The sequence below is a fragment of the Sorex fumeus genome, unplaced genomic scaffold (assembly GCF_029834395.1).
Source record: "Sorex fumeus unplaced genomic scaffold, SorFum_2.1 ptg000126l, whole genome shotgun sequence".
Classification (NCBI taxonomy): Eukaryota; Metazoa; Chordata; class Mammalia; order Eulipotyphla; family Soricidae; genus Sorex; species Sorex fumeus.
Genome location: NW_026606183.1, coordinates 1,245,283 through 1,389,461, shown reverse-complemented (window position 1 = coordinate 1,389,461; position 144,179 = coordinate 1,245,283). Strand labels below are relative to the sequence as shown.

The 144,179-nt window shown below is 41.1% G+C and overlaps 1 pseudogene; it reads right to left on the bottom strand.

Annotated features, from left to right (window-relative positions):
* Positions 1–38,254: 38,254 nt before the first annotated feature.
* On the bottom strand, positions 38,255–99,812 carry LOC130044987 (ubiquitin-associated protein 2-like; annotated as a pseudogene).
* Positions 99,813–144,179: the final 44,367 nt, after the last annotated feature.

Here is a 144,179-nt window from a genome sequence, read left to right as displayed (position 1 = left end):
CTTTGAGTCCTCCAGGCTGGGTCAAATGCGCAGTTTCATAGAAGAGTTCTGGAGCCATTATCTGACCTCAAGGTTATTGCCAGTGTATCTGATCTTGTTGTGTCTCTTGGGGAACACCCGGGGCTACCATCCACTCTGGTCCTCTCTAGGAATCCCACCCAGGCATTTCAGGCTTAGTCACACTGGGCTTGAATGTCTTGGATCATCAAATTTGGTACCATATAGAATTCACCTCGGGCCATTTTAAAAAATAGCTATTTTTAATGGTTTACTTGGGGAGAGGGGGAAAGCAGAGAAGAATCTTGAAGCAGGAGACAAAGAACTTGCACATAAATCTTCCTAAGCAAACCCACATAAAGTACGGATGCACTTTATAAGCTGTAAACTAGGCTTTTATTAGCCATTTATGAGCCATTTTTTATGATGCAAGTTTAATATTAAACTATAAAGTTCACAATGCACTTATAAAGACAGATAGACTCATTCACTTTATAATTCCTGACTCGGATGCCTGGACCAAAAAAAAAAAAAGACCCAAATCACCATATTATGTCATTTCAGCAAACTGGCCCAATTGGGACTTGGGAAACTGGAGTAGGATTAGATCTGGGAATTGCCAGGCTCCTGGGTGTGTTGTCGACACGAGTGGGAGTCACAATCAGCCTCAGCCATAAAAATAAATGCACAAGCTGGGAGGTAATTTTTCTTTTGACTTTTCTGGAGCGTGGGACCTTTATGGCCATTTAGGAAGGGAGTATTCTCCGGAGTAGCAATTCTTTTTTAGAGCCACAGCAATATATTGCCATTTGATTTTGTGCAACCTACCTGCCTCTTCATCGATCAGCATTGCTGGCATATTTATTTTTATTCAATGTGATGAAAATTAAGTTTGTTTTGAGAGTTCAATGCCATGTAACTAAAATAATAGGCAATAACCTTACCAGTTTAGGCTTGCAAATTTTATTTTCCCTGGGAAAGAAATAGTGGCATATGGAAAGTGGATGGCCCTTCGTGGATCTTATACTGAATATGTGAATGATCAATGAAAGATGATTCTAATCATGAACCAGACATGGTATTGAATCTTGAGTTTCTTTGACTTTTTCTTGTTTTGATTATATTTTTGTGTGCTTATTTTGACCAATATTGGCTTTGCTCAGTATTTACTCCTGGCTCTGCACTCAGGGATGACTCCTGGTGGTGCTCAGGAGATCATATGGAGTGCTAGGGAGTGAACTCAGGTCTGTCATACTTCTGTCCTATCTCTCTGTCCAAATGTTTTACCTGCTGTCTTATCCCTCCAGCCCCAAGTTATCTTCTTTGAATTACACAACTGAATACTGAAAGGTGGGTGGTATGGTGATGTTGGTGGACATTACTTCTACACCAAACGAATAACTGCCATTATACTTTCAGAATGTGACAGACCCACACCCAGCCTGGATATTTGACCCATAATACAGAGTGGCCTTTCTGTTCTGGGTGGCTGAGACAGGAATTTATCCTTCCAGGCTCTCTTGAAGCAATGTTTTAAAGTGTCATGAATTCTTTTTCACCCATTGATTTGCTTTTTAAAGTTTGTTTGTTTGGGGGCCACACCAGGGGTGCTCAGAGCTTACTCATGGATCTACACTCAGGAATCACTCCTGGCAGACTCAGGGGACCACAAGAGGTGCTGGGGATCAAACCCAGGTTGACCATATACAAGACATACCCCCAATCTGCAATATTATTATTATTATTATTCATTATTTTCAATTGAATCATTGTGAAATACAGTTACAAAACTTTCGTGACTGAGTTTCAGTTATACAATGATCAAACATGCTTGATCCACCAGGATAGCTTTCCCACCACCAATGTCCCCAGTATTCCTCCTGCCACCCCCACTCCACCCCACTCCCGCCTCTCTGGCAGGCAGTTTCCTTCTTACTCTCTCTCTACTTTGGGGCATTATGGTTTACAATACAGATATGGAGAGGTCATCATGTTTTGTCCTTTTTCTATTTTCAGCATATATCTCTCATCCTGGGCTGGAGCAATAGTATAGCGGATAGGGTGTTTGCCTTGTGCGCAGCTGGCCTGGCCGAGCCAGGTTTGATTCCTCCACCCCTCTCGGAGAGCCTGGCAAGCAACTGAAGTATCTCTCCTGCATGACAAAGCCTGGCAAGCTACCTGTGACGTATTCAATATGCCAAACACAGTAACAACAAGTCTCACGATGGAGATGTCACTGGGCCCGCTCAAGCAAATCTATGAACAATCTCTCATCCTGAGTGATCCCTCCAACTATCATTGATTTAGTGATCCCTTTTTTTAAATCTCAACTGCCTTCTCCCCGAGAATTGAGGCAGGCTTCCAACAATGGACGAATCCTCTTGTCCCTTGTCTGTACTGTCCTTTGGTGTTAGTCTCATATTATGTTATTTTATATTCCACAAATGAGTGCAGTCATTCTATGTCTGTCCCTCTCTTTCTGACTCATTTCACTTAGCATGATACTCTCCATGTCCATTCACTTATAAGCAAATTTCATGACTATATTTTTTTTCTAACAGCTGCATAGTATTCCACTGTGTAGATGTACAGTAGTTTCTTTAACCTGTCATCTGTTTTCAGGCACTCAGGTTGTTTCCAGTTTCTGGCCATTGTGAACAGTGCTGCAATGAACTTACAAGAGCAGATGTCATTTCTACTCTATTTCTTTGCACCCCTGGGATATTTTTCCAAAAATGGTATTGCTGGGACATATGGAAGCTCAATTCCTAGTTTTTTGAGGAATGCCTATATTTTTTTCCAAAAAAGCTGGACCTGTCGGCATTCCCACCAATAATGAATGAGAGTCCCTTTCTCCCTGCATCCATGACAGCACTGGTTGTTCTTGTTCTTTTTGATATGTGGTGTAAGGTGATATCTTATTGTTGTTTTGATTTACATCTCTCTGAGGATTAGTAATGTGGAATATTTTTTCATGTGCCTTTTGGTCATTTTTATTGCTTTATTGTAGAAGTTTCAGTTCATTTCTTCTTCCCATTTCTTTTAAATGAAGTTGAAGGTTTTTATCTTATAAAGTTCTATCAATGTCTTAAATTCTTATTTGATGAGTACTAGGTAAATAATTTTCCTTGTTTTGTGGACTGTCTATGAATTTTGGTCACTGTTTCTTTTGAGGTGAAGAAGCTTCTTGGTTTAACGTAGTCCCATAGGTTTGTCTTTGTTTTCAGTTGATTGGTCAGTGGTGTTTTATCCTTAAAGATGCCTTTAGCTTCAATGTCATGGAGGGTTCTGACTACATTTTCCTGCATGTACCTTATGGATTCAGGTCTGATATTGAGATCTTTAATTCATTTTTATCTGACTTTTGTGCCTGGCATTAGACAGAGGTCTGAATTCATTATTTTGCATTATTCATTAGTTGTAACGTTTTCCCAGCACCACTTGATGAAGAGGCTTTCTGTGCTCCACTTCACATTTCTAGCTCCTTTATCAAAGATTAAGTGATCATATATTTGAGGGTCTGTCTCAGGATATTGTACTCTATTCCATTGGTCTTCAAGTTTGTTTCTGTTCCAATACCATACTGTTTTAATTACTACTGTTCTATAGTGCAGTTTGAAGTTGGGGAGGGTGATGCCACACACCTTATTTTTCCCACGGATTGCTTTAGCTATTTGTGGGGGGGTTATTCATGTTACATATGAATTTCTGGAGGTTTTTTTTGTCTATTTGTCTATTGAAAAAAGTTTCTTGGGTATCCTTACAGGTGCAGAGTCTCCTGCCTCTGTGCCTGGCTTACCTCACAGGGGGCCCTTGGAGGAGGGTGGGTTGAGTTTCCCTCCCCACCCTGAACAGAGCCTCAGCAGCTAAAGCCTCTGGTTTCAGCTACAGCCATGCTTAAGACCACTCTCCACACATTTGGATGAGCCTCATGCATGAAGGAACGAGCCAAGGAACTCAGGTGTGTGGGACCCGGGGCATAGATCTCCAAGCCTGCTCGGATTGGGACTGGGGCCTCCTCCACCTAGATCCCCCATCTTTCAGTATGTAGGCATTACACCCACCAACTGTGTAATCCCATCAACGGCCAAGACTCAGAGACTGTAAAACCCTGCTCCCGGAAGTGCGCAGCTGCATTTGCAGCCGCGCAACATCTTACTCTGGAGAACCTGGCAGGCAACCAAAAGTATCCTGCCCACACAGCAGAGTCTGGCAAACTCTCTGTGTCGTATTTAATATGCCAAAAAAACAGTAACAATTACAGGTCTCATTCTCCTGACCCTGAAAGAGCCTCGAATGTGGCACTTTTTAAAATCCCAGGGCTAGGACGAAGGAGACGTTACTGGGGCCTGCTCGAGGCAATTGATGAACAACAGGAAGACAGTGAAACAGTGATCCTTCTAGGTACCGCGTTGGATCTATATAATGCTCTGGGGAATATAATCTACAGTATTATTGCTCAAGTCCCTTGCCTTGGTCTTTCAGAAGCTCTGTAAGCACATTCTTCCTCATGTACACCTTCTAGCCTTCCTGTGGACCCCAGAAATTCAAGCTTTCCAGACAACCTCTTGGTTCTTGCTTCTGTATTGCTTGGTATACTTCACCATTCCACCTGCTTTCCCATGCCTCTAAGTTTTTCTAACATGTTCTCTGGAACCCATATTAACACAGCATTTGTTTTTCATCTTTCAAACCCTGAGGCAACCATTTTCCCCAGGTACCCTGGGGAAGTTCAGTAAGATAAACATACAGGGGAGAAGAGACACAGGAGAAATAGCTATGGGAGGTGGAGATTGCTCCTTCACATGGAGAAAAGTATGAGAAAAACCGCCAGCAGGCAAAGGAGCCCAATGGCTCTCAGAGCGCAAAGCCCAGGATGGCACAGGAACAGCTGTTACTCCAGGGAAATGTCTCTGGCATAACTAATGATGAGGCTTCCAAACACAGTCTCAATTCTGGCTTGAGAGCCAGCCACCCTTCCAGGGGCAGTGTCAGCCCAATAAACTTGGCTGCTGTGTCAATGACCCTAGAAAATGGTGTTGGTTTGGAAGTTGAGGCTCAGAAGAAGTGAGGTCAGGGTCCGCAGGGCTGCCAAGCTGCAGTGGCTCTCATTTGTTAGAGACTCTGGTCATTTCAGCAGTAGAGCGAACAGTAATCTGCTCAGCAGTTGGGAGGTACTCCTGACCAAGGAGGTGGGGGGAGGGTGGGGCTTCAGTAGTGACCCCTGGTACTTGGGGAACCATATGTAGTACTGAGGACTGAAATGGGTCTGTAGGATGCAAAGTCAGTCCTTGACCACTGTACCCTCTCCAGCCCTTCCGCTATCATTTTGAATTGTGTTTATTTCTTTTTTTAATGTAGGAGTACCGCTGTTTATTCAGCCATTGATTAAGCTGACTGAATTGGGCACGAATTCCATATTACATTTTTTTATTCAAAATGTTATCTGTCACTGTCACTGTCCTCCCATTGTTCATCGATTTTCTCGAGCGGGCCCAGTAACGTCTCCGTTGTGAGACTTTGTTGTTACTGTTACTGTTACATATCAAATACCTCACGGGTAGCTTGACAGGCTTTGCCTTGCGGGCGAGATACTCTCAGTAGCTTCCCGGGCTCTCCGAGAGGAGCAGAGGAATCGAACTCAGGTCGGCCAAGATGGCTGCATGCAAGATGGCTGTTGTGCATCACTTCAGAATGTTAATTTTATTTTATTAATATTTTTATCATTAGCACAGCGGTAGGGCGTTTGCCTTGCACGCAGCCAACATGGCTGACCCGAGTTCTATTCCTCCACCCCTCTCGGAGAGCCCGGCAAGCTACTGAGAATATCTCGCCCGAGCGGCAGGGCCTGGCAAGCTCCCCATGACGTATTCGATATGCCAGACACAGTAACAAAAAAGTCTCCAATGGAGATGTTACTGGGAGTGCTAGAGCAAATCCACGATCAATGGGAGGGCCTTTATACAAAACACAGTAACAAGTCTCACCATGTTACTAGGCCCGCTTGAATAAATCCATGAACAATGGGAGAACAGTGACAGTGATAGTGATCATTATTACTTTTAATCACTGTGAGATACAGTTACAAAGCTTTCCTGTTTGAGTTTCAAACAGGAAATGAAACAATCATGAAATGATTGTTTGAAACAAATGAAACAAATCATACAATGATCCATCACCAAACCCTCCACCAATGCACATCTTCCACCACCAAGGTCTCCAGTATCCCCCCTCCCCCCGCATCCCACCCCTGGGATGTTTCTATGGTAGACAGTATCCCCCATACTCTCTTTTCTACTGCTTGTTATGAATAGCATAAGATGTCATGTGGCTGCAAGAGTGGCCATGTGCTCCTGGAATCCTAAAATTTTAGATAATTAGGGTCTGGAGAAATCTCTGCAGTGAGCTGCTCGGTTCAGAGATTCTTTTGTGTGTCTCTGGATCATGGACATTAAGGAGCTTAAGCAGCAGCCAGAGGCAGTTTGTGGGTGTGTTCTCCAGGCTCCCATAGGGATGGTGTTGGTGGGGGGGAGTGAGAGAGACCAGCCCAATCCCTATCCCTTGAGGCCTGGAGTTTGCTGACATTGAACCTGAGTGGCTGCATTTCTCATTGAGTTCTGGAAGTTGACTGACACTGAGTTTTTAGGGGGCAGGTGGAGGGATGACGTCTGCTCCCTTCTGAGGCACCCGAGCAAAGTTGGCCCGGCTTAAAGTCTGGAGGCATCTCTGTAGCGAGCTGCTCGGTTTGAAGATTCTTTTGTGTGTTTCTGGGTCATGGCCCTTGTTTCCATCTTTTCCAGAGAAATAAACTATTTTCATATGCCCTAACTGAGGCTTTTGATCTCTTTCAAGATTTGTGAGTCTCTGAAATAAGGCCAACAAATGAGCTTGTATAGCTGAGTTGGAGGTTGTTTGTGGGTTTAGCTCCCACATACCTAACTTTTGGCTGTTTAATTTCTTGGTAAACTTAGTCCCAAATTGCCCCGTAGTGATGAGACTTCTTAGAAACCTTTGGTACTGTGACACTTCCATTTTTCTTAACAGCTTCTTCTTTTGACTTCTTTAATTCTTCAAGTTTTCTTTTACTTTGGTCTTTACGCCTACTTTCCTAAATGTGAAATCATGCAAATCTTGGTCTGGACAGAGACTCACTAAACTTATATTTATTTATTTTTCTCCTCTCCTCAAATTCCATGGTTAGAAACATTATCTGTAGCATGTGACCAAATTCCAAGTTAATTTGTCCACTCTGCATTAAACCTTAGTCTTGAACAGTCATGTGATTGCCTCATCCAATCTGTAACCACATTTTCAAGTGTCTCTGCTTCAGTCTTCCTTAGTTCATGAAATAGTATTATTAGTTGCTCAACTAAGAGCAAAAATAAAAACAAGACAAATAAAACCTCACACACCATCATTCAACACTGTTGCCCTTTCTTCAAAGCAGATTCTAAATCTAAATCTTCATAGGACTCAGGCGTGGTTTCTCCAATCACCTTATCCATCTTTTCTAAAATTTTTATTACTTCAGAAATATTATATGAATTGAATAATAATAATCCTTTACAAATGGTATTTTCCACTTTGTAATTCCCTTTATATTCATTCAAGTTGATACATGTGTCAATAGTCTGTTCAGTTTTGTTGTTGATTAGCATTCCACAATTTACTCATAAACAGTGGAATTGTCTTCACTATTTGGATATTTCAAATACTTATGAAATTTTGTATACATGTATTATTTGAATTTATTTCTGACTCCTCTGAAATACTCAGAGGGAAATGAATGACTGTAATTCTATTATTATGTTAATGACAATTATGTGCTAACTTTTATGAGACTGCCATGCTAGCCTATTCTCCAGAGGATTCTATTATTTTTTATTTCCACAAACAAACAATGCATGCATGTCTGGTTTCTCTGTGTTTTCACCAGCATTTGATGTGGTTACTATTTTTTTTAATTTACTTCAGTTATTCTGATATATGTATGTTGCTCACATTTTGTGTGTGTGTGGGGGGGGGGGGGTGGCAGGTCAGGGGTGGGGGAGCATGCCCAGTGGTTTTCAAGGCTTACTTTTGGCTAAGCTCCCAGGGATCATTCCTGATTGTGTGATCACTCCCTCATGGGACTATATATAGTGCCAGAGACTGAACCTGGTTAGGACAAATCAAGTGCCTTCCCTGCTATATTATTACTCTTGCCCAACTTGCCTTTTCTAATGGCTAATGATGTTGGATACATTTCAGTTTGTTTGATTGCCATCTTTGGTGAATGGTCTATTTCTGATTACATTGTCTGTTTATTTTTCCAGTGCTAAATCTTGAAACTTTTTTTATTCTAGTCTTTTGTCAGATAGGTGGCTTAAAATTTCCTCCCTCATTCTTTTCATTCTCTCAACAATTTCTCTTAAAGCCTAAAAGAAGATTCTAATATTATGTAGTTCAATTTACCACTGAATTCCTCTCTTAAGGCTTGTGCTTTGATGTTGCAAATCAGAGAATGCTTCCTAATCTTAGATTCCAAATTTTGTCCCTTGCCATTTATATACAAAGTATTACAGGTTGTTTTACACTTAAGTCCATGTACCATTTGAGTTCATATTATATCATGTATTGTTTTAAGTAATATTTGTTGAATAAATAATTAAATTAAAATGATCATTTCACACTAGATATCATTATGTAACTAAACCAAATCTAGCAAGTTACACTTGAACAGTCATGTCTTAATTTTTACAATAATTTCAATCTTGAGTAGAACAGCATAACTCAACCTTGATTTTTACTTTAGACTTGGAGTAATAACTCTTCTTATATCAACTATAGATATTGAGATTTGTGCACTCATTTCAGATAAGTCTTATATAGGTGTTCTCTCTGCCAGGAAACTCTCAGTAAGCAAATAGTTTTTGTTTCTACATTTATTCATCGATAGCCTGGGTAGCTGAAATCATAAAATATTTCTCAAAGTCAAAGTAGAATTACAGGAAAATTTCTCATAGGCCAAAAATCTGGGGCTCATGAGGCGTTTCCAAGAATCCTACATTTTCAAAGTGAAAATACCATAGATGGTGATACATAATCAAAAATCAGTTTTATCTTAGAGTTGTTCTTTTTTGTGTGCAGTGGACATAAGTAGTTATCACCCAAGGAGTTACTCTAAAATGTGAGGCCAGTTCTCCTGATTATAATGATCAGAATGACACAGCCTATGTAAAAAAGCTTACAAAACACAGGAAATTGAGGGTGTATCATTTAATTCTATAAATTTTGTCAAATTTCCAAAAAATTCCCATTCATATTCCTCTTGATTTTTAGACACAGCTTTATTAGAATAAAACCCATGTAATTGTTTACAGTTAATGATTTTCAAGTGTACAATTCAAGGGTGTTTATTATACCCCAAGAACTAGGTGACTAGCACCAGAACTTTTTAAAAAATTATTTTATTTTATTATTTCTTTTAGAGTTACAAGCTTTCATGTTTGAGTTACAATCACACAATGATCAAACACCCATCCCTCCACCAGTGCACATTCCTCACCACCAATATCCCCAGTATACCCCACCTTTCCCACCCTCTCACTGCCTCCATGACAGACTATATTCCCCATACTCTCTCTCTACTTTGGGGCATTATGGTTTGTAATGCAGACACTGAGAGTTTATCATGTTTGGTCCTTTATCCACTTTCTGCACACATCTCCCATCCCAACCAATTTCTCCAACCATCATTTTCTTAGTGATCCCTTCTCTATTCCAGCTGTCCTCTCCCTGCCCACTCATGAGGCAGGTTTCCAACTATGGAACAATCTTCCTGACCTTAATACCTACTGTCCTTGGATGTCGGTCTTGTGTTATATTATTTTATACTCCACAAATGAGTGTAGTCCTTCTATATCTGTCCCCTTCTTTCTGACTCATTTCACATACATGATACTCTCCATGTCTATCCACTTATAAGCAAGTTTCATGACTTCATCTCTCCTAACAGCTGCATAGTATTCCATTGTGTAGATATACCAAAGTTTCTTTAACCAGTCATCTGTTCTAGGGCACTTGGGTTGTTTCCAGATTTTGACTATTGTGAACAGTGCTGTGATGAACATTTCTACTGTGCTTTTTTTCACCCTCAGGATATATTGCCAGAAGTGGTATTGCGGAGTCATATGGAAGCTCAATTTCTAGTTTTTGAAGGACTGTCCATATTGTTTTCCAGGAAGGCTGAACCAGTTGGCATTCCGACCAACAGTGAAAGATCATTCCTTTTCCCCCCACATTCACGCCAGCGCCGGTTGCTTCTGTTCTTTTGAACGTGTGCCAGTCTTTGTAAAAGAATCTCCACCTCCTAAACCTATTCACAGTCACTCCTATCTTTACCCTCTTACCTCAGAAAGCCATCTATATGTTTTCTACCTCTATTTTTTGCCCACTCCAAACACTTCATCTGAATAGACACAATCAATGTGTGATCTTTTGAAATTGGCTTCTTTCACATAGCACAGTGTACTCAAGGTTCATTATCAATGTACTGTGCATCTGTGCTTCATTCCTTGTTATTGCCAATAATATACTAGTGCATAGATATATGTCTGTTGGGTTGTTTCAATTTTTTTAAATATTGTGAGTAATGTCAGTATGATCATTCATGCACCCATTTTTATATGTACTTGCATCTTGTTTCTTTTGCATATACATCTAGTGGAATTATTGGGTAATATACTAAACCATTTGAGAAAAGGCAAGTTTATAAAGCAAGTTTCATGACATTATCTTCCAAAGAGGCTGCATCATTTAGATTGTCACCTGCATTGTCTGATGAATTCATTTTTACTATGTCTTCACTAACATTTGTTGCTTTTTGTCTTTTTAAAATGATAATTATGTTTATGGGTATTAATTGGTAGCTTATTGTGCTTTTGATTTGCCTTTTTTATACTTACCTTGTCATGAGCTTATTGACTATTGCATATATTTTTTGACAAATGCCTGTTCAAGTTTTGATTATTTATGCTTTGGATTATTTGTTTTATTGTTGAGTTGTAGGAGTTCTTTAGAAATGCAAGTTAATTATCAGACATATGATTTATAGGCAAGCCTTCTATTTATTCATCACCACTTAAATTTCTTTATAATATGATTTACAACATGTGTATTTAAATTCTATTATAAATATATAATTTATTCATATATCATTTTACTATAATACATCATATGTTTATTTATATTATATATTTATGCTATTTTACTATTAATTTTTATATATTTTTATAAATTTATATTATAAGCCACTGGTATGTTAATTATTTTGTATGTTACTAAATTCAATTTGTGATGCTTTATTATTAATTTTTACAGCTAAGTTCATGGGAAATATCATAAAAAAGCAAATCAAATGAAATATTGGTAGGGCGTTCGCCTTACAAGCGGCCAACATGGCCGGACCCGAGTTCGATTCCTCCGCCCCTCTCGGAGAGCCCGGCAAGCTACCGAGAGTATTCGATATGCCAGACACAGTAACAACAAAGTCTCCAATGGAGACGTTACTGGGCCCGCTCGAGCAAATCGATGATCAACGGGAAGGCCCTTTATCTTTATTTTTTATGGACTGTGCCTTGCCTGTTATACTATTTCTCTAGCCCCTCTGGTGAGCTGAATACCTACAGTATCTCCTAATTATAATTGGTTCACAGTGTTATTTAAATCTTTCTTTGTCCTTGTTGAATTTGGTCTAGTTGTTCCAGCCAGTAATGAAAGTGAAAATATTTATGTCTCCAACTTTTATTGCAGTGTTGTCTGACTCTCCATTCAATTCTACTTTGGCTATTTGGAGAGCTTTGTGGAGTGATACTTATTATATATTATTATATTATTCAGATGGATTGACTTTCATATGATATTAGAATAGCTATTTCAACGAGGTCAATGTTTGTTGCTTGAACGATCTCTCTTCTTCCTCCATCCTTCATCCTTTTACTTTCAATCATTGTATATCTTTGAATTTAGAGCATGTCACCTAGAGGCAACATATAGATGGATCTTTGTTAGTCTGGCAGTCTCTGCCTCTACGTGGAATTATTTAATCCAGTCATGGTGTGTGTGTGTGTGTGTGTGTGTGTGTGTGTGTGTGTGTGTGTGTGTCAGTGTAGGGGTGGTTTCCCAAGTGGTAGTATCAGCTGGTACTGAGGGAGTACCAGCGGTTCTTCACCAACCAGACTGGCAGTTTAAAGTGAGAGCCAAAGGACAGAGTATTATTTGGACCCTGCAGTGCTACGGAGTACCCAGGGCAACATGACAGTGCTCAAGGTTCTTTAGGGTCATACCTGGGAGTGCTCTGGGAATCATGTATTTCTAGAAATCAAACCATGATGGGTTCTTGCAAAACATGTATTTTAATCTCTATACTATCTCCCTGGCCCCTAAACAAAGTTATGTTTAATTTTGTTTCATTGCTATGATTTCACCTGTGTCTATCATTATAGCTCATGTCTCTTCATTTTGTCCCTTTTATTACTTTCGTTTCTATTTTAATACATATATTTCTAGTGTGATATTTTAATCCCTTCAATAATATATGAACAGAATTTTTAATGGTTGCTTTAGTAGGGCATATATTTAACTCAGCAGAATTTTCTTTAATTTATACTACAATTCTAGTGTTATATAGGATTATTATTCCTTCATGACTCTATTGCATTTTCTTTTATACATTTTATACATTATACAGGCTTATCTATATATGTTACAAGTTCAAAAGTAAGTACATTGTTGTAATAATTAAGAGTTTATGTAATTTTACATTTTTAAACATGTGAGAAAAGAAAACACACATATATTTATATAGATTATAATAAAGTAAAGTAAAGGCCCTCCCGTTGATCATCGATTTGCTCGAGCGGGCCCAGTAACGTCTCCATTGGAGACTTTGTTGTTACTGTGTTTGGCATATCGAATACTCTCAGTAGCTTGCCGGGCTCTCCGATTATAATATTAATAATAATTATTTCGGTTATTTCATATGATCCCCTGGATTAACTAACTATATAGGAATTATATATAGTTATTTTTATGTTCCAAATAGCCTTATTCCCATTTACCATATTTGTATTTTTATTAGAAGTTATATTTCCTTATATGTCAAACAATATAATTACATGTATTTTTATGCATTTTTTTTAGAGTCAAGAGAATAAAAGAGAAAAAGATGCACATTTAAAAGTTATTACCTACACAATTATCTTTACCAGTGCTCTTAGGTAGGATGTGTGTGTGTGTGTGTGTGTGTGTGTGTGTGTGTGTGTGTGATTACTTAATTCCTGCCTGTGGTCATTTGCTTTCAATCTGAAAAGCTTCATTTAATGTGCCAACAGATGTGTCAGCAAGAAATGATGGGTCTTTTTTGTTCATCTGGTAATGTCTCTTTGAAAGATTCTTGCTTGAAAGGTATTCTCTCTGTTTTTAAAATGTGTCATCTAATTCTTTCTGTCTTTCATTGTTTCCATTGAGAAGTTAGCTGTTAGTCTCTGGAGTTTCTTTACATGCATGAATCATTTTTTCTCGTTGCTCTCACTAACTTTTTAGGAAGGACTCTTTCTGAGCATTCCTCCTTTGAACCAATATCCATTCTGGGCTCTATTTACAAGCACACTGTGCAAGTAACAAATATCAACTCCAATCAGTCCTGTTCATTTGCCACTCACTGGTGCCATTGGTGAGTGTTGGTGCAGTCGTATTATGCACTGAGAATCCAATGACAAGAAAATATCTATCCAGAAGGTTTTGCTTCCATCTCCATTTTCAATCCATGTTAATCCTTCCCCAAATGAATCCATAGTCCAAACAAGTCATTTGTTCAGATAGGAGAGTTCTGTTTAGATGAAATTTACCTTTTATATGGTGTCTTGAATGAAAGGAAGCAGAATGGGGAAAAACACAGGTTTTCAAATTTACCGAAGGAAACAAAACCCTAAATGCCCCCAGTTTATGGTGTCAAATCTTGCCCCAACTGCACAATCTCTTAACTCCACTCCATTCTCAGCTGAATGGGCACTTTCTTTTTAATAGACTGGTGGAGGGTTTAAATGCAGAAGTATTCCTCTTCATCCTGGAACACAGGATGTGCTCGCAGAGCTTTCATCTCGTGAGTGTTTACCAGGCTCATTCCTCTTTCTAGGTTCCTGAAGTATTTTGGTAAGAACTTTTTAGTAAATATCTGTTCTGAAGGATGAGTTGAATTAGGATTTTATTCTCTGGATCTTATCATTAGAATGTCAAGAATCACTCATTGAACCTAGGTTAGGAGAGCCCAGACTATGGCAACCTGTAACAGAAGTGAAAAATGTTTCTAGATAGGAAAGCAAGAGTGCTCTGGGAGGTGGACTCCCAGAGGATCCCTTGACCATGGTCAATGACATGGACCTATTGGGAACTTGTTTTATTTTCTTGGCTTTTTATGTCATACTCAGTGAGATCAAGGGTTACTCCACACTCTGAACTCAGAAATTATTCCTGGTGATGCTCAGGGTACCATGTGGAATTCTGGAGATTGAATCTGGTTGGATGCATACAAGACAACCACCTATCTACTGTATTATCTCTCTGGCCCCATATTGGGCACTTGGAAATAAGTTAGAGATGAGCAAGAAGAATGAAACTCACATGGAGCAAGACGAAACCACAGGAAAATGCTCTGAACAATTGAGTGTTCTGCTGGATAGCTCAGTATTAAGAGTGATCCCAAAGATTTTCACTGAGAGTCCCCATGTTCTATGCTACTGAGAATAGTTGGGTTCTGCTGAGGAAATCAAGTCTTGACAATTCTTATCTACTAAGTGTGGTGCCTTTAAGCAGTTTATTAAATCATTTAAGTTCTCAATTTTATTCATCTAAGATATACCCATCTGCCAAAAAGTATTTCTCGTCTTTATGAGATAAAACAAAAAACAAAGGACCAAATAACTTCTTATAAAGGCTCCCTTCTCCTTCCCTGCAGTGCTGGCTTATTTTTGAATGTGCCTCCTTTTAAGTGGTCCCCAACCCTCACTCTATTTACAAGCATGCTCTGCAAGTGACAGTCTTAAAATTCTGTTCTGCTTTGCTTGTCTGTCGATGATGAATGCATGTATCCATTAGTCAAAGTGCAGTCTATCTGCTGGCTACCACATCCAGAAGGCATGTGTTGTGCCCACTGATTGGGGCCAGCTCACTACCACCTTCTCAGTGAAGGTCTACAGGCATTCAATAGTTATTGATGCTGTCATAAAAATGGCAATGTGATGTGGAGGAAAAAATAGAGGATGTGAGTTTGGAGAGCATACTGTCTTCTTTTACATATGTAGTTACACTGGGAGACTTCTCTTTAGTCAACAGAAGCAGTAAGTAAATCTGTAGTTCATTAAATAAAGCTGAGCAAAATGATGGTGGCGCCTTTTGGGTGAAAAATGAGGCCTAGGTGGCTTGTTTCTCTTATATAATGTGTTCCCACTCAAAAAAGGAAAAAGAATGATTATCAGAACCACCCTTGGTGGGTGTGGCTTTCCCTGGCTCCTATTAAGCAGAGTCAAAAATTTACAGGAGTCCTCGACTCTATCTCATCTCTGAGTTGTGTTCAGGATGTAAAAAATACTAAGTGGTAAGATCAGGGATGAAGATGCTCCCGACATGGGTTCTAGCCTCTAAGTATCTGCCTATTTCATGCCCTTGTCAACCTCTGTGGCATTCTCTTAAATCAAAGTAATAACAGTGTTTCAAACCTAACTCACTGGCCATCAGGGCCTTCCATGGGAACTTTCATGGGAACCAAGGTCTGCCTGATTCAGAGACCCATGATACTGCCAGTTCTACTTTATATCACTTACCCTGTAGCTGTGACATATTCAATATGCTAAACACAGTAACAACAAGTCTCACAACAGAGACGTTACTGGGCCCACTCCAGCAAAGCGATGAACAATGGGGGGACAGTGCTACAGTGCTACACTGTACTCTATTCTGACTCAGTTCCTCTGTCATTACTGGTTATGGAAGAGGCTGAAGCCTCACCACTCTTCCCACTTAGCCAAGACAGTGCAGTTCAGACTCTGGCTGGTAGGCCTTCTCTAAGGAGTTCTTGACTCTGTAGCTGCTAATAGAGCATGTTGAACCCTGATTGGGTTCCTGCAGTGAGTGGGCTCTGACTGAGACCCTTGCTTGCTGCTTGCACTCATGTTATTGGTTTTCTTACTCTCTCTATCACATTTCTCAGGAAAACAGGCATAGCATTTTCATTGTTCTCATACGTAAATGCTTTGACTATAAAGTTTATTTCCTCAACTTTTTATCCACATACCTTTTTCATTATCCCTAGCTTAATTAAGGCATCATTTATATACATTAAAATTACTTGCCTTAAAAAGTACAGACGAAATGACATTTACACTTCTATGTTCATTGCTGCACTATTCACAATAGCCAAAATCTGGAAAAAACCTGAGTTCCCAAGAACAGATGACTGGTTGAAGAAACTTTGGTACATCTACACAATGGAGTACTATGCAGCTTTTAGAAAAGATGAAGTCATGAAATTTACATACATGTGATACTACATGGAAAGTTTCATGCTAAGTGAAATGAGTCAGAAAGAGAGGGACAGACATAGAAAGATTTCATTCATCTGGAGAATATAAAATAACAAAATAGGAGACTAACTTCCAAGAATAGCCGAGATAAGTACCGGGAGGTTCACTCCACGGCTTGGAGGTCAGCCGTACATGCTAGAAAAAAAGGCAGCTCAGATAGAGAAGGAAGCTCCAAATAAAGGGTGTTGGGAGGATCCTCCCAGCATGAGAGATGCGTGCTGAAAGTAGACTATAGACCGAACATGATTGCCACTCAATGCCTCTTTTGCAAACTACAGCACCCAAAAGGAGAGAGAAAACAAATGGGAATTCTCTGCCACAGGGGTGGAGAAAGATGGGGGGATGGGGGATGGGGGGATACTGGGAACATTGAAGGTGGAGAATGGGCATTTGCCTTGCACGCAGCTGATCTGGGTTCAATTTCCTGTACCCGATTTTGTCCTTCAAGTCCCACCAAGAGTAATCCCATAGCACATAACCAGGAGTAAGAGCACCACCAGGTATGGCACAACATTCCCATCAACCCTCTCTCCAATAAATAAATAAAAGAAAGTAAAAGTGGTATGCAAAATTGTGGTTGATTCTCTAATCCAGCAGTTTTCCACCACAAATCTATAGACTGGTCTACACGTATAGAAAGGTTAACACTGCAGTTCTAATCTGAATCTGGTAAAGGTACCAGCTACTCTGATTTCTGTCATTCTAGAGTTTCATAAATGAAGTGCCCATTGTTGGGTATTTTATGGTTTTTTTTTATTTAGCAAAATGTTTTGGTACTGATAACATATTGCTGCTTATCAATATTTTGGTCCTCACTTCTGCTCAGCAGTATTCAATTATACAGACATATAATAATTTGGTTCCTACTTGTTAATGGCATTTAGATTGTTTCAGCTCTCTGGTTACTATTAATAGAAGTGCTAGAAACACTCACAGACAAGCATTTGTGTAGGCATGCCTTTTACTTATTTAGGTCTCCTTTAATTTCCCAGTGGGATTTCTGACTGATAACAAGTTTATGTTGAACTTTGGAAGAAATTACTTAACTATTTCACAAAGTGGTTGTAGATTTTCACATTCTTTCCAGTAATGTGTGAGAATCTCAGTTTTCACCAACATTTAGGGTAATCAACATTTAGTTAATATTCACCTTTCGAAAATTGTAAAAGAAGAACTTTTCTACAATAAGTGGTCGTAGTGGCTCGTGAGCTCTGTGGTGAAGATTCTGTTTGAATATTTGAATTTGGAGGAGGGATATTAATATTTATAAGTGTTCTTTAACTATTTTGGACACAATATCTTTCTAGCATACCTATATATGTATGCTTCTAATATTTTATCCTAGCATGTTCCTTGTCTTTAGATAAATATTTTTCCCTTTCTATTTTTTCTATCATTATTATGGGGGGTCACACATGATTGGTCACACATGCTTGCACATCTGGCTGTGATACTCATTGGGGGTCCTTCACCTTGCCACAGTGCTTACACTGTTTAGTTATAGTGCTTATACACACCCACTTGTAGTAGTTTTGAGTTCACACATTATTGCAGTACCAGGGACCCCAAAGAGCCCCCAGATGACATTGAGAGCAGGCGGGCAGCTCTCAGATTGAAACCACGTCCTTATGCTACCAGGCAGGTGCTGGTACCACCGACTCAGTTGGCAGGTGCTACTGAACAAATCTTGGTCCCTTTAAATATTTTAATTATTTTCTAAAACAAAGTTTTCAAGTCTGATGACACCCATTTGTTCAGGGTATTTGCTTTGTTTTGCTTTGTTTTGCCGTAGGAGTTTTGTACATTTTCAAAGTTTTTGCCTAATCTCATGAGGCTTTTTTTTCCCCTCCTGCTTACCTCTGAGAACTTCTATGTATTTATGTTATAAATTTTTAGGGTCTTTGAGGTTTTGGAATAAGTTTATTTACTGTATGGTAAGTGTTGGGCTGGAGTGATAGCACAGTGGGTAGGGCGTTTGCCTTGCACTAAGCTGACACAGGCTCAATTTTTCCGCCCCTCTCGGAGAGCCTGGCAAGCTACTGAGAGTATCGCACCCACACAGCAAAGCCTGGAAAGCTACCCATGATGTATTCGATATGCCAAATACAGTGACAACAAGTATCACAATGGAGACGTTACTGGTGCCTGCTCGAGGCAATCGAAGAACAACGGGATGATCATGATCGTGATCTTTGTTTCTTCTTTTTTTTAATGAGTCTCTGTTCAATTTTCCCAGTGCCATTTGTTAAAGAAATTTTTCCTTTTATGTTTTAGGACACACCAGGTGGTACTCTGGGGCTACTCCCAGCACAGTTCTGAGAGTTGATTTCCAACAGTACTAGAAGGATAATGTAGGGACTGAGTTTGGAGCCCCGGCATGGAGGTCATGCCCTCCAAGCATTTGGATTACCTCTACAGTCCCACATATAACTCTAAAGAAAAGTTTACAAATACAGAGACTCTTAATACACATGGCCAAAATAAACAGAGAGCTAATAAGTCTTTACAGTGAAAAGTTGATCTTTTTTCTGCAGAAGTATTGCAATGTCAACTAGCAAAAAAAAAAAAACCCTCATACAATTTGAGGTTACATGTTTTTGCAATCTTTAAATAAACACTGCAAAAAAACTTTGAAAATATAAAAGTAATAGTCAACAGAAAATGAAAATGCAATGCTAATAATTGTCAAATTATCACCTTTTCCCCTAAGATATAGGATGGGAGTAATAAAAATAAACAAAAATCACTCAAGGAAACAAACAGAAAAGTAGTAAAATGAAAGATCTATATCCAGTAATATAAAGGATTAAATAAAGATTAACTACCTTGACTCAACTGACTATTTATAAACACTCTATCCAACAATTTCCAAATAAAAATTCTTTATAAGACAAATGTTTTTTTATAAGAGCCTCTTCTTTGATATAAAACAAATCTCAACTATTTTTTAAAATGTTGAAATCATACAAATGTGGCACCTAAGCAAATTTACATTAGATTAAATCCACAATAATAAAGTATCCATAAAAGCTCCAAATATTTGAAAACTAAACATACTTAGAAAGAATATAATATCCAAAATAATTACAAAAGAAATTAGACCAAGCTTTTCACTACTACTAACAAAAATTCAACCTAGTCAGAAAGATAGTGCAGGAGGTATGGTATCTTTTTTGTATGTGGCTTATTCCAGTTTGAATCCCCTGTACCACCCCGGGCATTGCCAGGAGTGACTCCTGAGCACAGAACCAGGAAAACCCCCTGAGTGCCACCCTGTGTGGCTCAAGCTCCCTCTCCCCAAGTTCAACCTGTAAAGATTTGGCTGAGGTGCCTGGGTTTGTGGCTCTGTGGCAAAGTGTCGCAGGTAGAGTACAAGTGTGGGGCTGCACGTTGGAACCCTGGAACTTGCCCACAACAGTGCCAAGCGACTCTGGCCCTGCTGATGTGATCCTGGGCTCCACAGCCAAGTATGTAACCTCAGGAACACTTCAAGTAAGTGTGTAAGAAACATACTTGATGTGTGAGCACCACAATCAGACATGTGACTCTGACTGACTCCTAGAACTCCACATCCACAGCAATGAAGGAAGGGGAGGGGGAAATTGTGCAAAGACAGGTAAAGGCTTGTTTAGAGGAAATTGCATAGCCCTTTCAATAAAGATTGCTGAGGCAATTGGATATTAATATTGAAAGAAATAAACATTAATACTTACCATGCACTGTAGCACTGTCCTCCTGATGTTCATCGATTTGCTTGAGCGGGCACCAGTAACATAGAACCAGGAAGAAAGAAAGAAAGAAAGAAAGAAAGAAAGAAAGAAAGAAAGAAAGGAAGGAAGGAAGGTAAAACAAAAAGAAATTGAACTTCTGTCTAAGAATCATATACTTCATAATGACTTTTAAAGACCTTAATTATAGGTCTATATGCATAAACCATATCAAAGAAAACAGGCAGAACTCTCTGTAATATTGACCGTACAGGAGTCTCTAATGATTTGATCCTACTGAAAAAGAAAACAAGAGTCAAATAAATAGAGTTACGTCTCACTGAAAATGAAATGAGGCTTAAAATCAAAAAATATCTTTCAAAATGGGAAGAAAATATTTGCATAGCATACTTCTGACTAAAGGCTATAGGAAACACTCACAGAACTCAACAACAAAGAAACAAATAATCCCATCCATAAAAACAGGAAGAGGAGTTAAACCCTTCTTCAAGGAAGACATAATATAAATGGCCAATGAACTTGCTAAAAGAGTTCTTCATCATATTCTCAGGGAAATATCAAAATGACTGGAAATAGTCATTGTTGTTGGGGGTGTGATAAAAAGTTGAAAAGGGATTTCTCATCATGTTGTTGGAACTCTTCTATCTCAGTCTCTATGAAAACACTGTGGAGATTTTCAAGAAATTAGAAATAAAACTCCCATACGATTCAATGATTCTACTCCCTGGCATCTATCCCAAGAGCACACAAACATAAATTTGAAAAGATATATGCACACCTATGTTCACGACAGCACTATTTACAACAGGCAAGCTCTGAAAACAGCCCAAATGTCCAATGACATGTGAGTGGATAAAGAAATGTGGTCTGTATGTGAACACATTGAAATATTTTTCAGCTGTAAGAAAAAGACAGATTCTTCACTTTTGCTAACAACTTGGAGGGATTCATATTAAATGAAATAGAGAGATCAGGATAAATGTCAGATGGTCTCACTCACAGAAAGAAATAAATCAAGGGAATCGTTAGTATCTAATGAAAACAAGCCCTTGAACTTTTATAACAGGACTGAATTGCCAAGTGGAGTGGGTGGGGATGGGAATGGGGAAACTGTGTCCGACTGGAAATGATATAATAACAGTGGGATAGGGGGGGTTGTGGCAACTTGGTGATGAAGGTGCAGTGAAGACTCCCACCCAAACCACTAACAACTCTATTATAATTATGTTAACAATCACTTGATCATTTGACATCCCATTACTCATCGATTTGCTCGAGCAGGCGCCAGTAACATCTCCATTTGTTCCTGTTGCATGCTAGTGTAACCCAATGGCGTCTGCTCGCTCAAAGAACACAAAGAGCCTCAAACTTGACAACGAAGCCTGACCACCTATCTTGTAGGTGAGCAGCCATGCGATCTTTTGACATCCCGTGGAATCCAGTGGGTAACGGCTCTAGTTCAGCGGTCATCTCCAAATCACATTACGTGTCCAGTCCATCTGATTTTCGACACCTTGTCAAACAAGACAGTGTCCCTGATTCTTGATTGTCGATGGAGTTCGGAACTCTGGATTTCTTCTCTCACTTGAGTGAAGCATGATACTTCAAGCATAGCTCTTTCAATTCTTCTTTTGGAGATCTGAATAGTGTTCTTATCCTGTTTTCATAGGGTCCAGGTCTCTGAGGTGTATGTTAGTGCAGGAAGAATGGTGGAATCAAAGAGGTGTGGCCAGAGCCAGAGGTTCTTTATCCTCTTAGTTATTTTTCAATGCTCTTGAAGGCATTCCAAGCCGCTCTCTTCCTCCTGCACAACTCAAGTGCCAGGTCATTTGTCATGTTGAGTTCTCGACCTAGGTACACATAACTGTTGCATTCAGAGATGTTTGTTCCATTGAGAGTAAATGAAACGTCAGGAACGAGTCCGTTTCTCATAAACATTGTCTTCGTGAGATTCAGTTGCAGTCTGACATTTCCACACTCACTCATTTGTGCCTCTTGGCTAATGTTTGGTGTTATTAGAATGATGTCATCAGTAAAGCCAAGGTGGTGAAGTTGCCGATCGTCTATCTTCACTCCCATTCCTTCCCATTCCATGACGTTCTCGAGGGTGGTACTGAAGAATTTCGGTGAAATGGTATCATGGTACTGAAGAATTTCGGTGAAATGGTATCACCCTGCCGAACCCCTCTCTTGACGTCAATGATCACTTCTTTGTAGAATGGTGAGATCCTGGTAGTGAATCTGTAATACAGCTCACGGAGGATTCTGATATATTGAATTTGAGATCCCTGTTTGGCTAGAGCTTTGATGACCTCTTCAGTCTCAACAGAATCAAAGGCTTTTTTTTAAATCAATGAATGTTAGACAGAGTGACATCTTGAACTCCCGAGAAACCTCTATGAGCTTGGTTATCATGTGGATAGGGTTGATGGTGCTGAATCCTTTTTGGAACCTGGCTTACTCACATGGTTGTCTTTCATCTAGTGTTCTGCCAATCCTATTCAGGATGACTCAAGTAAACAGCTTATAGACAACAGACAACAGGCAGATCGGGCAATAGCTGACAATGTCGTGGATGTCTCCCTTCTTGTACAGTAGTACAGTCCTGCTGGTTTTCCATTGGGATGGAACCTTGTATTCAGACAAGTAGTATGTGAAGAGCTGAGCCAGTGTATTGATGAGTACTGGTGGCAGGTTCTTCAGGTGTTTGGGTCTGACCTTGTCTGGTTCATTTCTTTTTTTTTTTTTTTTTTTTTTTCCCCTTTTATTTTATTTTATTTTTTTTAAAGTTGTAGATTTACAATTTTTTGTGCTTTGGTTTCAATTATACAATGATCAGATACCCATCCCTCCACCAGTGCCCATTTTCCACCACCATGGATAATATCCCTCCCACCCCCAACCCCCCATCCCCCCGTCTCTGTGGCAGGGCAATCCCCTGTGTTCTCTCTCTCCTTTTGGGTGTTGTGGTCTGCAAAAGAGGCATTGAGTGGCAAACATGTTCAGTCCATAGTCTACTTTCGACATGCATCTCCCCTCCTGGGAGGATCCTCCAAACATCCTTTATTTGGTGCTCCCTTCTCTATCTGAATAGCCCTTTCCTCTAGGATACCCGGCTGGCCTCTAAGTTATGGAGTAATCCTCCTGGTGCTGATCTCAGCTATTCTTGGGTATTAATCTCATACTTCGTTACTTTATATCCCCCAGATGAATGCAATCTTTCTATGTCTATCCCTCTCTTTCTGACTCATTTCGCTTAGCATGATACTTTCCATATTGTTCATTTCTTTACCAACGAAATGGCGTGTCATATTTCGAAGGGAGAACATTGGGAAAGACATATCCAACCTGCGGAATTTGGTCTGTGGGCAGCTGGACATGGCTATCGAAGAGATCTGAGTAGAAGTCATGGATAATCTTCTCCATTGCCCTTCTGGAAGATGTGATAGATATATCAGGACGTTGGAGGGCAGTCATCTTGGTCATGTAGTTGGCGAAGAACAGACAGGTGTTGTGAATAGTTTTCCTGGCTTCTGCTGCATTTGCCAGCACTGTTGCTCTTCTCTTTTTAAGGTCTTCCTTTATCGCTTCTCTGCACTGTTTTGCAAGCTCAGACATTTGCTTGTGGTTTCCTGAGGCTCGTGCCAAGCCTTGGTGAATGAGCTCAAGAGATTTCAAAGACAGGCATTTTTTGGAGGCTATCTCTCTCTCGGCATTCCTCACACAACCAGTGGATCATATTCTTCATCAATGTTGTCAACGATGTTATCTTCCCATGTTGTTGCAATTGTGCCAAAGAACTCCCAGTTGGTGGTTGTTCTGGGAGTTCTCTTCTTAAACTTTGCAGCCCTTTCTCCCCACTCCATGAAGTAAAATTTTGCATGAAGGAGACGGTGGTCTGATCCCATTTGGAATTTTGGGACAACAGCAACATTGGTCAGGCAAAATCATCGATTGAATATGATGTGGTCAATTTTGTTGTGGAACCGTCCACATGTCCAACGTTTAGACTCACATGTCCAACATTTAGATTAAGCCTTCTGGAACTGTAAGTTACCATGGATGGTCTTGGTTGACATGATGAACTCAGACAGTCTCTCACCCTGTTTGTTCCATTCTAGGCCTTGGGTCCTGATGTGGAGTTCTTCGGCTGATCTTCTCGGTCCTATCTTAGCATTAAAATCACTGACAATGATCTTGTAGAAGGTGTGGTCTTCTTTATCGAACTTCTCCATCTCCATGTAGAACTTTTCAATTTCTTCTTCATCATAATTGGATGTTGGTGTGTAGACAACGAAGATAGAAACTGCCAGCAGTGAGCCACATCTGTTCAAGTGCAATAGTCCGATTTGGCTTGTTAGGCATTCAAATGAATCAATGCTCATGGCCAAGTTTGTGTTGACTAGGACACTAACAACACCAACGCCTCTTTTGTCGCATGTTCCAAAGAACAGTTCTTCTCCAGTGTCAAAAATGGCCCTCCCAGGGTGGGAGAAGCATGCTAAAAGTAGTCGATAGACCAAACATGATTGCCACTCAAAGCCTCTCTTGCAAAACACAGTACCCAAAAGAAGAGAGAGAGAACAAGGGGGAATACCCTGCCACAGAGGCAGGATGGGACGGGGGGGGGGGGGATGAGGGGGGGGGATGCTGGGACCCATGGGGATGGATGACGGGCACTGGTGGAGGTATGGGGACTTGATCATTGTATAACTGAAACCCAAGCACAAAATTTGTAAGCCTATAACTGTACCTCATGGTTTTTCACTAATAAAAAAAAATATATATATAAAAAAAAAAAAATGGCGTGATGTGGTTGATGCCTTCTTGTCTCAGTCAGACCAATGATGTTGAACTTGATCTTTCATGTTTTCACCATCAGGTCCTTGATGGATGCATCCGATGCCAGTATACATGCATTGAAAGTACAGACAGTTATTTCAGTCCTTCTTTGTTTTGGCAGCCTAGTAAGGCCTTGAGACTTTATCAACCTCTCCGTTCTCATCCTTCTATTTTTAAAATTTTTATTTATTTATTTATTTTTTATTAGTGAAACACCATAAGGTACAGTTGTAGACTTAAATATTTTTGTGTTTGGGTTTCAGTTATACAATGATCAAGTACCCATCCCTCCACCAGTGCCCGTTTTCCACTACCAAAGAACCTAGTAGCCCTTCCATCTCCCCATTCCCCCTCCCACCTCACCCTACCTCTATGGCAGGGCATTCCCGTTTGCTCTCTCTTTCCTTTAGGGTGTTGTGGTTTGCAATAGAGGTATTGAGTGACTATCGTGTTCTGTCTATAGTCTACTTTCAGTGCGCGTCTCGCATCCCGAGCAAGTCCTCCAAACACCTTTTACTTGATGTTCCCTTATCTATCTGAGCTGCGTTTCCCCCCAGCATGTGCTGCTGGCTTCCAAGCCGTGGAGCAGACCTCCTGGTACTTATCTCAACTATTCTTGGGTGTTCGTCTCCCATTTTGTTACTTTATATTCCCCAGATGAGTGCAGTCTTTCTATGTCTGTCCCTCTCTTTCTGACTCATTTCACTTAGCATGATACTTTCCATGTAGAACCACGTGTTTGCAAATTTCATGATTTCATCCTTTCTAACTGCTTCATAGTATTCCATTGTGTAGATGTACCAAAGTTTCTTTAAGCAGTCATCTGTTCTCAGGCACTCGGGTTTTCTCCAGATTTTGGCTATTGTGAACAGTGCAGCAATGAACATACAAGTGCAGATGTCATTTTGACTATACTTTTTTGCCTCTCTAGGATATATTCCCAGGAGTGGTATTGCTGGGTCAAATGGGAGCTCAATTTCTAATTTTTTGAGAATCGTCCATACTGTTTTCCAAAAGGGCTGAACCCTTCAGCATTCCCACCAGCAGTGAATGAGGGTCCCTTTCTCGCCACATCTGCACCAACAGCAGTTGCTTTTGTTCTTTTGGATTTGGGCCAGTCTCTGTGGTGTGAGATGATATCTTATTGTTGTTTTGATCTGCATCTTTCTGATGATTAGTGATGTAGAGCATTTTCTCATGTGCCTTTTTGCCATTCGGGTTTCTTCTTTGAGAAAGTTTCTATTCATTTCATCACCCCAATTTTTGATGTGGTTGGATGTTTTCTTCTTGTGGAGTTCAACCAGTGCACTGTATATCCTTGATATCAACCCCTTATCGGATTGGTATTGGGTGAATATTCTTTTCCATTCTGTAGATTGTCTTTGTATTTTGGTCACTGTATCTTTTGAGGTGCAGAAGCTTCTTAGTTTAAGATAGTCCCATTTGTTTATCTCTGTTTCCACTTGTTGGTTAGTGGCTTGTCATTTTTGAAGTAACGGTTAGCCTCAACATCGTGGAGGATTTTGCTGGCCTTGTCTTCAGTGTACCTTATGAATTCTGGTCTGATGTTGAGGCCTTTAATCCATTTTATATGACTTTTGTGCAAGGTGTAAGTCAAGATCTAAGCCCATTTTTTTTGCTTGTGGTTGTCCAGTTATGCCAGCACCATTTATTAAAGAGGCTTTCCTTGCTCCACCTCACATTTCTTGCTCGCTTATCAAAGATTAGATGTTCATACATTTGGGGCTGTGTGTAGGGATATTCCACCATTTTCCATTGGTCTGCGGCTCTGCCTTTGTTCCAATACCATGCTGTTTTAATTGTTACCGCTTTGTAGTAGAGTTTGAGGTTGGAAAGGGTGAGTTAAGTCGCAGGCTATAAAATCAATAGCCAAAAATCCATGGCCTTCCTATACGTAAATAATGAGACAGAAGAAAGAGACATGAAAAGGCAATCCCATTCACAATTGTGCCCCAGAAAATCAAGTACCTCGGAATCAACCTAACTAAGGAGGTAAAGGACCTCTACAAAGAAAACTACAAAAGGCTACTCCATGAAATAAAAGCGGATATGAGGAAATGGAAACATATCCCTTGCTCATGAATAGGAAGAATTAACATTGTCAAAATGACAATACTCCCCAAGGCACTACACAGATCCAAAGCTATCCCTATAAGGATACCCATGAAATTCTTCAAAGAAATGGATCAAGCACTCCTAAAATTTATTTGGAACAACAAATGCTCATGAATAGCTAAAGCAATTCTTGGGAAAATGATGTGAGGAGGCATCACCTTCCTCATCCTTTTTTTAAAAATTTTTATTAGTGAAACACCATGAGGTACAGTTGTAGACTTACAAATATTTGTGCTTGGGTTTCAATTATACAATAATCGAGTACCTATCCCTCCACCAGTGCCCATTCTCCACCACCAATGATCCCAGTATTCCTCCCAACCCCCCTCCCATTCCACCCCGCCTCTTGGCAGGGCATTCCCTTTTGTTCTCTTTCTCCTTTTGGGTGTTGTGGTTTGTAAAAGAGGCATTGAGTGGCAATCATGTTTGGTCTATAGTCTACTTTCAGCATGCTTCTTCCATCCTGGGAGGATCCTCCCAACACCCTTTATTTGGGGCTCCCTTCTCTATCTGAGCTCCCTTTTCCCCTAGCATGTGTAGCTGGCCTCTTAATGCTGCTGTATTGGGGGCTCTTTCAGGGTCAAGGGAATGAGACCCAGTGTATTTACTTTTTTTGGCATATTGAATACGACATGGATAGCTTGATATTCTTCATAGCTTTCCAGGCTCTCCGAGAGGGATAGAGGCTTTTATGGCCGCCTCTAATCGCTCTTGCAGGTGTTTCCATGGTTCAAACCATATTTGAACTCCATTAAATTTGGTGCGGTAATCTTGCAAGATGGGTATTTTTTTTCTTTGCTTTTTTAAATTTATTTATTGAATCACTGTGATAATAGTCACAAAGCCTTTCAGTTCAAGTCTCGGTCATACAATTATCGAACACCCGTCCCTTCACCAGTGCACATTTTCCACCACCAAGAACCCCAGTATACCCCCCTCCCACCCACCCCCAACCTGTGTGGCAGATTTCCACTTTACTCTCTCTCTCTCTCTCTCTCTCTCATATTCAATATTATGACAAAAGACCCTACATTGTTATTTGGAATATTTTCCCAACATTCAGTCCAGACACAAAGACATCATTAGATAATTTGTTTTCTATTGCTGATTATGAAGAGCATATGATGTCATGTGGCCACAATAGTGGCCACGTGAATTTGGATTTCTGATATTTTAGTAATAAACCTAGAGGGATTACTGCCAGAAGTCCCTGGGTTCCGGGATTGGTATGTGTGCCTCTGGGTTCATGGTCAGTCAGAAACTGGAGGAGGCATTTGAGGGAGGCAACCCGGAGCATTGTCATGGCGGGGGGCAAGGCCCATTCCACCCCCCAACCCATGAAACCCCACGTGCCTTTTCAATGCAGTCTCACACCTGGCTGTTCATTAGGCTCTGAAGATGCAGGCCACCATGCCGCCACTACAAAGGGGGACAGGCGGAGGGACAGACACCCTTCCCCTCCCAGGGCGGTATAGCACCGTAGTTAAATACACAGTCCAGATGCATTTCGATTGGGCATTATATTTTGCTCAGATTTTCTGACCACCATTCAAGACTGTTTTTCCAGGACAAATGCTAGATCATTTACTTTGCATATCAGGAACTTCCCCCACCCCCGCTTTTTTTTTTTTTTGTCCTATATGTGGAGTGCTTACCTCAGGAAATCCAATTCTCTGTTACAGAGGTTTTCATTACTTAACAAGCTCCTGAAATCCCACTACTTTTTCCCAGTTTTTAAACTTTTGTCTTAATATTGAATGATTTTTATTGATCTCTTCTGAAATTCACTATTTTTTCCTAATGGCATTGCCAATCTTTTAAATCCATCCAGTGATTTTTTTTTATATTTGAGATACTGTGTTTTTCAATTTGCTTAGAACCACTTCCTGTCCTTTTGTTCACCACTAGCATCTTTTTTTTAATCAAGGAGAGTTAAAATAGTTGTTTTTAGAATACATTGTCCTCAGAGAAAAAACTGGATTACATTGGAGTTATGACACATCCACTTCCCTGTTTCTTCATTCTTTCAGTTACATTTTGCATTATTCTCTAGACATGAATATTAGATTGTGAAGTTTTTTGAATTCTTCTATTTCTCTCTAATGAGTACTGATATATTTTGATTTGGAGGGCAATTGGCTGAGCTGAACTTTAACTGCAAACTTTGTTTCTTAATTAGTAATTCTGAGACTATTCAGATCTCTGGTATGTAACTGACTTTCTTTGAATTTTTTTCTATGTGTGCATGGTTTACTTGTTAGCTAGGGTAACAGAAAAATAGAATATAGTGTTCATTTTCTTGTGTTTTCTCTGGGTGATCACAGTTGACCACAGTGACCACAGCTGACCCAAGCTTGATCATTTTCCTGGACAGAAAACTGATTTTTCCATCACTATCCTCACTGTACAATGCACCAAATCAGATGTAAGGTTAAAACTGTTGAAAAGAGCAAATAACTACATACATTTTTAAGTATAGATATTCCAATAAAAATGACTCCTCTGAACACTTCCCAGTGCCCCTGCATATCTATGTTGCTCAGCATGATATTCACAGTTGAGATATTTTGTCTGCAGGTGAATCTGTCTGATTATAATATAATTATTCAATGAGTGTGATTTTTCATATTAGGTTTATGTTTGAGAAGGCTAGGTTCAATTCCTGACAATGACTTTATAGTAATGATCTTTTCAAAAGTTTGATAGTCACCACTGAAAGAAATTTTTTTTCCACAGGTGGTAAAAACACCCATGTAATTCCACATCTGCACTAGTAAAAGTATGTATAATGGTACAAACAACATCTTTTATTTTTTTGCTCCAACAAATGTAATGCTGAAATTCCTTGTGATAATGCAAATGGGTTTCAAATTCAAGAGACTATTTTCATATCAAGTGTTTCAAAATAATGATAATGCTCTAATTAGTAGAAAAATCATGCATTGTTAGAACAGTCATAGCTAGGCTGGATGCCATGGAAAGGGCATGTTAGCTCCAAAAGCATCAAATGCATGTGAAGATAGATTTAGAGCCCCTGGTTCTACTCTGCTGGGAGCACCTGCTCACACAACCACTTCTTCTACCTCAGCTCCAACTCCAGTCCTGCTCCTCCACCTGTCCCCTCGTCTTTGTTGGTAGCTGGAGCATAGTGACACTGGCAGGTCTATGTCCCCTTTGTTTAAGATCACTGTACCGATGACTGAGAAGCAGGTATCCAACACAAATTCCTTGGGAGCTTAAAGATTAGTGTCATGCAACAAGCATTATGTGTGGAACATCTGCTAAGATGGCATGATTTGCTGTCAAACTCACCTCTACTCAGTCCACCTCCCTAGGAAGCCCAAAGTTCTTCTTACTTTCATTGTGTCTCTGATGACTCCCAGCTCCACTGGATGCTAGGAAGGCCAGGTGTGTGTGTGTGTGTGTGTGTGTGTGTGTGTGTGTGTGTGTGTGTTGTGCGCATGCGTACATATGTGCATGTGTGCATGCATATATGAGTGATATTGTGGTTGAAATATATTTCCACAGTAAGTAGTAGCAAGTCACAATTCTTGCCCATCTTACATTTCACAGAGACTTTTACTTCTCAGCTCTTCCCTGGAAGCCCTCCTCACTTCTGCCTTCTGAATGCTAATTATGCAGTTTGGATCCTTAAATTCTCCATTGTATCCTGACTGGGATGTGCACAGGAATCATTTAGAATGATGTTAAAAAGCAGCTTTTGTTGGTGGGTAGAAAGCAGATTCTGAAAATTTAATACAGTTTAAGTGAGGCTGAAGCTTCTGGCTGTGGACCACCCTTTGAGTAACAAGCATATATCTTGAATATATCAAGCATATATCTGAAAGTGCTACAAGAATCCAGTCGGAAATTTATGGAATGATCTACTTATTTTGGGTGTGTGACTTGATGCAAATGCATTATGTTCAATTTCTAGCAATGTGTTAGTTTTGTAATATTGGGCAATATGAACATCAATGTCATCTTCATCAGTAAATGAAGATAACACTATCTATTTCCTAGTAAGATTGTTGGGATGAGTAATCATAAAATATGTGTATGAGTTTACCGTATCACAGAGCACCCAGCCTCAATAAATAGCTCAATGAAAATGTCTCAATAAATATTATCATTGTCATTGGGTATCATTTCTTACAAATTTACTGTAAAGATACATAATTTCACAATTAAAGAGAAACAATACACATTAGAAGGACTGGGCTCTCATATGATGATTATTAGAGAGTGTGGATCATATAAATAACATATTGAATATACCATTTAATGACTGATTCTAGCTATGTTTGGAAAGTAAAAGCAAAGGGGCAGGGGAGAAGAAGAACAGCCAGTTACAAAGCAGTCTTGATGAACTTTGCTTGAATAGTGTGGTCAGATTTCAGGCCTAATGAAGAGGGAAATCCAATGGAATTTTCAGGTTGATTAATATGGTCATGGCAAAAATGTCTTCAAGATTTTTGGGTGTGTGTATATCATTAATAGAGATGTTGATGACTTCAGGACAGAGTAATTGAGGTGAATCAGAAATTCAAAGTGCAAAGCTGAAGTGTTAAGAATAAATATGAAGTTCTGGTGAGAATTCTGTATATGTCAGAATAGCAATGATATTTAAATCTCTGAGGCTGGAACAAAGTAGAGAGAAGAGACCAAGTGCTGAGACATAGTCTTAAAGGTTTGGAAAGAAGAAGTGCTCCACAAAGGTAACTGAAAGAGCAATGAGTAAGAAAATCTAAAGTTGGGGATCTTAGACAACAGGGGAGGAAAATGAATTGACAATAAGACAATTGACAATTGACTCTGACATATGTTGTTGTCCCACCAAGTGTGACATAGACTGAAGAAGCACCATTGGAGTTAAAGACATGGAGTCTGTGACAACTTTTGAAAGAGCAGTTTCTGTAGAACAAGAGGTAAAAGCCTCACGTGAAGTAAACATTAGGAGAAAATGCAGGAGAGGAATTGGAGACAGGATATGGTTTAATTTGGAATAATTTGGAGGAATAACTTGCGGAGGGGGGAAGTTTCACAGTTGAATGCCTAACTCTGAAGACATGCCTCTCTCTGCTTGTTCTACATCACATTTGGGTACACGAACATCCCTCTACCAAGCTAAAGGAAATTCTGCCAGGCTCATTAAGCCCCTAGCTGCCTGGAGTGATCTGAAAGCTGTTCGTTTTCTGGGATCTTGCTATCTATCATTCTATAACAGGAACCATTCTAAGGACTAAGAGAAATCATTGTACATAAAAGCAGCTTTATAGATCATGCTATCTAGGAAGCAAGAAGTAGCTTGCTAAACAAATAACAGTTGACTATTTAAATTTCTGTTCTCTGTGGTTAGCTGATCTGGAATAAATCTATTAGTAATTAGTGTGCAGTATTGTGTAATCATAAAATAAATAAGTGATTGGAAGTGGAGACATGGTCTTTCTTGCCTGCCACAAGCATCCGGTGGCCATGAGCCACTCCCCCACCCTGGCCTGCAGCTGCCACCAACAGATACATGAAGGAGGAATAGGGCCACCAAGCTGGTTGATGATCAGTTGCCATTTATTCCATTCTTCCCATTCTTCCCATGTCACTGTTCCAGTCTCACTAAGCTCCATATCCCAGTCTCACGCTGGCCCTCATTACCATCTCCTCCTGTCCCCCATGGTAGTCTCTCCATGCTCCATCTTGTGGCCTTGGTCTCATGCCCAACCTCCAAGCATTGTGGGTAGCCACTGCACCCAGATCAGGAAGCACAATCAACATATGAAAGCCCTTCCTTCTGAGGGAAGCTCTACTAAGATAAGACAAAGATCTCCTGCAGTTAAGAGATCCACTCAAGAGCAAAATAGCACCTATGGGTGTGTTTCTCCTTTTCTTAGTCCCACAATAATTTAAACATTCATCTTAATTCTACTTCTTAATATTATAAACATTTAGTGTGAACACACTAAGAGATATATTAAGCTTGTAGGGCGGCTCTCCTGGGTACATCTCGCCATAGATCCCAGACTACAGAGCTCAGGCCAGATTAATCTTTCCTAACCCTAACAGGTACTAATCCAGTTGTTACTCTTTGAATCATGACAGAATTTGTTCATGACCATGCTCTTAAGTTATAGTTAAGTATTATGGCACTTCACCTGGCACGTTTCAGTGCCAGGGTAACTCACAGCTTGCCCTAGGGTCCATCCAATCCCTCGTTAGGACCCTGCTTTTGAGGTGCTAGGAACTAAGAACAACTGAGGCTAAAGTCGAGAAAACAGATGCCCTGGAGTGAATATTATTTGGAATCAATTAACTCCCAAGTTACAAAAGCATAGTTTTTAACTGTCTTCCTGTGTCTATACAAAAAGGGCATTGCTCTAAAGTAAACTATGCAAAAGGACATAATGGGAAGGAGAGAGGCAATATTTCATTTACAAATACAAAATCAGAGATTTCTGAGAAACAAGTCACCAGCATTGCTTAGGGGAAATAGGTGATTAACCGGTTGGGGAAGAGAGCACGAAGAAGTTAAAGATAAACACAGAGGAATGGGAGAGTCTCAGGAGCACTGTGAATGGTATAACCCAATAAACCTAAACTCCCTGTAGTCAGGGAGAAATGAGAAACCAATGCTATCCTACAGAGTACACCATCAAACTTATCACAAGTCTTAGAAAACATGACATATGTATTTTTTTCAAAGAGCTTCTTGTAGAAAAAAGGTGCAACTCTTTGTTACCAATGATATAAACATTGTTATTTTGGTTGTCCTAAGGTTATCTTGCTCATGATTGAAAATGGAAGGATGGTATGGGAATGTCTGATTTCATGCATACTCATAACTGAGCACCCATTCTGTGTAGCAGAGATACAGAGATTGCGGGAAGCTTTCTCCCTGCTACTTTTTATTTGATGCATTGTTGTGGTGTGGAAAGCATTTTATTCTTGAAGAACATGATCTTTGCCTGCTCTGTCTGTTTCCACTCTGTCTTCAGAGACAGATCGTACAAGAACTGGTTGTGAGACATCATTTTTTTTTTCTGGTAGGACAAACAAAGTCTGTGACAAATGCCGAGATTTCAGGGGATTTGCTAAGATCAGTACTTCTGGCTTTTTCCTTTTGTTTTAGATTGTGAGATTATGTCTTATTGATATTTATTCTTTTGGTGGGAAACTTGGACAACATGCAGAACTCTCGCTCTGTTTTACTTATGGTGTAATAGAGGTGGGTAGTCCTCTGTTTATCCTGTTTTCATGGGTCTCTGAATCTGCTGATCTCTTCAGAAGGTCATTCATCAGTGTGTAGCACACTGTTCTCCCACCTTTTACATACCCTCAGTTCACTGTCACAGGTTCAATATTTTGTTTTGGTTACTGTCTCTAATGAGAGAGAGAGAGAGAGAGAGAGAGAGAGAGAGAGAGAGAGAATGGGCTGGAGCGATAGCACAGTGGGTAGGGCATTTGCCTTGCAAGCGGCCAACATGGCCGACCCAAGTTCAATTCCTCCACCCCTCTCGGAGAGCCCGTCAAGCCACCAAGAGTATGTCGCCCGCACAGCAAAGCTTGGAAAGCTACCCGTGAGGTATCCGATATGCCAAACACAGTAACAGTTGTCACGATGGAGACGTTTCTTGACCCGCTCAAGCAAATCGATGAACAACGAGAGGACAGTGACAGTGACAGTGACTGTCTCTAATATTAAACTAGGGGTGGAGAAGTTCATTTATGCCAGAGCCTTTTAGATGTTTATCACATATTTGCAGGACATGGAATAGAGGCAGGTAGATTGTGGATAGTCAGCAAGAAGCATATGTGTCTCTCCTGTCATATATCAGGGCCAGAATGCATGATTTCATGAGGCCTTATGTGCCCCATGAAATAGACCTTGCCTACTCCTGCCCTCACTCTTAACTTAGAGAAAGCACAATCAATGACTTCATATTTTACTGATTGTGTCCAGCAAGTCATATGCTAAAGGCTCCATACTTGTATCTTATTGACAAATACATGATAACAGCCACCACCACCTTACTATGGACAGACAAGAATGAAATGAATGTGCAGATGAACATTCGAATTGCTCAGTTAAGCATGAATTTTATCTTTGGTAAGGGACATGCTATTCATTGATCTGGAAAAATTCACAGATACCTCTGACACTGTCTGATTAGGATTCACTGAGGAAGTTCCTAATAGGTGGTTCACAACACAATCACAACCATCCTGTTATTCGTCGATTGCCTCGAGCAAGCCCCAGTAGCGTCTCTTCGTCCTAGCCCTGAGATTTTTTTTTAAAAGGTGCCATATTCAAGGCTCTTTCAGAGTTAGGAGAATGAGACCCTTCATTGTTACTGGTATTTGGCATATTGGGTACACCACGGGGAGTTTGCCAGACTCTGCCGTGTGGGCAGGTTACATTCAGTAGCCTGCCAGTTTGTCCAAAGTAGGAATGAGATGATAAGATATCCGCATTCACGGCTGCGTGCTTCCGGGAGCTGGGTTTTATTGTCTCTGAATCTTGGCCGTTGATGGGATTACACAGCACCAGGGGGCCAGTTGGTTGGTGTGACCCCCGCCTACTGGAATTTGGAGGATCTGGGTGGAGGATGCCCAGCCCCGATCCGAGTAGGCTTGGAGATCTCGGCCCTGGAACCCGCGTGGCTTTGTTCCTCTGCCGGTACCTTCATGTGTGCGGAGAGTGGTCTCAGCATGGTGGTGACTGGTTCTGGAGGTCTTCGGCTGCCGAAACTCTGATTGGGGCGGGGAGGAAAACTCAACCCGCTCCCCTCCAAGGGGCCCCGGCGAGGACAGCCAGGTGCGGAGGCAGGAGACTCTGCGCTGTTCTCTTCAGGGAGCTGCGTTTTATAGTCTCTGAATCTTGACCATTGATGGGATTACACGGCGCCATAATTAATTAGGGGGTTTTATAGGTATGCTATGGTTAAGGGAAAGTGGGGGAAATGGGGAAAAGCTCAAGCCCCTGACCCCTACAACTGCCATTAACTGCTAATGAAACTTAAGTAAAATGAAGTTTTGGGGGAAGCAATGGAACACACACTTCAGAGGGTTTTTTTTAGCTATTGGGTACATATATTCTCATAACCATTAGTCTTTGTTAGGGATATGAACATCATGGGAAGATGCTAACTTCCAATTCCTTTTTTTCTGTCTTGCCTTGCAGTGGCTTGAGGGGGATCTGTCAGTCTAGGACCAAGCAGTCAACAAAGCTTTAGATCCTGGCTCACAGGTATAAGATTGAGCTACAGAGAAATGGCAGTGAAATGCAAGGAGCCATCCTAGACAGCCAGCCACAAAGATCAGTAAGTGCTAATTTTAACGATCATTCACTTTGTTTATAGTTTTCACTTTCAATACCAATCTCTGTTTATGTGCTAGAGAATATATGTGAAAGCATCTTGGAATATAGCTGTAAAGTGTGCTACAAGTATAGTGTTATTATCATTATTGTAATTATTTTAATAGCTTGATTATAGCAATCAACACATGAGTGTTAGTAGAATGCATTTCTGAGAATAAAAGTAAGGTGGAAATTTAAATACGATTCCAATTCCACATAATCAATAATTGTCCAAACAAAGAGCAATACCTTGCATGAATCCATTTTGAAAGGAAAACAGGAAGATAGTTCATGTATTTGTAGATTTTTTCCTCCTTTGGGGAACAATGGCCAGTGAGCTTTTTACTGAAGACTCCTATGAATATAAAGTATTGTTAATAGCATATTCCTGGGGGGGAGGCTATTCCATCTGAATTTGACATCTTGCTCTTTCACATGTATCCTGTATAACTGCTAGTTACCAAACAGGGACATCTATAGGAATGGCTGTAACGTGAACTAAAATTCTATGGGAGTTCTGTCCAGGATCAGGCCTTCTTTGAGGGTGCCCAATTCCCTAAAAATAGACCACTCTAATAAACAATCTGAATTTGGATTTATTTGTCTTGTATCTGTGACATCTGCTAACCTATCTCTTGCAAGTCTTCTCACTTAAATGAGTCCCCAGAGTCACCAGTCAACAGCTCTCAACTTTTCCTTCCTTGCCACAGGAACCTCTAGATGCTTTTAAGCTGAGGAGAATTTCCCTTTGAGGAGAATTCCTGCTTGAGTAGGCGAGTAAAGAATGGGTATGAAAGCCAGGAGGTGGTGTGATGATTAGGACCTGTTACTCTGTAGACACTGGTGTTAAAGGAAGGTCTCAGTGGTGGTGTCCTACCCAAGTGCTGTTTTCAGCAACTTACTTATGAGGAAAGAGCAGGTTTGTGCCCAAAGATACATAGAAACAGTCATAGTTTTCCGTCCTTGAGTAAAATACAGCTAAAAACAATTGTGGATAAAACCCAAACCTTCTTATAAAATTGTTTAAGTTGATTGACAGCATGGATATGGATGAGAGATGATTATTTTCCTGGTCATCTTGATAATAGAGCCTAAATTTTCTAGTAACATTTAAATACCTACAAGTATATTTTATGTTGATAGCATGCCTAGAGTCTTAAGAGAGTTCTCGTTTGGCGAAAGGCACAAGGGACCCATTTTATGGCTATGAATCAACCTAATTTAATTAGAAACAATGAAATTGCATTTGCTTAACCAGAAAGAGTATTAGATTAGTTCTAATCCAGCCTCATTTTCAAGAAGTGAGCCAGGTTACCTGGGGAAGGATGACTGGCATTGCACGCTCTCTGTACTAACAGAGTTGGCATCACTGAGTCAGGTGGATTTAATTTGATTTCTTGTTTGATCCTCTGCTGGCCCATAATGGCAAACCTGAATATTTGTTCATATTACTATTGTCCTCAGATAAAGACCTCCTCTATTCACAGAGCAATGTACAATGTAGCTCTTCATTTCCCATCTGCTCTGTGTGTACCTTAACTGATAGCTATTCAGGCATTTATTTTAGATAGCAGTGCCTGTCAGGACCCAGAGAGCTCCTTTGAATCTGGGCTGTTGAGATCCAAATTGGCATCATTGAGAGTATATTGTTCCCTAAAGGTCTGTGGAGGGCTCTTCTCATCTGGAAGAAGAAGAGCAAGAAAAAGGAAAGACTCACAAAGTCTTCACAATGCTCTTTCTTCAACAGAATGACCCAGAATGGTCAGGAAGAATAGCTCATGCAGTCTCACCTGACATTTTGCTAGTCTACGTAATTTCTGCTTCCTCTTGGAATCTGTGTGTGACCCAACAGAATCATTTCCCACTGAGTGGAGATGATGTGATTTCAAGTGAAATGACAAAAAGGAAAAAGGAATACATCTGCTAAGGACTTCTAAAAAGCATCAGTTCTGCCTTTGAAAGATGCAGCCTGGGATGAGATCCTGGACATCAGAGAGACCATCTTGAAGAACAAATAACAAAAAAAAGGCCTATGCACTACAGCTAAGATGCTGTTGTAAAGACTCTCTCTATTTTTTATCATTGCTTGACTTAAGTCCTCTTAGCCCAAATTTAGGGGCAGGATGTATCATTCTACAGAGAAATAGAACTAATAATTTGGGCTTTCTAGGGGAAAAAAGAAATACGTTATATATGATAAGTAATGGGCTCATGCTTATGGAGATTGAGAAACAGAAATGATCAAATTTATAATTGACAGACTCGACATCCAGGAAGACCCATAGTAGTTTTCATTCTGACTCTTCCACTCATCTGAAGACAGGGAGAGAGAGGATTCTTTTCTATTCAGCCTTTTTCTGTATTTTGACAGACATTCAATGGATTACATGAGACCCAGCCACTAGGGGTAGGGCACACTCACTTCCTTTATCTGCCAATTTAGTTGTGAACTTCATCCAGAAAAATCCTCAGAAACATACTCAGAAAATACAGCATCTCATCAGACCATGGCACAGTCACACTCACAAATTCAAATGAAGCATCATAGGACAGGGAAACTGTGCTACTTGACTGAGGTCATACGGCAAGTTTATAACCCCAGAGATAAAACCAACTGTCTGACTCCACGGAAGATGTTGCACTGACTGTGGGACATCACCTTTCTCTATCTCAGTCTCACACATTTCTCAGGTGAGATGTTTCCTCGGCCTTGTTAAGTGAGATCTCTTTAAAGCAGGGCATGGAATTGGTTGCAAAACCATCTAGGGAAAAGGAGGGGGGCTTCACTAATACCAAAATAGTGTGAGATGTATAGACAGGGAAATTGCTCTTCTAATATTTGACCATGATAAGTATTTGCTCAATGCTGTTAAAGTAATTAATGTTTTTGAATGAGAACACTAATGATATATTATTGGAAATATATTTTTATCTTTTATGAAGAGTATGCTCAACCTCCACAAACAGATGGATGAGGAACCTAGCTCATCACTTGATCACTTGATCACTTGAATCTGTTACTCACCAATTTGCTCGAGCGGGTACCAGTAATGTCTCCATTCATCTCTGTCGCGTGCTAGTGTAGCCCAATGGCATCTGCTTGCTCCAGGAAAATGAAGAGCCTCAAACCGTTCATTCAGGGTCTTGACGAAGAAGCCTGACCATCTCGTAGGTGGGCAGCCACGTGTTCTTTTGACGTCCTGTGGAATCCAGTCAGTAATGGCTCTAGTCCAGCTGTCGTCTTCAAATCGTATTATGTGTCCAGCCTATCTGATTTTCTACTCCTTGGCAAATGAGACAGCATCCCTGATTCTCAATTGTTGACAGAAGTCGGAACTCTGGATTCTTTCTCTCATTTGAGTGAAACGTGATACTCCAAGCTTAGCTCTTTCGATTCCTCTTTGGGAGACCCGAATAGCATTCTCATCCTGTTTTTGTAGGCCCCAGGTCTCTGAGGCATATGTTAGTGCAGGAAGTACAGTGGAGTTGAAGAGATTGCCTGGAGCTGGAGTTTCTTCATTCTCTTAGCTATGTCTTCAATGCTCTTGAAGGCATTTCATGCTGTTCTCTTCCTCCTGCACAATTCAGGCGCCAGGTCTTTCATCATGTTGAGTTCTCAACCTAGTACACAGAACCGCTGCATTAGGAGATGTTCATTCTATTGGGAGCAAATGGAACATCAGGAACTAGTCTGTTTTTCATGAACATTGTCTTGGTGAGATTCAGCTGCAGTCCGACCTTTCCACACTCACAGTCAAAATTCGCCAGCATTCATGCCGCTTGGCTAATGTTTGGTGTTATTAGAATGATGTCATCAGCGAAGCAGAGGTGGTGTAGTTGTTGACTGTCTATCTTCACTCCCATTCCTTCCCATTCCAGTCGTCGCATGACATTCTTGAGAGTGGCACTGAAGAGTTTTGGTGAAATGGTATCGCCCTGCCGAACCCCTTTCTTAACTTCAATGATCACTTCCTTGTAGATTGGTGAGATCCCGGTGGTGAATCCGTAATACAGCTCACAGACGATCCTGATGTACTGAGTTTGAATGCCCTGTTTGGCTAGGGCTTCAATGACCACTTCAGTCTCAACAGAATCAAAGGCCTTCTTTAAATTGATAAAGATTAGACAGAGCGGCATCTTGAACTCCTGAGAAACCTCAATGAGCTTGGTCACCATGTGGATATGCTCAGTTGTCCTGAATCCTTTTCAGAACCTGGCTTGCTTGCATGGTTGTCCTGCATCTAATGTTCTGCCAATCCTATTCAGGATGACTCAGTGAACAGCTTGTAGATTACAGACAATAGGCAGAGATACTCTCGGTAGCTTGCCAGGCTCTCCGAGAGGAGCAGAGGAATCGAACTTTGGTCGGCCATGTTGGCAGCATGCAAGGCAAATGCCCTACAGCTGTGCTGTCACTTCAGCCCATATTGGCAACTAAAGATGTTAATTGATTAATAGTTTATGTGCTATTAAGTATGCATGTTTTTCTCTTAAAAAAGAATATAGAAGAGGTGTTATATAAATATTGTTGTTGGATATTTAAAATATTTAATATTTATAAATATTCCTATTAGTAATAGGAAGAAAAATCTTTACATTAAAAAAGGAGGGGAAAAATAAGGATTCCCACAATCTCATCCTAATGATGAATTTGGGGATGGGTGGAACCAAAGTGGATTGTAATGAGGAGAATGATTTAAATGGCAGAATGGCCGGCTCTTGTCTTCAGGTTTACAGAAATAAAATTAAAGTTGGGCTTTCTATTGCAAAACAATAAGCAAATTGAAGGCCAATTATACCAGCTCATCAACAACAACAAAAAAATTCTGACAAACTGGAGACGATTTTGCATTTCTGAGTAAAACGACTTTTCAGATGAAAGAATTTATTACAAGAAATTGAGAACATCTGGGCCATCAAAGGCAGAATGCAGTGAATAATTGGACAATCATAGACTGGTATCCATTTGAATAGGAACACTTCCGTGGTGGTCACGAGGAGGAAGTGTTCAAAATTCTTCATCTAGAGGGAAAATGAAGCTCAGCTTTTCAAACATGATTTTCTTACCCAACTTGTTTGGTTATAAAATCATTTTATTTGGCAAACCTCAGCTCCAGAATGTTATTCTTGCAATCAAAATTAAGGTAAAAAATACAGTGCCTGAAAAGAAAAAAGAAAAAGGAAAAGTGTCTGACATAAAGGCAGGCTGGGAGGTGAGAAGGAAACTGGGGACATTAATCGACAGAACTGCAAACTACTGAAAGAAGTGGTGCTCAGACATTGTACAACTGAAACTCAAGCATGAGTAGTTTTGTATTTCATGGAGATTCAATAAAATTTTTAAATTAAGGTCAAATAATAGAATAATGGTTTGTCCTCTACTTCATATTTCACCTACTTGCATGAATCTTAGTCTTTAACCATTTCTATACTGGCAATGGTCTCATTTATAACAATCCATAACAAATTTATTTCTCCCCAGCCTCTACCTCTCTTTTCTCTAACCTTTCTCAACCAGGGGCTTCCCTGATGACATTCTACAGATGTCAGTCAAATGCACGTTATTAGATGAGAGGTCCTTATAGGATGAGCCTTAGAAGTATCCATATGAGAGTATCTGAGTTACTCCACACATTTGACATAGATAATGGTTGACATTCTCTGTGTTAGACAACAAGATAGATACTTTGCACGCATGTATCATTTTGAATCACTCCCAAAATTCCCTTTAGATGGTAATTTAAATGCCATTTTATAATCAGGGAAACTAACAAAGAGATGCTATATTCAGTCTGTGATAAAATAAAGATTATCCTGTGTACTGATTCAATACTCAGTGACTTAAAATCTCAAATGTAAATATCTCACTTATGCTATAAGTCTACAATGGGTTAATGAAAGCTTTGTTTGTATTGTCACCTGGACTCAGACTAAATGAGCAGCCACCACCTCAAATAGTGTCAGTGTCAGTGGTTGAAAGGAAAGAAAGTTCTGGAGGAGGTTCCTGCTCTAGCAGTAAATTGCTAGTGAAATAATATTTATTACTACTATTTATGACTCATTGGCTAATACTGCTTATATGGTCATAACTAACCATGTTGCAGGCATTTGGAAACAGAAAAATCAACTCTACTGCACAAAGACTAAGAAATACCCACTTAACAGCACTATTGAGAGATGTATAGAACATGGCACTTAAATTTGTAGTTCTACCACTTACTTAGCTGTGAAGCTTGGGAAAATTGCCTACTCCTCCGAAAGTTTCTTTTCCTCACTTCTTAAATGGCAAATAATTATACCCTCGTTGAGGAGTTATAAGGATTCAGTAAAATTATGCATTCACAGAAATATAGCAAAAGTACCCATAGCATAGATAAAGTGGAGGCCATCCTAAGGACAATTGGCCCCTAGTTTTGTGACATAAATAAAACAAAATTGTGTCTGATTTAAGAAGAATGCATTAGGTAAGTATCCAGTTATGACAAACCAACGAGTCCAGGGAAGAGCAAAAGCCTCAATACAAAAAGGATGGGCAGGAGGGAGATGCATAGGAGGAAGGGAGGGACAATTCTAAAATGTGGTCACAATTTCTTCCATACTTTCCAATGGAGAGAGAAGGTCTGTATTCTCCTGTCTTGAATCTTGATCTGGCTGTGACTGCTTTGACATTAGAGTACAATGAAAAGGCCACTTGGTCACTTTGATATTGACCAAGTCTCGCTTACTGAAACACTTGCTCTTGGGTATTTAGCATGATTTCCATGCTGTGATGTGAGAGGCTTCATGTGATCCAGCAGTACCCACTCAGGCTCAGGGCACCAGATCCATGAGGAACCATCTCCCGCTGACCCCAGCCTCCAGAAGTCCTATGCACATAAAGGGAATACAAACATTTTCCCTAGTGGATTTCTGATCCACAGAATCCATGAGCACAAGAATAATTTTATACCACTATATTTGGGCGTAGATCATAATGCAGTAATAAGTCATCAGAAGGATAAGGGGCAGGATTATTGCAGGAGGATGGGGAACTGACAGAAGCAGGGATAGAAAAGAAATCCTGCTATTACCAGGCCTAGTGATGTGCTTTCCTAGAGAAAAAGGATCCATAGATCCGTGGTTGAAAAAGATCAGTTTCCTCTGACTTATATTTTTCATTTGTTTTTTGTGTTAATGTAGACCTGGACCTTAACACACACCTTGATTTGATATGCCTGTCATTGTCACCTCCATTCATAAGCCTGGCCAAAACTCTCCCTATGAACACCTCTTTCTGCTTTTATTATCCTCCTGTTTGTCACATTGCACAAACTTTTTTTTGTGGGGTGGGGGAGTAACACCCCAGTGAATGTTACTTCTGACTCTGAACTCAGAAATCTCATCTGGCAGCTTGAAGTACCATGTGGAATCCTGGAGATTGAATCCAGGCTGGCCATATGCAAGACAAGTGCACTACCAGTTATATTATCTCTCCGGCTATTGCACAAACTTGACAAAGTTAATACGGCTTCTTTCTTCTGCCCTCCTGCCACTCCCCTTTCTTATTCCTCCTCTTCATCCTCCCATTCCTGTCCCCTTATCTCCACTTTCTTCTCCAAGTCCTCTTCCATACCACCTTTATCTCCCCTTTCTTTCTCTATCTCTCCTCTCTCATCCTTTCTTCTTTTTTGTTGACCTAAGGTTAGTGTTGATAGTTCACAAACACTTCTTGAGCTTTCTCATAGCTGTTTACAGCGGTAGTTTATTTTGGAAAATTTAGGGAGTGTCTAGTCCAAAGTGCCCTAAGGAAGGTACTTTAGCAGCCCAGATGCCTCCTTGGCCTGTATTACCAATCATGAAGAGAGAGTGTTCCTCTTAGATATTCCATTATCAGCAAATGAAGGGCCTATTTTGTCCCAGGACGGTTATCTCCCAGATGTGGTTCAATCAGTGAAAGACAAGATACTTTTCTAAAGGCTGAAGTTTTTAAGTATGGGTCCATTTTACACCTATTTGATAGCTATACAATTTTTTTTGCCACAGCATTCCTGCTGGAAGCAATTTTCCCCACTACATTTCCTCTTCCTAAAAGTTTGCTTCCTGTTTTGCAGTATGTGCAGAGGGAATAGAAGAAAATCTCGTTGGCAGTTTAATGAGATTAAAGAATGATCTGACCCTTTCCCAGATGTTCTTAATTAAATTCAATCAGTGGAAACATAGTAGGTGAGTATTTCATCTTATATGCTTCCAAAGCTTCTACAGAATGTAGGTTTTAAGTTCTCTCTAAGCCTTTCAGTTTCCTCCTTGCAAACAACAGGCAAAGTACAGTCAATGCATATTTACAAAAAAATGTTGCATTTTCTTTTTGGAACAATATGGACACTTCTCAAAAGTCAGAATTTAGCTTCCATATGACCCAGAAACTCCACTTCTTAGCACCTTCTCCAAGGACCCAAAAACTCTATTCAGAAAAGATATTGCACTCCTGTATTCATTGCAGCAATACTGATGCTAGCCAAAGTCTGCAAACAACACAAGTGTCCAAGAACAGATGGTTGGATTAAGAAACTATGGTGCATATGCACAGCTGCTACGTGAATGGAACTGGAGGAGATCAGACTGAATTAAGAGAACCGGAAGTAGAGGGAGAGACACGGAATGAATTCTCTCTTACGTGGAATATAGAGTAGCAAAGCAGGAATAGCAACAAGTCTGAAACAGAAACTGTGAACTGGTTTCCAGAACTGAGCTTATCATAGTGGGGAGATGAGGCTGGGGTGGAGAGTGAGGAGTTAGGGAGTAGGTTTGAGGGGGCATCTTGAAACAATGGTATAGGGAAATGGACACTCTTGGATAGGAGGTGATATTGGAACACTGTATGCATGAAATCTGATCATTGACAGCCTCATCTGAAACTCTTTAAGAGCATTAAACTTCCACTCAAAGTACTGATGTTCCAGCTGTCATTGAAGAGGTGAGCCCAAGGGGGTGACTTCAGGTGAAGTCTGTTTTCAAAGACTAGCAAAGTGATCTAAATGAGGTCCATTGTTCCAGGCAGGGGGCTGGAGCAATAGCACAGTGGGTAGGGAGTTTGCCTTGCAAGCAGCTAACCTGGCCAACCCGAGCTCTATTCCTCCGCCCCCCGCCCCCAGAGCCCAGCAAGCTACCGAGAGTATCTCACCCACATGGCAAAGCCTGGCAAGCTACCCATGACATATTCATATGCCAAACACAGTAACAATTGTCACAATGGAGACGTTACTGGGCCTGCTCGAGCAAATCAATGAACAACAGGAGGACAGTGACGGTGACAATTCCAGGCAGGGGATAGCTGTAAGTCTACTTTCCTACTGATAGGGTTCCTGGTCACCTCTCAGTGAGAACCTTCCTTATGGGTTGAGGCAGCATGTTCTTCTAGCCAGGTTGGAGGCCCCAGAGAATTGTCTGTGTGTTTCCCCCGGATTTCCCTGAAGAGTCTGGGCATGCCTCATTTCTTCTGAGTTCACTGAAATGGAATAATTTCAAGGAAAAAGCAATTTAGACCCTTAAATTTCTTCTGGCCCTTGGACTAAAATCATAAATCAACTCTAGCTTGCTTGAAAGGAAGTCCCTCGAGTCCTTTGGATCTTCCAGAAACTTTTGAAGAGCGTACAGATATTTTGGTTAGGACTGTGAATTTCTAGGCAGGTCATTCATTTTCAGACTGTCTTTTCTTATTCTATCCATCCAATGGTTGAGAATAGTGAATTGAACAAAAAAATCATTTCTGGGATGAGGAAACAAATGCTGAGGACAATGCAGTAAATGAACCCTGTCCCAAAATATATTTGTTAATCTAGATGTCAAGATCACAACTAAGATTGTCCAATTTTCTCTTCCAGAACCTTTCCACATTTTCATGTTTCTATTTATTGTTGCATATTATGCACATAGCACAAGTATTTGGAGATTGATTTGTGAGAATGGAAGCAGTTGAATTTTAAAATGTGTATTTAGCTATGATTAATCACCCATATATGAGAACATAACAGAGTCAAAATGGGATGAAGGCTTTTAAGGTTGTCTAGCCAAATTTGTTTGTCTTTAAGCAAGAGAGCCTCTAAAAGATTAATATATGACATAGGAGGAAACTTCCAGGGCCCCATTCTGTGCAGAGAAATATCTTATCTGAGAATTGTACTGTACATGACTGTTCTAATATAACCATTTTTATGCTCTTTTAGGTCCTCACAGAAGGGAGTGACAAAAATAAATGAAGACAAAACATATTGTCTGACCAATTATGTCATAGAAATATACATTATATGCGTTGGTAAAATACAGAACCATTAAAGCCCATTATAGACATCATCTTGTCAAAAGATGAAGATAACGATTCTAATACTAGTGAAGTATATGGGTACATGGCATTGATTTCTCAGGAGCTAATAAAACCAAGATGAATTTAAAGAGTCATAATACCACCAGCACTAACGAAGCCAAAAAGCAGTATGACCGGACCCACTTTGTGATCAGAGGAACTGAGTTCTGATAAGACCAGCACTGGCCCAGAGAAGGTTTGATTCTGTCCCAAGAGAAGCTCCAGCAGGAGCAAAGGGTTGTGATAAGGTCATGAATATGGACTACTGTAAGTTTTACAAGTTCTTCCTCTTGACAACATCATAGCAATAGACTTTTATTTTATTGTGTAATTTATTTTATTTTATTAATTGAATCACCGTGAACTACAGTTACAAGACTTTCATGTTTCAGTTTCAGTCATATAATGATTAAACACCCATCCCTCCACCAGTGTACATTTTCTGCCACCAATATCTCCAGTATATTCTCCCATCCCACCTCTCTCCTTGCCACGATGGCAGACAATTTCCCTCTCACTCTCTAATTTGGGGCATTATGGTTTGCAATACAAATACTGAGAGGCCATCGTGTTTGGTCCTTTATCTACTTTCAGCACACATCTCCCATCCTGAGAGATTCCTCCAGCCATCATTGGTTTAGTGATTCCTTCTCTATCCCAGCTGCCTTCTCCCACAGCTTATAAGGCAGGCTTCCTACCATGGAGCAATCTTCCTGGCCCTTGTCTCTATTGTCCTTGGGTGTTAGTATCATACCATGATATTTTATACTCCACAAATGAGTGCAGATAGACTCTTATCTATATAGAAAGCCCCACATGGGGATATTTGGAGAGAAAATCTACAAAACCAACTTTGCAAAGGCAAGCAGAGTATTTTCCCATGGAGGTAGAGATGGGGGGTTGGTGTCCACCTAAGATGTGGACATTCAACTTTATCCTGTTGAGAAGCACACATTTCCTCTGGAATGTATTGTCCTCTTTCCTTTCTCATAATCTCTAAATGACAGTGTTTCAATTTGCTCCTTGTCTCCTCCTGAAGCTCTTTTCTGTGAGGGAAGGCAATGTTCCTGTAAAATTTGGGGTAAGATTTAAAACTGACATTTTTTCCCCTTCAAAGATCAATGCCTTGTTGCTGGAGCTTTAGTACAGAGGGTAGGGCATTTGCTTTGCATGCAGCCGACTCAGATTCGACCTCCAGCATCCCCTGAGCACTTCCAGGAGTGATTCCTGACTGCAGAGACAGGAGTAACCCCTGAGCATCGCCGTGTGTGACCCAAAAAAGTAAATTCAAACAAACAAAAAAGATTAATGCCACATGCCAGCCTGAGAAAACAAGTCCTGAGAAATCAGGTGGCAGGAATCATTTCCCACACCAGGCAGAACAAGTGGAATCCACTTGTATTTTCCAGTGGAAATACAAGTTGGAATTGCAGCTTGACAATTACCTAGTGGGGTTGGTGAGTCTTAAGGTCTCTTTCATGCAGATGCTCATAGTAGATCCTCAGGCATAGATTTTTCCCAGGCATCAAGATGGGTAGAGAAGGAAGCATTGACTTCCTTCTCAAGATTGCCAACTCTCTTCTCCCTACTTCACATAAGTCACTTACAACACTAGCTTGGTATTTAGTTCCTGTTACTTTAACAATAAAAATAAAAGAATACTCAATCACCCTGCATTATGCCAGTCTTTTGCATTTAATAATAAAAACCTCAAATCTCAGAAATATTCATTGTTTTCACTAGACTCCATATACCAACTATGATTGAATTATAATGGCATATAGAAAATATCAGACTTTAAGTTTTGGATTCCATCTACCCATTAACAAAGAGGGGAGTCTTAAAATATTGTTCAGAGAATCTGCATTTATTGTGTCTCTATAACTAGTAGGGCCATCAACACCACTGGAGAACTTGTAAAACACAGATTGTTGCTCCCCACCCCCAGAATTTCTCAGTAACAGGGCCCAAGAATTACTATTTCCTAACAAGAGATGTATCATTATCACATTTTCTATTCATACCACAAAAACATATTTTGATGTTTTCATTTCAAACTTGTCACATTATACAATAATAGAAAATAATTTAAAATAATAAAAAAATTTAAGAAATTAAAAAATAATAATAAAAAGCAAACTCCTTTGCAAGGCATGGCATAAACTCAAAATTTTTTCAGTCTTCTTTTTTGCTTATATTTTTAAATTTCAGTCATAAATAACCCACTTTGTTGCTGAATTTGTCATATTCTGTCACTCAACTGCCCTTGACAAGTTGATTTCCTTAGATAGAAACTATTTCCTACCTTTATCTATCTGGTGAATCTTATTGCTTCTATACCCAGCTGACTTAGCATTATCTTCCATGACATCCTGAATAATGTCCAAAAGAATTGGCTACTTCTCCTTCTGAGATTTCTTGGCAAATCAGAAATAGGTTGACCAGAGTAGACAATATATCATTATTCTTATTTTGTTGCTGTGTCCTCTAGGGCAGTGTCCACAGCTGTCCTGTCCTCAGCATGAAACGTATCTGGAACAAAGGGTATGTTAAATGAATACTCATAATTTTATGTTGCAAGAAATACAACCCAAAGGGATGTCAATACTTTGCCATGGCATTACTTTGTGCAAGTAAGAGACAATTTGATATACAATTTTCATATTTTATAGCATAAAATAAGCAATTGGGCATTACCCAGTAAATGCATTCCATTTTCCACCTGTCTAGATCATTTCCAGCTTGTATTTGTGTCAAGTAGTTCTCCTGTCTGAATTTCTCCTCTTGGAGTAAGATGTTCATATCATACTTTTATTGCATGCTTGCCATGAGTTGTGAGCGCAATAAAAGAAGCTCCCTGCATTTATCATAAAACTGGAAAGTATAATTAGGAGATGCACATATGCACTGGGACAGACTCCAGGCAGGTAACTACCATCAAGAGGCAAACTGGGAGTCTTAAAAGTCTGTTGTCCTGAAAGGGAGACAAATGTTTCACTCTTACAAGTGTAGATGGGGGTTCCTAGAAAAGCAGAGCCCCAGTGAACAAACAAGGGAAGATCCCAAACTAGAACGTAGGTTTTCTGTATTTATCCTCAATAAATTTCCAAATAAATCCATTACTTGTCTAATAAGGTATAGACAGGCCAGGCATTAAATCTAGGACCTCACACAAGCAAGGCAAAGCACTCTGCCACTGAGCTACACCACTTATGGTCCAATACGGTAGCGTTATTTATTTTTTTAATGTATCAGGTATTTGAAGCCTTCTACCACATTATTAAAAGGCAACCAAGTTAAAGAGGGGGTAATGTCTCTAATTACTGTCTTGGGTACTGAGGTCAATCTTTGAAGAAATGAGAATATATAGAGAAGCAAGATTTTAACTTAAATTAGGAAGTTCTTTTAAATTTTTTTAAAGTGAATTAAAGTTTAACTCTGGACAGTGTTATCTACTCATCATTGGAACACAGACTTCTATTTAGGGGAGAATATATATGGGATGAAAACAGGGTTTTTCAGAATTCAACTCAATGTGGCAATGTGAACTCTCTACCCAGCCATAGCATCTGCTCTCACGGGACTCAATATTGTCCTTCATTTAAGATACTACTTGCAAATCCAAGCATTTGTCTGTGGTTCTCACCAACTGGCTACATATTGGAGGTTCTCAGAAACCCCTCCTTAGATTTGAGATGCCCATTACAAGTCCAGACTGCTACCTGTCCTTCTGGAAAAAAAAAGAAAGAAAAACAGCTATAAATCAGAGGTTCTCAGAGCCCCCTCCTCAGGTTTGATTAATTGCTAGGCTCACTCACAGAATCAGAGAATGGTTTACCCACTCTAGAGGAGATTATAACTTTTCTTGTTATTGGAATCATCTGGAGGACTTTTACAACTCCCAATGTCTTTCTAATATTCCTAATAATATAGCTGAGCGTCGAACCACAGCCATGAATGACAATTTCATGAGAACCGTTTCTGAGAGTGGGACACAGGCTTCAGTATCTTTCATCCTACTCAGATAATTCCAAGTATCGTCAACCTTGAGAACCACTGCGCTAGCTAGTCTGTTAGCCAAAGATTCCAACTCAGTAACATCCAGAACATTAAGAAATGCAGAGGGGAAGGTATGTGAAAAGGGTGTGGAGCAGTCTTGCCCTCTCTAGGTATGCCGTTCCTCCCCAGATCTGCTTACCAAACAAAATTCCCTTGCTATAGTGATTCTACAGAGGCTTCACTACACGGACAGAGCAATTGAACTCACTGGTTTTGTCAGTTGAGCTTCACCTCTAGCTCCTGCTCCATACCAGGATATCAGGGGACAGAACCTAACTTTGCTTTCTATTCAATTTGGTTTTCCTGGAAACCAGCCCCCATTCTCAAGTATTTTCCAAAAGTTACCTCCATTAACTTAACAAGATACACCTTTACTATTTCCCCCACACTTAAGAAAAAAAATACTAAGGCTTTGTATGGGTTTGGCAGAGGGCTTGCCCTGCATGTGGGAGGTTCTTGGGGTATACAGACTTAGGAGAAAAAGAAAGGTTTTGTGAACTGTGAATTCCTTGCCTCTAGAGAAATTGCAACTTCTTAGAGAAATAGAAGTCTGGCCATTTGCCACAACTTTGAATCATGAGCTATTGAGCAACTCTTAGGGAAGAGTTGCTTTGCTTATACAAGACTGTCAGTGGGTGTTAAGGGATGCACCTCCCTTAAGAATTCTCCAGGCAAAGATTTGAGGGAGGCGGCTTCAAATAGAAGCAGAAATGTTCAGTTTTGTACTGATTTTCATGGCTTATTGCACAGCCATTCACATGTTTCTTTGTATGACCGATATAATAACCAGCTTTCAAAAGGATAGACAACATAATGAATGGATTGGAAAACATGCTCATAACAACAGTAGAGTGTGTCTGGAAGTGTGTGTTATCTGCTCTTGATGTACTTGTGCCCTGTTTTGCATTTTTTCATCATTTGCAAGTTTTCTATTAAAAATAAGCATTTAATGGGCATGCAATTAATTTTAATTTTTCTTTTTATTCCCCCAAGGTGATAAAAAATATATGTATGCAGGGAAGGGAGGGCTTCACAGTTCTGACAGAACATTGATATTATAGCCATAGAGTTCATTATGGGGTAATTAATGCATGTTAAGTATCTTGTAAATATTATGTGGTAATAGCTCTAAATAAAAACACACACTGGTTGCAAAGATCTGCTCCACCCCTGCCAAAAGGAATGAGATGTTCCTAATTAATGCCTTTGGAAGAGGAGCTTGTGTCACCTTGGATAGTCTTGGGAAATTACAGCTTTAGTTTGTGGAAGGCAGCAATGAATGGTTAATTACAGAACCTTGACAAGTCTGCTGCCTGTCCCACCTGGACTAAGTGGGTTGGACAGACCCACCTGGCTTGCTCCTCTCCTCAGCAGCCTTTGTTAGAAAGCAGACTGCAGCTACAGTTGTACTGCTGGGAGCCATTCTGGCTCTGGGGAGAAAATCTTTCTGAGAGGACCTTGCTGGCAATTGATTGTTCAGCTTGCACTCTTTGCTCAGTGCTTCCCTGCAGAATCTGGGTCTGTTCTTCAATACAAAAGGCACTGCTACTGAAGACAGCATTTTTTGGGTGTGGAGTTAAATTCCATTTTCTGTATGACCTTCAGTTTGGGGTCTAGATGGTCACTGCAAGATGTTGTTGGATGGGACTTTTAGGTCCTGGCTGCAATTTTCATCATCAGAACTCCTGATCTCCAGGATCACTTTCCCTGAGGCTTTTAGAGTACAGGACAATGACAATGACAGAATGGCTCTGGAGTCTCTAGATTTGCTTCTTCTTCTTTTTTTTTTCACTTTAACTGGACCCAGGCTGATGTGTTATGGCATCAGGATAGTTCTAGAAATAAAAGCTTAAACATGAATCAGTTCTCTTTTGTACCTAACCACTTCTGTACAGTGATCTCCCTCCTGAATATGTTCACACATCAACTCCTCTGTGGAAGATTTTTGTTTTGGGGCCTCATCCAGCAATGCTCAGGGATTAGTGATGGCTCTGAACTTATGAATCACCTGGCGGTACTCGAGGAACAACATGAGATGCTGGGGATCAAAGGATAAAACCGAGGTCAGCTGCATGTAAGACAAGCACCTTCCCCGCTGTACTATCTCTCCACCCCCTCTTTGGAAGACTTTAAATGCATTTCAGTGATGTCAGATTTGCAGATGTCCTGGAAAAATATTCTCTTTTATCTTTAAAACCATTCCTCTCCTAAATCTCTCATCCTGCATGTGGAATTCATAGAGACAAAAACCAAACTTTAACGGTGTTGGGGTACAAAGGAAGTCATCGCATCACCCTCTGAGTTCTTCAGTGTTAGAACAAGTAATCAAATAAGCATCAGACATTGATAAGAGAGTCTTGAGGAAATTTTAAAAAGATGTGTTCATTTTGGATACGTGTGTGAGATCCAGCAAAGATGAACATCATATCCATCTGCTTCCTTAAAGCAGAAAGGAAAAAAAGGAATAGACTGAGAGAGGTTCTCAGGGAATCTTTTGTCCACAAAGGTAAGCAGGCTGAAGTTTGGCCATTTCAACTTGAAAAGATTAAGAAATTCAGTCTTGGGGGTCTGAACAACAGTGCAGTGGGCAGTACGCTCTCTTTGCAATCAGCTGACCAGACTTGGATCCCAACCACCCCGTAAGTCCCCCCAAGACTGACCAGGAGGGATTCCTAAGCACAGAGCCAGGAGTATGTAAGCCCTGAACATAACCCATGAACCAAAAAAAAAAATGAGAAAAAGAAGAATTTTAATCTTGTGAGAGATGCCAATAAGGGAAAAGTTTATATGCAAAGATCTTTTTTTTAAACCTTCACCTGTCTTCCAAGATTTCTGAATGAAATTAACTTTTTGTCAAACATTATTTTGGAGACAATTATTTTTCCTGAAATAGAGTTTTTCTGGGCTGGAGCGATAGCACAGCAGGTAGGGCATTTGCCTTGCAAGCGGCCAACATGGCCAACCCGAGTTCGATTCCTCTGCCCCTCTCAGAGAGCCTGGCAAGCTACTGAGAGTATCTCACCCACAAGGCAAAGCCTGGCAAGCTACCCGTGATGTATTACATATGCCAAACACAGTAACAGTTGTCACAATGGAGACGTTACTGGGCCCGCTCAAGCAAATCGATGAACAATGGGAGGACAGTGACAGTGACAGTGTTTTTCTATCTTTTTTGCACTTGCAGTCCAGAACTGATTCAGAGATGTGCTGTTGAAAACCACTGCCTCTGGAAAGTGAGATAGTTTTGCATGAAGACCTCTGGAGGTGAGATTCACAGTCACAGAAATTTTGAAATGGTGCATATTCAAAAGAGATATCCCAAAGACTTGAGATTTGTGGGAACAAAATAGAAAACAGGGGACTGTTGGTAGGGCTGATGAGACCAAAGACAAACTTAGTCCACTTCAAACTGAGACACTCTACAAGTATTGCAACATGGATACTCACTTTCTATTCATGCTCTCAAGAAAACGTGTGTAAATTCTCCAAATATCATAATCAATGCACAGAACAATGAACAGCCCTAACAGTCTCAAAACACTGAGTTTAAAATGGAAGTTGCAAATAATGCCTATTGAAAATCTGGGCAGAGATGGTGTCGGGGTTGTCTTTGGACCCAGGAAAGGCATTCTCCTCTACAATACCAGTGAACCCCACCCACAGAGCATGGCCACTCAGCTTCTCTCTGTGGCTGCGTATTTCTGAAAATCTGGGCACAAGTGTGGGTCAAGAGGATTATACTTAGGGAAGAATCTCGCAAGAGTGATAATTGAATGAGTGCTGATGTTGTTCTTACAACATAAGGAATAAGGAATGTTCTCTGATGTTTTAGTACATTGGTGCTGCTAGATAAAGTCACATTTCTCCGGATGGAGATATATTGGGAGTCTCAGAAATAAAAAGCAGGCATTTTTTTAGTTCAGTAAATCCTCATTTAATGTCATTGATAGGATGACACTGGAAACCATGACTTTAAGTGAAATGACATATAACAAAAGTAGGTCCTTGAATAACATTGTTAAATTTAAAGTGGGTAAGATTTTTTTTCCCTCATCAATGTTGTAGCTAAATATTGAACAAAATGACGTTATTTGAAAACCTGCTGTACTGTTAAGGAAAAATCACTCTGACACTTTTTAAAAATGACAAGAAATACTTTATTCAAAACCATTGCAATAAGAGGGACTACTGCAACAGAAAAGAGAAATTGGATTTGATTTCACATACAACAGGGAAAAATGGGAAGGTAGAGCAAATGCTTGAGTAGGGAAAGATACAGAGAATTACTGAGAAGCACTAGTGAGGGATCAAGGTTAAAGGAGAAGGAATTTGATTGAATATCGTGGGTGGAGGATTCTCAAAATACTGGCATAGCAGGCTCTTTGCTAAAATTGGACTCATCAGGCCAAGGGCTTATTCAAGAAGGGTATGACTACAATTTGGTCAAGAAGACTTATCAATAAAGCAAGCATCCTTAATTATTTCCTCTTGACAATACATATCCATTTCTAATTCAGTCATTTAATGTTCATTAAGGATAATCTTTTCCCAAAGTGTGTGGTACTGGAGGAAGTGTTTCTGGGAAATGTGAGGCAGTTGTAGCATCAGTGCAATTGGAGCACTTTCTTTTCCTTTGCTTAGAGAGGTAATTTTTCAAGGTGAGTAATTGTTTTATAAATTACTGAGTGCTGAGTAATTCTTTTTTATAAAAAGGGGACAGTAGGCCACATAAGATTAGGAATCTCTGATTAAGGATCAGCTGAAACGTCTATCAAGACCTGTAGTAGGGACACTTCTTGGGGTATGATTGAGCACAGAGAAAGAAGTAAGCTCTGAGATCCAGTGGGTGTGACCTCCAAACAAAAAAGTCCCCAAAATTTTGCTAAATGAATAAGCAGGATTTGGAAATAAGACAAAAAAGTTTATAGCATCTATTATACTATTTTAAGACAGCTTCTATTAATCCATAAGAAGATTACATCACTTTATAGATCTTGTAGTTTCATTTGACAAACAGCTAATCCCAAGAGTTCAAAGTCCAGTAAGTGAGAGACAAGTTTGTAAAAATACTGATAAGATGGGATGCTTATCTTTTCTATGCTTGAAAATGAAGATAATCATTAAGGCTCAATGCTTGGTAGGATTCAATTCAATTGGTACTAGTTTGGTACAAAACATGGTGGTTTTACCTCTGCAAACTTTTCCACGTGGATTATAAAAATCCTAATTTCTCATGTACCATCAAATCAGTTCTGTCATTCTGCTCACTTCCTTTGCAAAGAGTTAAATAAAACTCTGACATGTATTCATTATCTATTTGTATGAAAATTATGTTTTTAACAATTTGAGAATTATTCTCTGACAGGTTCAGAAGGGAAGTGTAGGTAGGATAAGGCTGAATGGGGAATAAAGAGGGGAGTGATGAGAGAGAGAAAGGCAGTAGGCGTTTGTGTATAAAAGGGTAGGTTTCAGTAAAAGAGAAGTGGAGCAGGCAGCATTGGGCTAACTCTAGATATACCCAAGATCTTGTCATTCAGGGATGAAGAGAAAAGTCACTAAGCATCTGATCTTGTTATATCAATCAAACATTTTATGTAAAAATGTTACTTCAACTAACTCAGAAACCTGAGGGGAGGTAGGTGGGAGAAGAGAGAGGGGGGCAGAGAAAAAGGGTGGAGAGTAGCGGTACATTTTCATAAAAACTGTATGTATAGATTTCCCCATTATGTAAAAGTATTTTTATATTTATAGGGGGCTAGAGAATGGTGCTAGGGCGGAATCTCCTGCCCCTGCACCAGGCTGTCTTTACTGGGGCCCTCAGAGGGGAGCGGGTTGAGTTTCCCTCCCTGCCCCAAGCAGAGGCCCGGCAGCCGAAACCTCCAGAACCCAGCCACAGCCATGCTCAAGGCCATTCTCCACACACTCGGATAAGCCTCACGCATGAAGGAACCGGCAGAGGAACCCAGGTATGTGGGGCCCGTGGCTGAGATCTCCAAGCCTGCTTGGATCAGGGCTGGGCCTTCTCCACCAAGACCCCCAGTTTTCTGATAGCTTGACAGCCACACACACAAACTGCCACCAGAGCCATGTAATCTCATCAATGGTCAAGATCCAGAGACTATAAAACAAAAGCCTCCATTCTTCTCGGAGAGCCCGGCAAGCTACAGAGAGTATCCCGCCTCCATGGCAGAACCTGGCAAGCTATCAGTAGCATATTTGATATGCCGAAAACAGTAACAATAACAGGCCTCATTCCCCTGACTCTGAAAGAGCCTCCAAAACTGCAAGACTGGAAAGACGAGTAAGGAGAGGCTGCTAAAATCTTAGGGCTGGGACGAATGGCACGTTACTGGCACCTGCTGGAGCAAATCGATGAATAATGGGACAACAAGTGATACAAGTGAAGGGAATACTAAAAGTTCAATGCGTATAAATTAAGTGTTCCCAAACTGCCCCACCCAATTACCTACCAAACTATTCAAACTGGGAATGCTGTACATTTGGGTTGTAAGGATGCCTGCAAATCAAATAGACACTCTCTTCATTCCCCCACTCCCACACACAATTAACAGTACAGATGTGTGATTGAGGGTCAAAGGCCAACTATTATAGCAGTGGAATTTCCACTTATTAGGGGTTCCTTGGTCTTTAGGCTCCAAAGAACTGTGGTGAAAGGCCATGGCTACCATGTAGATCCATACCACAAACTGATACTTTATTACAGCCATATTGACTAAATTATAATAAAACTTTAAAAAACAAATTTACAAAAAGCAGGATCTAATCAAGCATTCACAACAAAAATCTAATACATACACCCAGGGGACCACACGGGATGTGGGGATCCAGCCCAGTTTGGTTGCATGCAAGGCAAATGCCCTACCCATTGTACTATCACTCTAGCTCCCCAGCCCCTTTTTAAAATCCCTTCAGTGAATCTCACATGAAACCAAATGGTCTTGTCATAGTAAATACATAACTAACAAAATATACTCTTGTCTCCAAAGTACACAACTCAGTGGCATAAAGAACAATCAGAGTGCTTTTCCACCCTTTTCACAAACTCCTTCCAAAACATTCCATTACTTCCAAAGAAAACTCTTTTCCCTTCCTCATTCCTTGGAAACCACTAATTTGCTATTTATCCCTGCGTGTTGACTGTTTTTTTGGTGACCTCCTCAGTCCTTCTGTTGAAACCCTACCCTTTAACTGAATGCTGGAGAAAAGGTTTATAAGAGGTAATTAGGTGTGAATAAGATCATGACGTTGGGACCCCTAAAATGGGGCCTTATATTCGTGTCCTTAGAGGAGGAGAATAAGTAGTATTCTCCACTTTCCTGGTCATGTGAGGAAACAGGAGGGATGGCTCTTTACCCGCTTGAAGCAGGTTCCCTCAGACATGAAATCTGATGGCATTTTGACCATTGGGTTTCCCAACACCCAAATCAGTGAGAAATAACATTCATTGTTTAACCCATCTGGTAAATGGCATTCTGCTCCAACAACCTGTGGTTATGGTATGTGGCATGTGCTGACTGTATTAGTGGCATAATTTTCAAGCAGAACAATCAGAGCTCTAGGTTTATAGATTTAGAATGGGTCCTTTAACTGTGACACAAATTTAGTTAACAAAAGTGTTCTTGATAGAAGGAAGTGTTAGGGATAGAAGCCAGCATCCTGGTTGGAGAAGAAGGAACAGTACAGAGAATTTCATGGTTTGAAGCAACTTGCAGTGTTCCAGCTGCAGTCAGGAGGAAGTTGGGATATTCCCTGACCTCGGTTGGCCCTCCTGGTATTACACCTCTTTTCATGATTTCCAAAGTGAAATATCCAAATAGACGGTGGACATCCTAGATTGGAGACAGAAATCTTAAAATACTATAAAGTGTGCTGATGATATCATATAGTGGGAAAGGTACTTGCCTTACAAGTGGCTGACCTGGTTTCAATCTCTGACAACCTGACATGGTCTTCTGAACACCACCAGGAGTGATCCCTGAGCACAGATACAGGAGCAAGCCCTGAGCACCCTGAGCACCCTGCTCCCCCCAAAAGAAACTATTATAAACTAATAGTAACTAGAGTTCACTGTGGCCTCCAGGACAGTGTTGGTAGGTGACATGGGTCAGGGTGGATCTGTCTGCAGGATCTGTACTCCAGGGAAGAGGCCATTGCCTCTCTTGGATGGGCCTCCCTCTTCCCTCTCTCCATCCAGTCTCCATCAAGTGAGCATCCATTCAATAGTGTGCATGAATAACTACCATCTGCATCTGGTTAAGCCCACCTTTGAATGGCTAGGCAATCTAAAGCCCTGCTGATTTCCTGAAATTCAAGCAAATCCCAGGGGAGCTCCTTCAGGAGCCAGGCATGCTACAATCAAGTGACACCACACACAAGTTTCTAATAGTACTGTAATCAGCAGTAATCACCCAGACAGTTTATGGACAGGAGGGCCTAATAGGATCCATGCCTCTGTGGTGAATACATTTTCATTTATAGGACTGCATGCAAGCATACATTACCTGTTTAATTAAAAACCAAATTTTCCAACCAACAATTTGCTCCCTCTCCTGGGGGAATGCTATATACATTACTGATGTTTCCTTGAATCCTATGGATTTCATATTCCTCAAGAAACATGTAACTGTGTGTGACTGCTGACATTGCATGCAGGTAAGTCTTTGCTCCTTGCTTCTTTTGACTGAGAAGGCCTCCTGTGTGTTTCTTTGTGTGCCAATAGCTTGGTAGTTTCCCTTATACAAACTGAAGATAATTTCTTGTAAGTTCAGTGTGTTAACTTGTGTGAACACAGGTTGCCCAAGGCTAGTGGCATCCTATTCAAGTCAGATGAACAATCCTTAGCACCCCACTCTAGTTTCTTGGTTAGATTCCCCTACCTCAGCCCCTTTATCCTGGATGCTGTCCGTTGCTGTTGCAAGGATGTTTGGAATAGTTCTGTCATTTGAGGAAAGAGAACAAGTCTCTTATCGAAATGGATCATAATGGAATGGCTTTGCTGAATTCTACAGACACAAGAAGATAAACTTGTGGGAAAAGATTATGAGGGTGAGCAAGATGGCACAACTTCCTGAAAGAAGAATAGGTGCAGGGCAGGGGATGCAACTAGAAGGAATAGCAAGATAAGTTCATGTACTTTCTACTATCTTTTGTTAGACTAAGGATTTGACGTGCTTTAAAGGAATGGTTATAGCACAATAGAAAACCACCTTCTGCAGGGTGGAACACAAGGGTCAATAGAGGAAGAGGGACATGAAGTGGAGACTGGACGAGGAATGAGCCATCAGGAATGTACCCTCAGCACCCAAGTGGCCCAGAGCTGAGTCTGAGTGCCTCCTCAGTAGAATTAGGTCCTTAGCAGATGTGATCAACAAATTCATGCCAGAAAAATATTTCAAAATTTGAGCAGAGCTTATATTGGCCTCCTTGACTCTGTCTCTCAACCCTTTTATATAAACCTGTATTTTCTGGGCTCCTGGATAACACCTAGTAGTAAGTTACAGAAAGGAAACAACAGCTTGGCTATTGTCCTTTCTAAGATTTTCTGGACGAGGTTGGCCCATGGCTGTCCTCTAGAAATGTGAATTGTGTTAGGGTGCCAGCTCTAAAAGAGCTGCTCTTGTGTCCAGGTGGTTTCTGCAAAGCCCAGGAGGAGAGTCTAGGACATCAAGTCTGGTGAATGCCCCATTCTTTGTCATGTCTTGTCTTGTCAGGGTAATCAAACAAGTCCTATGAACTTGGAACAAATAAGAGAATACTAACAATCTATGATTGCTTTCAAGTTCGTTCTACAGAGATTTCCAAACTTGCTTGACTTACAACACTCTTCTTTATAATAAAAATATAGTAATGAAAACTTACCCTGAAATCTACCAACCCAGCCTAATACTTCTCCCTGAAATTTTTTCAGTACATCCACCAGGGTATCTCTTACTTTGGGAAACTTTGAGCCTAAGCAGAAAAGAAGACAGACAATTCTCTGCTAGTCCCTCCTATCCTTCCCTTCCAAAGGAAAAGCCAAGATATTCTCAAGAGGAGAGATGCATGGGTCCTGCCCTCTCCTGTCCTGTCCTCCCGTTGTTTATCGATTTGCTCAAGCAGGCCCAGTAACATTGTGAGACTTGTTGTTACTGTGTTTGGCATATTGAATACATCACAGGTAGCTAGAGCCATGAGTACAGGGAAAAATGGACAGATGGAGCCTAAGGCACTCCCCAGGCCCTGTATCTTGCCTCCTGGATGGCAGGCAGAGGGGAGGCTGGTGGATTTTAGGGTGTGGGGGCACAGTGAGAGGTCTGCAGAACTTCAGTCAAGATTTTGATAAGGACTCAGTTCTCTGGTGTCCCAAAGTGCAGGTTAACTAGCCAAAGAGTGGCCACAGTTTGGGGACAGCCCCAGAGCGACTCTCTTAAGGGGGAGTCTTGAAGCTTCTTCACAGAAGCCTTTCCTGTTACCACATCCTACGGGATCAGGTGACAGTCCTGTGGGGCTGGGATGGTGCTTTTAGCATAGGTGGTCCCTCAGTCCTCCCCCTCCCCCAATCTGGGGGTGTGCTTCCTTCTACCAGGTCACTGTCCCTTCACCCAGAGTCCCATGACGCAGGTTCTACCAACTTGGGTTTCACTGCTGGTTGGGTGCCTTTGAGTTCTTTGCTTGCTCTCCATATTTCACTCAGAAAAATAAATAAGCATTTGGAACCATAGTACAGCAGATAGAGCAAGTGCCCAGCCTGAACTCCATTCCCAGCACCACATATGGTCCCCCAAGCCTGCAAAGAGTGATCCCTGAGCACAGAGTCAGGACTAAGTCATGAGCACTGCCGGTGTGGCCACCAAACAAAAAACCCACATCCACAAAGAGTTCTTGTGGAGGGGCTCTACTCAAAGTACACCTTCTTAGGAGCCTCTTGTGATATCATGAGGAAACTCTTCCCAGAGTCCATATGGGGTTCACTTAGGCCTCCAAGAGCAGAACCCCTGATCTCAGATGGGGTGCTCATAGAAGACCCAAGAACAAGCCTGCACCCATACTCATTCTGTAATAAAATCATGCCAGGGACATGGAAGCATGAAATCAGGGGTCTAGCATAGACTATCCTAGGGAGAAGATTAGGAAATGTTTCCTGGTGAAGGCAGCAAATTTGTGGAGAGGAAAGAAAAATCACAAGTAGAAGGAAAGGAAAAAAAGGGTGGTTTACAGAGGGAATCTCTGGAGTACTGAACAGACACCCACTGTGTTTCTATGACTCTCGGGTTGAAAAGGTGGATGCAATTAAAAACAAATTCAGGGGGTATATGACACCAGAAGGTCAATCTGTGCCTGTGAGGCGAGTGCATCAGCAGTCTGATGGCACCTTAAGACTTCCAGATGCCCCCAAATTGCTGCTGTGCCTTTGGCCAGACCCCAACAACTTGGGGCCAAGTTTACCAAGAAAGTAAATGGCCAAAAGTTAGGTATGTGGGAGACACACCCACAAACCACCTCCAGCACAGCTATGTGTACTTGGAGGCAAGGCCTCTCTGGTTCCTGATCAAACTGCTTAATAGCCATGATCCCAGAGACTCAGAAACAAATCTCAGAACCCAGCGGCTTTTGGCAGAAATGTGTCCTGCCCCCGCAATAGGCTACTGGCATCGGGCCACCCCAGGGGGCAAAGGGTGCTGTCCCTCTGCCTGCTCCCTCTTGGCGGTTTGGTGGCTGCCATCCTCCAGAGGTCAATGAAGAGTCAGGTTTGGGCCCACAGTGACAAGACATGCTGGACCTCATGGGATGGGGGTGGAGCTGGCCCTTTCCTCACCGCCCCAATGAGACCCCGAGTTGCCACCCATAAACGGCTTCTCTGGCACCTGATCAAGCTGCTTAATGGCCATGATCCCAGAGATTCAGAAACAAATCTGGAAACCCAGCAGCTTTTGGCAGAAATGTGTCTGGTCTCTGCAGTAGGTTACCAGCACTGTGCCACCTCATTTGAATTCACCTCATTTACTTTCTTGGTAAACTTGGCACCATCACCCTATTTCTATGGGAATAGGTTCCATGCCTTGGTCTGTTCCCCCTTGGTGGCTCAGTGACTGACACCCTCCAGAGGCCATTGGACAGTCAGTTTTGGGCCTGTATTGATGAGACATGTGGGGTCTCACAGGATGAGGATGGAGCTGGCCCTTTGTTCCCCACCCCAGACCTGAGTCACTGCCCACGAATGGCCCCTCTGGCTCCTGATCAAGCAGCCTTATGGCCATGATTCTAGAGACTCAGGAACAAATCTTGGAACCCAGCAGGTTTTGGTAGAAATATCTCCAGGTTTAATTGTTAAAATTTCGGAATTCCAAAATTGTGTGGCCACTACTGCGGCCACGCAACATCATATGTTATTCATAATCAGCAATAGAAAACAAATTGTCTTCTGTTGCCTTTTCAGCAGATCTGTGTGTTGGGGTAAAATCCCAAATAATAATGGTAGGTCTGGTGTTGAAATATTGAATGTAATCAAAGTAAAGAGAGAATAATGTGGAAATCATCTGCCCCTCAGGTAGAGGGAGGGTGTAGGATGGGGGGAGCGTACACTGGGGTTTTTGGTGGTGGAAAATGTGCACTGGTGAAGGGACGGTGTTTCATCATTGTATGACCGAGACTTAAACCCAGTTTGAGCTTTGTAACTGCTGTCATGGTGATTCAATCACTGTATCACTGTCCTCCCGTTGTCCATCAATTTGCTCGAGTGGGCCCAGTAACATTGTGAGACTTGTTACTGTGTTTGGAATATCGAATACATCACGGGTAGCTTGCCAGACTTTGCCGTGCAGGTGATATACTCTTGGTAGCTTGCCGGGCTCTCCAAGAGGGGTGGAGGAATCTAACTCAGGTCGGCCATGTTGGCTGCATGCAAGGCAAATGCCCAACCCACTGTGCTATGGCTCCATCCCGGTGATTCAATAAAAAAATTATAAGGTAAAGGTAAGGTAAAGGCCCTCCCGTTGATCGTCGATTTGCTCGAGCGGGACCAGTAACGTCTCCATTGGAGACTTTTGTTGTTACTGTGTCTGGCATATCGAATACTCTCGGTAGCTTGCCGGGCTCTCCGAGAGGGGCGGAGGAATCAAACTCGGGTCGGCCATGTTGGCCGCGTGTAAGGCAAACGCCCTACCCACTGTGCTATCGCTCCAGAAAAGAAAAAAAAAGTAAGGTGGAGTTCATGCCCATTTCAATCAGCCTAATCAATGGCTGAACAAATAGCAATACTCCTACATTTTTTTAAAAAAAACTCGACAAGGAGAGAGTTTGTCCTGCTCAGAGGCATGAGGGGTAGGTGTGTCTGGGGATCCTGGGGAAGGGAATGGGAGGAAAAAGAGGATGAGGTAGACAGAGGCCAGGTCCCAAAGGGCCTTGGGTGCTGCAATAAGGAACTTGATGGGATCAGCTGGAGGAAAGGAAGCATGGGAACATTCTGGAAAGCTCAATATGGCCCCTGTGTCTAGAGTAACTTTTTCTAAGGCAGGACTGAAGACCCTGAAGATTAAAATGCCTGATCCATGGATATACTCAACAGAGAGGAAGGTCACATTCCAGAGAGCATAAACAGTAGATATGACACTGTTTGTTGCCAGGTTGGATGTGTAAATGGGAGTGGTAAGTATAGGGCCATTTGTTGGATTCTGGTTTGGCTACTCAACTAAGTAGGCAGGATTGTAGCTGATGAGGAGAGGAACATAGGCTGTTTAGAATAATGAATTCATCATTTATCATGCAGAGTTTCAGAAATCTCTGAGATGTATACAGTCAGCCTTTGTTCTGAAGTTGAGGGAAGAGGTCCAAGCTGGGAGCTGTGGACATGAAAGCATTCCAAGGACATCTGGAAGGTCAGCCACATCACATGGTTAAGAGTTATAAGCAAAACCTCAGCTTATACTGCCTGGGGGAGATCCTTGCTTTACCACTTACTCATTTCATGATATTCACCTCTCTAGCCTTGGCTTTCTCATGTAGAAAATGAGATATTGATCATAAATACCTACTGTTTGGTTTTCTGTGAGGATTGTGTGACTTAATGCACAAAAGCCTCTAGAACAATTCCTTTTACACATCCTTAAACTCAGGGAAATAGCGAAGAGAAAGTGAGCAAATAGAGAACCCTGGGAGTATCTTAATCTTTAACTTGCAACCCAGGGTCATCCTAGATGAGATTTATGTCTATCAAAGTGATATGAAGTGCTGGGAGAGGGTATCCCAGAAGCTAAGGAACAGGGGAGTAATAAGATAAAAAAATTATCAAATATCTCAGAGGTTCGATAGAGTAAGAATTGGATAATACATACTCATTTCTTCACTTGAAAAATATTTATTCATGTAAGTGATGCTGGCACTGACCAAAACAGACAAAAAATCCAACTTGAAGGATTTCTAATTCTCATGGAAGGATTAAATGATAGAATAGATTAGTGAATTGCATGATATGTTAGAAGTTGGTAAGTGCTATGTGGCCAAATAAATCAGAAGAAGGGATGAGAGTGCCCTGGAGAGAAGCAGTTGCTATTTCATATTAGAGCAAGCTGGTATTCTAAATTGAGGGATTAGAGAAGGTCTCACAGAAAAGGTGGCATTTGAACAGACTATTAGTGACCTTAGGTTGTGGCTGTTTGTGGAGTAAATGAGAGATAAAGAAATGAAAGCCGAAAGGGGAAAGTGCTGTATCAAAAGCTGGCTGGTTGAGAAAGGAGTGACATTGGACTCAAGCTGAAGAGAGGCTCAAGGTCAAAGGAGAAATTGTATTTCAGAATGAAAGACTTTAGCCTATTTATTGTGATGCCCCTTTTGGGGATGAGAAAATTAACAGGGAGATGAAACAACTTCTCAAAGTGCTGGTAAGGACATAGGCCGAATTCAAAGTCGGGGGGTCAGGTACTAACACCTATTAGACTCAAGTGCAGACCTCTTGTTACACCTGTGAATGTTGACAAGCATTTTGCTTTTAACCTCAGTGAAGGTGTTAATGCCATTCAACCTCTTTCTCCCTATCTGTTCCACTCCTTCTCTCATTCTGCACAAGTGGGTTCTCAACCTTGGCACTACTTTCTTCAACACCATTGACAGGGCTCTTGGAGAGCAGTTAGGAGATTAGATGATAGTAACCAGAGAAGTTTAAGAATTTGGCATTTGGCAGTATTGAGACAGAAGCACATGCACAAGCAGTATATAATCTTACCTGGAGTCAGATAAAGACTTTTTACAAGACATGGTAATCAATACAGATCATGAGGTCTCCCTTGAGGTGACCAGGAGGCTCTTTACCATGGATAGGAAGTTTGGAGCAGTGATGCACATATTTAACCTTAACATGGATCACAGAGCAATTTCATGCTTTCATATTTTATTTAAATGTCTAAAGCTACCTTCTACACCTTATTTTGCTATACTGTCAACTTTTATTTTAATTTTTATTAGTGAAACACCATGAGGTACAGTTGTAGACTTACAAATTTTTGTGCTTGGGTTTCAGTTATACAATGATCGAGTACCCATCCCTCCTCCAGTGCCCATTCTCCACCACCACTGATCCCAGTATCCCACCCACCCTCCATCAACCCCCCCAGCCCACCCTGCCTCTGTGGCAGGACATTCCCTTTTGTTCTCTCTCTCCTTTTGGGTGCTGTGGTTTGCAAAAGAAGCACTGAATGGCAATCATGTTCGGTCTATAGTCTACTTTCAGTATGCATCTCTCATCCTGGGAGGATCCTCTGAAACACTTTACTTGGTGCTCCCCTCTCTATCTGTGTTGCCTTCTCCCTCAGCATGTGCGGCTGGCCTCCAAGCCACGGAGTGAACCTCCTGGTACTTACCTTGGCTATTCTTGGGTGTTAGTCTCCCATTTTGTTACTTTATATTCCCCAGATGAACGCAATCTTTCTCCTCTTATTCTGACTTATTTCATTTAGCATGATACTTTCCATGTAGTAACACTTGTATGTAAATTTCATGACTTTATCTTTTCTAACAGCTGCATAGTACTCCATTGTGTAGATGTACCAAAGTTTCTTTAAACAGTCATCTGTTCTCAGGCACACGGGTTTTTTCCAGATTTTGGCTATTGTGAATAGTGCAGCAATGAACATATAAGAGCAGATGTCATTTAGACTAGACTATACTTTTTTGCCTCTTCCATCCTTATCAAGGGGAGTGCTGCGGTAGGGCGTTTGCTTTGCACGCAGCCAACATGGCCGACCCAAGTTCGATTCCTCCGCCCCTCTTGGAAAGCCCGGCAAGCTACCGAGAGTACCTCGCCCACACGGCAGAGCCTGGCAAGCTCCCCATGGCGTATTCGACATGCCAAACACAGTAACAACAAAGTGTCCAATGGAGACGTTACTGGGCCCGCTCGAGCAAATTGACGAACAATGGGAGGGACTTTACCTTTACCTTTTTTTGCCTCTCTGGGATATATTCCCAGGAGTGGTATTGCTGGGTCAAATGGGAGCTCAATTTCTAATTTTTTGCGAATCGTCCATACTGTTTTCCAAAAGGGTTGAACCAGTCGACATTCCCACCAGCAGTGAAGGAGAGTTCCTTTCTCATCACATTCGTGCCAACACTGGTTGCTTTTGTTCTTTTGGATATGTGCCTGTGTCTGTGGTGTGAGATGATATCTCATTGTTGTTTCGATCTGCATCTCCCTGATGATTAATGATGTTGAGCATTTTCTTATGTGTTTTTTAGCCATTTGTACTTCTTCTTTGGGAAAGTTTCTGTTCATTTCATCACCCCATTTTTTGATGGGGTTAGATGTTTTCTTATTGTAGAGTTCAACCAGTGCTTTGTATATCCTTGATATGAACCCTTTATCAGATGGGTATTGGGTAAATATCCTTTCCCATTCTGTAGATTGTCTTTGTATTCTGGTTATTGTAGTTTTTGAGGTGCAGAAGCTTCTTAATTTAAGATTATCTCATTTGTTTATCTCTGTTTCCACTTGGTTGGTCAGTGGAGTGTCGTCTTTGAAGAATACTGTGTGGTTAGGCAGTGCAAAGTCATCTATTTTATCTCTTGTATCATGAATGTAGATCTCTTTGCATACAGACATCACCTAAACCTACCTTCACTTTTCTTTGTTAGTTTGTTTATTTTTTGCTGTGCTCAGGGCTTAATCCTGATTCTGCACCCAGAGATCACTCCTGGTTGGTGTTCAGGGGACCATATGGGATTCTGGGAATCGAACCTGGTTGGGCAGCACAGAAGGCAAACATCCTATGTGCTATACCATAACTCCAGCCCCAGCTCACCTTCCTTTATCTTAACTTGAAAGTCATGCATGGGTATGAAATTTATTTTTGTTTTCTGGATTTGTTATTCTCTGCTTCAAATCAATTCATTGTAATGAGTTTGATGGATTTTTTTGATTCTAGGCCATAAAAGATGAAGAAGACAAGGTACCAATATTAACTTTCAGCACATTTTTCTTTTTTTGTTTGTTTTCCATTAGCGATAGCACAGCGGTAGGGCGTTTGACTTGCACACAGCCAACATGGCCGACCCGAGTTCGAGTCCTCCGCCCCTCTCGGAGAGCCCGGCAAGCTACCGAGAGTATCTCGCCCGCACGGCAGAGCCTGGCAAGCTCCCCGTGACGTATTCGATATGCCAGACACAGTAACAACAAAGTCTCCAATGGAGACGTTACTGGGCCCGCTCGAGCAAATCGATGATCAACGGGAGGGCCTTTACCTTTACCTTTAATTATTTAACTCCAAATTTGTCTTTTAAAGAGCATTTTCAGTTGCTTTCCTCTGAATTCTTCAGTAAAATGGGCCATTTTACATAGAATGCCAATATTTTTGCCCACATTTTATTATTATTCACTTTCAGCTGAAACGTGTTCTTTGGTAACTTTTAATTTTTAATTTTATTTTTATGAAGTTGTTCACAATAATTTATTACATTTGATATTTGAATACCAATCCCTCCATGATTACACCTTCCTACCATCATATTTTGAATGTTTCCACTCCAAACCCCAAACCCGGCCCCAAAGCAGAGAAATAATTTATTTTGTATTTCTTGTTATGAAGAAATAACTGGGGCTGGAACGATAGCACAGCGGGTTGGGCGTTCGCCTTACAAGCGGCCAATATGGCCGACCCGAGTTCGATTCCTCCGCCCCTCTCGGAGAGCCCGGCAAGCTACCGAGAGTATTGGATATGCCAGACACAGTAACAACAAAGTCTCCAATGGAGACGTTACTGGGCCCCCTCGAGCAAATCGATGATCAACGGGAGGGCCTTTACCTCTTGTTATGAATATCCGCTAAAAATAATCCAAAAAGTTTCCTTAGAGAAGAGTGTGTGAAGATTGTTGTATTTCACGCTGGAGCCATTAAACCCTTCTATAAAGATTACTGACATGTTGTTAAAGGTTGAGCCTTATGTGCATATATATATACATATATATATATATATATATAGTTTTTTCCTACTGAGATCAGATGATTGGTTGCCTTCTACTTTATTTTTTTTTATTGAATCATCATGAGATACAGTTACAAAACTTTCATGCTTGAGTTTCAGTTATACAATGATCGAACACCCATTCCTCCACCAGGGCACATTTTCCCCTACTACTGTCCCCAGTATCCCCGCTACAACCCTCCCCCTGCCTCTATGTCAGACAATTTCCCCCATATTCTCTCTCTACTTTTGGGCACTGTGTGGTTGCCTTTTGCTTTAAGCCCCATCAATTGTGGTGTGCTACGCTTGGTACATCAGTGGTGTAAAATATAAGATGTCGCTCCAAGAATTGTAAACTTTAAAGTATGATTATACAGCAGATTCACTCATGGGTGAGGTTCATCTGAGCCTGTGGAGAGTGGCTGTGAGCATGGTGGCAATTGAGGTCTGGAATATTTTGGCTGCTGGGGTGCTGTTGGGGAGGGAAGGGAAACTCAATCACCCCCCTCCAGATTGTCCTGGACCAGATAGCCTGGCTTGGGGTCTGGGGGCATCTCTGCCACAAGTTGTTCTATGTTGCTCTCTCTTTGGTAGCTTTTTATAGAAGGACTTCTGGGGTAATTTATTTCCTAAACTCTTGTAGGACATAGAGATATGTGTTTTTCCTTGAGTGACAGTTTGGGTGGAGATTAAATTTCTTAATTAAACTCAAAACTATTCCAGATTTTTAATGAACACTAGTATAGAATGATAAAAAGACAAGCCTGTGAAGATATTACAGAGGTTATATGTGACTGACCTTGGTTCAATTCCTGGCACTGCATACGGTCCCTGGAATATCACCAGAAGTAATCCCTAAGCATTGCTGGATGTAGACCCCAGAATAAAAACCAAACCAAACAATAATAATAAATATGTCTTCTCCTTATATAGTTAAATGCTCTCGGAGAGCCCAGCATACCGAGAGTATCTATCTCAACCGCATGGCAAAGCCTGGCAAGCTACCTGTGACATATTCAATATGCCAAACACAGTAACAACAAGTCTCACAATGCAGACATTACTGGGCCTGCTGGAGACAATCGATGAACAACGGGAGGACAGTGCTACATATAGCTAATTAAATTTTTTTCTTTTAATTTTTACCTTGTCTTTCTTTTTCATTCTACATCTGCCTTTATCATTAGAGCCTGACACATTATCTTGTTAGTAATATGCATCCTATATTAACAGGGAAATAATGTGTTTCAACTTGGGGGCTATTTTTAAAACGGCTGGAGCGATAGCACAGCGGTAGGGTGTTCGCCTTACAAGCGGCCAACATGGCCGACCCGAGTTCGATTCCTCCGCCCCTCTCGGAGAGCCCGGCAAGCTACCGAGAGTATTCAATATGCCAAACACAGTAACAACAAAGTCTCCAATGGAGACGTTACTGGGCCCGCTCGAGCAAATCGACGATCAACGGGAGGGCCTTTACCTTTACCTTTGCCTTTTTAAAACGTATTTTATGTTTTTTAGATCTGTTTCTTTTTCAATTCTTCTTTAATTATTTTTATACAGAGTCAAAAAGTCACTTTGTAGCTATATGAGCTCAGACAATTGGTCTAATGTCTCAGAACCTCAGTTTTTTTCCACCTAAAAAGGAGTTACAAATCTATGAAGGTTGTTGTAAAAATTAAATGAATACAACATGCCCTAGCATGTATCAGCTTATGTTTTGGACCTTGCATATATTATACACTAAGTGCATAACATAAGATTTATCGTTAGCTCCACTTTCATTTGCCAATGTTTTCCTCTCATCCAAAGGTAAATATTTCAGACTTTAGTTCAAAGCAACGGTTTTGTTAAGGTGATATTTGTTCTTTGTGGTGGCCCTCAGACTGGACCTTGATAGATTAATTGGGATCTCACAGACCAGAAGCCATATTTATTGACAGTTTTTATATAGCTTTCCCAGTAGCCATTTAGTAATTACAAGCATTATTCCCAGTTTATTCAATCAAGTTAATTGGTTGGTTATCTTCTGTGGATCTTTATTTGTATTAGGAACCTAGAAAATAAATGTGGTACCACATAATCCCTGTTCTCAAGAAATTCTACTTTATGTGGTATGATATGAAAGTATGGCAAATTATTCATTTAGAGCTCGGTGCTACTGACTGTAATTAAATCCAGAGTTTACTTGAGGAGAAATAAGTGAAGGCCACTTCATGAAAGTGGTGAAATTGAAATGGAACGTGAAGTGTGAGTAATATTTGAATGAGAGAAAGGAAAGAGAAATAGTCTGCCAGGTAAGTCATGGGCAGGATAGTGAAATTGCTGACCACAGTAATTCAGATTTTGCATACAAGGATAATAATGGGGGATTATGAGGCTAGTGGTAGACTAGAGAATGACAAAGAAGTTCTCACTAAGAAATCAATGACAGAAAGTTCTGAGTATTAATCATGTAGAGAGAGTTTCAGATAATGAAAAATAGTGAGTGAGAAGAATACTGACCAGAACAAAGAAAATTAACGAAATACCCCATATAGAGGAGACCATAAAGAAAGTAGGTAAAGAACATTCCAGAGCTGGAATAAAAACAGGTGAGAATAATTGAGAACTCAGGATCACAGATCAGATCACAGATCATCCTGTTATTCGTCGATTGCCTCCAGCAGGCCCCAGTAACGTCTCTTTCATCCTAGCCCTGAGATTATATTCAAGGCTCTTTAGGAGAATGAGCCCCATCATTGTTACTGGTATTTGGCATATTGGGTACGCCACGGGGAGTTTGCCAGACTCTGCCGTGTGGGCAGGCTACATTCGGTAGCCTGCTAGTTTGTCAAAGTAGGAATGAGATATCATAATAAGATGTCCGGGAGCTGGTTTTTATAGTCTCTGAGTCTTGGCCGCTGATGGGATTACACGGCGCCAGGGGCCAGTTGGTGGGTGTGACCCCCGCCTACTGGAATTTGGAGGATCTGGGTGGAGGATGCTCGACTCCAATCCGAGTAGGCTTGGAGATCTCGACCCCAGAACCCACGTGGCTTTGTCCCTCTGCCGGTACCTTCAGGTGTGCGGAGAGTGGTCTCAGCATGGTGGTGGCTGGTCCTGGAGGTCTTCGGCTGCCAGGGCCCTGGTCAGGGCAGGGAGGATAGCTCAACCCGCTCCCCTCCAAGGGGCCCTGGGGAGGAATAGCCAGGCGCGGGGGCAGGAGAACTCAGGATGAAGTTGAATTTTTCCTGTAACAATTCAGAGTCAGTTTTGTACTCTTTCCAGTTAGGGAAAGAAGATTTAGACCTTCATGTCTTATCCAAGAGAGAGAGAGACCTCTCTTCCCTCTCTTGTGGAATCCTGGGGAAATCATAGGTTTTCACACAATCCAGTGACGATCTGCATTATTTCATAACCAGGTAACAGAGACTCCTGTTGGAATGGTGTTAGTTAATTGTGCTTATTAGTAAATACCCTGTTCTGCACAGCCATTTGATTTTATTGTTGCTCACTTGTTTTGATGCATAGGTATTCTTGCTTTTTTCTGAAGATGCTTTGTTTAGGGAGGCTCTCTTGCTAAGGTCTGTTACAGACTCAGGAATGAACGTTCCAAAATGTGCTCATTTTCCTTGTCTTGAAGCTCTTTGTACTATAACCACGGAGGGAAAATTTCTGTGGACAGATGGAACGAAAGGAAACAAAGTATAGAAATAAATAGCACTTGTCCTTTGAAATCTGTATTTGCAGGGATTGGTGGTTTTTTTTTTCTTCTGGAGACAAGGAGCCTGAGCTGATGACTTCAGGTAATTGAGGCAATATTTCAAGTGATATACACACAGTCCTACTTGATAGATCTTCCTCTCTAACTAGCCATCATCCTGTTTTATAATGTTATCATATTTTTAATTATATTGTACATACTTGTTTACAGCTATTTGCTATATATCCAGGGTGACATTACAGTAAATTAGTTTTTACCCATTGCTTCTGTCTGCTCTTTGCTTCAAACTGAGCCATAAATATTGCACCTGAGAAAGCTTGTTCAGACTATTTATCATGCTGGTGTGTGACCACAAAAGCTATGCCCAAAGGCAGGATGTCCCTATGTGCTGCACCATGGAGCCAGACAGCCCATTCTCTGGGAGCCCTGCTCATAGCTTGCTTCCTTGCTTCCCTGAGCACTTGAAAAGGGATCTGTAGTTACAGGAAAAACTAAGGAGGAAAGTAAAGATTACCCAGCACGTTGGGGATTCCAGAAGTGGCAGTGTTAATAGCACCAGCCTATGACATGCTGCACCTGGGTCAACTTGGTGCCACCAGAGTTGAGATCAAAGGATTCTCTCTGCAGGAATCTAGTCTTATTTCTCTTTTTATTTTCTCTTCACTGTGTTAAGAACTTGGCTCCTTCCTGTTCCATTGTGGGAAAGGGTCCCTTACAGTTGTAATTATAGAAGCTGTTATTTTTCCTTATTTCATGGGTCAGATGTGCTCACTGTATCACTGTCATTCCGTTGTTCATCGATATACTCGAGCAGGCGCCAGTAACTTCTCCATTCATCCCAGTCCTGAGATTTTAGCAGCCTCTCCTTACTCATCTTTCCCATCGCTGCCGTATTGGATGCTCTTTCAGTGTCAGGGGAATAAGACCCATTATTTTTACTATCTTGGGCATATCAAGTACGCCATGGGTAGCCTGCCAGGCTCTGCCATGATATGCTCATTACTTTACATAAAATATATCTGAGAGAGCTCCTGTTATTCATGAGGCCCAGATTGAAGGTGTTGAATCTTTTACTCAAACTCACCTGGAGCGTAGACTGGAAACTATAGTAGTATAACTTCAAACCTTGGTGCCTCAAACCTCATATTAGTCTTCTTGTGCAGACTTTGTTTTCACAGAAAATAATTTTTTCTTTTATTTTTAAGACTCTGTGATTTATAATATTGTTACTAATGGTTTCCCATGCACATAATTCCAACACCATCCCATCACCAACCCACCTCCCTCCCACAAGGACTCAATAATCATTTCATTCAAGCTCCCCACCCCCACCCCCACTCCCAACTCCATTGTGTGGATCAGTTTTTCTGTTTCTTCTGTTGTGTTCCCTTTGGCCATTCGTAGCTACCTTGTGTTATAAATTTAGGTTTCACATATGAGAGAGATCATTCTGCATCTATCTTTTCTTTCTAACTTCACTCAGAATGATATCTTGTAGCTCCATTTATGTTGCAGCAAATTGCATGATTGTGTTCTTTCTTAAACATCATAACATTCTCTATCTGCTCATTTGTTGTTGGGCATTTGGATTGATTACATACCTTGACTATTGTATTAAGTGCAGCAATGAACATAGATGTACATAAATCCTATCAAATTAATGGCTTTCTGTTTGGGTAATGCCAAGAAGTGGTATATCTGTGTTTGTATAAGAGTTTTATTCCTACTTTTGAGAGAGATCTTTATATCACTTTTCATAGGATAAGGCTGGAGCCCATATCAAAACAAATGTTTTCTTAGGAGCTCACATCTTCAAAATGATCTTTTCTTCCCCTCCACAAAAGAATTTCACTTAACTGCAACTTGTGACTTCATCCTTAGCACTCCAATTTCCTTCAACTCCTGGGCCTCCAAGGGCAAGTCTATGATTTCCATTAGGGAGAGGAATACAAGGAAAGGGATGCCTTGGGTTTTGATGAGAAAGACTACCCATGTACCACTGATAGGTGATAGAAGGCTAATTGATGTCAATTGCATAGGGCACATGCAACTAGAAAAGACATAAAAAATAGAAAAACTTATAGCATCAATGAAGCTGGATGCTTGGAGATCATCAATCATCACTGGAAAAATAGGTATGAGTTTGTATCTTGGAAGAAAAGGACAAAAGGGATAAAACTATGTGTAATGAAGGATACTATAAGCTAAGTAGTCACTCTGGTAAATTGCACCAGGGCATAAGTCAGAAGCATAGTTGCAAAAATCAAGAATCTTTCTTGGATTACATTTATACAAATAAAATTCTTCCTACACACGAGCCTTATAACTTGAGGGACCCTTATAAGTACCATTTGCATTCGTATAGGAAGACTCTGTAACTTTCCATTTTCTTTGACCCAAAAATGGAAGAACAAAGGATTTGTTCCAAAGTCCTCTCCAGAATTTAAAATAACTCTAGGTGCATAGTAGATAGCACTGTAGCAGCACTGTCCTCCCGTTGTTCATTGATTTGCTCTAGCGGGCACCGGTAACAACTCCATTGCGAGACTTCTTGTTACTATTTTTGGCATATCGAATATGCCATGGGTAATTTGCCAGCCTCTGCCGTGAGGGTGGGATATTCCCGGTAGCTTGATGGGCTCTACAAAAGGGATGGAAGAATTGAATCTGGGTCGGTCACATGCAAGGCAAACGCTCTACCCACTGTGCTATCGCTGCAGTCCAGGTGCATGGTAGGTGTTTAATAATTTCATCATTGACTTATGTAGATAAAAAATATCATCATTTCCATGTCCTCAACTTCCTTCAGAAAAATATTATAATGTAGCTCATGGGAGGAGCAAGGCATCAAAGGAATGCTTGACATTTTAAAAGCTGATTTCTGAAGCTCATAGAAATATGGTAATACATTACTTTTCTGTTATGGCAGTGTCTATAATATAGTCACAACTTGGAACTTTCGGCAGAATTTGGCCATTATATTGAGTTGACTCTTTGAGAGATCTAGTAGAGATTCCTACAGAAGTTTCAACAACAGAGAAGTGGAGTACAGATTTACTTTTTCCAGACCCAAATCCTTGGGTACAGATAGAGATCAAACAAAGGAAGACTAATGATGAAGCATACTGGCAGCAAACTGGAAAGAACGTTGCTCCAAAACTTTCAAAAGAGAATTTTAGAGACATCAAAACTTAGTTTTCTTTTAAAAAAAATATTTTTAAACAGATTTTGTTTGGAGGGTTTTAGGAAGAGGAAGGAGGGAAAGAAAGTGAAAGAGTAATGCACTCAAGAGAGAATACAGTCTTCTCCAAAGGCAAAGAGAGCCCCTACACATATCCACCCATGTCAATTTCATTTTATTTTTTGACTTTTTGGGTCAGAGCCAGTGATGCTCAGGGATTACTCCTGGCTCTGCACTCAGGAATTACTCCTGGAAGGGCTCAGGGGACCATATGGGATGCCGAGGATCAAACTCAGATTGGCCACGTACACAGCAAATGCTCTACCTGCTATACTATCACTCCAGTCCCCAAAATTTAGTTTTCTTGAACCCGACAGAAACTAAAACAGAAGAGTAAACTGCTAAATTGAAGTCCTGAGAGAGAGTTTGTATGAAGAAATCCAATGAATGCATTTATTTACCTGGACAAATGATACAGAAGTGGTAGGATGAGCCAGACAAAAATGATTTGCAGGTGTCTGAAACTAGTTAGTGTATGCCATCATGAAAATAGGTCACCTTAAATGCACAGATGTGGGCCGTGTGGGGCAGGAGTGGAAGGTTACATCAGCTTGCAGTTTTTTTCTCTAAAATCCCCAGTTGTTCACATAAAGTTGTCTCCAAGTATAAACATATATTTATTTCAACACTTGTTGTACTACCTATTATGTGTGTATATATGTTCTTTTTTCCAATTATAATATATACTAAAAGGTCATAGAAAACAGAAAACTGTATGAAGAGACAAATAAATTATAAGAAGCAAACTCAGATATGACAAAAATTGTAGATCTTGGATCCTAAGCAATAGTGCAGATAGGGTGTTTACTTTGCACACAGCCAACCCATGTTCAATCCACAGTATCCCAGTATCTCTTATGGTGCCATAGGCCCTACAACCAGTGATCTCTGAGTGCAGAGCCAAGAGTAAACTTTGAGCACATCTGAGTGTGGCCTCCTGAACAAACAAACAAACAAAAAAGTAGAACTAGCAGTTAGGGAATTTACATGTAATCAATATGCTAAGGCCCTCCCGTTGATCATCGATTTGCTCGAGCGGGCCCAGTAATGTCTCCATTGGAGACTTTGTTGTTATTCTCATGGAAAACATAAACATTCAGGTATATAATTTCAGCAGAGAGCTGGGAAGTTTAACAACAAAGACTGGAACTGAAATATATCCACTTGTGCCTGCCACAGAGGCGGGGGTGGGGGGCAGGAAGGGGTGGGGGTGGTGGGAGGGATACTGGAAACATTGATGATGGAGAATGGGCACATGTAGGGGGATGGGTACTCGAACATTCTATGACCGAAATGTAATTATGCAAGTTTGTAAATCTGTAACTGCATTTCATGTTAATTCATTAAAATTAATTATCACTGTATCACTATCATACCGTTGATCATTGATTTGCTCGAGTGGGCACCAGTAACATCTCCATTCATCCCAGCCGCGAGATTTTAGTAGCCTCTCCTTATTTGTCCTTCCTGATGCTGCCATATTGGAGGCTTTTTCAGGGTCAGGGGAATGAGACTTGTTATTGGTTACTGTTTTGGGTATGTAGAATATGTCACAGGTAGCTTGCCAGGCTCTCCAAGAGCTAATTTAAAAATATATATATATATATATATATATATATATATATATAATGTATTTTATATTGATTGTTACCACTAAATGCCTACTGGACTGATTTAAAAATAGTTCAGTAAAAGAAAATTTGTGAAAATTGTTGTATCTCACCATGGGAACATTAAGTCCTTGTCTGAGGGTCCACTAATTTTTTTTGTTGCAAATTATGCCTTCTGTTTTAACATTTTCGCTAGTCAAGATTAGTTGGGTTCTACATTACATTCCTACGCAATTTGGAGTACTCCTACTGGGATGTTAGTACTGTAGAATTTGGAAGTGTTGCTACAAAAACTCCAGATTATTTAACTGGGTAGTCTGGCTAGAGGCATGGTGGCAGTTGTTGGGGTTTAAGAGCAGCTGCTGGGGCTTTGGTAGGGTGAGAACTTGGCCTTACTCCCTCCTGAGGTCACCCTAGAGGTCTCATCTGGGAAAGGGTGTCTGAGAAGTTTTTGTGCTTGTTAATCTCTTTCAAGATTTATTTATAAGTCTCTGGAACAGGGCCAGTAGATGAGCTTACATGGTGGTGGCAGTGGGACACAGGTCTACAGTATTATTTTAAACTTCCAGACCTTATCCTTACTGTTTCTTCTGATATTATAATATTACATCTTCCCTACCTTCATAACAAACATATTCAATCTTTAAACCTAAATCTGATGTTATTCCCTTGTGCTCTTCCTCTCTAATCCCATGAGGTCCATGACTTTTTTAATTGTTTGGAGGGCACGCCTGCCAGTTCTCAGGGCTTATTCCTGACTTTGCGATCAGGGATAACTCCTAGAAATGCTGTGGGAACATTTAGGGCAGCAGAGATCAAATCCAGGTCAGCTGTATACAGGGCAAGCACCTTACCTGCTATACTATCTCTCAGGCACTGCTGTACATTTATTTATGCTTGTATCTGCCCCACTACTAGTATCTTATTAACCTGTATCACCTACTAGATTGTGAGCACTCTGAGGTTAAATTTATTATTTTAACTATTTCTCAATTTTGAGGGCATTACTTTGAATAATGCATTAATACTCATTGTACTACATCACTGCTCGCCCAACTAGGTTTCTTTAGGTTTTTATTTGTGTCAAATAATCTAGGAGAGCCCAGCAAGCTACCGAGAGTATCTCGCCTGCAAGGCAGAGCCTGGCAAGCTCCCCGTCACGTATTCGATATGCAAAACACAGTAACAACAAAGTCTCCAATGGAGACGTTACTGGGCCTGCTCGAGCAAATCGATGATCAACGGGAAGGCCTTTACTTTTATGGATGCATGGAGCCTAAAATAAAGTTTTGTTCTCTAATATAGCACTTGAGCACTGACTATCTTGGTATGTTCTTATGGGTGACAGAAAGACAGGAAGGGCCAGATGGGGAAAGTGAGGTTGTAAAGAGAGGAAGAACCCTAAAAGGAAGGCAGAATCAGGTGACTCAGAGTCACGTAGGTCATAGTAAAGACATCGGTTTTATCACCTGTGATACGAAAGACTCTCGGAGGATCTTGGTAGGGGTTTGGTGTGATTCACTATCACTATCACTATCCTCCATTGTTCATCGATTTGCTTGAGCGGGCCCAGTAACATTGTGACAATTGTTACTGTGTTTGGCATATTGAATACATCACGGGTACCTTGCCAGGCTTTGCCACGTGGGCGAGATACTCTCGGTAGCTTGCCGGGCTCTCCGAGAGGGGCGGAGGAATCGAACTCAGGTCAGCCACGTTGGTTGTGTGCAAGGCAAATGCCCTGCCAGCTGTGCTATCGCTCCAGCCCAAACAAATACTGTCCTCCTGTTGTTCATCGATTTGCTCGAGTGGGCCCAGTAATGTCTCCATATTGAGACTTCTCATTACTGTGTTTGGCATATTGAATACTCTCAGTGGTAGCTTGCCAGGCTCTCCAAGAGGGGCGGAGGAATCGAACCCTGCTGAGCCTGGCTGTCTGCGCGCAAGGCAAACACCCTACCGCTGTGCTTATAGATTGATAAATAAAACAGTCACTAGCCATGATATCAGGAATAGATCATTGTTGGTGAGGGGTAAGCAAACAGAATCACATTCCTCCAATAAAATACATAGACTCTAGCTGCAAGAACTCTTCCTCCAATTGGTTAAGCCCGATCAGACATTAAGTGTGCTGTTTCTTTGATTCAGAGGCAAACACTTGGGGAAGCTCAGCCTCTCTAGGAAGATCTGTTTATGTAGCACTCATTTTACACATTATTTTATGCACAACTTTGCTATCAAAACAAATAAAGAGCTGGAACAGCTTTTTTTCCCAAAGGAGAGAACCAGCATACTTCCCTTTTTCTCACATATTCAGCAAATGTCCCAAATAGCTTCTCATCGGCAGTCCAATCGTCTCCTAGAGTTGGCTTCAATTCCCCTGATGGAGAGACCCTGCCAGGAGGAAGGCTGTGGCTCTTTGTAACTGTTGGGTAATTGATGAAACCGTTAACTGAGGCATTGGTCTCTCTTATCTGCGGACAGATGGGCTGCAGGTTCTGTCGACTCATCAGTGATCAAGGTTTGAAGTGACAATATCCCTTAAATTGTTAACTTGGTAGACCAGTTAACCAGGCTGCCCCATCCATGTTCCTAGTGTGTAATTGCAGTGTGGTGTTCTCTAGGAAGTCCCCTTATTTTCACAATTGAGCAATACAGCCTTTCTCTCTTAAGTGACCCTCTTATTTAATATGCGTGAAAGAACATTGCCCTGAGCATTATAAGACAGAGGCAGCTGCAACAATTCTGTCCTGCCACCTCTTTACTAATATGCATGCTCCAAGCAGCATCAGAAAAATGGGATGGGAGAGCAACTACACGTAAACGCCACTGTATTTGACCAATTGCTCTTGTGGCCCAAGGCAGGGATCTGAATATGAATGTGGCAGACTGTATTCATGGAGTGGCTTGATTTCTCTCCCCGCCCCCCAAATGATCAAATGATTCAGAGACAGCTTTCCCAGGAAGTTCAGAAAAGATATATATATGTATATGTATATGTAATATATATATATGTATATATATATATATATATATATATACACCCACAAAGTTAAGTGCGTCCCTGTGAACCTTGGGAGAATCTGTTACCAGTATTTAAAGAGCACAGATTACCTTGATTTAGCATATATCCAGCAGCAACTATTTATTTTACTGGAGATCCAATCTTGAAGCAGGGCAAATGTCTAGAGGCCAAGATTTGTCTTACAAAGTTGTCCCCTCTGTGTCAAGAAAAAAGGAATTGGAAAACTCTTTCCTCTCTCTCCTTGATGTTCCAGAATTCTTAGCAAAGCATAAAAGCCTCAGTTCAGCCCGTTTACCTTGTTATTTATAGCCATGTAAATTGCCCATATGTATGTTATGGAGAATTTAAATTTAAATTTGTTCTTTTTTCCCCTACTAATCTGTCTCATGTTCATTTGTTTGTTTGTTCAGGCTCAGAGGAACCCAGAGGAATTGGGGGAAATTGTTCAGACTTAAAAAACACAGAGGAATTCTTTTGGGGAGATTTGCCCCAACAGAACCAACCTTCATCTTTCCTTTAATTTATGTCATTTGCCATATACTGGTCACTTATTTCTAGTACTGATTTTCAAGTGTTTCTTTGGCCAATAGGATGTTGGAATACATGAACCGTGAGTAGTCTTTTGAAAACAACCTTCACAATCTCTCTTGGACAAATTTATCATGTGTGCCTTAACTTCTGTGCTTTCTCTCTGTCCCTCATCTTATCGATTTGTAAATCAAAGTCAAGGGCTGGAAAGATAGTACAGTGAGTGGGTAAGGTTGCATGTGGCTGTACTTGCATGAAGCTGACCTGAGTTCAGTCCCTGACACCACATATGGTCCCCTGGGCCCCACCAGGAGTGACCCTTGACTGCAGAGCCAGCAATAAGTCCTAAGCACAACTGGATGTGATCTCCCCCCACCCCAAACAATGCCCAAATAAATGTCAGATTGCATTGACTCAATAAACTAAAGAAAAGTGATATCTTAATAATATTGAAGTTTTCAATTCATGAAGTCTTCTATAATTTCAGAAATATTTTCTGGGGCCTTTTTGTTGTTTGATTTTTTGGGGGACACACCTTATAGTGCTCAAGGATTAATTCCTGGCTCTGTGTTTAGGGATTACTACATGTGGCAATCTTGGAGGACCATATTAGATGCAGGGATTGAATCCAGGTCAGCTGTGTACAAGGCAAGCACCCTGCCTGCTGTACTATTGCAACAGCCTCATATTTTCTAGTTTTTTAAAATTGTTTTTATGAAGTTGTTCACAATAATTTATTACATTTAATATTTTAACACCAATCCTACTGCCATTAAACCTTTCCAACACCATTATTTTGAACTTTCCCATCACCACCTAGGCCTGCCCCAAAGGCAGATGCTAAGTAATTTATTTTGTACTGTTTGTTATGAATTCTTAGGTAACACTGTACTCCTGTACACTGTACACTGTACACTGTACTGCTCGATTTGCTCGAACAGGCCCAGTAACGTCTCCATCGTGAGACTTGTTGTTACTGTTTTTGGCATATTGAGTATGTCATGGGGAATAATCCACTAAAAAATATTCAAAAAGCTTTCCTTAGAGGAAAGTGTGTGAAAATTGTTGTATCTCACCTTGGAGCCATTAAGCTCCTGTATCAGAGATCACTAACATGTTGTTACAGGCTGAGCCTTGTGATGTTTATATATATTATTATATATTATATATAACATTTATATAATATATATTTAAATCAAGATAAGTTGCCTTCTACTTTACATCCCATCAAATGTGGTGTGCTACTGTTAGTATATCAGTGGCGCAAAATATGAGATATTGCTCCAGGAATTCTAAAATTTTAAACAATGTGCTAGAGCTGGAGTTAAATTTTTAACTGGATGGTGATTTGGGGGCCCAGAGGCATCTCTGCAGTTTGTTGATCTCTTTTGAGAGTTATTTATGAGTCTCTGGATCATAGCCATTAATGAGCTTACATGGCGCCCAGAGGCAGTTTGTGGGTATGACTGCCAGGAACTGGGAAGCACAGGGAGACTGGGGGAAAGACGCCCATTCCCGACTTCGTAAGATCATGGAGGTTTCAGACAAAAACCAAATACCTGGGTTTTGAAGAGCATTCTTACTTATGCATGAGGTGCTCATTCCAAGTCTGTGAAGATTGGTCAAGAGCATGGCAGTGATTGGGTTCTGGAGTTTGCGGCTGCTGGGTTCTGTTGGGGCAGGCAGAGGTACTCACCCACCCCCTCTGAGGTGCCCCGGATGAAGTCAGCCTGGCGCCAGGTGAGAAGGTATCTCTGCAGTGTGTTGCTCTCTTCCGAGATTTATTTGTGAGTCTCATGTTTTCTAGTTTGAATATATACATCAAATCCATATAAATCATCTAAACAACTTTAAGTTTAGAGTTATTTGATACTATTATAAATGATATTTTTAATTTTCAATTTCCAGTTTTTAAATCACTGGTAGCATATAGAAATATAATGTACTTTTGTATATTAACTAAAATGTGTGATCTTGCTAACTCCAGTTATTATTTATAGGAACTTCTGTGTATAATCATGATGATTTATATACACATTGTCTGGAAATAAATATAATTTGACTACTTCCTCTCTAATCTAGATACCTCTTTTACTGTTGTTGCTCCTTCTGTTTAATTGTACTGGGTTGGACTTGATTGTAATGTGGAATAGAAGTAACGGAAGTGGAGAACCTTGCCTGTCACTGAGAATGGTGAAGAAAGCATTAGACAGTCTCTATTAAGCATGATGTGAGTTTGGGGTTTTACATAGAAATCCTTAATCACATTGAAAAATATTTCTTCTAGATCTAGTTTTCAGAGAGTTATTTTCATGAGTGAATGGTGAATTTTCTAATATATTTGTGTATACATTGAGATGATTACATTATTTGTTTCTTTATTTCCTTGTTATGGTAAGTGGCATAGATTGATTTTCAATTATTCAACTAACTTTAAACTTCTGAGATAAATTGAACTTGGCCTTGATGTTTTATGATTTATTATTTTTCTATTGTTTTGACAATATTTTGATAAGATATTTGCATCTATACTTATGGGGGCATTGGTCTATGATTTTACTTTCTTATATTTTTGTTTGACTTGAGTGTTAGAATACTTAAAGGGTTAGATATGTTTTATCCTTTTTAAAAATTTTTATTTTTAAACTTGCTATAAATTGTATGCTTTAAACCAATTTTAACATTTTAAATTTAACAGTTTAAACACTTTACTCTTAATGTTTCTTTGAATTTGATTTGCTCTTTTTTGAAGTCTCCTTAAGGCAGAATATTGATATGCTTATATATTTTCTAATAAAGAATACTATTAACCCATATAAAACCATGCATTTCCCTCAAGTCATCCCTTTTACTTATTTGAGTTCAGTTGTTTTGATATATTGTGTTTTAATTATTTAGTTCCGAATACCTTGCCATTTTTCTTATAATTTATTATAACACATGGGTTTTTTAAAAGTATTTGATTAAATCTAACATCTTAAATTACAGCCTAGGTCTCTTACTTTTTATTGATTTCTAACATAACATAGTTGTGGTCAAGGTAAACTCTCTGTTTAACTTCAACAATGAAAAGTTTCTCATAGGGACCAAGAGACAGTAAATTTCCAACCTGGGTTCAGTAATTGGTCCCACAATGTATCCTGATGTCCTCTGAGCATACTTGGTGGAGCCCAGGATGCTTCCAAGCTCAGTTGGGGAGACTCAGGGAATCCCTAGCATCACAGTGCTCAAGCAGCATCACATCTTTCAGTTCTCCTGTTGAACCACCAATCAGGTTGGCCAAGAACCATCAAGTACCACTTGGGAGAAACCCACCTTCCCCAAATATTTCTTATAATGTGCTTTGTGCGTTATATGGTGCCTATGAGTAAATGTTTCATTCTTAATTCAGCAATAGTATCTAGGAACCATAATAATAATACAGTGGAGAGGCACTTGCCTTGCACATTGACAAATAAAGTTTGATATTCAGACCCATCTGGTCCCCTGAAGCTGTCAAGAGTGATCCTGAAGCACGGATCCAGGAGTAAGCCCTGAGCAATGCCTGGTGTCCACAACCCCTCCCCTCAAAGAGAACAAGGGTATCTGTATTTTCTGTGTTTGAGGCTATGCTGGGAGTTGTGTTAAGCAGGTCAAACTGCTTTGTAGATCTATTTACTCTTGTGTATTCATATATATTCTAGATAGTCTATAAATCTTTTGTTCAATGTTCATAAATGACTAGAAAACAGCATTCAACTATCTCTGAGTTCCCATGTTTCTATTTCTCCCTCTAGGACTGTCACTATTTACTTCATGGGTTTGACGCACCCCTATATAGGATTTGTATACCACTTTCCTGGTATACTCTTTGTCCTGAAGTATATTATGTTTGACATTAGTATAGCTACAAGCTCATTTATTTCTTTCCATTGTTATTTTCCTAGAGAGGTGAATTTCATCTTCTGTGAAATTGGTCATTTTGCAGTGAAAAATTAAGTGACTTTGAGTTCATCCAGCATTGCACCTAATTCCAAAACATCTTCATCACCCCGAGGAAAGTCTGGCCTCAAGAAGCAGTTGCTACTAATTCTTCTATGCCCTCAATTTCTGGGAGCTCCCAACCTGCGTCTGCCCCTGTGAATTTTCCTCTTCTGGATATTTTATGTAAACAGAATCATGCACCATGTATATGTAGTAGAATGATATGTCAATTATTTTTTCTTCTTTGCAATCTGTCTGTATGTTAATATTAAGGTGTATTTTAATTAAATAGCATATCATTTGTTCTTGTTGATAATTTCATCCTTTAAAAATGAGAGATTAATTTATTTAAATTTTCTATATTTATTGCTATGGCTGGGATGATACCATGATTTGTAATAAGAAAAATATATCGATCTTTATACTATTTTGCCACAGAAGTCCTAAAACTCATGCCATATCTTGTGATGAGAGCTTTTATGAAACCTTTTGTCCTGTTAATGAAGTAAGTTTTAGAAAGCTCCTAAGGATGAGTACTGGGTGACCTGTAGAATGAAGAGTAGAGGGATGGAAATTTTCAGTCCCACTCTGACCTCAGGAAAAAGGAAAGGGGTTGGAATTCAATCACTAATGATGGTCACTGGTTAATCAGACAAGCTTTTGTAATCAAACTTCATTAACTCCTAAAGGACAGTCATCAGAGTGCTTCTGATTGGTGAACACACAGAGATTTGAAAGAGTAATGTCCTCAGGGAGGGCAGAAGCTCTTGTCCGATGAGTCTCTTCCATATGACTCCAGAGCTTCCCTTTCAGTTGATAATGCTGTAGGGTGTTTGCTTGATTCTTGTGTGTTGCTTAGCAAATTCATCAAATCCAGAGAAGGTGGTATAAAACTTCTTTCAATAGACAGCTGATCTGAAAAAACCAGGTGACAACCTTAGCTTCTGACTGTCATCTGAAGTGTACCTCTGCAAGGCACTTGGTCTTATGGGACTAAGTCCTGTGTCTTTGCAAACATCTTTTTGAGAAGAGAATGTCAGGGGTGAGTCACTTGGTATTAAGGAACTAGACTCCCATACACCCTGCCCGCTGCTTCTCTCTCGTTAGAAGTCTTTGGTGATCAGAAACATGGTTTGGTTTAAGCCTGACAACTAAGAATTTGTTTGTTTTCTACCATGGTCTTTTTTCTCTGGGCCTACATTCCCAACTTCTTTGGTTGAATCAAATATTTCTTAGTCTGCCACTTTAGCTCCATTATTAAATTGTCACCTGGACCTTGGGTACCTCTAGAGATTATAAGATTACATTTTTTATAATCTCTCTTTCTATAAGATCATGATTTTTTACCCCTTAAAAATTATACCAGTGATATGAGCCATATTTCCAAAATACAGATTTTACATAACTAAAAACATCAGATCTAAGTAGCAACTACTGGTACTCTGTAATATGCCTGCCAAGTTAACAGGAGAGTGGAATGAAGATTGAGATGGAGACCAGTGGTGGGTGGGGGAGAAGCTGGGAACACTGGTGGAGGGAGGTTGACACTGGTGAAGAGATTGGTTATTATATGCCTCAAACTTAACTATCAGTGACTTTGTAAATCATGGATCTTAATAATAAAAAAGTAAAAATAATTGTATAAGATTCACTTGCTTACCTCAACACTTTTTGCTTTTGTTTTATTTCCACACATGATATAAACCTTCCCAGAAAATTGAGTATTTATGCACTGGAAAGTCAGACATCTTTAAATAAATATCATTAAATAGATTCATTTGGCTGACTCTGCTCTCAGCAGACATTCAGAGGGAACAGAGGCTCTGTCATTTTCAGACTTTGTTTGCAACATGAATGTGAGTATTAAGATATAGTCAACATGACTAAGAATAGAAAGTGTGGAAGAAATAGCAGCTTTATAACCAACTCATTTCAGATGTGTTTATTTCACTTCTTTGTTCTTTCCATGAAGAAAAGATATGGGATCTTATATAGATAGAAGCGAAGATTTGAAATGTGCTCTCTAGCTGAAAGTCACACTTAACAACTCCTCCCTGTCATATAATAGGAAACACATTTTTGCCAGTTCAAGAGAATATAAAATTTTAATATTAGAGCTTTTGCATTTCAGTATCACCAACGGATACAGAAGGAATGCTTGGATGCATAGAGAGCAATGGGGAGGTTTTTTTCAGGAATCTAAGCAAGTACTGATGACCTGAGACAGAAAAGAAATGGGGACAATTGATGAAGCCACAGTACAGAGGGTAGAGAGCTGGCCTCACACGTGTAATTCCCAGGCTCAATCCCTGGCACCCTGCATGGTTCCTTGAGCCCATCGAGAGTGATCTTTAAGTGCAGAGTCAGGAGAAAGCCCTGAGCACTGTCAGGTGTGGCCTAAATACCACACTCACACACACACACACACACACACACAGAATAAGAAGAAAAGACAATATGAGATATGTCAAGAATACAATTTGACTGTGAGGACTGTTGTATAGAGAAAGTAAGGGGATAGAATTAGTCGTAGCAGGGGAAGCTGATTTGGGGGGGGGGGGGGGGGCACCAGGCACTGATTTTGGGAGCCAAGGTATAGTTGGGCTTCATATGAAGTGTACCTTTGAGTAGCAAGTGAACATGTCCTGAAGGTGGAAAACTTAGGGGAGACATCAGGACTCTACAGATGTGTTCTTTGAGGAGTCAGGAGTCCTTTTGCCCCTGGAAGTACATCAGTCTTTGCTAGGGCAGGACTAAAGAATCAAAGTTTGGGATTCTTAGCAGCAATAGACTAAGGGTCATACTAATTTTGAATCAGGATAGGAGATTCAGAACATGTGGTGTGGTGTCCACAGAGGATCAGATACAGTTACTTCTACCAGTATAGCAAATTTTATAACCCTCTTACTTAAAACAACTAAAGCTATTATATTGAGAATATTTTAAAGTGATCTATGGCTGGCAAGGAATTAAAGAAAAATGTAGAGTGTTTAAAATGAAGTAAAAATTGGAATAGCTTGGATTATGGCTTTGTTTTAGGAAACATCCAGCAGAAACTCCTTTGGAATCTCCCCAGCCAAAGCTTTTCATGCTGTGCTGTGGGCTTAATGACATAAGTCTGACTCAATGGGGCAGTTATTAGGAGACCCCTCAGAACACTGTGGCTTCTGAAAACTACACTTTCCTTGTAAAAATAAACTAGAGTTAAATCTATTACTTAGGCAAATTCCTGCATATGCCTTTGTTTTGGCAGACAGAATAGATAAATCTCTCTTCAAATGTACAAAGCACCCCTCATGCAAGCTTAGTAACCCATATTTACCGTACTTGATTGGCCTAAAGCATTTCAAGCTGAGATTTGATTTTAAAGCTATTCCCGTTTGGTCTGTCACCATGACCTTCACTAGGTACCTACATTACTCATATTATATCACTCAAACTGCATCTTCAAAAAGGCTTCAAAGAACATTCTCAGAAAACGTTCCAGGGAAGGTGAGTTCTGAGTCAGAATTCATAAAACATTCACAGACCCTGTTACCAATGGAAGTAAAACTCTCTCCCATAGAAAAATGGTCAAAACTCTTTCATTATAGAGGGCTGGGCATGTTAGTGGTAGAATGCGTGTTTTACAGTTATGAGACCCTGGGTTACATATCTGACACCAAAAAAATATAATTAAACAAAAAATGTTTTTAATGAAAAAACTACTAAGTTAACATTGATATCAACTCAACCAGTGACTTGATCTAGTCCAGGATCCATGATGAATTTATCACTGGCTCTTCAGTCTCTAACAATGCAGACCAGTTCCTCAATGCTTGTTTCACAGCCATGGAAAGTTGAATATCTTTCAATATGGACCTGGAGAGACAGTACAATGGGTAAAATGCTTGTCTTGCATGTAACCAACCTGCATTTGTTCTCCACCACTTCATATAATTCCCCAACCCCCTCTAGGAATAATCTCTGACCACAGGGTCAGTAGTAAGCCTTGAGCGCAGCTAGATGTGGCCCAAGAACCAAAAAGAAAAAAAGAAAAAGAAAAGTGAAAGGAAGGAAGCAAGGAAGCAAGGAAGGAAGGAAGGAAGGAAGGAAGGAAGGAAGGAAGGAAGGAAGGAAGGAAGGAAGGGATGGAGGATGGGAGGAAGGGAGGCAGGGAGGGAGGGAGGGAGGGAGGGAGGGAGGGAGGGAGGGAGGGAGGGAGGGAGGGAGGGAGGAAGGACATAGAAAAAAAATTAGAACATTGCTGTATCATTTAGAGTGGTGTCTCTGAGATTTTTTTCATTGTAACTATTTAATGTGAGGGGTCAGATAGATTGCTTAATGTCTGAGTGCACAGTTTGTGTACGGGACACCTAGGTTTTATCCCCAGCCTCACATGACCCCTGAATACCACTGGGAGGGACACCTAAGCACAGAGCTGAGAGTTCACCCAAGCATTAACAGGTGTGGTCCCCAAACCAGAAAGAATTTTAATTAAAAAATTAAAAATCACTTAGTTCCTTTTCTTATTAATAAATCACATTAATAGATAAAATTTTTCATTATTATACTTCCGCATGTGTTAGCTGGTTTCTAAATCTGATGAATCCTTTACCAATTAATGCTAACTCCAAATTGGCAATGACAGGACTATTACTGTAGAAACTTGTTTCTCCAAACAATGTTTCTTTTGATCCTCCAAAAGAAATTCGTATAAAGATGACAATGGAAATATGGAAAGAATGGAAAGAATTCTGTACTTACTGATGCTACCCAAAACAACTGATTTTGTGTAAAGAGACCATAGGCAACACTTAGAGGGTTTTGTTGAATGCCTTCTTGAGACCAGTGAAGGACTTAGCTTAGCACCACGATTATTTTCCTTATCTAAAACTAGCTAAGAGGTATTGACTCATTTAATATTAACAACATCTTTATTAAATTGAATTCTCCAGGAAATAAACTGTGAGATAAAGAAATGCCTGCAGGAAGTTCACTGGGGAATGACTATCTTAAGGGCTAACATCTGTGAGGGACTGAGCGCAAGGATGGAAGTGGGAAGAGTTGAGCTGTGATAAAATTGGACGAAATGCATTGGCTTAATCTATGGGTCACTGAGGCCAGGAAGAATTTTCAGAATTTCCAGGGTTGGGGCATGAGAGTGGAATCTTTAAGTGTCCACTTTGACCCTTTATTATGTAGCCAGCCCAGGAAAGGGATGGGAGCTTGGGCTCTGCAGTATATTTGACATAGGGCAAGTCCCAAGATGATAATCAGTTGCAGCCTATCAGCTTCCAGGCCTCCCAAAAGCTGTGTGTGTGTAGTGGTGGGTGTAGGGTAGGAGGTGGAGGTGGAGTGGGATAGGGGTTCCCGAGTGGTGAGTACCTCTGGAGGAAAAGTCTGCACCACACACTATTTTATTCAGTATAGCACTTCTGATGGATCAGTATGTGGCTGGGTACCCAGTACCCAGCTATAGCCATGCTCAAGGCCACTCTCCACATGCTCAGATGAGCCTCACGCATGAAGGACCCAACAGAAGAACCCAGGTATGCGGGACCCAAGGCTGAGATCTCTAAGCCTTCTCGGATATGGACTGGGTCTCCTCCACCCAGATCTCCCATTTTCTAGTACCTTTTCCAATAACATTCTCAAACTGCCCCTGGCACCATGTAATCTCATCAACGGCCAATATCCAGAGACTATAAAAAAAAAAGCTCCCAGAAGTGCGACCACATTTGCGGCTACGCGACCTCTTATAGTCTAGCCCACTGATGTATCTAAAGCAGAACACATGTGTTTGATCTTTAACATACTTGCTTGTATTCTCTTATATACGGGCTTAACCTCTGTCCCTCTCAGAGAGCCCAGCAAACTACCCGAGAGAATCCTGCCCAACAGTATAGCCTGGCAAGCTACCCCTGGTGTATTCAATATGCCAAAAACAGTAAAAATAACGGGCCTCATTCTCCTGATCCTGAAAGAGCTTTCAATATGGCAGCGTTGGGAAGCACGAGTAAGGAGAGACTGCTAAAATCTCGGGACTGGGATGAATGGAGGTGTTACTGGCGCCCACTCGAGCAAATCAATGAACAACGGGACAACAATGATACAGTGATACAGTGATGGACCAGTAACATCACTATCTCTGACATTATAAATAAGGAAACTGAGGTTCAGTGAGTTTCACAGTCTGTGAAAGAATCTAACTTTCAAACCAGACCTTCTAGTGCCACAATCAGTGCTCAGAACCATGATGCTGCACTACATCTCTTGGGAATGGAGCCCAATAAATATTTGATGAATCATGAGTGAGCTAATGAGTGAAGACAAGAACTTTCTGCATCATAACATCAATTAAAGTCACTTCCTATAGCTAACACTGTTGATTGTAAGTCTCTTTAATCTGTCTCAAGGGCACAAAAGGAAAACTTTGGAATATCATCTATGATCTGAGGGATTTTGAGCAGAGTTGAGGTTGGTCTGTCATGGTTAAAATTATAAAATCTAAACCCAAGACAATAAATGCCTTCTCCATCTATTATTTCTGATGAGAAATTACTGAATTTAGGCTTGGATTGTGTTTTTTTTTCCCACTTCCCTATTATTTAAAAATGAATGTTCACCCCTCCCTTGTGTGTGTGTGTGTGTGTGTTTTAAATGTAGGAGTACTGCTATTTATTCAGCCATCGGTTAAGCTGATTGAATTGGGCATGAACTCCACATTGCTTTTTTTTTATTCAGAATGTTAATTTTGTTATTTATTATTATTATTATTATTATTATTTAAGTTACAAAGCTTACCTGTTTGAGTTTCAGTCATACAATGATCGATAACCCAACCCTCCAACAATGCACATCTTCCACCACCAAGGTCCCCAGTATCCACCCCTATCCCACTCCTCCCCCTACCTCTATGGCAGACAATCTCCCCCATTATTGTTATGAATAGCATAAGATGTCATGCAGCCACAAGAGTGCCTGCGGCTCCTGGAATTCTAAAATTTTAGATTATTTTGTCAAGAAATCTCTGCAGCAAGCAGCGGAGATTCTTTTGTATGTCTCTGGATCACGGTCATTAAGGAGCTTAAGCAGCAGCCAGAGACAGTTTGTGAGCATGACCTCCAGGGTCCCATGGGGACAGGGTTTGAGAGGGACCAGCCCATCTCCTATCCCTTGAGGCCTGAAGTTTGCTGTCACTGAGCCTTCATACCTGCTCTTCTCATTGGGTTCTGGAAGTTGGCATCTGCTGTTCTTTTTTTAGACTGCAGGTGGAGGGAGGACATCTACCCCCATCTGAGGTACCCTGGTGATGTTGGCCTGGCTTAAAGTCCAGAGGCATCTCTGTAGAGAGCTGCTTGGTTTGGAGATTCTTTTATGTGTCTCTCTGGATCATGGCCTATGTTTCCATCTTTTCCAAAGAAATAAACTTTTGGCATATGCCCTGCAGGGTGCACCCTCTCACCCACAGTGCACCGTGCCACAGGCCCTAACTGTATCTTTTGATCTCTTTGGATTTTTATGGGTCTCTGAAATAAGGCCAATAAATGAGATTGTTTGGCTGAGCTGGATGTGGTTTGTGGGTGTGGCTTCCACATACCTAACTTTTGGCCATTTAATTTCATGGTAAAGTTGGCCCCAAGTTGTTAGGGTCTGGCCAAAGGCATAGCAGCAATTTGGGGGTGTCAGAAAGTCTGAAGACACCATCATGTTGCTAATGCACTTGTCCCATAGGTACAGGTTGACCTGCTGGTGGCACCATACCCATTTCCCTTTTGGTTTAAATGCCACAAAAGCCACAGAAAGTATTCTATCTCCTATTCCAAGCTTGCTTCTCAGAAATTCCTTATGTTGATTAGAAGGACTCCCTTTCGTTTATACTGGAAACAATTCAGGTTTCATTATCTCCCCAATCAAATCATGAGATTGAAAATTCCAATTTTTCTCCTAAGTCTGGATTTATTCAGTGTTTCCTTTCAAGTACCCCACTATTATTCTCCTAATATGAACTACTGCTATGTCTCCCTCATTTTCCTCCCTAGCACCAATATTTGTGAAACCTTTACATCAGTGATACTTAAATTTAGTGAGTATTAGACTCAGGAAAGGATTCTTAAAATTGACATTTCTGGGGGCTGGAGCAAGAGCACAGCGGGAAGGGCGTTTGCCTTTTGATTAAAAAGACATTTATGATCCCCTCCCCAAATTTGATTCAAATTCAGCAGGTTGGGAAGAGGGCTAGAAAATTTGCATTTCCATGTTCCCCCATGTAATTGGTTCAGGGGCCACACTCCAAGAGCCTTCTATATCTCATTATGGCCCAATCATAGCAGTTTAAAGTGATAACATATGTACTCTTAGATCACTGCTAGTCTACTTAACATACATAACTTTCTAATACTGAATCTGATCATGTTTTATTATAACACAATAATATCAACATGATATATGTTTCTAAGCTGAAATATAGCTCAAAGTAAGTCATGTATAAGAGAAGAGAATTCTGGGACTGGTAGTATAGTAGAAGGTATAATAGTACCTTGCTGGCCCCTGTTTGATTCTCAGCACTCCATATTGTATCTAAGCACTTCCAGGAGGGATCCCTGTGCATAGATAGAAAAATAAGTCTTGGATCATCCCAGGATGGGAGAGGCATGCTGAAAGTAGACTATAGACCGAACATGATTGCCACTCAATGCCTCTTCTGCAAACCACAGCACCCAAAAGGAGAGAGAGAACAAAAGGGAATGCCCTGCCACAGAGGCAGGGTGGGACAAGGGGGATGGGGGGGTGGGAGGGATACTGGGATCCGTGGTGGTTGAAAATGGGCACTGGTGGAGGGATGGGTACTTATCATTCTATAATTGAAACCCAAACACAAAAATTTGTAAGTCTACAACTGTACAAAAAAAAAAAAAAGAATAAGCCTCAAGCACTGCTGGCTATGGCCCTCAAACAAACAAAAATTCGGTAGAAGGAAATTCTTAAAAACATCTGGAATCAGCTTTGCTCACACATATTGTGAAAATTCCCTCCCCCGTTCTATAAACACATATATGAATTTTCTATTACTGTAACAAATGATCACAAACTTGCATATTATATCATTAGTATATTAATTAAAGTCATGAAGAGCAGAAGTAAAAGTAAGTTTTCCTCGCCCTCTCCTCTCTGGAAAGAAAGATGGCAGCCGCATGGGAGCCTTGTGGAGAGCAGGTATGAGCCAAGGGTGGGGTGTGACTGAAACCTCATGGGACGGGGGGCGTTCCGGCCCGTCCTTCACGCCCTACCAAGGTCACCAGTTGCCCCCCACGAGCGGTTCTCCGGCACGGTCACGGCCCCAGAAGCACAAGGACTTAATGCAGAAAACCAGCAGCTTGGAGCAGAAAAGCAAATGGACTATGCGTTAATCCACGCCATCATGCCTGCCCGGAGGGGAAAGGGTGTTGCTCCATTCGCCCTCTCCTCTCTGGAAAGAAAGATGGCGGCCTCATGGGAGCCTTGTGGAGAGCAGGTATGAGCCGGGACACGGCCATGACTCCAGAGCACAGAAACCAATCTCTTAATTATCTGACTCTCAGTAGAAATACTTCCAGGGTTAATAAGGAAAATAGCAGAAATCCAAAACCGTGTGGCTGCAATAGCAGCTGCGCAACATCCTTTAATTCTTGAACCCAGCTGTAGAAAGCAAATCATTTCACAATGCTTTTTCAGCATGGCTGATTGGGGGGGGGGGGTAAAGTCTAAATAATAATGGTGCAAGTTTTATCGAAACAATGAAGCTAGTCAAAGTAGATAGAGTGTTAACTAAAATTCATCTGCCTCACAGGCATTGGGGGGAGAAGGTGGGGGTTTATTGGGGTTATTCATGGTGAAAAATAAGTATTGGTAAAGGGAAATGTGATTGATATTTGCATAACCGAGACCTAAACCTGAAAGCTTTGTAACTTTTCCCACAGCGATTCAATAAAAAAAAAAAGACCCTGAAAAAAAAAAAGTAAGTTTTCCTGAGTTGAAATGAAAGATATGGCAAACCTTTTTTTTTTTTTTTTTTTTTTTTTTTGGCTTTTTGGGTCACACCCAGCAATACTCAAGGCTTACTCCTGGATCATGCACTCAGGAATTGCTCCTGGCAGTGCTCGGGGGACCATATGTAATGCTGGGAATCAAACCTGTGTTGGCCATGTTAGCTGCGTGCAAGGCAAACGCCCCACCCGCTGTGCTATCGTTCCAGCCTCAAGATGGCAGATCTTTAGCATGGTGTTCTTTCATTGTTTTTTTGTTTTTTTTTCTCAAAACTTTGTTAAGCAGAGTTTGGGCAAATGACAAAACTGAAACAGTTGCCTGACTGCTTTAGGACAGTGAAACGGAGGAGCCTTGGAGATGTGCCCTCACTGAGTGGAAACAGAGCTTTGATTGTTGTAAACAACCTGGGACTGACTGGACCTCACTGAGCACAAGTTCAGATTACTTTTAAACAGTCAACCATGGGAAGGCAAGTCTCTGGAGACATGACTAGATATGGAAGTCCCTGCTATCTTTGAAGACACACAGGCACCGGTTTTGTTGGGGCAGAGATCTCTGCTGCTTCCAGACAAGATTTGGGTGGAGAGAAACACCAAATGACAAAAGGACCAGTTTCTCCAAAAGAGAGGGATGAAGGAATTCACAGGGAAGAAAACACAAATAATGGTTACAACGAAGGTGAGTAAGTGGTAATACTTCACTGATACCTTCAGCCCTCCATCCCCCCCCTACCTTGACCAGTCCTTTCAGACTCTTCCCCTGGCAGCCTGTAGACACAGGGCTCTATGAAAGACAAAGGCAGGAGGAAAGGGCTAGTTCTGCTAAAGCCCAAGGTGTCAAAGTGGGGACAGATATCAGAGTAATGACTGCACCCCCACACTACACGTGACCTCAATCACATTTACAATTACAGATCTCAGTACATTACGTACAAGAGCGAGTCTGGGAGACGGGATCCCCACAGAGGCTGTGCTGACACAGTCACATGTCTCAGGAATTTTAGACAGGGGTAGGGGAGAGCTGGGTTCCCAGAAAAGGGCACCTAGCCCACCCCACTCCGGGTTCAACTTATCTAGTGTGGATAGTTGTGACTCTGGCTGCAGGGAGCTGGGCCGGCTGCACTGAGGGGCACCACTCTGGGCATCCCGTGACAGGGAGTGGTACAACAGCTAGAAGGGGTGATGCTTGCTGGTGTGCAGGCAGAATGCAGAGTGGCATAGACAGAGCGTGTCCCAGGAGCAAGAGGCACCAGGGAGCCTGAGGCTCAGGCTAGGATGAATGGTCGAGGGTTTCCTGCATGAAATCCGTGTTTGTTAAAAGGCTGAGTCTTACTGTAGACAGACCCAGTCACAGCCGGCAGGCCAGGGGTGCTTGTAGACAAGGATCCACCTTTGTCTGACGCAGAGCCTGTGGACTTATTCTGTGACTGGGATGAGACTCCATAGGTGCCTTTGGCGTAGTCTCTGGCTGCTGTCCCCTGGGTCAGGTGATCAATAGCTCGTGGCATAGCTGTGCTGGACATATCCACAGGCTTGCTGCAACAGGGTGGCAGCAGTGCTGAGGTTCACACCAGGCTGGGAGACAAACATGGTAGGCCAGTACTAAAAGGCGATGGGCACACTAGTGTAATAGGGGAGGGAAGAGTAGCTAAGGACAGGGGGCATCTCGGGGCTGTTGGGCTAGGTGTTGCTTCTGGGAGGGGCTCAGATGTAACTGAGCCAGGGTGGTGGGGATGCAGGGGACACAGAATCACCTTTGCTAAACTTGGCGACATCACCTGAGTAGGGGTGATTAGCAAGGTTCCCATGCTGGCTGGCAGGGATGCAGCCTGGAAAAGGGATTCCATCCATTGACACACTGGCAGCGGCCTGCAGCATCTGGAGCTATCACAGCTCATAGATGCGGTCAGCAGGAAGCAGCCCTCCAAGGCCCAGGAGGTACTGGTTATGCAGAAGTGGGAGCACCCCCTGGGGTGGGTTGGTGTATGCTTTTCCTGAGGTCACCAAGGGTTCATCCCTGGCACTGCTGCTAGGGGCACCCCCTTGGGGAAGACCCCCCCAGGCAGATGCTGTTGGCCATGTTGATGAGACTGGGAAAGCTGAGCCCTGTGGAGATGTCAACTGTGGAGAAGGGGGCAGCCGGCTGAAGGCAAGAGGCAGTCTCATGCTGAAAGTCTCTGTGTGTGTGTGTGTGTGTGTGTGTGTGTGTGTGTGTGTGTGTGTGCGCGCGCGCTATGTTGGACCAAAGGCTGCTGACCTGGGAGAGGAGGCTGCTAGACAGGTAACCTAGCCGCAACAGAAAGGCAAAGTTGCCATGTGCGGGGCTGCAGAGGGCAGAAGAGAGCTGTGGGAGGTGGTGCTGGGCAGGGGGCCCACATAGGCTCTGCACACAACCTTGAAGGCTGGGACAGATGAAGTTGTGTCTATTGTTGGCTGACTTCGACTACCAACATGTCCACTCGTGATAGACCCCAGAGCAGCCTCAGCTGGACTCATGACATTTTGACATGGGACCCTGCTGGGCACAGGGCTCAGGCTGTAGTAGGAGAGGCATCCAGGGACTGCCCACCACACTGGACAGGATGATGATGGAGGTCATGCAGGTGGAGCTCTGCACTGCACTGGGTATTGGTATAGGAGTGTTCAAAGAATCATGTCAAGGCTTTGAATACAAGATGATGAGAATCCCCATTGGTATAGGAATGTTCAAAGAATCATGTTAAGGCTTTGAATACAAGATGATGAGAATCCAGTTACTGTATTCACTGATCCAAATTCAGCGAGAGAGGTTTCTGATCCAAATTCTAGGGTACTAATCTACATTTAACCCAGGGACATTGGCTGAACTGGACATTTCTACCACAGAAGGTCCTCTTCCAGGTGGGAGACAGTCTCTGCCTAAGGAGCGTGGGGGTGGCAGGTGGGGAGACACAGCGATGTCGCCCACAGCCATGCCAGGGAGCTGCAGGAGTCTGTTCACAGTGGAAGCCCTATTAGGGATGGAAGATGTCAGCCTGGGGCGGGAAGGATTCCAGCCTAGGAGGAGGACCAGTGATGGCTAAAGTCTGGTGCTGCAGCCACTGACTCAGCTGTCTGAGAGCTGGGGGTGTCTCAGACTGAGACTTGCAGTCAAAATGATTCAGGACTGAAGACTGGCTGATGCTCTGAGGTCCTACAAATAAGTGGTTGTGCCCGGTTGAACTGGTTGAAGTAGTCATTGAACTGTTTTGTGACGAATTTGCGGGGGGTGGGGATGGGGGTAAAATGGTCCAAACCCAACTAGTCCAGAATCTGGGAGTTGGTGATTTTGGTCATTTCTGAAGGAATGAGCTCTCCAAATACTGGAGCAAGGATAGACAACAAAATCTGAAGAGAATTGGAGTTGACAGCGATGGAGCTGCCAGTTCTGGTACCATCTGATTGCTGTACTGGGGATTTGTGAAGACAAGGGATTGGCTAAAGCCCTTTTGTTGGGATGTTTCAAAGGAGTTAACTTCGGAAGCTTGACTGTGAGGTATGGGCTTCTGGAGCAAGGTTTTGTCCACAATATGACGTGAGCCTCTACTGGAACAGATGAGGCAGTGAAGATCTTGTTTTAGAAGGATTTTCAATCCAGTGTTTTGTCATCCACTCTTCTATAGACTTTTTCCAGACCCCAGTTCCTTCAACTTCCCCATTCTGAGAGACTTCTCTCACTGCGGGTTTCATCTCATAGCCATCCACAGAGGGAGAATCTAAATAGCTGGCAGGATTAAATGTCCCTATAGCCTCAGTTCATAATCTTCCTTTTCCTCTGCCTCCGCCATGTCCAAATCCTCTACCATAAGCTCACTTGTCATGGTCTGAAGGCCTGTCCCCTTGACTGCAATCAATTGCATTCTCTTATCCTCTAAAATCTCAACGCCTCTTCCATTCTGTTTATTGCCACACCTGCGACTCCCTTCCCATTCATTTATCTTCTTTCCACTCTCTTCTTTTCCTGAAACAATTTTTCAAAATTATTCTTCTTCCCTGCTAGTCTCCCATGAAGTCATGTCTGAATTTCCTTTCAGCAATAAACTGATAGCTTTGTTCACATCCCCATTATAACCATAGAGACCCACTATGTATTCAACCTGTTCTCCCCACCCCCACCACCACTTACTTCCGTAAACTGTTTTAACTTTAGCTCCAAACTCAGAGTCATTTTTATCAAAGATCATATGAGCAAGATGCATCATTCAGCTGTTGCCTGTATTACTGACTTCTGAGGCTGTGCTGACTGTGTAGCTTAGATCTTAGTTGTTTCTCAAGCACCATGGGAACAGTTGCTGCTCAGAGAAGTCATTGTATGCAGTATAGAAAAAAAATGTGTGCAAATAGAGAACTTCTGCTGTTCTTATACAGGAGATGCCATTGTGCATGTGTACAGGAGATACCAATGTGCCTCTTACAAAGTAGTGACAGTGGCCATGCTGTTTTTTCTTGATGCTCTGGGGCAAAATTCATCTCTTCACTTGCATTCCCTGGCTCATGCCCCCTTCCTACAGAGCTAATAATGATGGACTGATGCATACTTACTTTCAAACTTGTTTCCATTTTCTTATCTACTCTGATTTGAGTCTTCTAACATTCAACTCATAAGGACTCTTGTGATTACTTTGACCCATCTGAATAACCCAATCTTAATTCCCCATTTCCATGTGACCTAACACATGTAGAGGTTTCAAGGATTTGGTGCATAAACATCTTTAAAGGTCGTCATTCTACCTATCACATATGAACTAAACTTGAAATTAGTCTCAGCTTATCCAACTGTCTTTTCTTTCTTAGTTTTATATTCTTTTTGGCCTGTAGGACTGTTGTACTTGGGGGATACCATTCCAATCTTCTAGCCAGCCCCTCCTGGGACTTTGTTATTAATGAGGAACTTAGTTTCCTTTCTTTGGCTGCCGGAGCCCTGGTCGGGGCGGGGAGGAAAGCTCAACCTGCTCCCCTCCAAGGGGTCCTGGCGAGCGAGGACATTCAGGCGCGAGGGCAGGAGACTGCACTGTTCTCTTCGGGGAGCTGGTTTGTATAGTCTCTGAGTCTTGGCCGTTGATAGGATTACACGGCGCCAGGGGGCCAGGTGGTGGGTGTGACCCCCGCCTACTGGAATTTGGAGGATCTGGGTGGAGGATGCTCGACCCAAATCCGAGTAGGCTTGGATCTCTCGGCCCCGGAACCCGCGTGACTTTGTCCCTCTGCCAGTACCTTCATGTGTGCGGAGAGTGGTCTCAGCATGGTGGTGGCTGGTCCTGGAGGTCTTTGGCTGCCGAAGCCCTGGTCGGGGCGGGGAGGAAAGCTCAACCCGCTCCCCTCCAAGGGGTCCCGGCGAGCAAGGACAGTCAGGCGCGGGGGCAGGAGACTTTCCTTTCATTTACAAGTCCTGCCTGGAGTGATCCCTGAACACAGAGCCAGTAGTAAGCTTTGAGCACTGCCAGGTGTGACTTAAAAAACAAAATTAAAAGTTTGGGGTTAGTTGTTATATCAGAAGACCCCAGTTCTAATTGTACTAGATTAAATAAGATGTTTGCCTCAATTTCCCCATAAGTAAAATGAACTGGTCAAAATCCCTAAGGTCCCTTCAATTCTATGTTTTTACATTAAATACAAAAGATACCTACATTTGAAATGTTTATATTTTCTGATATCAGCATCCTTAAATGGGTGTGACTGACAAATACTAATTACAAAGATGAAGTATAAAGGTTCCTGTAACAAAGGCAAAAATCCCTGGAGATGTCAATTTGAGTTGTGAGCTGAGAAGAATCAGGATAAATAAATGGGAATATCTAAGCCAGAAGACAATGGCTATGTACCATGCATTCATTGGCTCTATTCAGTTCCTGAGTAAGGAGGCTCTGTGACTCAGACTACAAATTTCTAATCTGTGACTAACTAGCAAAAGAAAGGAAAAAAGTCTGTAAAGTGTGTATGCAGATGCATGTAACATCTGATTTGACAATAGGAGCAAGATATTGGTCTTTTGTGAATAGATGTGATTTAGAGACGACTGCAAAATAAAAGTAGTGTACTTCAGCAAGAGATGAATAAAATACCAGTGTTTTACTGGATTGATGCTGTGCAGCTGAAAAATTGTTGAGTTTTGAAAATGGAGAAATTGCATCTTTCAGAGTGCCAGCATGTGAGAGTGGACCCTGGAAGTGTGCTATTTGGCTGCACTTCAACTCATATTAAGCATACCTAATATTTTCTGTCTCCTCTACCCCGCCATGCTGACTTGGAAAGGTAATGGAGAGACTGATCCCAGGCCAAGTTAGTGACTTGGCTCTTGGAGGGGAGCAAATCTCATTCTATCCTTGAAGTGAATCCAAACCTGTGATTCAAAGTCCTCTCTTCCATGGAGGAAACTCTATCCATTCTAATATTGTATAAAAATTTTGAACGATTGAAATGCTAACAAAGATCCTCTCCAACCAACATTTTAAATAGAGAACATGTGTTTGGAAATTATTTTTGCTCTAAGTATTGAAGGGAGTAAATGCTACATCCCTGAGACAGCTGTTTCTCTTTTAGAGAAGGTGAATAAATATGGATAGACTGGAGACTGTTTCTTCTTCCTTAGCATATAACTCAGAGCAAAATTCTTTCCTTTTCCTGGAATTTTATGTTTGTGTTTGAAATAACCAAAGTTTCATGTTTCGTAGTAAATCAGAATGCCTGCTAAATTCCTATTGTAGAAATTCCTAGTATCAAGACTCTTTTCCACCTAATTTTCTCAACAGTCTGACAGTATTCATTCATTTATTCATTCATTAATTTATTTATTTATTTTGCAACTCAGTAAGACTCAATCTCTTGCACTCAGGAAATTGCATTTCAGAGATACCTGATTGTCCATTTAAAAGTTGGGTATGGCATAGTTTCTTAGAGTGACAAAGTTCCTGCTTCAACAAACACTTCTCCAGTCAAAGAGATTCTTTTCAAAAGGGAGGAACACAGGCTTTTTCAAACTCAGCCCTCGGTAGCCCTGGACAGGGCATGGACTAGGTCCTCATGATGTTTCGGTAACTTGAGTTGAACAAATAGGGAAGTTGGGAAAGAAAATGAACCATCAGAGGCAATGTAATTTAAATCTATGTCCCATGGAGAGGTACTGAGAAATAAAGGCTTTTCCAAGTACTGGTTCCTTGTGCAATGTATCATTTAATAAGATCTCAGGGTCACTCTTAAATTGCTGTCTTCAGTGAACTGTGTTCACACTGTGCTTGCCACAGCCCCACAAACAGAACTCAGAAAATACAGGAGCCAGGGAGATGCCTTTGAAATCTCAGTGTAGAAAGTTTCAAACCACAAAAAGAAGTTCCACTTCACAGAGGAAAGAACTCCACTCAAAGAGGGAGAACTGGGAAAAATACTTATGAATGTTCCTTTTATGCATAGCTCAGGGCACTTTGCTGAGCTAGGGGCATATTTTAAAGCAATTGAGCTTGGGTTGGTAACTTTAATAGTTGGGTCGTCGATATTATGTCTGGAAAGCAAGGAGTGGCTTCATATATTTGCTAGCACAATGCCTCTAAAGGTAGGCTCACTGACTGGATTCCAGAATTGTCAGTTTATGGATATATAAAACAAAAATCATTGCTTCTGACAGCCTCTCAAATAACCAGAGAGGAAAAACAGTGATTTACTCAGCCTAGAACTGTGGTGTTAGAACAAAGAAATTTCTGTAGACAATTGGAATAGAGTTGAATATCCTTACACTCACCCTCAAATATATGATCATCTAATCTTTGATAAAGGAGAAAGAAATATAATGTGGAGCAAGAAAATCCTCTTTAACAAATGGTGCTGGCAAAACTGAAGAGCTGCATGCAAAAAAAAAAAAAAATGGGCTCAGACCTCTACCTAATACCGTGCACAAAAATCAGATCAAAATGGATTCAAGATCTCAATATCAGACCAGATTCCATAAGGTACATTGAAGAAAAGGTCAGAAGAACCCTCTATGACATTGAAGCTAAAGATATCGTCAAAGAAGAAATGCTGGGCTGGAGAGATAGCACAGCGGGTAGGGCATTTGCCTTGCATACGGCTGGCCCGGATTCAGTTCCCAGCATCCCATATGGTCCCCCGAGCACCTCAAGGAGTGATTCCTGAGTGCAGAGCCAGGAGTAGCCCCTGAGCATTGCCGCATTGCCGGATGTGACCCAAAAAGCAAAAAAAAAAAAAAAAAAAAAAATTTTAATTTAAAAAAAGAAAACCGAAATGCCACTGCCCAAGCAAATGGAAACAGAGATAAACAAATAAAACAGCTACCAGAATACAAAGAAAGTCTACAGAATGGGAAAGGATATTCACCCAATACCCTTCTGATAAGGGGTTAATATCAAGGATATACAAGGCACTGGTTGAACTCTACAAGCAAAAAACATCCAATCCCATCAGAAAACGGGGTGGTGAAATGAACACTAACTTTCTCAAAGAAGAAATACGAATGGCCAAAAGGCACATGAAAAAATGATCAGCAGGGAGACGCAGATCAAAACAACAGTGAGATATCATCTCACACCACAAGAGACTGGCTCAGGTCCTAAAGAAAAAAAGCAACCAGTGTAGGTGTGGATGTGGGGGGAAGAGGACTCCCCTTCATTGCTGGTGGGAATGCCGACTGATTCAGCCTTTTTGGAAAACAATATGGACGTTTCTCAAAAAAACTAGAAACTGAGCTCCCACCCAGCAATACCACTTCTGGGAACATATCCTGGAGATGCAACAACAACAAAAAAATACAGTAGAAATTACATCCGCGTTTGTATGTTTATTGCAACACTATTTACAATAGCCAGAATCTGGAAAGAACCTGAGTACCCTGCCTGAGAACAGATGACTGCTTAGAGAAACTTTGGTACATCTACACAATGGAATACTATATAGCTGTTAGAAAAGATGAAATCATGAAATTTGCATAGAAGTGGATCGACATGGAAAGCATCATGCTAAGTGAAATGAGTCACAGAGAGAGGGACAGATATAGAATGACTGCACTCATCTGTGGAATAGAAAACAACACAATAGGAGACTAACACCGAAGGATAATAGAGATAAGTGCCAGGAAAATCACTCCAGGGCTTGGAAGTCAGCTTCACATACTGGGGGGAAAGGCAGATGGAATAGAGAAGGGACCACTAAGTAAATGATGCTTGAAGGGGTAGCGCAGGATGGGAGATGCGTGCTGAAAGTAGACTATGGAACAAACATGATGGCCATTTAGTATCTGTATTGCAAACCTTAACATCCAAAAGGAGAGAAAGAGTAAAAGGGAATGTGTCTGCCACAGAGGTGGGGGGCAGGGGATGGGAGGGGGAGTAGTGCGAGGGATACTGGGAACAATGGTGGTGGAGAACGGGCACTGGTGAAGGGATGGGTACTTGATCATTGTATGACTGATACGTAGTCACAACAGTTTTTAAGTCTGTAACTATATCTCATGGTGATTCGTTGAAAAAAAATCAACACAAATTCTTTTTAAAAAGTGGGAAGTGGAGATATAGCAGGACAGAATGACATGTCAAAAAATAAATCATGGATTTCTAGGACAATTCAATGGATATGCACACTCTAAACCCATGTTCTATGTCTTCTGCTAGCCAAATAGGTGATTTCCCCTGTGTTTGAAGAGGCTTTCTAGCCTCTTATTAATGATCCTGTAATTCCTTCAATTATCAGAATTTCTGTAACTATAGAGTCAGATCCCATCATGCCCTAAGGTACCAATTACAGTGTCAGAGCTCTGAAGAGAATAATTATGTAACAAAAGAATGACAGAAAAATGCTACTATATAAAAGAAAAAAACCGAGGAAAATATGTGCAAATGGATTCCAATGAAACTTGACCTAGAAAACAATCACATTTTTAGATCAGTATGAATTTGTCAACTTAAGTAAACTCATGAGATTATTAACTCAAATGTTAATCAAAACTGTCATAGTTTTGGGTCAGACATATAGGCCTCATTAGAAGGTCTGAATGCAATCCCTTGCACCTCTTAAGCACAGAGCTAGGAGCAGTTCTCAAGCACTTCCAGAAAAGAAGAAGCACAGAGCTAGAAGCAGTTCTCAAGCACTTCCAGAAAACAAAAAACAAAAACAAACTACCATTCTTTTTTTTCTTTTGTTGTTGTGGTTTGATTATATTGATTTTTTTGTGGGGTTGGGGACATACCCAGCAATGCTCATGGATCATTTATGGCTCTGCAGCAGGAATCACTCTTGGTGATACTCAGGAGACCATACGGGATGTCAGGATTGAACCTGGGTAGGCTGCGTGAAAAGCAAATGCCCTAACCTCTATATTATTGCTATGGCCCCTGTTATGGCTTGGTTAAACATAGACTCAATATTTGACCACTCTGGATGAGGTTTATTTATTTTTATTGTTTGATTTTGGGGTCACATCCTGCAGTGCTTAGGGATTACTCCGGGCTCTGCACTCAGGGATCACTCACTTCTGGTGGGGGTCAGGGGACCATCTGGAGTGCCAGGGATCCAATCCTGATTGGTCACCTTCAAGGCTAGAGTCTGCCTACTGTACCATAGCTCTAGTTCCTCTTGGCGAGATTTACATAAACTACTTTTTATAATGGGCTGGAGTGATAGCACAGCAGGACGGGTTCTATTCCTCTGCCCCTCTCGGAGAGTCTGGCAAGCTACCAAGAGCATCCCCCCACAAGGCAGAGTCTGGTAAGCTATCCGTGTTGTATTCGATATGCCAAAAACAGTAACAAGTCTCACAATGGAGATATTACTGGTGCCCACTCGAGCAAATCAATGAACAATGGGAGGACAGTACTACAGTGCTACTTTATATGATGTAGATATAAATATATAAGTATATAGGGGTGGAGCAATATCACAGCGGGTAGGGTGTTTGCCTTGCACATGACCAACCCGGGTTCAATTCCCAGCATCCCATATGGTTCCCTGAGCACCACCAGGGGTGATTCCTGAGTGCAGAGCCAGGAGTAACCCCTGTGCATCGCTGGGTGTGACCCAAAAAGAAAAAAATACATATATATGTATATAACAACTCCAAGGTATAGGAATTATGCAATGTATTTATCATAAGGTTCCAAATAATTTCCTAACAATATCATAAGCAGTGAAATTTTACTAGTTTTCTACAATGGGACCTGTAATCATTAACCAGGGTATGCATACTGGTCATCTGAGTATTATTAAACAATGGCTTGGAGTTGGGACTAATTCCGGAGACAAAGTCTATATTGCAGTAGTTGGAGTGGAATTTTTAGCCAATTCCATTTCATAAATGTCCTCTTGGATCCTAAAACTTTATTAAAGTTATTTTCTAATCCATTTGTCTTCTGTTAGTTACACGCACATGTTTAAATAATTATCTTTGGCAATTAAAAGAATAGACTAAACAGATGACCCTGACATTTCTCTCATTTTACCAGATAGAGAATAATTTCTGAAAAAGCACTTCCCATGACAGAAAATAAAATAGGCTTAGCAAAGACCAGGTATGTATGGTTTTTGGAGCCAGAAGTGGAGGGTAATATATGATCATTCTTAAATGGAATCAGATGATATATCCCAATTTCATTTCTGAATATATTGGTAAAATATTTCTTGCTGTCTCATAAAGGACATCAAAGTACTTTTAGTTTACTTGTTGGGGTCCTCAGTGGAGATCCCCTATCTTACTATATATTTTTCAAATCTGTTCCACACAGTTGTTTCCTCATAGAGGCTATCTTACCTACTGACTCACTGTGTGATAAGTCACAGTAATAAAAAACTGAAGACAAGAACATTTCATTCACTAAAGCAATAGAAAGTACATTGGTGGGAGCTCTAGGACCTTTGAGTTGTCTGGTCATTGCAGTCTTCTGTCAGCCACAGTTGAAGAGGGATGCTGGCATTGAACAGGGCAGAAACAGGTAGCAGTACCAAACCTTTGGAGGCAAGGTGGTTGTACCTTCTGTAATGGACAGAAAAGTGGATTACATTACCTTGATTGTCAGCTTATCCATAAAGATGGGTGGTTTATCATGATGTGTCAATAGTGAAATACATGTGCAGACAGCTAATGTGCTGACTGATTTCTAGAATCAGAAAAAAAAGCAGATTTGGTGACTAGTTGAAGATTGAAATCCATCCGTATATCCAGTCTATCAATTGAAGAAAAGTTTGTATCTCCCTAAACAATTCATCTCCAGAATCACACTAGATAGATACAGATTGATAGATATTCTCAAATCCCTCATAAAACAAATACTTTTTTCTCTTTGTCAAGGTAACTGGGGAAAGAAGAATACTTTGATTTGTTTTTTGAGTTATGCCATCACGAGAAAGATATCAAGGAAACTTATAAGTCATCCTAGTCTCAGAGTTATGGTAGAATTTATAGAGACAAAAATGATACATGGGATCTTGGTCTAAACCAAATTTGGTTCACTGGGATCTCTGATTTATCTATGGTTATTTCATCAGTTTCCACATATACATTTGATAAACTTAGCAAACTGGTATAATTGTTTTATTTTCTTACAAGTGCACTAAGTCATTGCATTAGAAAGGTCCAAATGAAGTCCATATGACATATTCAGAACAAATCATTCCTAGGAAAATTGCATAAATAAGGGACAACATCAAATATTTGTCAGATTCGAGGATGGTGGTTCTCATTAGACTCCTTTACAATGAGCCATTCTGACCTCTGGAAAGAGCTCATGGACCCTGTCAGATGAAATTATGTTCATACTTAGTTTAAGCCCACTTATTATGTAACCTAAAATGCTGCTGGATTTGAGTGGGATTCAGAACTGCTGTCCAAGCTGACATGCCATTTTGGCCATTCTGATCCAAAGATAACTGGTGAACAGAGCTGAAATGAATAAAGATTCTGAGAGGAGCCCTGACAAATTCCCAAGGAAAGTTTTAGAACAGACCATAGAGTTATAGAGAAAAACGAAAAGTTTCACCCTCACCTGAAGTATTGCTTTCTGTTTTGTTGTTGTTGTTGCTGTTGTTGATTTTTTTTATCATAAGCTTTAACTGTTTTCTACAACCCTGAACATATCCTCAGCCAGGCTCACTAGCTCCCATGACTTGAAGCAATTCCCAAGTCTCTGCATCTTCCCACCAAATGTCGTGTAGAAGGGAAGTTTCAGATGCAGCAGTGAATCCCAGAAGACAGCAGCTTGCCAGAGTTTCAGACCCTATGCTGAGCCAATTTCACCAGAGCTCCTCAGATGGAGCGGGTGTCCCCTCTTTGCCTTCTTCAGATGAAGCTCCAATAGCCACAAACTCTCAGAAGAAAAACCCGGGTACAGAGAAACAGGCTCTGAAAATGCCAGGCCACATGGTGGTGGAGGCTGTTTGTTCCTTCCAATCTCCCTTCAAGATCCTGGCTGTAATGTCCACAAACTGCTTCTGGGCCTTATATTTAAGCCTGCCACTGGCCTTACAACACAAATACTCACAAATGAATCTCAAAATGGATTAGCTCCCTATAGAGATATCTCTGGACCCCAATCATTTACATATTTAGAATTCCAGGAATACAAGGCTGCTTTTGTGGTCACACAAATTCTCATGATATTCATAATCAGCAATAAAAAATAAATTATCTAGAATCTGCCTGTGGGAGACAGGCTAAGAAGTGGTTGGGAAAATTTCAAATAATGATGGTGGAAAGGTGTAATGGTGGTGGTATTGGTGTTGCTATATTGAATTGATTAATCACATTAATCAATTAATGTGAACAAATTTATGAAAATAAAATTTTAAAATAAAAGAAGAAGGAAAGTCTCCCTGGAAGATTGACCACCTCAAGGTTATATTTCTTATTTCAATCTGTAAAATACTTTGTCAAAGTTATCTAGGACTAGATGAGAACAAATCTAGAATATTGATGCCAAGGAGATGAAGGGAAGTCATGGGTATGGGTTCCTCCAAATAGGCTGGGAACGGAAAGGGTTTCAATGTCCCATGTGCAAGTTCTTTGAAGATGTTTATGGCAGAGCTCTTCATCATATGCCAGTCATCTTCCTCCTTACTGCTTGCTTAATGAGCTCAAGAGAAAATCATCCAGAGAGGCAAAACTGAAGACTCTGACTTGCCTAAGAATTTGAATTCACACTTAAATTGTTAAATCTGACCTGACCTCTGCCACTTCTATGGGCCCAAATCTATCCTTGTGTAACCAACTGAGTTCCCAATATGGTGTTATAACTAGGGAAGGGCAACTGCCAACAACATGACAGTTTGTTGATTTCTTTAGACGTCTTTCTATTCTAGATAGGTACAAACTTTCTTCATAAATATACCTCTGGTCTTGGCTTGGGCTTCTTTATCTCCTGCCCATAATCCTTGTACCAGTAATAGCATCTGTGAGATTCTTCAATGTCTTAAGCAATGATCTGCTTGTTCAATCAACCTTTTCTCTCAAACAAGTTATTCACTTGACAGTGAAGAAGCAAGACAATGGTATGATAGGACCCATGGAGTTTGGGGGGTGGGTGGGTCTTATCAAGCAGAAAGTAGAGAACTGTATGGAACAGAGGATGGCCTATGAAAAGTTCAGTTGAGAGGCTATTTGGATGACAGTTCCCTTCAGTATCATGGTGGTTTAACTTAACTATCAAGAGAAAAGTTTTTCTGAAATCAGAAGTCTTATAACGTTTTCAATGCCTGCAAGTCTAAAGCATCGCATGGACTCTGGGTCCTCTAAGAACTCAGTTGTCTTAGGAAAAAAACATAGCTCCACCCAGCATAAAGACAATTACAATTTTCAAATTTCATTTGTTTTCTAAAAGTGACAAAAATCTTGAGTGCTAAGGTGGCTGATAGAACAGGCTTGCCTTTAAAGGGAAATTTGCTTCAAATCTTCCTCCCATACACTCACACAAAAGCAGAATTATGTAACTTATAAGAGTTTGGTTCCTCTCCATTGGAAAAGTTTTAGTGCAAAGGTGAGTGTATTTTGAATACATAAAAGGTAGCTATGACTGTTAGAAGTTTTGAATGAATAGCTAATGAAAGAAAGAGTGATAAGCGCTATGTGGATATTATATAACAAGGTAGCAGCCTCCATTGGTATTTCTGGCTACTCAGTTTCAAAGTTCCTTCCCTTAGGTTTATTTTTCACTCTAAAAATTAAATAAGACAGACTGTGTTTCTCCTCACTTTCTAGAAGCTCAGCATGGAATATACTTGGACAATGAGAAGATAAAACCTAACATTTTAACTCTTGAAGGAATTATACAAATACATTGGGGAAAAATCCAGAATTTTCTTGGGATCCATGGCAGGCCAGAGTAAATAATTTCCCTTTCTGATCACGTGATCCAGCATTGGTTTTTGTTGTTTGCAACCAAGAATGCTGACAAAGAGTGAGGCAATTCCAAGACCTTGTGAATGAAGTCACTTCAGTGCGAGGTCAGGAGGAAATAGAACTAGTTGGTAGCATCAGTGGACTTCACTCAACTGAGACAGTAAATCAGACTTATTGTGGAAGGTTACAGCAAGGGTTGGATTTGGACTTAAGTCCCTCTGTCCTGAGTTTTTCCCTGAGATCCTGAAATAGGTGAAGGATGGGAAAAAGTCAAATTAGCTATGTAGCTCTAATGCAGTATTTTTCTTCAGCTCCAAGTGGCAGCTTGTCTGTTGGGTATTTCAATTGGTTTGTGTAATACTTAACTTCCAAGTTATGAAGATACATTTCTCTTAAAGAATCTGAAATAAGTATCTCTCTGTCTCTGTCTCTGTCTTTGTCTCTGTCTCTCTGTATTTGTCTCTGTCTCTGTCTCTCTCTGTCTCTGTCTCTCTCTTTCTCTCTCAGGCTGGGGAGGTTCCCAACCAGCACTCAGGAGACTCTGAGGGCCCCTTCCTCCAAGCAATTCTTTCCTGAGTAGGTAATTAGTTCAGTTCATGGGGCTGAGAAGTCACACTGGCAGTGTTCAGGGGCTCTAGAACTGCATTCAGAGATGGGATCATGGGATCATGGGACCTTGGGAGAGATTATGGTGCTGGGAATGGAACTGCACTCAGCAGCATGCTAGCCTGAGTTCTACCGCTGCATTCAGCAGTGGCTCTTCTAGCAATGGCTAAAGCATGTGATTCATTTTGTTTAGCAATATGACAATGTTTGCTGCAGTGATATGTATAGGAGAAAACCTGGGTCAAAATTCTACATCAAACAGTAAAGGAAAGATGAGATGAACTTAGAACTTTAGAAATTCTTTGAATGGCTTATTTACAAAAATAGTTTATTTATTTATTGGGAGGGGGTTGTGCCACACTCAGTTATGCACAGGACTTACTCCCATGTTTAGGGATCACTCCTGACAGTGCTCAGGGAACCATATATGGTCCCAGGGATTGAACGAAGTTGGGCGCATGCAAAGCAAGTGCCTTACCCCTGTACTATCTCTTCAGCCCCTGTAAAGATATTTTAATGATAGGAAAGTACTTGGGATGGTTGAGATCCCAGAATTGAGGTATAATGCTAATTGAGACTGTCAGATAAAATTATATATAATATGAATTCAAGTTTTCAAATATATACATATGTGCATATGCACAAAAATATTCTAGAAGGAGGAGATGAAGAGATAGTATAGTGGGTGGTGCACTTGCCTTGTGTACAGTCAATCTGAGTTCAATCCCAGGCACCTTCTATGGTCACATCACCAGGAATGACTCCTACACACAGCTAGTTGTGATCCAAAACCAAACAAAATTTCTAGAAGAAATACATGATTGCAGTAGCTATTTTATTTTTTGCAATTTCCAAGAATTCTATTAGGAGAATCCATTATTTCTATAGTGATACAATATATACTTCAATGTAATTATAGATTTTGAACAAGAAAATTAATAAAAGATAGTATTGTGATAATTGGCGCCATTTGAATATCTGGATAGCTTATTAATGGTTGTGAATCAATTTTTTAAATGTCCTGATTTTGATTATGGTACTGTGGTTTTGAGAGAAAGCAAATATTTCACTGTGAACCATGGGTGAAAGGCATTCATTGTTCTGGTTTTATTCTTACAACTTTTCTGTAAATTTTTAAAGAATGAAAAACATATGTCCTGTGATGATATTGTGTATTAGGTACTAGATTTATTAGGAAGGAAGGATTTCTGTTTGAAGACTAATCAGCATGTTGAAAGGTTAGGGGTTTGTGGCGGGATGTACACATGGCAGAGTCCCAGGTCTGCTGTGTGTGAACAACACGGCCACCAGCAGTTCCTTAAATCTTCCAAGACTAGTTTCCTTGTCACAAAAATGGGGACAATAACATTTCCATCATGAAAGTCAAAGTTCCTGCTAATTCTGTAGCAGACCATCCTATTTCAGATGCTCAAAAATTGAAAGTCGTTTTTAATAATGTTCATCCATTCTCTGAAAGTGCTCTGAGTGCTCAACCAACATCAGATTGATTATTGATTAAACTCAGGAGCTTTCATTCCTCTTTATTCTTCATATAGATCATGGTAATATTCCTCAATCATAAATCAACTCTGAATAGCTGGGCAAAGAAAAACTCTGAACAAATGGATTTAATGAAAAAGAGAATTAACACACCTGATCATTTTCTGACAGTCAGGTATTATTCCAAGGGTGTTCTGTTTATTTTAATGTGACTAACTCATGCATGAGCTTTGCAAAGTAAATTTTAAAATCTATTAAAGTGGGGTAATACATGAGCAGAGTGAAGTACAAAGAGGTTAAGAGATCAGCCTCTGATCCCACAGCCGGTGAGTTCCAGGTGTAAAGTCAGATATGCGGAGTCTTCTGAACTCTTGTTTCCCACACACTGTCACTACTCTTGCTTCTCCAACTTTGTATGAGGTGAATTTCTGAGGGATTTTGTTAAAACACAGAGTTTGATCTTGGTGGCTGTTATAATATAGATATGTGTGTGCATGTGCATGTGCTCGTGTGTGTGTGTGTGTGTGTGTGTGTGTGTGTGTGTGTGTGTGTGCTCGCATGCAATTGTGTTCTGGGATTCTGCATCTTGAGCGAGACTCTGGAGGATACAGATGCAAGTGACCCATGATCTTATATCTAAATAAAAGACCTAGAAAATAAATCTGAATTCCTTTAATTTTTATGTGTATTTTGGCCACTTCCAGTGGTAATCTGGATTTATTCCTGGATCTTTGCTCAGGAATCACCCCTGGCAGTGTTCAGAGGACCAGATGCAATGCCAGGGATGGAACCTGGACCAGTCATATGCAAAACAAGCACACTGTCCCCTGTACTATCTCTCCAGTCTCACCAAATTAATTTTTGTGTCCCGAGTGCTGGGTGATTCTGGTCACATTCCAGCTCCTGCCACTGGATATACCTGCATGCCTGGCCACCTGCCCGTCTGCCCTCTCACACCAGGTGCATACTTATGCATCACACTCTGTGATAGTGGTTGAGCTGTTACCTGATCTGGTGTCTGCACTCATGACCTCTGTTTTCTTCCTGCTCCTCTTTCATGAAACATTCTCTTCCTCAGATGCCACCTGAGAAGTGCTTTCCTGACGTTTAATTTCACCTTAGCTGTGCCTTCCTCTGCTTCCAGAGTGAGCATAGCCTGCAGAAGCTCCTGTTTGTAGCACTCCACTTATTGCTTTGAATTTTGCATCTCTCACCAGATGGTGAGCTGTTTCAGGGCTGATATGGTTAACAGTTCACTAACAGATCCTAGACATCTAGCAGTGTTCTCCATATACGGAGTTTTAGGTAAGCATTTGTTGCATGAATAAATAAGGGAAAGAGTTGATGGGGTCCAGAGAGATGGTAAATGACTTAATGTACTGGAGTGTAAGCTTGGCATGTGATTAGCCTCTGGGTCAATCCCTGGGGTGATATGTTGCCCACAACACTATGAGGAGCAAAGCCTAAACAATGTGTTGGGTGTCGCCCCTAAATACCACTTAGTGTGACCAACTGCCAAGCAATCAATCATTGGGTTCATGAGTAGATGAATAACTGATTGAATCACAGATCACAGATCATCCTGTTATTCATCGATTGCCTCAAGCAGGCCCCAGTAACGTCTCCTTCATCCTAGCCCTGAGATTATATTCAAGGCTCTTTAAGGAGAATGAGACCCATCATTGTTACTGGTATTTGGCATATTGGGTACGCCACGAGGAGTTTGCCAGACTCTGCTGTGTGGGCAGGCTACATTCGGTAGCCTGCCAGTTTGTCAAAGTAGGAATGAGATGTCATAATAAGATGTCGCGTGGCCGCGAATGCGGCCGCGCAGTTCCGGGAGCTGGTTTTTATAGTCTCAGAGTCTTGGCCGCTGATGGGATTACACGGCGCCAGGGGGCCAGTTGGTGGGTGTGACCCCCGCCTACTGGAATTTGGAGGATCTGGGTGGAGGATGCTCGACTCCAATCCGAGTAGGCTTGGATCTCTCGGCCCCGGAACCCACGTGGCTTTGTCCCTCTGCCGGTACCTTCAGGTGTGCGGAGAGTGGTCTCAGCATGGTGGTGGCTGGTCCTGGTCCTCCAGGACCAGCCAATACCCATCCATTCACCCGTATATATTTCCCACCACCAATACCAAAATCAGCAGCTTCCCCTCCACCTCCTTCTCCACCTACCCCCCTTTCCAGCTTCAGCCTGCCTTAATGGTTGAATGACTAAGCAAAATATAAGAAGTCACACCCTTTAGGCTATAACAGTATTCTACAAGCTCTTCAGATTTATACCCTTTTTGCAAAATTGAGCATGTATCTTATGCATGCATTGTTGTACTATCATCTTATGAACTTTTTAAAAATTAAAATATTTTTATTAAGACACCGTAATTTACAAAGTTATTCATGGTTTAATTTTAGACATACTATCTTCTAGCACCAGTCCCACTATCAGTGTCAAAGTTTTTAAACAAGAAGAAATAGATTTAGAAAAAATGAACTACGGGGTTGAAGAGATAGAATAGTGGGTAGGACATTTGACTTGAATGTGGTCAACTGGGTGCAATCTATGGCATCCCATATGGTCCCCTGAGCACTACCAGGAGTAATTCCTGAGTATCAAGTGGTACTACCCCCAAATGAAAACAAGAGAAAGAAAATATGAACTGTAAACAAAATAATGTAAGTATTTTGATAGCATCCCTGACTGGAATGTCTTGTGTAGTGCCAGTACAAATGGACATCCTCCAGTCCAGACTCCTAGTCTAGAAGTCAGAATTTTCTCTTCATGAAGGGAATCTCTCACTTCAGGGTGTTTGTTGGTCAAGGTGGACCAGAAGCACTCAGCAAGAAAAGAAGAAATAGGTCCAGACAAGGATCACATTTCACGGCCTGGCCTCTCCATTTCCTCTGGAGAAAGAGTCCCATATTGTATTGGGTGACCTGAAACCCAGCCCAGAAAGTGCCAGACTGAGTACAAGTGCTGTCCCTTGGAGGACTGGGGCCTCAACTGGCCCCAAAATTGAAAGAAGAAAGTCCCAGGGGTCCCCAGGGTAATTCAAGCCACATACTCAATACACTCTGACTGAAAATTAAAACACTTTATTTAGCATCAGACAATTTAAAAGCCAAGTTTAACACTCTTTTATAGGTAGAAAGAGGTCCCTCTCATTTTTCTTTTGTTACTGAATCTAAGCTTTTCAGCCTTCCAAGTACCCCTGTCCTTGTTTGATGAAGGTGAAACTCTCCTTAGGACAAGGGACAAGCCTAGAACAGATGGAGGAACACTTCCAGGAGGAAGGATGCTGGGGATCCAACGCCAGACTACTGCCCAAACTCCCACTTTCCTCCCTGGCCCCTACGCTAGAGGGTATTGACATGATGGTGGAAATCACCTGCAGGACCACCCCATCTCCAGGATGGAATTGGCACTCCTTCCAGATTCTCTCTGCTGACTTCATTTTTCTTCCTCTTCTGGGACATTTCCTGAAGGAGCCACCTCAGGAGGCTCACCCATCTCTCTGTGGTGCTGAGTATGTTGCCTTGCTGAAGCCACTGATAATTGCAGAGTCTGTGGGTGGGTGTTCCAGAAGGATCCTAGCCTCTGAGATATTTTCTCAGAGACACAATCAGTGGAAATGTCCTTCAAAGAGATTTCCCAGCATAACCTGGGGTTAATCTTCTCTCACTGGCCTTCTCATTAGCCTGGCTCGCCATTGATGACATCCTTACAAAATAGAACAGAAAGTTCTGGAACTCTGCTGGTTCACCCATGCCAGTGCCTCTAGTCACATACACCTCCCTGCCTCCTTGCCCAGAAAGCTATGCCCAGGGAGCCCAGGGTTGAGGACACTTCACTTCAGCCTCTTATCTCCCATCCACTCCTCACAGATGTGCTCTTTGACGTGTGTGTTGTGTCTCACTCTTTCCTGACTCTGGGGCTATTCCAACAAGCATAGTCAATGGTAAACATTTGGGCCCTCCCAAATGCATGCCCAGTGGAATATATATGTGAACCCTGTAAAATGTAAGCACAGTGGAATATACACAGTTTGGGGGAAAAAAAAGTCTTGTAGTTCACATCAACCTGACTGGAACTGAAGGCATAGTGCTAAGTAATATAAGTCAGAAGGAAAAAAAGACAATAGCAAAGAATCTTGTCATATGCAAAGCATGAGCAAGGGAATGTGCAATTCATGATGGAAATAAATCCTGAGATTTATTAATGTCAACAGAACAGTCTACTGTGGCTACAAAGTCAGGGGAAGGAGTGGGGGTCTTGGGACACAGTTACTGGTGGTTGAGTGAAATGGCAATCAAAATAATCCTATGGAAACAGTTGTAAATCATGTTAACTCCATTTTTAAACACTAGTAAAATTAATAAAAATGGATATAAGGGCTGGAGAGAGAATACAATGTTTAAAGAGCTGGTTTTGCACACAGCCAACCTTACACTATCTGGTTCAATACTCAGCCTTACCTAGAGTCCTCCCAGCCCTGCCGGGTGTGATACCTCAGCACAAAGCCAGGAGTGAGTGTGACCTCATACCCCCAACAAAGAAAACAAGCAAATAAATATAATGCACCTATATTCTCCTCATTGAAAATCTTGCCTCTTCTGAGCTCTCAAAGCTGCAGACCTCCCCTTGCTGATTCCCTGCTCTCAAAGCTGCAGGCCCCACCTTGCTGATTCCCTCCCCGCCCCCTTTCCATCTCTTGTCTCTCACAAGAACTCCTCTTTCTTGAGCTCCCAGCAGGCTGTGCCCTTCTTAACTGCCCAAGTATATGGGCTGGCTTCAAGCTTGCCTTAACTGAGAGGTCCTGGGAAAATGCTCCACTTCTTTTTAGGGGAATAACTTTCTTCATCTGTCATAGGGAGAATAGTGAAAACGTTTGTAGGCTTAAGCAAGGAAATTGTGAAGTGCATAAAGAGGCAGTGTCACTGAAGTGTGGGTGCCCGTTAGCCAGTGTGACCCAGTCCTGAGGCCCTGGCTGACTGCATGCCTCCCAGGCCAGACCAGAGTGTGTTTTCTTTTCAGCACTAAAGTAGCTTGTCTATCCAAGCATTTCCACTGCACATTGACGGACATCGAATAGATTTTCAATAAACATTTGTAGAATGGATCAATAAAACTATAGATTATCCAGCAAAGGGGACTGATTAAAAATATACTCCTTGAGAGTTAAATAGGGCCCAAGGAAACATTCTCTACTCATCTGACAGCTCATCCCCAGGACTACATTGATTGGTGATTACTATGGCCTGCCCTGACTCTTTCACATGACTAAACCCTGATCCCTGTGTGTGTTCAAAATGTGGCCATGAGCCGCTTTCCTACCTGGCCCCACCAACAAAATCATGTAGGAGGGAACAGGGGCCAGGCTGGTTGGTGATCAGTCACCGTTTATTCCAATCTTGATCTTGCCATTTTTTTTTTATTCTTTGTGCATGCCTATTCCAGTCTCACTGAGTGCCCCATTCCAGTTTCCCCAAGATGCTCTTTTCCATCTCCTTCTGCCCCTCATGGTAGTCTGCCCATGCCCACTCTCGCAGCCTAGTTAAGAGTCCAATTTCCCAGAGTTCTAGGTAGCAAATACCCATAGGTGAGATATCACAAACAACATATGTAAAGCCCTTCCTTCTAGGGAAGCTTCTTCTACGACAAAGATTTTATCCTGCTAGGATATCCACTTAAGGGTGAAACACCTTCTAGGGGTGTATTTCTCCTTTCCTCAGCCCATATCCATTTAAACAATCATCTCAAATTTACTTCTGAATAATCATTCTAGTCATTTTGTATGGATATAGTAAGAGATATATTAAGCTTATAAGGTGGCTCTCCTGGAAACATCTTGCTATAGATCTCAGACTATAGTCCTCAGACCAGATTAGTCATTCCTAACTCCAGTAGGGTCCTTATTCCATTGTTTCTCTTTGAGTTATGACAGAGTTTGTCCAAGACTGTGCTCTGAACTTATTATAAGTTTTATGGCTAATGGTCTGTCCCATTTCATTGCCAGGGTAATTTACAGCTTTCCCTGGCTTCATCCAGTTCCCTTTGGGACCCTCCTTTTGGAATTCGGAGCAACGGAGGCTTAAGTCAGTTAATATAATAGATGCCCAGGAGTAAATATTCAGCATCAATTAACATCCCAGTTACAAGGCATAGCATTAACTGTCTTCCTGTGTCTATACAAAAAGTACACTGCTCTGAAGTAAACTATGCAAATTAGATAAGGGAAAGAGAAAAGTGACATTTTATTTACAAATACAAAATCCAGAGTCCTTAGAAGGACTTACAAGTCCTTACAAGTCACAGGGTCTGATTTGAGGATATAGGTGATTAAAAGATAGGGAAAGATAAACACAGAGGAGTGGGAGTGCCTCAGGAGCATTGTGATGGTTGTAACTTAATAACAAACTCCTGTGGCAAGGAAGAGAGAACAAAGGAGAAGAGATAACCAATGTTATCCTACAGATTCCATTTGCTTTCTTTTTTCTTTCAGATATTGATAAGTATCTCTAACTTAGAGAAAATCTTGTTGGAACCCCAGCTAGAGACAATGAAATTATGGTCCACTCCTATTCTAGGTCCCATCTGTCCCAATCCTTACCATCTCTTTTAGAACAGATTCCTGCTCAGATGAGAAGCTGGGAGTTCACACTGGACCTGACTGTGCTGTTTCCTTTCTTATGCATGAATCTTGCCAGGTTACTCTGATCATACTTCTCTGTTTTGGAGCCTAGCAACCTTTTCCCTAATCTCTTCACATCTCTGATTTCTCCTTCACTTAGGCCATGAACATGGAGCCCAGTGAACTCTGAGTGCATAACGGACAATAAGATATCCCATAGCTACATTGCTACTGGAAGTTAGATCAGCCAGGTCTCATTTCTACAGGAATCTTGTACATTCCATTCTTCTGAGTCCCTAGCGGCCTACTATAGAATGAGGTAGGATGAGCTGGGGTATCCAATTCCTGCAGAGTCAATTTCCAAGGAAAAATATTTAATGCTTAGGGTTTATTTATTATTGTAAATTTTGGTGACAGTAATATTTTGTATCAATTAACTCTGAGTTAAATTACTTATAAACAAATCTATCAGATGGAAAGGTTTGGTCATTTGAGTGAGGAAGATAGTTCATTGTGATTATTCAATTCTGCTTAAAGAATATGATGAGGTACATTTTAATAGCAGTATCTAGAGGCCTGACTATAAGCTTATATTTCTCATTAACAAAAACTTCATGCTTGACTAGCAGGCCTTGAACTGTGATCAGTTGTAGTAAGAAAACACTGCTTTTGGATGGGTTAAATCATCAAGACCCGATCTTAATTAGACATGAAAGTTAAAATGAGTGGTTAAGTACTGAGATTTCCCTTAACTCTTAAATGTTTCCTCCTATAAAATGGAGACATGCCATTTCCTGCCTGAATCCACATAAAAAGGTTCAGGAGAGAGTGTGATGATTTCACTCTGCATCCAGCCTACTATCTGCAGAACCACTGATGGAATCAGACAAATTGGATTGATGGTTAGCACCAGGTTGTTGATTGAAACTATTTCCATTCTGCTGACTCATCAGCTGACCCTGGTCCTTCATTATCTCTTTCTGTCATTCTGCAGCCATAGTCCAGTGACAAAGGCACCCTGAAAGATGATCCAACCATGGTTTTAGAAACAAAAGCAGATCCTGTGGACTGCACACAGCTATCCAGGCTTTGCTTCCATGCATGGAGTGATGTCTATGTCAGCACAGTTCTCTAGGATTTAATAGAAAACCATCTCTCCCCTTCATTGCACTCTGAGACAGAAAAGTGACTCAAATATTAGGGGGAATTTCAGACCAGATATTTTTTCCTCGATACTTCAGATTGGGCTTAAGAGTGACACAGAAGTATTAAGCCCATTAAAGTTTATGAGTGGGGCTGGAGTGAGAGTACAGTGGGTAGGGCATTTGCCTTGCAAGCAGTTGACCGGGCTCAATCACAAGTATCCTGTGTGGCATCGCCTAGTACCACTAGGAGTAATTCCTAAGTGCAGAGCTAGGAGCAACCCCTAAGAATCGTTGGTGTAATTCAATCAGCTAATCAATGGCTGAATAAATAGCAGTACTCCTACAAAAAAAAAAAAAAGAATCTTTGGTGAGGCTCCACAAAACAAAAAAAATTAATGAATTTTATGAGTGTGCAGTTTTGTAAAATGTCTACAAATTTAAATTTATTATCTCAAATCTCATTGTCTTTTTGTGTTTTGGTTTCTTTTGGCTGTTGTTGTTGGACCACCAGGCACATACAGCAATACTTAGGGAATTTAGGGTGCTAGGTAGCAACCTCTAGTTCTCGCTCTCGGAGAACCCGGCAGGCTACCGAGAGCATCCTGCCCACATGGCAGAGTCTGGCAAGCCCCTGTGGTGTATTCGATATGCCAAAACCCAGTAACAATGATGGGCCTTATTCCCCTGACCCTGAAAGAACCTCCAATGTGGCACTTGTTAAAATATCAGGCCTAGGACAAATGGAGACGTTACTGGTGCCTGCTCGAGGAAATCGATGAACAATGGAATGACAGTGTTACAGTGAAGTATTTGAGGTCAGGGTTTTCCAGCTGCAAGGCAGGTGCTCTATCCCTTAAACCACCTTTTAACCCCCTCCATTTTTATAGTCTACTTCAACCAATTTAACTAATACCTCAGAAAATGCTTCCACAAATCAGTTGTTCAAAATTACTTTCATGTAAGAGACAGCACAACAATATATAAATTCTATGGTTGCAATACACAAAGATAGGAGTGTGGAAGAAGGGGAGGTGGAGGAATAGCAGAGTAGAAAGATGTTGCCTACATCATCCATACAGGAGAACACATACGTAGCAAGAGGGGGAGATCTAGGAGAGGGAAAGATATTAACAGGCTGTAGTATATGCTTTGCATGCAGAAGACCCAGGTTTGAGCCCTGGAACTGCATGATTCCCCAAGTGCCGCTAGAGTTGAGAGGTAAACAGGGAGTAATCCCGGGCCCACCCAACTGAGATATAGAAAACAAAGAACAACAAAGAAAAGAAGGAGGGACCCTTAAAAGCTAGTAAATATTTCTGATGAGCCCCACAAGTATTTGCGATTTAAAGACATCAGATATCCCAAGCGCCCTACTGTCATTCCAACTCAGATGTGGGAGAAGAGAACCATGTTTTTCACAGAGCAAGCAGACCACATTCTTTGGAGGAATCAAACTAGAGCTTATCTAGGATTGGGAACTTTTATTACAGAGAAGGGCATCTGGAGAAATAAGTAAATAAATAAATCCATCCATTATCTCTGAGTAATCTTTAGGATGGTCCTAGCGAGGCATTCTGCAAATGAAAAAAGAAGTTTCTTTCTCTTGAGAAAATGTACTTCCTCTATGGAAATGCCTTCGTGGGAATTTGGAGAGCTTCAGAACAAAATGATCAGCCCATCACTTAGTTGTGAAGTCAGTTGAAATCCTCAGCCTTCCAATTTGCTTTTCAATGTCTTGCCCTTAAAAAGTATACAGTTAGACAAAGGTCGAGGACGCTTAGAGAAGATTGCTATGTGCAAAAGAGCAAATGGTGAAAAAATGAGAAACAATAGTGGTAACAATAAAACTATAAAAAGATATCACTGTCACTGTCTTCCCATTGTTCATCAATTTGCTCGAGCAGGCCCAGTAATGTCTTCATTGTGAGACTTATTGTTAATGTGTTTGGCATATCTAATACGTCACAGGTAGCTTGCCAGGCCTTGCCATACAGGCGAGATACTCTTGGTAGCTTGTCGGGCTCTCCGAGAGGGGTGGAGGAATTGAACCCTGGTCGGCCGTGTGCAAGGCAAATGCCCTACCCACTGTGCTATCACTCCAGCCCTAAACATAGACTGTTAAATACAATACAATATATACTTGAAATTCCCCTGGCCTGATCTAAATAGGAATAGTTTTTTTTTTAAGACTGATTTCTTAGAAATTAAAAATATATTTAAAAATAGCTGGATTTATTGATTAATTGATTGATAGGTTTGGGGGACACAATAGACTGTGCTCAGGAATCACACCTGATAGTGAACATGGAACCACATGCTATTTCCAGTGATTGAACCAGGGTCAGATGCTGCAAGACAAGTACCTTGCCACCTAGGCTATCTCTCTGATCTCCCAAATAATTGCATTAAAAAAACAAAGAATTCAAGAAAGATTTTTTGAAATGAAAGAAAATGGGCAATATGATAAAATAAAACAACCCATCAAGTGATAAAATATTTAAGGAGTTCAAGAAACAGAGCAACAAAATTGATGCAGAAGAAATTTAAAAAGTCATGCAGAATAATATTCAAAACAAAAGGATATTCAAGGTAAATTGTCATAAATATATTGAACAAAGGAATTAAAATGAATATTGTATTTGTTTATTGATTGATTTTGGTGCTGCTTAGGAGTTACTCCTGACTCTGCACTCAGGAATCACTCCTGTCAGGGCTTGATCGAACCCGGGTTGACCACATGAAAGACAAATACCAACCCATGAACTATCACTTTGGCCCCTAAAATGAGTATTTTTAAATCTTCCAAAGAGCAAATCAAAGAACCAAGAGTAAGCAGGATCATTAGATCTCTAAAAAGGAACACTGGAAACTAAAAGAAAAAGGAACCATGCCTTAAACAACTGGATAGAAAAGTATCTAGTTAGATTTCTCTATGTAGCCACTTATTCAATTATGCAGAACAGAGTCTATGTTTCTCTTTCTACTCAAAATTGAATGTTTATTATAGTTTGGGTGGTAATTTTTTGGTTTCAGGAATGCAAATTATTTTCATGTAAATTAACAGTAAAGGTTCCCAGGCTCCAGAATTATCCTTAAGGATCTCCCACATGGTTGCCACCATGTTGACTCACCAGCTAAAATATTGCTTTTCTCTTTCCCTTATGTCCTTTGCATAGTTTACTTTAGAGCAATGTCCTTTTTTGTATAGATACAGGAAGACAATTCATGCTATGCTTTTGTAACTTGGGAGTTAATTGATTCCAAATAACATTTGCTCCTGGGTATCTGTCATATTTACTCGAAATAAGCCTCAGTTACCCATAGTTCCTAGCACACCCAGAGCAGGGTCTCAACGAAGGCACTGGATGGACCAGGGGCAAGCTATCCTGGCATCAAAATGGGACAGGCCAAGCTCCATAAGCTTATAATAAGTTAAGAGCATAGTCATGGACAAATTCTGTCATGACCCAAAAAGAAGTGACTGGAAAAGGACCCTACAGGGATTAGGAAGGACTAAACTGGCCTGAGATCTGTAGTCTGGGATCCATAGAGAGATGTCCCTAGGAGAGTCACCCTATAAGCTTAATATATCTCTGTGTCCATACAAAATTACTAGAAAGATTATTAGAAAGTAAATTTAAGATAATTGTACAAATGAATATGAACTAAGGAAAGGAGAAATGCACCTTTAGGTGAAATTCTGCTCTTGACAAGCAGATCTCCTAGCAGGAGATCTTTGTCTTAGAAGAGCTTCCTGAAAGGAATGACTTTCATATGCCGATTGTGCTATCTCACCTATGTGTAATTGCAACCCCCAACCCTTGGTGATTGTTCTATATAACTAAGGCTGTGAGAGTGGGCAGGGGAGGATGAATATGGGCAGTATATGAGATAGGAATGGGGTACACAGTGAGACTGAAATAGGTCACGGTCCTCCCGTTGTTCATCGATTTGCTCGAGCGGGCCCAGTAACATCTCTATCATGAGACTTGCTGTTACTGTGTTTGGCATATCGAATACCTCACAGGTAGCTTGCCAGGCTCTGCCGTGCGAGTGAGATACTCTTGGTAGCTTGCCGGGCTCTCCGAGAGGGGCACAGGAATCGAACTCGAGTCAGCCATGTTGGCCGCTTGTAAGGCAAATGCCCTACCGCTGTGCTATAGGTGGGCTGGGAAAATGGAGTAAATGGCAGGACAGAAATTGGAATAAACGGAGACTGATCACCAACCAGCTTGGTGGCCCTAACTCCTCCTTCATGTGTCCATTGGTGGTGGTGGCAGTACAGCGTTGGGGAAGAGATTCATGGCCACTAAACGCACGTGGAGAGAGAGCACACATTTTTACTAAACACACACCTAGAGGCAAAAATCAGTATCAATACCTACAGTGACCTAAAGACTTCAGAAAACCCTGAACATGTTTGGATTATGACTTCTCTGAGCCTCCGAAGCATCCTAACATGTTTTCATGTCTTTTCTGGAATGACTGCATGTGTGAGCCATGGGTCTGAACACTTGAAACTGTTTGTACTGATAATGAAGGCAAAGCTCAGGGCTGGTTAGTGATTCAATTCGCTGGAATCACACAGCTGGTCCATTAAGGTTTCCATGTTGATCATTAAAAGCACAGGTTGCCAGGAAGCTTTATTGTAATCCAAGCCAGAGGTATCTCTATTTATATGTACTTATTTATTTATTTGTTTATTTTTAGAGTCTGGTGAGCACCAGCTGTCGATGGTTTATATTGTTAATTCATTAAACTTCATGCTCAATCCTCTCAGGAAATCCCTGCCATCCTGCTTAGCAGTAAGGATATCACTGGAGCACTTGGTGCTGCAATTGCAGATAATATCAATTATTTAGTTTTCTGCCAATTCCTATTAGGCTTTTTCTAACGGGAGAATTTACACTGTGTTATTGAATTAAAAACAGTGGAAAGCTTTGGGGAATTTACACTAATTAGCCAGCATTTGTAAACCCCTTTGTTGCAGATAATTTGTTTACATGACTAATTCAACCTTTCAATTATGGGGCCTACGTGGGCCATAGAAGGTGTCAGGTTGGCTGGGCACAGGGATGAGAACGTGGAAAAACTCATTTCTCTTTGTTATGAGGTCTGATGACCTAGCTCAGCACCACTTTCCTTGTGTATTAACATGTTTATAATTATACCTGAGAGCTTTGGGACTCCCAGACTTCTACACATGTATTTTTTTGGGGGGGGATGTAAATTTCATATGCATGCCAACTGGGAAACTCCAGTGACTACTTGATAAGACCTCCACCTTCATCTAGCTCTGAATCCTCCCCAAATCCCTCCACAATCTTAAGATCTTGGTTTTCGGGATCATGATAGGATTCTGCTCTGCTAAGATGTTTCATCCCATTCTACATATAATTCCATGGAGGCCACTCATGGTTTGTTAACCTATTTGTGGACTGACTGGGAATAAACAGGACTGCATTTGCCCTAGTAAGAAGTGGATAGAGAAGATAAACATCATTTGGCCAGTGCTGAAGGTGATGATGAGGTTCTATCACATCTATGACAATTATAAAAGAGAAACAGTGCAGGGGTTGAAAGGTATGCCTTGAATGCACCTGACCTGGGCTTGAACCTGACTCCACTAGGAATAGTCCTGGAGGACCCCCAGCACCAGTGAGGTCAGCCTGCTGGTCTCCAGCCCTGCAGGCCATGAGATCACTGTATCATTGAACCTCATGCTCCGCTGACCCCAGAGCCCCTGAGCCTACTTTAGAGGTGCATCCCCTTCTAAAAAAAATTAGAAAAGAACCAGGCAGATATTTATTTTGGACTCCTTTGAACCTCTTGGATGTCAGCGACTTCTATGCAACATTTTTTGATGAGAAGAGTTGAAATATGGTCATATATTTGCTGAGAGTGATTCTGGGAAATCTGCTTGCTCTTATGATAGCTGTGCATATTTTCATTAAGTACTTGAAGATTTAAGAACTGTATTAACAAATAATATTAGCAGGAATGTTCCATGTACAAAATTGCAATTCGTGGCTATCAGCAGACATAAATGTCCTTTTATCTAGATCAGCCCATAATGCCTTTCTCACTTGCCAATCTCATTCTCTGTGTCTCTTTTGTCCCTATGCCACAAGGCTCTTGTCAGGTTCTTGGTTGGACCTGGGCCCACAGTGGCAAATAAAAGAGATGCTGAAACAGAGTTATTTAAGTTATGGTTGCTGTTTTGGGGCCACACTCAGTGATGCTCAGGACTTATTTCTGGCTCTGCATCCAGGGACCAATTCTGGCAGGGCTCATATAGGATTCTGGGGATCAAACCCTGGTTAGCCCCATGCAAGACAAATGGATTAGAATTCTTTCACCTTCTTTGGTCGTGAATCAGATACTTTTGTTGTACCCTAAGATTCTACTTTCGTGTTCTTTTGTTGTGTTTTTGTTTTGAAGGGGCCACAGTCAGCCATGCTTGGAAGATACTCTCGATGGTGGTTAGTGCTTGGGTACCACATTGTCAGTCCCAGAGATCAAAGGTGGGCCACCCACCTTCAAAGCATAGGATCCAGCCCTTATGAACATCTCCCCAGCTCCAGACTTGTATGTTTAGTCATCATTTTATGGGCAAGAAAAGACGGTTCTACTAAGTACCACTTGGGTGCCCTGGTACGTTCCAGTGTCTCCTGGTTCATCGAAGTCCCAGGCTTGCTTTCCACAGAATGGGCTCTCCTGGTCAGTAGGAGAAGAGGGATGCATGGGAGATAAAGAGAGAGAACAGAAGTCTGAGACCCTCTGCTGAGGACTAAAGAGCTGGAAAGACAACACAGCAGGGAAGGCACTTGGTTTGCATGGAGAGAATACCAGTTCAATTCTCAGTCCCACATATGGTATACAAAGCTCTACCAGGAGTGATCCCTGAGTACAGAGTGAGGAGGAATTTCTGCACACTGTTGTGTGTGGTCCCAAATGAAAAAACTAACAAGCAAAAGTTAGCAAATTCAAAATGGTTCAAAATGATTAGCTGAGTGTTCAGGATGTGAGTTTGAGGGTCAAAATTGAGAGCCATTTAGGACGGGTTGCTGAGGAGACTTCACTCTCCTCCTAGATTCTTGCTTTCATGATCACTGCAACAATGTAGGGTGGCTGGTCTCTTCCTCATTCTCTGTACATTTTGAAGTTAGTAACTAAATATTTTCATCCTGACTATAAATAGCTTCAAGGACTATCATCACAGTGAATTAAAGATATTGCCACTTTAAAAAAGCAATTACCATCTTCTTTTCCAAGTATCCATTGGGACCCACACATCATAGTGAAGTGACACCTAAACTGCTCATGTGGTAAGAGTACCAACAAGATCTCTTTTCCCCAGGAAGAATGTTTGCTGTTTCCTTCCCTGACTCTTTCTTTCTAGTCTAGCCTGCTCTTGTGCTGAATTTCATCCTAGTACAATAGTATAATGGCTTTCAGCTTAAAAAGATTTTCCTGAATTAGTTTATTATTTTTTTTCTCTGCACAGAAGTGTCTTAACCACCTAAGACAAGCAGTTCACACCTGTTGTGTTGCAAGCTTAGATTAGGGGGATTAAATGCCTGTTCGCGTGTGGGAAAAGCTCCCCAAGGCAGTGGCATTTCAGTAACAGGGTGTAAGAAACTTAGAGAATGCTTAGGCTTGTGTGGGGTGTTTAGGGGGAGTGTTTATAACATCTGATTTTTCCAGGATTGACACTGTCAGGAAAAAAGCATTGTTCCATGGATTCTTTTCACTTTCTGAAGAAGGAATAAAAATGAAAGGTAGGAGAATGGGATGAAAAATGGCTGTCACTTCTATCATGTGGTAAAGTGGGAGGTGAGGTTTGTCATTGCTTTTGGAATAAGTCTGGGAGTCACTCAGTGCTGGTGGAGGAACAGAATCCAGGGCCTCACATCTGCAAGGCCTGTGCCTATCCCACATCCCCAATTCAGCATGCTGGGCTTTCTCCATCCACAGACACAGTAAAAGGTGATTGTGGTCAATGCTTTGCTTCCTTGTGAGAACAACTAACTTGGACACTGATGATTGGAGATTTGGTTCACTTCTAGAAGACAGTCCCAAAGTCAAACTATGAGTCTAGATTAGATCTATTAAGAAGCCAGCCTGTACCTGGAGTCAGAAAACATCTTTCTCAGGACAATGATTCCAGATCCCACGATGTCCAGATGGCTGTGGTTTCACAGGGCAAGATAACCCCAGAGGCTGGGTCCAAACCCCTTTGCAGTTAGACTTGCTGGCTGTTGTTCATGACCTGTGTGTGTTCCAAAAATTGTGGCCACTTGACACATGCGTTCGGTGGTTAGGCCACTTCCCCACCCCAGATGGCTGACAGTGATGGACGAAAGAAGGAGAAAATGGGAGACTGGGCTGGTTGGTGATCAATTGCAATTAATTCCAATCTTCCTCTGCTTCCTTCCATTCTCACTTAGTACCCATATTCCTCCTCCCCTGCCCACTCTCATGGCCTTACTTATATAGAACAATCGCCAAGGGTTGGAGGTAGTAAATACACATAGGTCAAATAGCACAATCAACATATGCAAAGCCCCTCCTTCCAGGGAAACTTTTCTAAGACAAAGATCTCCTCCTGCTAGGAGTTCTGCTCAAGGGCAGAATTTCATCTAGGGGCACATTTCTCCTTTCCTTAGTCCATACCCATTTAAACAGTCATCTTAAATTTACTTTTTAATAATCTTTCTAGTCGTTTTTATGGACATAATTAAGGATATATTAAGTTTATAGGGTGGCCCTCCTTGGGAAATCTCACTATAGGACTATAGGACTATAGGACTGAGGACTATAGGACTATAGGACTGAGACTACAGTCCTCAGGCCAGATTAGTTCTTTCTATTCCCTGCAGGGTTCTTGTCCAGTCACTTCTCTTTGGGTCCTGATGGAATTTGTCCAAGACTGTGCTCTTAATTTATTATGTTTTATGGCACTTGGCCTGTCCCTTTTTGGTGCCAGGGTAATTAATAGTTTGCCCTGGGACCATCCAGCCCCTTTGTTGGGACCCTGCTTCAGGGGTATTAGGAACTAAGGGCAACTGAGGCTTAAGTCCAGTAAATATGACAGATGCCCAGGAGTAAATATTATTTGGAGTCAATTAACTCCCAAGTTACAGAAGCATAGGACTAGATGTCTTTCTGTGTCTATACAAAAAAAAAGGACATAGATCTAAGTTAAACTGTGGAAAGGACATAGACAAAGTAAAAAGCATTATTTCACTTACAAATACAAAATCCAGATCTCTAAAGAATCTGACTTCACAAGTCACAGGTTCTGATTAGGGGTAATGAGTGAGTAACAGTTAGGGGAGGCAGAGCACAAAGGAGAAATTATAGATGAATACTGAGAAAATGGGAGTGATTCGGGAGCATTGTGATGGGTGTTACTCTGCAAATCTAAGCTTCTGGTCTTGGAGGAAAAAGGGTAAAGGAGATGTGAGGGTGAAACTTTTGCCATGACAAGTTGCAGCTAACATTCTCAACTAGGCCTCAGTTTCTGTTTCCCCAAAGCAGGACTTGCTGTTTCTGGTAAACTCACAGTTGAGCAGTTTGCCTAGATAAGGAATTGGGCAGTTGGGTCCGGCCAGTCATGAGGGTTCACTCTACCCTCCTCAGAAACTACTACTAAGCATTGTCTAATTGCTGACCACTGTTGTAATAGGGCCAATGCTAAAAATAGACCAGTATATAATTTGCTTCTTAACACTAAGCTCAATCTAAACTGCTTGTGATTTGGAGTCAGGGTCCTTGTCAAGACTCCACTGTGTTAGAGGAGACTTGGACCCTAGCTCAAGCTAACAATGGCTCAAGCTAGTAATGAAGTTCCTTTGCTTTTGAATTATTGTGTATGGACTTGGTCTTACCGTGACTGGGGATCCAAAACTCGGGCACAACAGAGAAAGAACAAACCAATGTTATCCTACAGTGACCTAGGTTCAGAGACTCAGGAGAATTCCTGAAATATTGTGTTGCCAGCGCAGACCATTCCCAGAGGCCACAAGAGGGTGTTACTCCATGTCTCAAAGCAACAGGTCCACAGAGAAAAGCGGGCAATGAGCCAAATCCCCAGCAGAAACTCAAGACCTCACTTTGCCTTTATCCTGGAATTCTGTCATTGTTCCAGTATTGATACAGGTGTGACAAATTTACAGGGAAGCCCACCCTTTTGGGGGGTGGGGGTGAGGTTGTTGGAGGGATCACACAGTGCAGTGCTCAGGGGTTACTCCTGGTTCTGCACTCAGGAATTACTCCTGGTGATGCCCAGAGGACCATATGGGGTGCTGAGGATCAAAATTGGGCCAGTCACATGCAAGGCTGCATTCCAGTCCTGGTAACTTTGCCAGCACATGTGGCCCCCAGGACAACGCTGGATGATACATGTAGACCCTTTTATTGGGCTTTGGGACCAGAGGCTGTGTAGACATATGGAGGTTTCAAAGGACAAAACTTTGATCTCTGAGAGAACTCTGACCAAGAGTTGGCATAAAGAGAGTGCAGGAAGCCTCTGAAATAAATCAAACTTGACTTGTTTGGGAGGCAGGGGAGGGCTGGTTATCTTCAGTACAGAGGACTCTGTACTCATGATACCCTTCACACAGGGTGACTCAGTATGAGTGGGCAGGTGTAAGTCCAATGCTTACATAACCAGCAGAGTTTGTGGGAGCATATGTTCTCCCAAGAGTTAGTAAGTACCACTTAGCACAATGGGTGTATGCAATGCTGGGTCCACTTACAGGCTTCCTGGGAGTGTCCAGAGTAATCTTTTCTTTCTTTCTTTCTTTCTTTCTTTCTTTCTTTCTTTCTTTCTTTCTTTCTTTCTTTCTTTCTTCCTTCCTGTCACCTAAGTCATGGATTAAGCTCAAGTCATTGAGCTCTTGGAGCACAGAAATTTGTTCTTTTGGCATTTCTGCTTATTAGAGGTTTTGGGCAAGAGCAATTCATTTAAAATCAATTCAAATAAAACTAATTTTATTTCTGAGAAACTTCAATTTCAAGGGCAAACCAGTTCTGTATAGCAGAATCTCTGGGCAACATTTCCTTTCTAGTAAACTACCAATAAATAGTATTAAACCAGGGCTATCCAAAGAAGTCTCTAGAAAGTTGGAAAACACAATAACCAGTTCCTTAAAGAGGTTTATTTACTCCAGACAAAAGAGACAACCAGATTCTAGAAGAACGAGTGCTCTTTTAATCTTTTCATTTTTTGCTATGCACACTCATAATTTAAACTATGTTGATGAGAAAAAAGAAACATAAATCCATAATATAATTTAAAAACAATTGCATATTTTATTCACCTATTATCATTTAAGAATTAAAATAAATAATGTCTAGTGACCAGTGGTTTTTTTAATAGTTGTTTTTATTGAATCACTGTAAGATAGAGCCTTATAAAGCTGTTTGTGATTAGGTTTCAGTCATGCAGTGTTCCAACACCCATCCCTCCACCAATGTACATTTCTCAGCACCAGTGTACCCATCATCCCCTACCCTCTGCCTACCTCTATGGCAGGCACTTCTCTCTCTCTCTCTCTCTCTCTGTCTCTCCTTTTGGGCAATACAGATACTGAAAATTTTTCATGTATATCACTTTATCTACTTTTAACACTCAGACTCTTGTCCAGCATGATCATTTCCAACTGTAATTGTCACACTGGTCCCTTCTCTACCTACCCCATGCTCCTACCACAATCTACTTGTGGTAGATTCCAACCATTGATCAATCCTAGCTGACCAGAGTTTTTTTTTTCTATTTCTTTGTGTTTGTTTTGGTTTGGGGGCTATGCCTGCTCAGATACCCCTCCTAATGAGGCTTGGGGGATCATATAGAGACTAACCTGGGTTGGCCATATGCAAGGCAAGTGCCTTACTTACTATATTATATGTCTCTCGTTCTTTACTTATTTTTATATAGACATGTTCAATTTTCTGACATCATTTATTAATTCATTTAAATGTTTGTAAAAGGTATTAATGGTTCTAAAAGTTATGAATTGAACAAATGCAGTAAGTAAGCCCCTGTGATTTATAGTTGGCAGGAACCTCATAGACTTAAACTCATGATCACACACATTATTGTCATTTAATTTAGGTGTCTATATTTTTATCTGTATAAAGCTTAAATTCCAAACAAGGTATAGGAATAGTGGCAGCTTAAGAAACTCATAAAACCAGATCTCCAAGAGGACCAACTGCCCATCTTAGTAAAAGTAAGTAACAAAATAGTCTAAATATATAACATCTGTAGTTCAACAAATAAAACTGCATGTTGCCAATATTTTTAACAGAATAAATTTATCTTTAAAGTCTGACATGTACCCTAACTCAACTGAGGATTATTTTTCCTGAGCTCTTAGCAATCATAGAAAAACTTATTTCACAAATATATTTTTCAGGGCCTACCAAAAATGATTTGCACTGCCAGTGTGGTGGTACAATGGGTAGGATGCTTGCCTTGCCTGCAGTAGAACTGAGTTTGATACCCAGCACTGCAAGCACTGCCAACAGTGATCCCTGAACACAGAGCCAGTAGTAAATCCTAAGCACTGTTGGGCATGACCCCAAAACAAAACCAAAAAAAATTTCATAAAAATGTGAATCATTAAAAAAAAAAAAACAAGTATAGCTCTTCCCCAAGAGAGGAAGACAAGAGAGAGATAGAGGCAGAGACAGAGAGGCAGCTGGTTTTGGCGTATATGAAACTATGGTTGTAAAAGACTAATTATGTTTTCTCTGTAAAGAGAGGACAGAGGGTTTAGATGTAGGAAAACAAACTCTAATGTATACGCTCATGAGAGTGGCATGCAGCTGGTTTTCATAGAACCTCTGCATGCTTGACAGTTTCATCAGCCCAAACAATTAAAAAGTCAGCAATTATTAATTCCCAAGTACTGAAAGGAAAGACAGGGACAACTGCGGGGCTAGACTAAGTAATTTCTCTTGCCGACAAACAAGACAAATAATCTCCTCTAGAGGATTTCTTTACTTCTTATTCAAAGGTACCTTTCCAATGAACATTCTCCTTCCTGTCAAAAGCTCTCCAAAGAAGCCTTTGCAATTCTGAGTTGCCCCAGTGGAAATGCGTGTGTCAATGAGATCAGCATACACTGTAGCATGAGTGAGAATGTGAGAGGAAGCAGGCTTGACCCCGGAAAGGCACAATCTTAGACATAAAGAGTAAAGATTGGGGACGAGTTCTGTTGGGAAAAGCCAATGTGTGTGTTTTGTTATGCAAAGAGCTGACCACAGATCAGTGAACCCTCAACTTCCCTGAGGGAGGCTGGTTCCAGGAAAACAAAACATGAATGGCAGGAATGGACAAGTAAGTCTTCACTGGGGGGGGGAGGGGGGGACGGGGACACCCTTAGAAGATTTTACATGGTGATCCAAAGCCAAGTTTGTTCTACAAAAGGTCATTTCCAGGTGACATACACATTCCTTCATTTCAGGGGCCAGCCTGAGGATACATGTCAGACCCTCTTTCTCCTGGTGCCTGTGATGACCTGAAATATACCTCAGAAAAGCCAGGAAATGGAGAGGCATGCCTCAAAGTGGGGGTATTCAAGCAAAGTGGGGGTATTCAAGAGGTGGGCATGGCTCCAGTCTGAAGTTTCAGGCCAAGCTGAAGACTTTGGGTGAGTCTTGGTGAGAGTTGCCAAAAATTCTCCAGCCAATCCTGAGGACAATTCTCCATGAAGTTTAGGGTCTCCAGGAGGAAGAATCACACCTCTCAGTAAAAGGAATTAAAAAGGACTTGGACCGTGAATGGGGAGGGACAAGGCTAGTGGTCTTTCATCTGCAATGAATGTGGTCAGGAAGTAGGGTCCAGTTCGCAATAGGTTATCTTCAATCCTTCGTGGCAAGAGGGAAGAAATCAAGGCTATGATTTGTAAGGGAACAACAAATGCTCACAATATCAGAGAATGAAATTTTATATTTTTATCATCTTCAGTTACATTATGCTTATGAAAGATGCAGCATGAGGGTGTTAGGAGCCAGGGTCCTGAGGAAATGATAAGTGCTGATTATGAAGTCCTCAGGAATAATCTTAGCGCCTCATAAATGGGACTCAGAGAACATCCTTTGCCCATCTGCCTGTGAAGTGGGACAAGGTGCCGTTTGGGAACAGGAAATCAGTTCTCACCAGTTACCATGTAAGCCATTGTCTTGATCCCAGAATCCAGAACTATGAGAATTACATGTTTACTGTATAAATTGTCACATTTATGGCACTTCTAGTGCAGCAAATTGACTTTGTTTTCATTAGCTTCTGAAGATGATTCAGAACTGATTTATTAGAGACAGAGACTTGGGAGATGGTGGGTGGTGTGAGCTGTGAGCTACAGGGTAGTTCCTGCCAACGGCTAGGCCAGTTCAAGGAAGTCAGATGTGGTTCCTCTCTTCCTCAATATATATGCTGATATAGTTATTAATTTTCTGTGGTCCATGATTTATCTTTTAAAATGAGGAAAGAACTAAAACCTGTGTAAATTGTTCTTTTTGCCTGAACTAAATAAATATAGCCTCTTATGATCCTTACTAAACACAACATTTTATTAGAAATCACATCTTCTGAAGAGATAGGAATATTTTTTAAGATCATGTATCTATGGAAAAAATATTGCCATTCTTTAAATGAAATGATAAATATTTTATTCACACTTTCCAGTTTTATCTCTGTGAGTGCTGAGAAAACTCATGTCTGGCCTTAAATGATTAGATAGGAACAGAATTTTAAAAATAACAACACTCCATTTTTAAAGGATGCTTGTTTGACATATCATAAAAACCAGTTTCATGATCTGCTGACTTATAGTATCTCCTTTAATTTAAAATGAAGAATCAGAAACTGAGTGACTTATAAAAACACTTGTTTTTAAGGTGTTTGTGCTCATATTTCCTAGGTCCAAGACCAACATTTTAAATTCTCCTCTATTCACAACCCCAGGATGTTTTCTTTATATAGCTTGAGTAGGCATGGGTATACCATTCGTATTTTGTAATAAAATGTTAGCAAGATAACCGTGTCAGGGAAAATGGGAAGAGAAGACTCACAGACTACTTCACAGCAGGTGAGTTCTCGGTTAAGACAATTTCAGTTAGGAATAGCAATGCAAGATGAGAGTCTGAAAATAAGTTTTTAAAGATATACATGCTGAAAATCTCTTGTAAAGTCTGGAGATATGCCCCAGCATGACCTGTACTTTCCTTTGAAGACTCACCAAGAAATCTGCAAATGACTTTCCTGGGACTGTTTATTGTGCCAGTATTATAGGATCATTATGGATTTGGATTGTTTGTTTATGACTTAGCATTGTTTCTCTAAGGTCTCCTCTGGTGACTGAAGCATTGTCTTAGCACAAAGGAGGTTCTGAAAAGTATTAGTTGTGTTGGAAAAACCTATGTATGGTTTTAAGTGAGAAAACACAATTAAAAATGGTAGCCGCCATGTGCTATGAAATATCAGCACCAGTGATAGTGCCTAACAGTCAGAAAACATTTGATAATTCTTACTGAATAAATAATATTATCTTTCACTAACAAAACCCTCTAGGGATAATCCCTTTAAGGATCTTCATGTAAGGTATAGATGTACATGCACACACACACACACACACACACACACACACACACACACACGCATTGATCCTACCCATGATTTAGATAATGTCATGCCCATAATTTTCATGTCAAGAGGGCACTTCTGAGCAGTGCTTAAGGCTTATTCCCACTGCTGCACTTAGAAATCACTTCTGATGGGGCTTGGCAGACCATCTGAGGTGCCAAGGATCAAATCAGGATTTATCTTATCCAAGGCAAGTGCCCTACCCTCTGTACTATCTCTGTCCCCTCTAATGCCCATTGTATAAATGAGACATTAAGATATACATGCTGAAACATGCTATAAAATTAATAAATGTTATTGTAAAGATGCTGTAATGGTGTTTTAAAATACACCATTACACTTCTTTTTTTCCATGAAAATGCACAATCTATTAGTCACACCTGTATTAATTTCCTGGTTCTCTAAGTCCACACCCACAGTTCTCAACTAAAGTGTATCTCCATTTCCTTACACCAAAAGGGAGGAGGAGCAGTCATCTTATAAGCATGTGATAAAAATATTTAAAATCCCAGTATAGTGTGGGAAATGCTTTTACTTAAAGAATCCTGTTTCCCTTTCTCATTAGAAAGGAATAAAATGAAAATGAATCTGTAGAACTCCAAATGGAAACCTTTTGCTTTTGACTTGACAGGGGTGACAATTTCAGCCTAACAGACATTTTCCAATTGACCAGGTTCAAACCAACTAGACCAGCTAATTGTCTATTTTGAAAGCCCTTCTAAATGTAAGCCCACTTTAAAACAATTCACTGAAGATGGATGCAGTCCAAACCACAAAGATGAGAAGCACTCCACAATTTTCTATCATTTTAAGAAGTAGGACACAACCTGAAAATGGAATATAATTGGGGCAAGGAGCATCTCTGGGCCATCTATTTTATTCTCATTTCCTCGGGAAGTATTCGTATTTGATCTCTCAGTGTCCAAATGGGAATTAGAGCGACTCATGCCTTTGTCTTTGAAATAGGCAAAGGGTATCAGCCAGAATGACATGCATACTATCAAACCACATCAAACCTATGATCTGATCTTTAACAGTGAACAGCCCCAGGTCTTTTTACAGGCAGAAAAAAAAATTTGTAACATGAGTCAAAAAGAAAAAAAAAAAAGGCAAGTAATTTCCATTCTCTTAAGAATTTCTTGACTACAGATTAGGTCGGGGACAGGGTGGGTTCTCATAGATCTGTCCACCTTGATTGAGGCATGTTATAAATGTGGTAAGGTAGGCTTGAGACTTAAGGACTTATAGAGCTCTACATGTAAAAACAAACCTTAAACCACAGAACACACAGAGCTCAGAGGGCACAAACATGCAATGAAGAGAGTTAGCAATTCACTGAAGTCTGGATATCAGAAGAGTGTTGAAAAGACCTTTTTCCTTTCCCCTCCAAGCCAACATATCAAATGGCTGTGAGAGCACTGGTGAGGAATTTAGAAGCTCTAAAGTTTTCCTCTATTAGCTTAGTCACATGCAGAGTTTTATTCTTTGCCCTGCCAAGGGTTAAAAGAGGCAGCCATGGTGATAAGGGGAAAAAATAGAACAGCTCTTTTACCTTCCAGTCTTGGCTGGTGTTCAATTAAAAATCCTGCTTTTGATGCTTCCTAGAGGCCCTGTGTGTGCTGCCTGAGGTCAGGTTATGGAGAATGAACTGTCATGAGCAACAGAAAGAGCCTGTTTCAAAATAGATGTTCTCCTGGATTTGCTCCTGCCCTGATTTGGTGTGTCCTTGTGTCTTCCCATTGGGCAGCATTGTGAATGGAGCTGTCTGATTCCTTCTCCTCTCATGGTTACAGATCTCTCCAGTTCCAGGAAACCACAGTTCTGAATCTGCCTGGAGACTCTCAGACAACACTAACAGAGGACCCAAACACCCACGGTTTCTGGTCCTGTGCTTCGTGGGCTATATTAGTTTCCTTCAGATGCTATAAGAAACAGTCACAAACTCGTTGGCTTCCACTGAGGGTGAATGGCAGGAGCACAGACTGAATGAATCAGTTCACGTAATTGTCATTATGGAGGTTAGAAAATGAAAACAGGATAGGCAGGAATGGTTCCTTCTGGAAGCTCTGGGAGGAAGTCTGCTTCTTTGAGTGTTTCAATTTGTGAAAATTACCTACATTCCTGGGATAGTGGCCCTATATAAACCTTTATTCACAACTTTAATATGTATTTGAATATGCCCCCTACTGGGATTGTTTTCATCCTGTGCTCCCCTGACCCGCCCCCCCCCCCCACCATCCCCAACACACACACACATAGACAAAATTCACATCACCTATCTACTGGTTGGCCTCAGTCTCAGTCTGCAGTTCCCTTATTGATGTGGCTTTCACCTCTGACTTCCTAGATTAGCCCATGGTATCCATTTCGCTCCCCAGATTAAAAATAATGTCCTGCATTAATGCTATCATGCATCATTCTGTGATGGTCACTGCCTGTCACATCACCATCACTCCTTCTCTGGCTCTAATCCCCTGTCTCTAATCCCTCTACAGCAACCTCTGGAATTATAATGGGTTCTCCAAGGTGTTCCAAGCTAACTCCCACACTCTTATGATTCTTAGTCACCACCCCATGCTTTTTTCCTCTTTTGAAGTTATTTATGATTCTCTAGATCATGGCCAGAGGTGGTTCATGGGCGTGACTGCCAGGGTTTCTGAAAGTACAGGGAGATGCTGGAAGGTAGCCGACCAGAATTTGTGAAAGCCTGGAGATTTCAGACATAAAATCCACATACCTGAGTTTCTAAACAGATTGATTTCTGAATGAGGCTAATCCCGAGTAGTGGGGTTTGGCTGGGAGCATGGCAGCGATTGTGAAATGTGGAGCTTTTTAGCTGCTGAGACTCTTTTTTGGGTGGGCTACCAAATTCCCTTTTATTGAGTTAGGTAATGGACTCATAGTTTCCAGGGATTAGGCTATAAGCATTTGTGGGAACTCTTATTCAGCCTTATTTAGCATGGACCAAGTCTCAAAGCACAGAATCTTAACTCTAGCTGACATCTCCAGGGACCAAATAGAGTAAATTATAAGTGTCCGGTGTGCTTTTTATTACATAGAATAGAAAGGGTTTGACTGGAGAAAAGATGCTAAAATAATCCCTCTCAAAAGTGCTTAAGTTCAGGAACTGGCACTCAACAATGCTCATCTTGGTCATCCCAGGGTCAGCCATATCTTGGATGGCCAGAATTGCTTCTGAATATCCCCCCTCTGTATGAAAGGAAGTGGCATGTTGAGAGAAGCTGGCAGAAACCTCTAAAATAGATTACACTCACGCTTTATCTTTCTTAACAAAAATTACTTCCGTTGTGCCAGAGATGTAGCTCAGCAGTGGAGCACTTTTCTTACATGTGTGAGACCCTAGGTTTGACTTACAACACTGGTTAAAAAATACTTTGCTTTTCCCATCTTCATTTTTATGAGGGGTTTTGGTTTTGATGCTTGAGCCTTTCTACATAAATTGTAGATAGAGCATGTGAGGAAGTGGCTTATTGTAAGGCTAGGCAGTCCCGGACGTGTCCTGTGGTGCCATAAAGCAATGGAAGTCTAAAAAAATAATAACAAAACCAAACTATCCTAACCACCAAGCAAAAAATTGAACAAATAGAAACAAAAGGAGTGCAGAAAGGGAACAGAAACCCGGTGAGCACCTAATGACTGATACGGGCATTTATTTAGAACCCACCTTTTTTAGTCAGCAGTACGAGGTCAGAAAGATTGTATAGTGGATTAAAGCACCTCTGACATGAGTGACATTGTGGGCTAGGGATGTGGTACTAGGAGAGAGAGGGAAGCAGCTGGGGGGCTGAAGTTCAGGCCTCACTATCTATCCCAATCTCCTCATAGGGAGACACAAATGCATTATAAGGGGGTGGTCCATACAAAGTTTGTTATTGCAATTCCCAAAGGAGGAGATTCACTACGGAGGAGGGGGGCATGAGAAGCAGCCCCAGATTTAGTCAGGGATAAAAGAAGTCAGAAAAGCAAGAGCTCCCCATTGTTGGGGTCTCTGTAGGCGGGATCAAGGAAGTTACAGTAAATCAGATTTAGTTGGATTTTTTCACCCAGACTTTGGGAACAGGATCAGGACGAGCTGACCTGGGAATACAGAGAAGAATATGGACTGTGGGTTGGGGGGATCTGTTTGGGAAAGCCAGGCCTTCAGAGAAGTCATTCCTAGCTCAGACCTGGCCAGTTTGGTTAGACAGGCATCTCTGGTTCCTTCAGACTCCTTTAGTCAGACACGAGGTTCACATTGGAACACCCACCTGATCCCATACCCCTACCATTGGTGACATTCTGGATTGTATTGCATTATCTCTGCCCTGTGTCCCCTCTGTGTGTAGAGGCCCTATGTCCCATGGCCAGGGGTCGGGGGGCAGCTGGAGCCTTGAAGTATGTGACTCATATATCCGACTTGGTTTGTTATCCAGGACAGAAAAGAACCTACCCAAGGTCTGGGGGATAGCCAGACATTACCGAAAAGGGGAAATCTGCCCTTACTCATTACCAGGGAAGCTCACAACCACAGTGTAGCAGAAGCCAACTACAAAAAAGAAGCCAGAACTTCCTATGAGAAACTATGACCCTACAGAACAGTGAGAAGGTGCCATCAAGAAGCCAGTGGACAGAGAGGAGGTAATCAGGCAGGAAGCCAAGCAGAATTTGGACCAGATCCACCTCCATTCTCAATTGTTGGACACCCAAGACCCTGTGCAGGATGTGACACATCAGATCCAGCTAAGACAGAGCAGTAGCAGGGCATACCCCAAGACATGTCAGCATCAGGGACCCTGCAGATGCCAATCACCTGGGAGGAGAAATGCCAGAGGGACACAGTGAATTGAGAGCAGGAGTATCCTGAGCATAGCAGGAGACATCTGGAAGAGTTGGTTTTCTCCAGGTTCTAAATCACCAATTTTAGTCAACACTCCCTCTTTCCTGTGTTATAGACATTGGAAGATTAGGGGTTACCCCAACACAAGAGACGCCTTGGAAGTTTTTACTAGAGAGTCCTTGAATTGAATCCTCAAGATCCCGGCTCCACTAAAAACCACTGTAGCCACAGACCCTGATACCTTTCCTCACTGTCTCATTAGGTTAAGGAGCCCCAACTACAGAAAGCCAGACACAAGATTCCTAGAGCTGGGCCAGGACTGGGCCAGAGCATGGATCAACTCACTCCTGGGGACTCCAGAAAGCTCTGCTTGGATCCAGGTCCTGAGCACACCCTTCCCTGTGCCCATAAGCCCTGAGAGGTGATATTCCAGCCCCACAATATAAATGAGTTGGTTTCAGAATTGAAAGCAATGGACCAAAGGACCACCACTTTCCATGACATCCAAGTCCTAGTTTCATTGACTCTTTAGAGTTAGGGTTCTTTCTTATACTGTGGCCATCTTGCAATGAATCTTCAGCACAAATGCAAGAGGAACCAATTCGGTGAACCTGTGAAATCATTCCATTAACTAATATGTGTTTTGTCTATTTCTAGGTGTCTGGAGACATGCGTTTTTAACTCCTGGTTAATTAAAACACACCAAAAGATGAGTGTATAATTTCCACTTTTTTATTTTAATGAATAAATAACAACTGTATTCTTTATTTATCTGGCTTAAAATGTTAATGAATAGCTCCCCTTCTAATTGCCAAGCTGAGTATTTAAGGGAACCTGACACTTCATAAATACCGAACTGTGAGGTTTCATGCGCTGAGTTTATATAAACATAGGAATTGAGTAATTACCATTCCCCTATTCATTAAAATTCAAAATTAGATCAACAATAAGCAGGGATGTTTTTGTTCATTATTATTCATATCAAGTATTTTTCATGATTTCTTTTGTACACTGTCCTTTCTCTTGGAACACAAAAATGGTGCTTTGAATGGAAAGACTCTGATTTTCTATTGGTCTGCTATGAATTGTTTTTCAAGAAAATCTTCCTTCTATTTAGAAGAAATGGTGTCATTCAAGAAATAGTTCTTGTTCAGGATTGTAAGACTATCTCAGTTTGATCTCAGTCCGGCTACTGATTTGGCAATGAGTTTCCCCAAGCATGTTTTTGAGTATCTTTGGATGGTCATTTTGCATTATCTTAGAGATGTGAGATTTTCACTAGATGGTTATTAACTCATTCATTTTTTCCCCAAGCTTTCTAGAGATGAGTTGGTAGGAGCTGCATCTCTGCCCTCATGGAGCTTTGTCACGGAAATACACAAAATCTCACAAATCCATAGTTGTGTGAGATCACAAAGGGCCCTTCTTAAAAAGAGGATGGTTTGTTGTGTGAACTATCATTCAGAGGTTTAGACACAGCAAGATCAGGGAAGCTTCCAGGGAGAAGGGATGGGTTGATATTTCAAAGATGAGTGGAAAATAACAACGTAAAGAGGAAAATCTTGGGCAAAGGACCCGTGGCAGTCCGACTGTGCATGAGCAGGGAAGAAGTAATTGACTCTGAGATGAGAGTAGGGGAATGAAATCTCATGAGAACAAGCATTAACCCTAAGAGTTCTAGAAACATACCCTTGTTCCCTCTGAGTGTGTTCTCGACAACTTCCCCTGGTTCTTTGGAGCCACCTGAGAGAGTTCATTTGCAAAGTCCCTTAGGGATGCAGGATCTAAGGAGAGTTGGTAAACCTCATTTGGTCAGAATGAGGCCCCAGGTGGATGAAAGTGGCAGACTTGGGAACTGAACTGTGTTAGCTTCCTTCTGCTGCAGGTTGCTCCCTGCCTTCTGCTATTTTTGCATGCGTAAAATGCAGCTCTGCAAAATCAAAGATTGTCATGATGCACTTTTTCATTATGCACTTTTCATAAAATGACTTCATGAACCTGAGCAGAGAGTTTCAACAGCTACCCTCCGGGTCTATAATTTCACATACACTAATCTGATTCTCCCAGAAATCGATGAAGGCCCAGAGAACATACAATTTCTTCCTTTATGTATAACAATCTGCAATTCATATTTCAAGGTACTTTGCTGGATATAGTCTTTTTGTAATTTTTATTTTATTTATTTAATTTTTTTAAGGAAAGGGAGACATCACGGAGACTGTGTGTCCCTGGCAGTGTCTCTGGGGAAATATCACTGCTGTCTGGTAGCAGGCTGTGCCATGAATCTTGATCATCAGTCTTTGGCCAGGCTGTGGGGAGTGGACACAGAGAGACTGGAGGGCTCGTTCAATTCCAGCCTGTTTCAGAATTGGCCTTAGAATGCTCTTCTGGCAGTAACAGAGTAGACAAGAAAACTCATCACAGAGGCAATGCAACTTGTGAAAGACAGTTGAGCTGGGGGAAAATCAGCAGTAGGTGGTCCCTTCAACTCTCAGAACCTTCTGGACAGAATGCAGATGCCTTAAGTCTTAGATTTGTGAACCTGTTCAAATAGATGGGGCATGTTACAAGCCCCATTCTGCTGAGTATGTCTTAAAGATCTCTCTGGCCTTGTGGGAGAATTCCACAGTTGCCACCTTGCAGAATGAAAGGAGCTCTGGGGGTCTGTCCAAAAGGAAGGTTTACAGGAAGGGGGTTTAGAAAAAACAAAGCCAGAGGGGCAGCGTCTGCTCACTTTCCTACAGGCAGGGAAAGATCTGAAGTCTACTAAAGCTGCTTTGGCCATAATGGCTGGCCACCATTTGAACCCCCCAGCTAAAGACTCTATTTCTGGGAGCTGCTTCCATTTCAAAGGGCTGGAGCCTATGC